Here is a 144179-nt window from a genome sequence, read left to right as displayed (position 1 = left end):
ATCACATGCCATTTGTCACTTCCACCACTGAAATCACTCCTAGGTACTCCAGCTAAATGCTTTGTCATTGATCTTGGTCCCAATGTTGATTTCTTCACAGGCCAACTGACTCAAATGTGTATATCGATAACTTGACCTCTGTAGGAAGCAATTTGGAAATTGCTTTTGAACTATTTTGTGATTAATGTTCTAAACTGCTTTCAATTAGCCTTCAGAAGTCCCCGGAGCTATTTATTACTTTGTGATGCTGCTTTTAAAATGATAAGTGGCCCTCTGTTAATTAAAGAGTCCCCGATGTGAAGTTGTTGTGGAATGTATTGGATTCTTTGGTATACTGGGCTACAATGGGATGGTTTCATGTGGTTCTATTTGCAGCAAAACACTCATTTATCTGAAGCGGCCAGAAAGCTTTGAATATTTGGGTTATGAAAAGCTTGGCTCACAGGAGATACATTTACAGAACCTCCGAGTGTCCCTATTTTCCAGGGACAGGCCCAGATTTACAGAAGATGTCCTGGTTTCTGATTTGATCCCCAAATATTCTGCTTTTCCTTAGGACATCCCTATTTTCATCAGAGAAATGTTGGAGGATATGGAGTTATGTGACCCCCCCCCCAAAAAAAACCCCAAGGCAATAAGTAACTACAGTGGTACCTCAGGTTACATACGCTGCAGGTTACATACGCTTCAGGTTACAGACTCCGCTTACCCAGAAATAGTGCTTCAGGTTAAGAACTTTGCTTTAGAACTTTGCTTCGGGATGAGAACAGAAATCAGGCTCCGGCGGCACGACAGCAGCAGGAGGCCCCATTAGCTAAAGTGGTGCTTCAGGTTAAGAACAGTTTCAGGTTAAGTACGGACCTCTGGAAAAAATTAAGTACTTAACCTGAGGTACCACTGTAGAAGACATCCGAAGGCAGCTCTGTATAGGGAAGTTTTTTTAAATATATACATATGTTTTTATATATGTTGGAAGCCACCCAGAGTGGCTGGGGCAACCCAGCCAAATGGACAGGGTATAAATAATAAAATAAAACAACCACAACAATAACAATAACTATAATTCAATAGGACGTCCCAATTTTCATTGGAGAAATGTTGGAGGGTATGCATTTGCATAATCTATGGCAACGTGGGAGAAACGTGCTAATACTAGATCTCAGAAAGTTCTGAAAACTGGGTCTTCTTGCACCTAAAGGGCTATCAATTATAAATGGATGTTTTGCTGGATAACTGCTATGCCCTTTGATTGAAAAAGTTGACCGGGATGAGGGAAATCATTTAGGCTAGAGACTGGAACCTCAAGACTGACGACTAAACATGGCCTACTAGACTCCTCTACCTGATTCTCAGGACTCTCCCCTGACTGATCCTGTTTCACTCTGAAAAATGCCATTGAATTCTAATAATGCCTCTTGCTTGTCTGAATGGAGAATATTGATAGGTTGAGGTGTGAGTTTGTGTGAAACTACCCTACTGTACAAAAGTGAAATTCACATTTCCTGCTCCTTCCACCATTGCCTCTGCTCATGCTCATTTTTGCTTGAGACACGTGGCATGTGGCAGGTTGCCCTGAGGGAGGGCAACCCTCAGATTCCCCATTCCTGATGTAGATTATTACTATCCAGATGACAGGAATTCTTTGATACTTTGTTAGGCCAATGTGCATAATAATGAATCAAAAGCAGTTATATTGGACCACGAGCAGCAGATAGAGCAATTGTGGTCCCCTCTGTTAAAAAATAAATAAATCACATGCTGAGCAACTAAGGCAACATACCCTCTTATGAGGATGCAAACAAAGTTATTTTGCACAAGATTCAGAGTATCATAGAACTGTAGAGTTGGAAGGGTCCCCAAGTCCAAGCATCCCGAAACTCGGCCCTCCAGATGTTTTGGGACTACAACTCCCATCATCCCTAGCTAACAGGACCAGTGGTCAGGGATGATGGGAATTGTAGTCCCAAAACCATTAGATCAAGTCCAACCCCCTACTATGCAGGAATCTTGCCCAACATGGGGCTTGAACCCACAACCCTGAGATTAAGAGTTTCAAGCTCTACTGACTGAGCTATCCCAGCTATCTAGTAAGAGCTTAGCATATCAGAACACATGGAAACCGAGGGCCCAATTCTATGATTTACAATATGTGGGCAGACTGTGCCAGTTTCAGATATTTGTAATTGCATAATCTGAACTTGATAGGGACGCGGGTGGCACTGTGGGTAAAACCTCAGCGCCTAGGACTTGCCGATCGCATGGTCGGCGGTTCGAATCCCCGCGGCGGGGTGAGCTCCTGTCGTTCAGTCCCAGCTCCTGCCCACCTAGCAGTTCAAAAGCACATCAAAGTGCAAGTAGATAAATAGGTACCGCTTTATAGCGGAAGGTAAACGGCGTTTCCGTGTGCTGCTCTGGTGCCAGTTCTCCGGAGCAGCCTCGTCACGCTGGCCACATGACCCGGAAGTGTTAAGTTGTGGGCGAACATAGCAGACGACACAGCGATTCTTCAAACAGCTCTTCTTTATTCAGATGTCAGAACAGAACTAAACTGAGGGGCTCAGTCAGCCTGCTTATATAGAGCTCCAGAACAATGTAACTGTTGCCATTTTCTAAAACTATCCAATCACTGAACGTCACTTTTCGATCCTTCATTTGCATAACTATCTACAGTATCCCCCTGCTGGCCCAGGGTGAGAACTTCAGTACATAACAGGAAGTGTCTGCGGACAGCGCTGGCTCCCGGCCTCTAGAGTGAGATGAGTGCACAACCCTAGAGTCTGTCAAGACTGGCCCGTACGGGCAGGGGTACCTTTACCTTTACCTTTAATCTGAACTTTATTCAAAGGCCAAGTGGAGACCGTCCAGATCAGTCACAATACAGTCAAATCACAGAAAAGAGTGCTTGGTATTTAAGCTTTCAAGAGTGCTTGGTATTTAAGCTTTCATAATAAGCTGCCTTCCCCTCCTCTCCCTCAGCGTTTTTCATGCTGAATACCAATCAAATATAAACATACTGCTGGCCGATTCAAAGAAGTCCAGGCTTTGTCACATTTCTCAGTGTTAATCATTGAAATCGATTGGCTATAATACACAGCACTGCGAACAAAGCTCTCGCTGCTATCATGGATGAATGGAGCTCCCATGAATACAAGGGGTGTTGTCCCATGTTCTTGCCATCAATGGGAGAAGCTGCTTTTCATCCACAGAAAGAGCTCATTAGATTGTAGTTCTGGTGCATTCCTATAATTATTTCAGCACAATTCTTTTACTGCGGAGATAATGAACAGTAAGGTTTTCAGCATGTCTTAATTTTATTATTCACACTAGGCTAAAAAGGGAGAGGGTTGCTTCTCCCCTAAGTATTTTTTTTATCCCTCTTTCAGCAGTCTTCCAGGAGGGAGCGAGAAATGTTTGTCCCTTACACAGGACCCCTCTTTCACAACTGGTGTCGGAGAAAGGAAACTGATTCTGGTGCGTCACGAAGTGCTATAGAAATGAAATTACAGTGCAGCGCTGCAGGTTAGGGAGCAGCTGTTGTGTCAGCAATGAAGATGCATTCTTTCTCTGTTCTCTACCAGCCGTTCGGAAGGAGAACAATCCGTCTATTTGCTTTCAGTTATGTAGCCAAACCTGATTGGATCACTGGCACAGGCGGAGGGGGCTGTGAGTGGGTGTTGGTGGGCAGGGGAGGGAAATGACACAAAGACTGGATCTACACTGACCTTTTTAACGTTATTAGAACAACATGGGATACATCATTCTAAAACGTCTCAGGGCACCCTGGTAAATTAAAAGTAAATTCAGACCTTGTTTTCACCGTAATAACACCATTTTCCTACTGCTGGTTCCTGGTTGCTCTGCAGCGCCCTCTCTTCAGTATGGTGGGATTTTATTTCATGAAGTTTAGTTTCAGATTTACAGGTATCTCTCTGTTTGCCTTCTAGAGAAATATAGGTGTCGTGATTTTAGACTGACTGTTATTATTTAATATGTTTAGGTTTTGCATTCCCTGCCTTTAGTCGGACATATTATTGAGTTTTTTTATTATTGTTTACTTGTCTCTGTGGTTCCATAATAATCTGAAAACTAATAAAAAGAAAAAGAGAAGAGAAGAGAAGCCTTCCAAGTCCCTCTCCTGTCTTTAAAAAATAAAAATAGGACTTAAGTTAAATAGGACTTAATAAAAATAGGACTTAAGTTGCAGTGCCATTAAGGTGATAGGCACAATGCTTTCTTCTGTTTTTATATACAGTGGTACCTTGGTTCTCAAACTTAATCGGTTCTGGAAGTCTGTTCCAAAACCAAAGCATTCCAAAACCAAGGCACACTTTCCTATAGAAAGTAATGCAAAACGGATTAATCCGTTCCAGACTTTTAAAAACAACCCCTAAAACAGCAATTTAACATGAATTTTACTATCTAACAAGACCGTTGATCCATAAAATGAAAGCAATAATCAATGTTCTATACTTTAAAATAAATGAGACAGTATTGTAGACGATAAAAATTAAAAATAATAATAATAATTCTTACCTGCACTGATTATAGTCATTGTTTGGATTATAGTCATTGCTTTTATCCATTTCTGCAGTCACACAATCAATCAATCATAAAATGAAAAACAAGCCACAGTCACAAAAATGAAAAAGCCACACAAACAAAAATGCAAAAAATAGCAAAAACAAAAGCACCAAACTGGGAAGGTTCTGGGAACTTTACCTTCCTCTCCCCACAAGGAAATAGTGTGGTAGGCTATATTCTGGTCCCCACTAAATTGCTGCCCCATGTGGTTGAGTTCCACATAGGTGATCCTATGCTTAGTGACTATCTCCCCCTTCAATGTAAATTTGTCTTTCCAACAAGAGTGCCAGAAAATTTAATCCACTCCCCCAGGTACTGCGTCCTCAGTACATAAGGATTTGGATTAACGCGCATATTCTATCGTCTTTCCAAACCTTGATGTATTCTGATCGTGTGATTCACTTGATCTCGGTAGGGAGTGGTGAACTTTCTCTAGTAGCTAGAGTCGCTTGGTTTGAGGAGCTTATGGACATCCTAATAAAGGTTTGATGATGATGATGATTATATTCATTGTTTGGATTATAGTCATTGCTTTTATCCATTTCCGCTGTCACACAATCAATCAATCATAAAATGAAAAGGAAGCCACAGTCACAAAAATGAAAAAGCTACACAAACAAAAACGCAAAAAATAGCAAAAACAAAAGCACCAAATATCACCTCAGAACACTGCAATCAGAAACGGAAGGCTTTAATTACAACGGGGGGACTTAAATTTGCCTCGCAAGTGGAAAACAGGATGAAAAAAGCCTTAATTATTATGCGGGGGACTCAAATAAGCTGCGCAACCGTGAAAACGGAAGCTCAGGAGCACATTCGGCTTCTGAGGCAAAGTTCAAAAACCGGAACACCTACTTCCGGGTTTGCAGAGTTCGGTTCCGAAAACCAAGATACCGCTGTATATAATTTTTGTTAAGTTTTTCTATTTTACATTTTAGAATATTCATTTAAACAACCTTAAAATATCAATGACTTCCTTTCTTCTCCTTCCATGCTTCATTTTACATATCATAAATCCCTGCATATTTTACATAAACTAAACCATTCAGCACTCCATATCCATCAAAACTTATTTACACTGTTGAATTTATCTTAATGCTGCCAACGTTTTCAAACGTACACGATTTTCACCCATATATTCAATAAACATTTTCCAATCTTCTTTAAACATATGTTCTTGTTCTCTTATTCTATATGTTAAGTCTGCAAACTGTGCATTTCCCATCAGCTTAAGTTGCCATTCTCCTTTAGTTGGGACCTCACTCATTTTCCATTTTGGGGCTAACAAAACATGGGCCGCAGTAGTGGCATACATCAATAATCTTTTTTGACACCTGGGAATTTCATTCTGAATGATCCCCAACAAAAAGGACTCTGGTTTTTGGGGGGAAAGTACTTTTAAACACTTTTTTCGATTCATTATAAATTATTTCCCAATACTCTTTTAACTTTTACAAGTCCACCACATATGATAGAACATACCCTCAGCCTCATTGCATCTCCAGGAATTATCTGATTTTTAGTCTTATACATTTTAGCAAATCTTGATGGATCTTCTGTGTTACCTATCACTCCACTCAAAACTAAAATGAACCCTCCATAATTTTGAGCTGACTGGGCTAATAAGAGTTGCCACCCACAACATCAGGAGCTCGCCAGGTTGGCAAAGGTTTTATTCCCTGTTTATTCCCTGTTTTATTCAAACATAGTGAAGTAGCAGTTCATTGTCCCCTTAAATACAGCTCAACCCTCAGACATGCTCTCTCCCCGTGCCTTCAGCCAGGAAAAACTCTGGGTAAAAACCTGTGTTAAGAGCCCTCTTCCAGGAAGCCACACATAACCTTGTAAAAGAAAAGAAAAGAAATCTATTAAGTCGTCAATACCGGCATGGATTCTGAATCCAATAAGCAAAGGTCAACAGAAAAGAGACCTCTCATCTATTACCATGCAAATGCCCTCGTATCTGTGCCAGCAGAGTGAGGGTAGACCACTAGGGCAATGTTTCAGTGACCGCTATTCTGCTGGGCAGGGAGGGACCTTATGAAGTGGCTGACAACTTTGTTTGGCTGAACGCAGCTGACACCCCTAGGATAATATTGCACAATTTATCTGGAAGGCGAGTGCATCAGCTGAGTGTGCAGTGCAAATTACGAGGTGTACAGGGGTGAAGTTTTCACATGCCAGAGCTGGATTTCACAATTAACAAGGCAACTCAAAGTGGATCAGGGGGAAAGGGGGAGAAGCGGTGAAATCTTTCACTTTGATAGGCAGGTCTAGGTTTAAATCACAGGGAGTGTCTTCTCCAGGATGCTCCAATCACAGTGATTTGGGGGAGGGGATGCTGAAGTAAATAATAAAGTTTTGTTTTTCATGGTCATTGTTCTCTTCCAACTACCTGGCTGGAAAAATTGAGAAGAATGGTGAACTGTTGGCTTCCTTCCCAATCTCTTTCTTAACAAACAATCAAAAATCAATTTGGTCGAATTGTTTTCATTCTCACCCCCCCCCCACACAGTTCACGTTGATTTTGTTTTAAGTTTTCAAACTTTCAGCTCAGAACACAAAAAAGGTATAACCATTTTACATTCCCTATAGGGAATAGAGGATGAGCAGAACTTCAGATTCAATAGATTTAATTTGGTTTTGTATAATGAGTCAGGAAGACGTAGAGTGGATCTGAAACAAATTAGGTTGCTTCCCAGCACTAGGGATAGTGGTACAAGCCAACTCTTGGGGTACAGCTCTAGTACCTGCTGTACTATTAGCAATCAGGAAGTTAGACAAAACAGGCAGATGAAAGCTGTGCAAAAGCTCCAGAGAACAATAAAGAAAAGGTGACTACATTTTCCTGCTGAGTTACTGGCTCCTGCACTGAGAAAGAGCAGAAATAAAAATTTGTACTGCAACTATATTGTGTCACCTAAAAGAGACAGAGACAGTAAAGGGGAAACAAAACAAAGATGAGATGTCATCTAAATCTAAAAACAAAACAAAAATGTGTGATTGACTTATTTGACAAGGAAACATGACAGGCATGGAACACACTAGCTAGGGAGGTGTACAGACTGTTGCTATGGATGTTTTTTAGAAAAATAAATAGACGAGTATCTGTCATGCATCATAGAGTTAGGGTCTCTTGCTATATGAAAACTGGTTTGCCAGCAGGACCTGCAAGAGACCTTCCAACTCTAAGATGATATGAAATATAATTCAACTGGCAACATGTGTCTTCACAAAAACAGAGGTTCATGGGATGATTTAGCTTAACTTAAAGGCAAGCTAACAAATCCATGATTCTAAAGGAAAATATTGGCAAGTGAATTCTGCTGCTAACTAGGGCTATGCAAAGTCTAGTCTGACCTGCAAAAATAGGAATTTTAACAGATGCAGCTTTTCTGAGTCCAACCGCAACCCGCCCCCAAAAAAGCATTTATTATATAAGAAGCTGGCCTGATGGAATTTCCTCTTCTGTATAATTGTTAAAGATTTAAGAGTCCAGTTATCTAGTGCATCAGTGCACCCTAGCCATATTTATCGTGAAACAATGGCAAGTACTACTTGCAAGCGAACACTGTAAATATTATGTTAGCACTTCCGTAAAATGCTAGGGCAGGTCTTAGATCCACTCGCTGTGTTATCTTCATAGTCTATCTGCTAAAGATACAAACTTGAGTTGTGGCAAACAGACTCAACACTTTTAAATAACGTGATAATTATTATCACCCTACAGAGTTGGTACTAGCTCAGAGGATGGGTGATTATTTTTTGCTAAGTGATCAGCTCTCATTGCAACCCCCTTCAAGGACAACAGTGAAGTGGAGATGACTCTCCCCACCTCCCTAACAATTTTCCAAATTAGGAAACTCAAATGGCTTACAGCTACAGCTGAATGAGACAATATTAAATGGATATCTCTTGCTCTATTTCTTCTGAATGAGTCACCTAAACTGTTAAAACAGCAGAGTGACATACACAAGTAAGAATGATTACTTCCTTGTCGGTGATAATTCAATTAAACAAAACAGATTAGTCACTTAAAAAGAATGCTGCTAGCATAGTGTACATTTAATTTTCTAAGTCAATTGTGATTCTAAGCGATGGGTGCCTTCCTTTTACTCCATCAACTTTAGTTAAAATTTACAACGGATACTAATGAATTTCCACATTATAAGCTACAGTAGAGATACACGTCCCAATTCAGCTTAACAAAACCTTAAAATAATTTTAACTTCTCTGATCTATCTGATCAGATGTTGAGGGGAAACTCCATGTTAAGTTGTGGGTGAACACATCAGACGACACAGCAATTCTTCAAACAGCTCTTGTTTATTCACAGGCCAGAACAGAACTGAACTGAAGGGTTCAGTCAGCCTTCTTATATAGAGCTGCAGTACAACGTAACTGTAACAATTTTCTAAAACTACCCAATCACTGAACATCACTTTCGATCCCTTATTTGCATAACTATCTACAGTATCCCCTGCTGGCCCAGGGTGAGAACTTCAGTACATAACACTCCAGTTGCCTCCAGGTATGCACGTTAAAGAAGGTGGTAGAATATCTGTTGAGAATATAATTTGGAAAGGAGAAAGGAGCATGAAAAGGGTTGTGAATGCAAACCCATTCCCGCTCTCCCTCCCTCCCTCCCTCCCTCCCTCCCTCTCCCTCTCTCTCTCTCTTTCACACACACACACACACACACACACACACACACACACACACACTTGCTCTCCCTGGAAACTGCTTTTCCTGTAGCAAAAGTTGCCATGAGGGTTTCTAGGCCAATGTTTTTATACGTAATATGTAGTTTGGGTGCAGTGAGAGCAGTTTGTCCTCAGAGAAGTACATATAATGATCTGATTTCTTTCCGCAGGGCCTGTAAGACAGAGTTGTTCCGCCTAGCCTTTGGCTTGGGGCCAATTTGATTCCATCCCTCTCTTTCTTTTTTCTTTTCCTTTCTCCTCCTGCGATGAGGCTACATTTTAATATATTAATGTTTCAGTATTTTAATGTTGTATTTTAATTTTTGTTTTTAAGTTGTAATCATTCAACTTGTTTTTATTGTTGCTTGTTAGCCGCCCTGAGCCCGGCCTTGGCTGGGAAGGGCAGGGTATAAATAAAAATTATTATTATTATTATTATTATTATTATTATTATTATTATTATTACCAGTGCTTTTTATCTTAAAAAATGTTTAGGGGTACTCTCATTTTCCTACTCATCTTGAAATACTGCCCCTCAATGAGGCCAAACTTAGATTCACAAAATGTTTAGGGGTATGCGTACCCTCGCGTCCCCCCAGAAAAAAAGCATTGCATATAACTAACCTCCTGGTGAAGAAAAATAAAAAAATTCCTTCCAGTAGCACCTTAAAGACCAACTAAGTTAGTTCTTGGTATGAGCTTTCGTGTGCATGCACACTTCTTCAGATACACTGAAACAGAAGTTGTCAGATCCTTCTATATAGTGAGAAGGTGGGGAGGGGTATTACTCAGAAGGGTGGTGGGAATGGGTGATTGGCAGATAGCTTCTGTTTCAGTGTATCTGAAGAAGTGTGCATGCACACGAAAGCTCATACCAAGAACTAACAGTTGGTCTTTAAGGTGCTACTGGAAGGAATTTTTTTATTTTGACTATGGCAGACCAACACGGCTACCTATCTGTAACTGGAACTCCTGGTGAAGAAGTGACAGTTCAGGTTTGCAGAAACCAGTCTGTCTCATTTGAGGCAACAAGTTGTTTGAGGATGCTACACACAAACACCACAGAGAGCTCTTCTCGCCTCCATTTTTGTGTGCCTTGAGGATAGTATGCAGTATGCTGACCTCACCCCAATATTTAATGGAGCAATAGTTTTTTATAGGCGTCTGGTTTCTAGAGGCCCCTCTTTGCACAGAATCCTCTTGGATTCCTGCCCTCTGCTTGCAAACTGCCACCCAGAGCTAAGAGGGATGATCAGCGCTTATTGTTATGTACTGAAGTTCTCACCCTGGGCCAGCAGGGGGATACTGTAGATAGTTTTCACTCAGGTCCACATATGCAAATAAGGGATCGAAAGTGATGTTGAGTGATTGGATAGTTACAGAAAGTTGTTACTGTTGCGTTCTAGTGGAGCTCTATATAAGCAGGCTGGCTGAACCCTTCAGTTCAGTTCTGTTCTGGCCTGTGAATAAACAGGAGCTGTTTGAAGAATCGCTGTGTCGTCTGATATGTTCACCCACAACTTAACACTTATTGGGTTAGTGCTGAAGCCTGCAAGCTTCTTCATGTAGAGCACTTTGTTCTTGCTCAAGGCTTCTTTGCCATCGCACTTCACATTCCAGGAACCAAATAAGAAATCCAGTGGCTGGCACACCACTTCAAACTGAGTGCTAATCCTCCACAGTTTAGAACAATCAGTGCAATGGTGTGGGATTTCGTATCCCTTTGGGGGGGGGGTAAATGCCAAAAACATTTCCAGATTTGAAACGCCTCAGAACAAATTCGGCCTCCCTCGTAATTGCATTCCATGTTAATACTGCGCCACGTGGGAATGGAGCACTTTGATCAAACAAAACAAATCTTGACTGGTGGCCAGAGTTTGGGTTTTTGGAAAATATTAACTGTTATCCTCAGAAGTACTTGCCTCTCTCTCTCATTCTGTGGGACTAGAGCTTCAAATCAAATTCCTCTCAGTTGAGTAAATTATTATGCTACTGGAATACAGGGCATGCTCATTTTTGCTTTAACAACAACAACCCCAAAACATTCACCCCAATTCTAAACTTATTTGAATAAAAGAAAAACTCATTGATTTTCATAGAATTTATTCCCAAGTAAATAGGTTTAGGATTATGGCCTCAGTGCAGCAGCAAGAATGCTTCTTGCCCCAAAATGGAAAGAAGCAGAAGTCCCAGCGAAGGAAGAATGGATACAAAAACTTATGGAATATGCAAACCGTAGCTCTGTGTGGAGAATAGGCAACCCTTTTTATTCAGCCTGCGTACAGATCCTCTGCCCACCCGTAGCAGTTAGCCCAAAACATCATGCATATTTTTAGAGGGACAACTTTAGCCCTGTGAAGTGTTCTTTGCTTTGCTTTTATTTTAGTAACTTGCATCTTCTTTTCTTCACAAAGCAGCAGAAGTAATAAAACAACAATGCCATAAAAGAACACATGCAACGGAAACACTCGGCATCTTTCTGGTGGGTGGCAAAAGGGCTAAAATATCAACATCTAAGACTACTAAGTCTGCAGTCCTTACCTGAGAAGAAGCCCCATTGAATTCAACAGGGCTTACTCCAGTGTAGACATGGTTAAGGTGGTGTTGTGATTAGGTACAAACCTTCTGGAACAGACGCCTGAATGAATAAAGGGTTAAGGCCTGGTGATCCTCTTTAGGGATACCCAACATGGGTGCTGTTATGTACTGAAGTTCTCACCCTGGGCCAGCAGGGGGATACTGTAGATAGTTATGCAAATAAGGGATCGAAAGTGACGTTCAGTGATTGGATAGTTTTAGAAAGTTGTTACAATTATGTGTACTGGAGCTCTATATAAGCAGGCTGACTGAACCCTTCAGTTCTGTTCTGCTCTGGCCTCTGAATAAACAAGAGCTTTTTGAAGAATCGCTGTGTCGTCCGATATGTTCACCCACAACTTAACACTCGCGATGAGGATGGGATTGATGGACATCAGAGCACAGCCAGATGCAGCCACCCTCTGAGCAGAGCTGAATCACTGAGCTGAATCACTGAGCAAAATCACTGAACGTCACTTTCGATCCCTTATTTGCATAACTATCTACAGTATCCCCCTGCTGGCCCAGGGTGAGAACTTCAGTACATAACAGGTGTCATTGTTAAAAACATTCTGCTCCTAGTGGCTGCCCACTGGGTCTCGTTCAGCAGTGATGCCTGCAGCATCTGGAGGTGAACAAAGAGAAGGTTATGCATCACTAACTGTGAAGTTGGTTAGCTTCTTACCCACCGATATCTCAAGCCGACTCCATGGTTGATGACACGAAACAGGTCGCCCAACATAGTTGGGGATTTATTCAAAGCTAGTTTTGGAGGAAGCCCCATGGAAAAGCTTGGTGCTGAGCCCAGGATACAGAGGTCTCCCTAACATAATTATAGACTGCAAGCAATCATGAACTATTAATTATCAAATTCTTTTTAAAGATCTGTGCCAATCTATGTTTCAGAAGTCTTGCATCTGGCTGATTTTTATCCAACTCTCCCACTTTTATCTGCCTGTGTGCACCTAGAATTAATTATAGCAACATTCAGCTAAACAAATGCCTGTGGCGATAATATTCATTTAATCGTTATCAATCTTAAGAGGTCTTTGTGACTGTGCCCAAATGCTTGAAGTTTTACCTCCAAACATCTATTTCAGCGTTTTATTTGGCTCATCCCATAGCCAATAAAAATTATTCATAAACTGGGGGTGGGGGAGATAAAGCTTTATCTTTCAAATCATGCCATCATCTATTCTGGGGGTTGTTAGCTTTCCATTCACCTCCTCTCAGGGGCATAATTTATGGGTTTGGATATCAGTAGACACATCTGATTGTGCTGGCAGGTAGCAAATAAACTGGCTTTTACTGCAAATTAAATAGTGTTAAAATAGCCCCACTCTTCAATCCATACTCTTATAAAGCAAGACTGCTGCCACATGAACCCATTAAATGCAGCTCTGTGTCTCTTCTCTTGCATGAATAGGTGAGTGGACTTGTGGGGAGAACATGTTGCTGAGCATCTACACTTGTAAACTTCACAGACATCTTTCTTCTCCAGTGACCCTCTTCTCATCTGAGATAAACGGAGCAGCACCAGAGACATAGATGGGACATGCTGTTTCTCTCTTCAGGGCAAAAGGCTTCAAGACAATATAATGTTATTGGTGTGTGTGGTGTCCTGGCTCCCGTAAATTCCTTGGTGCCAAATCCCCACCCCTTAATTCAGCAGTGTAAAAATGCAAGCTAACCCTGGTTTTTCCTTTCCAGAAGGGGAATCCTCTGGCAGATAAGCTATTAAGAAACCAAGACTGGATATCAGCAAAGCAGAGGCTGTGCCAGCCACAAATGGGGCATAGTTAGCAAAGACAATACCAGAGTCGGGAAGGAGATGTTTCAGAATTACCATGGGCCTGAAATAACCAAACAGGAAAAAGTGTCCCTTTTGCAAACTGGAGGGGCGGGGACAGAGCACAGGCCACACAGTCTGTTTTATGCTGCAGAGAAGGTCAGGCATGATGTTTGGGGTCTCTTGGAATCTGAGGCTGCAGCAATGGGATGAACAGGACCTTTTTGGGATGTGAATGCTATGAGCTCTCTCCACCTAGATGCAGCTTGGATACAGTATATGTGCAAATAAACCATCTAGCATAAAGACACCACAGACTCTGTTGTGCCTCATTTCCAAAGGAAGCATGGACCCTGGGTAAGCACCTGGAACCCGTGAAATCTCAAACTGCTGTAGAGATTGGGGTGGCATGCAACAATATACTGCTAACACCCAACCCTGGTTTATCCCAAGCAGTCAAGGTTCACCTGAGCCGAAAGGTATATCCCTTTTAATTTTATTGTCTGTATTTATGGACTGTTGCTATTTTAGTTTGTTGTGGTAGTTTGTGTGCTTAATTCTATTTTCTATTTTTATTGTACTTTTATTGTTTCTAATTACTTTGTTAGCTATTCAGAGAACAAAAATAAATGAAAACTGTATAAAACAATAGATAGATGATAGATAGATAGATAGATAGATAGATAGATAGATAGATAGATAGATGATAGATAGATAGATAGATGATAGATAGATGATAGATAGATGATAGATAGATAGATAGATAGATAGATAGATAGATAGATAGATGAATAGATAGATAGATAGATAGATAGATAGATAGATAGATAGATATAGATGATAGATATAGATAGATAGATAGATAGATAGATAGATGATAGATAGATAGATAGATAGATAGATAGATAGATAGATGATAGATAGATAATAGATAGATGATAGATAGATAGATAGATAGATGATAGATAGATAGATAGATAGATAGATAGATAGATAGATAGATGATAGATAGATAATAGCTAGCTAGCTAGCTAGCTAGCTAGATAGATAGATAGATAGATAGATAGATAGAGATAGATGATAGATAGATAGATAGATAGATAGATAGATGATAGATAGATAGATAGATAGATAGATAGATAGATAGATGATAGATAGATAGATAGATAGATAGATAGATGATAGAGATAGATAGATGATAGATTGATAGATGATAGATAGATAGATAGATAGATAGATAGATAGATAGATAGATAGAGATAGATAATAGGATAGGCCCTATCTGTCAAATTATGGACACAGTTCATACACTACCAGTTTATCAAATCCCTTCCATTGTAGGAGAAGATATGTTCTTTCCTTCCCTTCTCGCAGATATCCTGCCTATGAGGCCTTGGACACAGAGAATCAGTTTGTGATATTCTTCACCCTCTAAAAAAATATGGGAACTATTATGGTAACCAGTCCAACATGTGTACAGCCACATACCTGAAGCCATCTTGTCACACTTTATGGGAATTGCCTGGTTCAGGAGAAGGGATGCATCATCCCAGTAGTTTTATGAACAGGGCAGAGGACAGATTGGGAGCTATAATTACAAAGAACAGGGCTTAATTGTTATAGCAAAAGTCACTGCTGTTTTGCATTTCTCTTCTGCTTTTCTTCTCATTCCATTTCTTTGAATTTTTCAATCCACATGGTCTCCTATTACGACTAAATGCACTTTGCCCACAAGTTCTGCTGCTCAACATTGCCGCAGCTCCATCGAAACCTCGCTTTTATTTGAATGCCAGGTTGTTGGGGGGTTTTGTGGTCCCCACAGCTGAAAGGAAGGTGACTCAATAAAGAAGAGTTCTCACAGAGTTAATGGACCAAGTTGTGTTGATTTCAACGTGGCACACAAAGGGAGCTAATCACGATCAGCAGTAGTCCCGTCTCACTTCGGAGAAAGCCGCAGAGAGATTGCTTTGTATTATGATGTTCCTTTTCAGCAACGCTCTGAAGGGATGAATTACGTATCTGCGTAAAGAAGTGCTGTTCCACAGACAGCCATGGCTGCCATTGTGTTGTAATACAAACAAAAACCTTATAGCAGCCGAGAATTGGTGTCTCAGAGCTATTTTGGAAAACTAGAATGGTCCCCATTACAGGAGGGGGAAAAGCAAGGTCTACCGTTCAGGTCAAACCACAAACAATGTTGTTAGGTGGGAATACTTGTAACTGGGATCAGTGTAAGCTCTTTATAGACCAAAGGTGATGTTTCTTCCTTCCTTCCACTCCACTCAGTGAGACAGTGCTTGAATGGCTGAGTCACGAGTCTATTGACTTAGTATTGTCAGTTACAGCTTTGCCGAAGTCATCCAGGATCTATCTAGAAAAGCATTGTGCATATCGCACTAATGGAAACAGGCCAGGAATTGACATAGTCATGTGAATCAAAACAAGATGAAGATGAAAAAGATGAGAGGGCAGGAAGTCCGGTTTTTGTTTGAACCTAGCCAGCGGCTTCCCATGCTTCTGATTTCACTGAACCCAGAAACGTGTGAGGTGAAGGAACCACCTAAGAACACAAGACGAGCCTGCTGGGTCAGGCCAATGGCCCGTCTAGTCCAACATCCTCTTCTCACAGTGGCGGACCAGATGTCCACAGGCACCGGCTTCTACCCAACTTTGGGGGGACCCAGTGCGAGTGTGTGAGGTGACGTCATGCAGCCAGAGGAGGCCGTGAGGCCCATTGTGGCTGCGGGGAGGCCGGACGGGGCCTGCCGCGGCTATGAGTAGGCCCTGTGAGGCCTGCTGCAGGCAATAGACTATTGGGGGTGTCTCCCTTAGAGGGGATGAGACCCCTCTGTGTCCCCCCCAGATGCTATTCAGAGACATAATGCCTAGATTGGCAGATTTAGGTTATCCCTCAAGTCCCCTTCATGCGTTACTGGGGGCTCTGCAGGAAGGAAGGGAATTGGGTCCTAGCTCACCTCAAAATCACTTGTAAGGGTGGAATTCCACATACTAATCACAGAAGTCTGCAGAAGGGCATCTCTGTGTGAGCTGCTCCTCACCTTTAAATATTCCATGCAACTGGGATAATTTTGTTTTTTTTAATAAAATTTTTATTTGGTTTTCTGCTTTTATAAAGACAAAACATACACAAAGAAAAGACTTTTCTTTGCAACTGGGATAATTTTGGGGTACTGATTGCATGGAGCACTTGGGTCTGAGCAGCTATAGTCATCGACACTTAACATGTGGATGTTGAAGACCAGGACCAGCCCAGCATGGCAGATTGGGTGTGGGGCCAGGAATCAGGGCCCCACTTCCTTTTTTGGGAGATAGAGTCCCTTCATGTACCATAAGTAATGCATGCAGCAGGCTTCAGAGTGGTACAGATCAGCCATGTGGGTTCGCATTCATTTCACACAGTGCTTCAGCAGGAAAGCTTTCAAGTTTGATTGGACTCCATTATTAGGAGAAAAGAGCCATTCAAGTGGTTGCTGCTGCTTTTATTTATTAAATTTGTATACCACCCTATACCCGAAGCCACAGGGCGGTTCACAACATAAAAGCACAATATAAAAGCACAAAACACATAACAGAAATAAAAACAAAAACAGCCTCTCCCCAACACACTTTTTAAAAAAGCATCAGACGTTTGAGATTTCAGAGATTTCAGAAGCACAGATGATAGCATCACAGTATAAACTGTGTTTCATGGGACGCTGTACAGCAACCCCTCTGCCATCCAACATTTTTGCCAGATGTGAGATTTGTGGAAGTATTGTGCAAGTGCTAAGAGGAAGAAGTAGAAGGAGAAGGAGGAGTTTGGACTTGATATCCCACCTTTCACTCCCCTTAAGGAGTTTCAAAGTGGCTAACAATCTCCTTTCCCTTCCTGCCCCACAACAACACTCTGTGAGGTGAGTGGGGCTGAGAGACTTCAAAGAAGTGTGACTGGCCCAAGGTCACCCAGCAGCTGCATGTGGAGGAGCGGGGAAGTGAACCCAGTTCACCAGATTACAAGTCCACCAATCTTAACCACTACACCACGGTGGCTCCCTGTGGTTGGTTCTTATCGAGGAGACAGTGGCTCCATGCTGTTGATTTCAGTGAGTGAGCATAGGCTTGGCTCCATGTCCTTCAGATGAAATGGTTTTTTAGATTAAACTGACTGAGTTTTAGTACCGCAATGCAAAATCCCTTGCAAGGAAGCTTAAACTAAATGCTCAGAGTCATGACTCAGCAAGTGAACTGCTGGCAAATCAGCTTCCATTAATTTAATATCACTAATGGAAGATGGATGTCAAGTACCTAGTAAGATGAAGAAGGTGGTTCTTGCTGCTCGTTTTTCCAGCTAGGAACTGATAAAAAATTTCCAACCATTTTTAATTACTGTCCTCTGAGAGGGAATTTATAGTCTTGTTTCCTATTTAAATACCAGTAACTCTGCAAACATATCTAAATGAAATATTGAGCATTCTTTAACTATTATATCTGAATATATAGGGCCGGGTACAGTGCTGAACTTCTATAGCAGGTTACATACAGAATCTCCCTGAAAAAGAGATCAGTTCTCTAAGCTTTGGTTGCGGTGTCAATCTGTTGATGGATGGAAAGTGCCTGGATAGTTTCCTCCTACATTACTTCCTCATCAGGTGATTGGTGCTTTGACAGTCAACATTGCCAGCCACTTCTTCAATGGGTGTGCACAGCTCTGCTTAAGATAGAACAATTATTTGCACCATTTCCTAAGGCCAGGTGAAAGGGTTTCCCCCCACTTATATGTGCAGTGCAAGACCCAGTTCTCGAACCCATTTCCTATTGCCAGATAAGGGCAACCCCACAATTGGTTGTATCTAATGAAGTCAAAATGCTCACACAATGTGTGGTATACAGTGGTACCTCTGGTTACGTACTTAATTTGTTCCGGAGGTCCGTTGGTCCGTTCTTAACCTGAAACTGTTCTTAACCTGAAGCACCACTTTAGCTAATGGGGCCTCCTGCTGCTGCCACGCCGCTGGAGCACGATTTCTGTTCTCATCCTAAAGCAAAGTTCTTAACCTGAGGTACAATATCTGGATTAGCGGAGTCTGTAACCTGAAGCGTATGTAACCCGAGGTACCACTGTATAATGGTTAGAGTGTTAAAGTGAGAAGCTGGGAGACCAGGGTTCAAATCTCCGCACAGGCATGAAACTGACCTTGGGCCAGGCACAGTCTGTCAGCTTAACCCATCTTATGGAATTGTTGGGAGGATAAAATGAGGAGGAACCATGTACACTATCTTGAGTGCCTTGGAGGAAAAGTGGAATATAAATGTAATAAGAAAACTTCCCTTCCATGTCCCCACCCCCAAATCTGCTCTGGGACTTCCCTCAACCCTAACCCTCCATTCCATGAGCACAGTGACTTCATTGGCTACAACAAAGTGTTGGTGCTGACCTTTAAAGCCTTAAATGGCCTCGGCCCAGTATACCTGAAGGAGCGTCTCCACCCCCATCGTTCAGCCCGGACACTGAGGTCCAGCGCCAAGGGCCTTCTGGTGGTTCCCTCACTGCAAGAAGTGAGGTTACAGGGAACCAGGCAAAGGGCCTTCTTGGTAGTGGCACCCACCCTGTAGAATCAGATGTCAAGGAAATAAACAACTATCTGACTTTTAGAAGACATCTGAAGGCAGACCTGTTTAGGAAAGTTTTTAGTGTTTGATGTTTTATCGTGTTTTTAATATTCTGTTGTGAGCTGCCCAGAGTAATTGGGGAAATAATAATAATGGGCATTATTGTTATTATTATTACCCAATGTCAACCTTTGTGTCAATATTTTAGGAAAAAATCTAGTCAGGAGTTTTCAGCCACCTATGTGTCAATCCTCTCCTCTCTTTTTTTCTCATGGCCGTTTTTCCAGTAATCTCATTTCTACTTAGTGGTTTTAAAGTTGTGAATGTTTTAAAATATCAGCAGATATAGAGGATGCTGGACCCCTGTTCCATTGAGATACTTCAGTCCGACTCTTCGTGATAAGTATTTCAGCTTTGTGCCCTTTACATCTGAAGAAACTGAAATGAGCTGCATTCAGAAATTGTGGCAAGAAATTGTGGTTGTACTTCCACCTGTACTAAGAAAGGCACTGCTGAGACAGAAATAATGTTTTGTACATGGACTAAAGTGCCCCCTAGTGTTTCTTCTCTGAGTTCACTAGAGCTTTAGAAGAATAAAATTCCTCCTTAGACATTTTGTTTATGCTACCAGAGAAGTCAGTTACTTATCTCCTTGGCTTGGGGGTCACATGTCTCCATACCCTCCAATGCAAATAGGGCCGTCCTACCATACCCTCCAACATTTCTCCAATTGCAATAGGGAAGTCCTAAGGGGAAAGTGAGAGATTTTACTTTCTTGGGCTCCATGATCACTGCAGATGGTGACAGCAGCCGCGAAATTAAAAGACGTCTGCTTCTTGGGAGGAAAGCAATGATAAACCTAGACAGCATCTTAAAAAGCAGAGACATCACCTTGCCAACAAAGGTCCGTATAGTTAAAGCTATGGTTTTCCCAGTAGTGATGTATGGAAGTGAGAGCTGGACCATAAAGAAGGCTGATCGCCGAAGAATTGATGCTTTTGAATTATGGTGCTGGAGGACACTCTTGAGAGTCCCACGGACTGCAAGAATATCAAACCTATCCATTCTGAAGTAAATCAGCCCTGAGTGCTCATTGGAAGGACAGATCATGAAGCTGAGACTCTAATACTTTGGCCACCTCATGAGAAGAGAAGACTCCCTGGAAAAGACCCTGATGCTGGGAAAGATTGAGGGCACAAGGAGAAGGGGCGACAGAGGACAAGATGGTTGGACAGTGTTCTCAAAGCTACCAGCATGAGTTTGACCAAACTGCGGGAGGCAGTGGAAGACAGAAGTGCCTGGCGTGCTCTGGTCCATGGGGTCACGAAGAGTCGGACACGACTAAATGACTAAACAACAAGGGAAAAGTGGGACATTCGGGGATCAAACCAGAAACTGTGGTGGCTTCTGTAAATCCGGGACTGTCCCTGGAAAATAGGGACACTTGGGAGGGTCCGTGAAAACAGAGGATAGAAAAGTTCATGATATTGCCATATCCCAACCAAAGAAGAATGGCAACTTAAGTTGACAATATATGCACAACTTGCAGACTTAACATATCGAATAAGAGAACAGGAAGAACATATGTTTCAAGAAGATTGGAAAACGTTTATTGAATATATGGAAGATTGTATACAGCTGAAAACGCTGGCAGCATTAAGATAAATTCAACAGCATAGATAAGTTTTGATGGATGCAATAATGGAAAACTGATTGGTATAGTTTTTGTAAAATATGCAGGGATTTAAGATATGTAAAATGAACCATGGAAAGAGAAGAAGGGAAGTCACTGATATTTTAAGGATGTTAAATGAGTATTTGAAATTGTAAAACAGAAAATTTAATAAAAAAATTAAAAAAGAAAAGTTCCTGATATTTAAACTTTTTAACATAGGCACTAAAAGGTCTTGTAAGTGCATATAAAAAGGTAAAGTGCATTAAAAATCCACAGTTTAAGGAGACAGTGGTTGTTTTAAAATAAGTTCCATTTCCTGGTTCAGCATAAGATAACATGCCAATCAGGAATAACAATAATTATTTCTGTATTTAAGAAAAGCAAGTAGCCATTCAGTACATCGAGACTATTTTAAATACTGTGGCGCGAAATATTCAAGTCACATTCAGAAGCAACAGCAATAGCCAAAGAATAATAAACTAAACATAGGTGTTGCATTCATGCAGGAAAACAAGATCACAGAGGTTATCCCTCCAATTTTCCAATGTGTGTAACAATAGAGAAAGAGGCAGGTTCAAGAGAGCAACCTCATCAGATGCCAATGCATTTGAGATGAGAGAGATAATCCAGGTGGGGGCACAGAAAAGGCCTCGGGGTTTATAGCATGCAAAAAGCCCTATTACTCTTTCCACTTTCAGCGCGTTTAGATCCAAACATTGTATTACAGGGACATCGGGACAAATGAATCCTGCCAACCACATTTAGAACAACAACAACAAGTAAAAAAGTTGGCTTGACATCAGATGTGGGTCAAGAATTGGGTTTGCCCTGAGCAGGTTGGCTGTTTTGTTTGATAAGGTCACTTGATTTGATGCCCAACGATACAGGAATTTGTTGGCTGTTTGGTTGGTTTGACGTGTTTCCTATTTTCTCCCATAGTCTCATAGCTGTTTACAGCAGTTTTTCCCCCTAAATATTAATAGTCCTAGTTCTTTGGTCTTGCAATCTTAATGGCTGTGCCCTCCCTGCCCTGGATGTGGTAAGCCTGAAAATGATCTCTCTCTCTCTCTCTCTCTCTCTCTCTCTCTCTCTCTCTCTCTCTCTCACACACACACACACACACACACACACACACACACACTTAAAGAAAAACAAGACAAAATGGCTGCATGTTACACATTAAGCAGAGAGTGAAATTTGGTCCCAAGGCAATCGAATACTTTGGTGGATAAAAGCAACCAGATGAAATGAAAGAGCGAGGTTAGAAAAGCCACCAAATGGTTTGTTAAAGAGTTACAGCGGTACCTCTGGTTACGAACTTAATTCATTCTGGAGATCCGTTCTTAACCTGAAACCGTTCTTAACCTGAGGTACCACTTTAGCTAATGGGGCCTCCTGCTGCCACCACGCCGCCACCACGCGATTTGTGTTCTCATCCTGAGGTAAAGTTCTTAACCCGAGGCACTACTTCCAGGTTAGTGGAGTCAGTAACCCAAATTGTATGTAAGCCGAGGTGTTTGTAACCCGAGGTACCACTGTACTGCACAGTGGGACAGTGATGCTGTCTCTGGGCTGTCACAAAGAAAGCAGGTAGCTCTTCACCTGCTTGGGTCCCTGGAGAAGATGCTGCAGATTAGGATGGGGTGGGTGGGGAGCAGAGCTCAGTTTAACTGAAAGATCTCATTGGTTGGTATGATATGGGATTCAGAATGTGGTGGTTGTGCTGTCTTGTTGGCATCTGTCTATCTTGAGAGACAATGGAGACTTCTGGGGGTAAAGTCAAACTGCTGTGTTAGCAGCACTGAAGTGACCTCACCAGGGCACAAGCCTGGGCAGCGTGCATGGAGGTCCTGGGCTGGCAGACAACAAGACCCCTCTCTCAGCCTCGCTGATGTGGTCCAAAGGAAAGCAGAGCAATACATTTGGCACCAGCTTGGCTGCAGGAGTTGCTAGAAGGAGGTGTACAATACACCATCCAGTTGTCTTAGGGACTCCACTCAGGATTTGTGTAGGGTTTACTCCTTAGCCTTTTCTTCTCCCAAGGATATCCCACAAGGCAGTGAAGCTTTAGGATCAGAGTTTTCCTTCTCCTAGATGGGCTTGACAATCCCCATCTGCCCCTAGTGGTGGTTGTACTAGAGCAAGGATCAGTGTGACTCCTTCAGATGTTCATGAATTAGTTTCCATTATTACCAGCCACAGGCCAAGTTGGCTGGGGCTGATGGGCAGTGCAGTTCAACAACAACTGGAGGGTTGCCCCTGTACTAGAGGTTGTGTAGGCACTTTTTATACTACACACAAAGCCATTTACAGGGAAATAAACAAAACTTTTTTCAACCTGAACTCCAATGAAGAGAGACTATAAAGCTGCATAGTCCTATGCCCAGAGTTTCCTGGCTGTATGTCATGCATAGACATGTATTGTTGTTGTTTAGTCTTTTAGTCGTGTCCGACTCTTCGTGACTCCATGGACCAGAGCACGCCAGGCACTCCTGTCTTCTACTGCCTCCCGCAGTTTGGTCAGACTCATGTCTGTAGCTTCAAAGACACTATCCAACCATCTTGTCCTCTGTCGTCCCCTTCTCTTTCCCAACATCAGGGTCTTTTCCAGGGAGTCTTCTCTTCTCATGAGGTGGCCAAAGTATTGGATCTTCAGCTTCAGGATCTGTCCTTCCAGTGAGCACTCAGGGCTGATTTCCTTCAGAATGGATCGGTTTGTTCTTCTTGCAGTCCATGGGACTCTCAAGAGTCTCCTCCAGCACCATAATTCAAAAGCATCAATTCTTCGGCGATCAGCCTTCTTTATGGTCCAGCTCTCACTTCCATACATCACTACTGGGAAAACCATAGCTTTTACTATACGGACCTTTGTTGGCAAGGTGGTGTCTCTACTTTTTAAGATGCTGTCTAGGTTAGGATTGCATTATTCTTTTGATCAACTTTGCAAATGGGAACTTTCAATCTATCAAGTGTTCAGGGATTTTCACTCCTCTTCCCAGCTCCCTTATCTAGCATAAAACCATCAAGTCAAGTTTCCTTGGTCAACTTCTGAAAATTAACCATGAGTGAAATGCTATTACTACAAAGGCCTTTTTAAAAATAAAGTAAAATATGGGGAGACTTTGTTGTTTGTTGCTATAATTTCTCCACAGACTATTTAAAAACCTTAAAAGACACAATTTTTTTTGGCTGGCAACCTAACCCCAGTGGTTGCTTTAGAATTTGCCAGTTTTGTTTGTTTGTCAATCCCAAAGGATTGAGATATTCTTCTCTCTTCCACGCGGCAATAAATACCAAAAAGCAGCAACTCTGCTAGACAGAAGGAATGGCCGTGAATGAAAATCATTCTTCCTTACTTGCTGTATGGTCGATGGTCACCATCTACTGGCAAGACTGAAGAACAGCAAAGAAAAGCATCTCACAGTTGTTGAGCCAATATCACTGGGCAAGTTACATGGAGGATGTTTGAAGGTGAAGACAGAAGCTCTCCCCACAGTCGTTACTCACATGGAGGCACTCAGGCACAGGAGGAATGAGGATGCCCCACTGTCATGTGGCTGATTTAGCCCCAATATCCAGGCATTAAGCTCAGACACCTGAAGAGGAGCCCTTATGTGTGAGCAGCTGCTATAGAGCAGCAGAGCTATATAGGGAGGGGGGTGCTATTCATTTAAAGCACTATCATACCATTTTAATAGCCGTGGCATTCCCCCCCCCCTCCAAAGAATCCTGGAAACTGTGCTTCGTTAAGGATGCTTAGGGTCAACAGGAGAACCCTATTCCCCTTGCAGAGCTACAATTTCCAGAGTGCTTTGTGCTTTAACACTCCCAACAGGGAACTTTTGAGAATTGCAGTTTTGTGAGTGAAATAGGGATCACCTAACAATTCAGCACGCAGTTCCCAGGATTGACCCTTAAAGTAACATCACAGTGCTTTAAAAATATTGTGCAGATGTGCCTCAGTTTTAATCTCAGAAGAGATTAAAGAGTTTCCTTCTGAAACATCTTGCATGGGATGAGGGAGCCTTTAAGGTTCACAGCACACTCCGCAAACTTAAATCTGTCCTCTTCCTCCATGAATGCTTGCTATAAGCGCCCCTCCAGACTGGGATGGCTTTGTGGGTATATTATTTGGCATGCCATTGACGCAATAATAGTGCATTAGAGGTGGGTTAATACTGGACTATCCGCAGTTCATTCCGCTTTATCAGTTGTTCTGCGATGCTCTCCCAATGTTAAGATAACTTACACAACAGTTCAGTTCCAGAGGTCCATGTATATTCAGTAGAATCTTAGTTTTCGAGCATTCGGAAGTCAACCAATTCAGAACCCAAACGCCAAAACCCAGAAATGAATGCTTCCATTTTTGAACACGCCTCGGAAGCTGAACAGCTTCCAAGGCATGTTTCTCCATTTTCTCCATTGCAATTGCCGACTGAAACTGTGCCTCAGTTGTCGAATGTTTTTGAAGTCGAACGGTCTTCTGGAACGGATTATGTTTGACAACGGAGGTTCCACTGCACACACACAAAAAGTAAAGCCAGGAACACCTGGAACCAACCCCCCCTACCCCCCACAAGGTGGAGGTCTGCCTACCTGGCTTTCCCAGAGCCCTCCCACCACCTTCCTAAATCCCAGGAAGCATTTGCCCAGCTTTGGGAAAGAGGCAGGTTCCAGAACCCTGCCAGAGCCCTCAAGCATTATTCCCAATGTGCTGCCAGAGCTCTCATGCCTTCCCAAAGCCAAGTAAGGCCGCATCCGCAGCTTTGCACAGGTCGGGAAAATAGATAAATGGGAGAGTCTCTTTCTTCTGCTATAATAAATAAGAAATGTAGCTCTTCATCATATAAGAAGCCAATTGACTGGAGACAAACTCTGCATTGCCCAAATATGGAAAAGGAAAAACCCTTCAATTATAACAAGTTAGTTAAGAAAAAATATGGGGGAAAGCTTTAATGACAAAGCTAGCATATCTATGAAAAGCTTCAAGAAACAATCAGTTTGGATAATTTATTGAGAGATGGGCTTTCTTCATCGAATACTGTACTCAAATCACTTGACAGGAAAGCACTATTAGCGTTCCCCAACTCTGTATGTTCCCACTGTTAATTGTTCATCTTTGTGGAATTTTTATGTTGATCAATCAAATAAAGGGATTATATATCAGCTTCTCAAAATTTAGCCCTTTTAAAAACATTACCAGCCCCAATTCAGGACATCCATTGTCTTGAAAACCAACTCTTAATAGGACAAGGGGAAAGGTGTAATCATCCTTTGCAAATGATTTAAGATTGTGTCAGAACCAGGAGCAGCAAACAAAAGCTTTTATGCATTGAGAGCAAGGGAAAATAAAACTGCGTATTAGAATCTTTAAGACAAGCCAGGGGGGTTATCTGAGCAAATGGAGAAGGGAAGGGGTTGAGAGTTCTGGGACAGGGCATGTCTAACCAAACGGGCTAGCTAAACAAACAAATCCTTTCATAAATAGTTGGACTGGTTTGATGTACTGTTTGGAGTTGGCAGTGTGCACAGAGAAGGCCTTATTGCAGGGCCAAGGATCTAGAAATAGTCTCCAGCTCAAGTCAAGCCCAAACTTGTAAAGAACATCTCTTTTATGGGTCCAATCAGTAGCTTTGGGGCTGGCAGGCCAACAGTGAGGAAGGAATATGCTTTCCCCCTGCCCCACAAGACTGGTACGCTATGAATAGCTAATTCTCATGTCCAGGAATTGGAGTTCCTAATAATATTTTGGGGGAAGTTGCATTCCACCTGAATGAAAGGGGCGCAGTCTAGGAGTACCAGATTCCTACTGGCACTGAAATCTCAAGTGGCTAGGAGTACTTATGCCAAGCTTAGGCTGGTTTGTCAGCTACACCTGTGCAGTAGCCTGACCTTATTTGCCCATGCTCTCGGTACATCCCACCTGGACATCCCACCTGGACTACCGTAACAGATTCTGCATCAGACTGCCCTTGAAGATAATCTAGAGGCTGTAGCAAGTGCAGAATGCAACTGCTGGGTTGGTAAGTAGCAGGAAGCCTGTTGAGATCTTGCACCACTGACCCTGAAGGTGCTGCATTGGCTGCCAGTGAGCCCAGTTCAGAAGCCATAAAACCACTTAGGACCCAAGGATCCAAAAGAGCAGTTCCCAAAAAGTGAACTTGGGCCCTATAATCAGCAAGGGAGGTCGCCTTGGTGATGACACTACAGGCTGTTGCTCAGCTGGTACTGACTCGTTACAGGGACTTATCAGTGGTAGTTCCCCATTTGTGGAATGTCCTCATTGGCTGTATGCACCTCTCTCTCTTACTAATGTTCAGGAGGAACTTGCTAAATTGTCTTGTTTACTCAAGCATTTGAGAGCTACATTTGATACTGTCCCAGGTAATCCTGAAATTATGAGCTGTGAGAGTATGTGATTGTCCTTCATTGTTTTTTGTTGTTTTAAATATTTTACTTGTTTATTTCTACACGTTTAAAAAACAAGTATGAATCACAATTAATGCTGCACAATCAGTGCAAACTAATAAGCAAGTTTGGAATGTGTTTTGGAAATTTGTCTTGAGCTAATTATATCAGTTGCTTTACTTCGTTTTCATACCATTCACATTTTGAAATGCAGCCAGAAAGCAATACGTTATCAGCTTTCCCCACACCTAAAATCCAGTTGTCAACTGTTATTGGGGAGTTGCCATTATCTTAGTAATAACAAAGAGTGTTTAATAAGGGCATTTTTATTTGACATACTTTATTTTTAAAAAATCTTGAGAAAGTTACATTTCCACTTCACAATATTTTCAAACAAGGCCTTACGGTTTGCATTAAAGCTTCAAATATTATTATTTTCTGAAAATTGTCTACATGATGTACACTTGTATAGAGCTTTGCAGATCACACAGTAGTCCCTAACAGGTTTGTTAGTTATAGCAGCTATATGTGAATGATCCACACAAGGTTTCACTTAGTCTGAATGTAAAGTGCTCTTTCTTTTCAGTAGAAACTGGATGGGCTCCCCCCCCCCTTTTCTAAAAAAAGACCAAACGAAACCATGACACAACATTCCTGGGTGGTTTAAAACTTTTCAATTTTAGTTTAAAGCAAGAAGCTCTGCATAGACAGGTAAGTATCTTTGCCCCTGGTCCCTTCACCTGAAGTGTAAGCACCACATTTATATTGAATAGGTCCCAAACATTCCACTAATTCTCAGTACCGATTGAAACAGTATGGTGCATAAAAGTAGCAGAAATGTCCAAATCCACTTGTTGATTAAATTATGATGGGGGGGTGGTTCTTTTTAAAAAGCAGAATATCACTTCACTGTACAATAAATAAGTTATGGCTTAGTCAGCATCTCATAAATAAACACAAGCTAAAAGTAACGCTTTGGGCTACAGTTTTATGATCCCGAATGATCAGCAGCTGCCAAACCTTGGGGAACCTGTTGCAGTATTTTTAAACAGTACTTAGCAAAACATATTACACAAATTTAATTCCACCAAAAGAAAACAATGATCAGAAGTGCAGTGCTTCACCAACCTCTGCTTAAGAGCGACATTTGCCACAAGCTAAGCAGACTATATGGAGCTTCAGTCAGTTTTGTATGGATTGCTTTCTAGCTAACACATCTAATTGACAAGGGCACCCTAAGGCAAAAGTGTTCCAAACTTAATGGTCAGTACACTTTATTCTAAACACACTAAAAACCTTTTTTTAAAATGAAGTTACAGTATAAACTATGCAAACAAAAAATGTTCACTTTTTCTTTTTTTAAAAAAAATCTATAATATTACCATTTGGGCCTGCTTTTTAAATCTCTCTATGCAGTTTTCAACAGCAAGGTCTGATGTTTCAAGAGAAATTGCACTTATATTTAAATATACTGAAGTACAGTATGTAGGAAATAACCAACAACACTGAAAACACACATAAGAACCTTGCTATTGAACACTGATAGACAGACAGGTTTGTAAAAGTCAATTGCGTGAGTCACAATAAATCCATCTTGGATACAGTCATTGTGATTCACATCTATCTCCCAATTTCTATTGCAGTGTGGATTCACAATGTACTCTGCTCCCATGCAAATATAGTAACCAGGACACCTAACCACTCGCAATGTAGTGAAATAAACTCCTTTTCAAGAAAGGAGCATACATAATGCATAACCATAAGAAATGCACTGTTACATAGGGCCCATTTCCATTTTAAAATGGAATGTGAATGCCAGCAAGCATCAGTAAAAATTTAAAACCAGATAGCCACCAGACTTCCTGCTTATGAAAGGCAATGAGACTGCGAATCCATTTGATTTCTGAAGGCTCCAAAGGCATGCCAAAAGGCAGGTCAAGGGGTGACGCCCGAAAGCTCTTTCTGGACCAAAGAAATCTGGTAGAGATGGAAAAATTTCTGTGACACTGAAAAAACGAAACGAAAACAGAAAGACTCAAAAGCAGGGTTGCAGCAAAAGCACTTAGGAGATATGATGTAATTAAGACATAATGCTAAAGATGGATCCTTGGACATTACAAGTCTTCATCTTCGTATTTCAAATATTTTGCTGCAATCGTTTCTTCCAGATGAATTCCTGCACTCCCCATCAATGCAAAAGCTGGATACATTTTACCAGAGCAGTCTACCTGACGCTCATAAAGACATTTCATCCTGTCTGCGTCATAGAATCCAACTTTGCCTTTGTCGTAGTCAAGGCAGATTCCAATGCAGGATGGCATGGGAAGAATTCTGTTCATAGAATCTTTGGAAGCAGCTGGAGCAGGAGAAACCTTAGGAATAAAGAATTTCTTCATGCCTAAGGTTACCAGTGTGAAAGGCTGCAAGGACTCAACAAAGATGTCTTCACTCCCACTGTCATGACCACTGTCTTGTTCATATCTGGAAGAAGAACACAACATTGATTGGTGTATACTAGACATACTGGAATATCTCCTAAAATCTTCAAAGTTTTCTCACAGTCCAGCACAGTAAAGTTCACACAACACAGACCCTTAAAACATTGTGCATGAAGCCAGATCCTCTGCCATGCAGTCCCAAAGTATGCTAGAGGGCAGGGAGAAGGTGTGCCTAGAATCTACATAGCATCAACACTAGGAAGATTTGTGCAGATTTAAATGAGAACCGAGTGCATGATCATGTGAGTTAACCACATTTTTTCACAATGGAAAATTGGCCCTCTTCCATGATCCTGCCAATATGGCTTGCAACCACAGCAAAGTCATTGGAGCAGGATCCTGGCTTGTGTCCTTGGAGATACGTTACGTCCACCTCAAGTGATACCACATTATTAAATTGTACTGCCAAAGGCCAAGACTCAAGGCAAGCACCAATTACAATTCATATAGGGCATCCTGCCCCACCACTTCTTGTTTGACGTGCCTTCCACAGGATGGAAGAAGTCAAAATGTGTTTGAAGAATGAAAATCTAGGTAAGTCAACTGTGAAGCAAGCTCAGGAAATTTGGACAAGAATCACTTGTCTCTCAGCTTCAAAAGCTGTTATAAGACTAAAATGCTGCTTTGATTTCCTCTGAGGAAGGTACAAATGTAAACAGTTGAGAAAATAGTATACAAGGTCAGAGTTTGAGGCATTGCGTAAAGTAGAAACTTTGGTACTTCTGAGATCAAGAGGACTATGCTACTATGCTACAGGGTAACTTCTATCAGCAATGTTCAGCAAAAGAAACAAATCAAAGAGGATTCTAACTTTCTGAAACAGTAATTCCTCTTCTGAAAATAGTATTTCAGTGGCAGTGTTAACCAGCACAATTCTCATGTTTGAGGAAGTGAAGCCAAACAGGCTCTGGCAACGTGAATACATGGTACAGTTCATGACAACTACAAGTTGTTGTTTCTTTCTATTTTATAGAGAGCATGTACCTGGTCACCATCGTCCCCTGAACTATTTCCTCTGTGCAAAGAAACTTTCTTGGATTAAAATTTGCAGTGTCATTTACCATTTTGTTCTATGCCAAATGTTATAAATATTAAACACCTTTCCTTTGTAATTCTGCTGGACTTACCATATGCAGGCCTCCAGCGATACGTTCTCCTCTGCAAAAAATCACTATGAACTAGGTCGGCCCTAACATGGCTTCCAGATAATTGAGCACAAATGAGAGTAATTATCTGGATTCAAGAACCTTACAGCTAGAGGCTAGTGCTCTCCGTGAACTGAGGTGGAGCAAATAACAAAGGAATCCCCAGCAGGTAAAGCAGAATCCTATTCCTGGCAAGCAGGAAATCCTAATGCTAGAATCTATACTGTTAGAAGTGAGCCACTGGATATTGGCTACCAGAAAACATGTACTTTAACAGCCAAGAGCAGAAAGACCAGGTCTAAATTGGAAATTATAAGCATTTGTGTGTCGTAACTAAACTTCTTCACATCTTCTCTCTCAAAATTTTCACTGATCCTCCCCTATCCAATGACTCCCAAAAGCTTTCCCCAAGGGTTATGGGCAGTGCTTTTTTTCTTTTAAAAAAATGTTTAGGGGTACACTCATTTTCCTACCCATACTGAAACACTGCAGTCAATGAGGCCAAACTGAGATTCACAAAATGTTTAGGGGTATGCGTACCCCTGCGCCCCCCCATAAAAAAGCACTGGTTATGGGACACTCTAGAATGGTATGGACTAGAGCAGGCTTCCTCAAACTTGGCCCCCCAGATGTTTTGAGGCTACAATTCCCATCATGCCTGACCACTGGTCCTGCTAGCTAGGGATCATGGGAGTTGTAGGCCAAAAACATCTGGAGGGCTGAGTTTGAGGAAACCTGGACTAGAGGGCTGCAATTGGTAAGGGGGATTAGCACAAAGGAGTCCTGGTTGGCCCCAGCAGAAGCACATCTATGCCAAGTCACCATTGGATACAACTCTTTGCTTCTTAAGGCAGATGATGATGATGGTGATGGATTTATTCTGTGCAGGTTATTACCCACATACTGGTTACAGGGTTTCCATCTATATATCTATATCCCTGCGGAAAATTTTCCCAAGCTCACACTTGCTGATGTAACACCTCCCACACCCATGAAATCTCTTTGGCCTCCAGTTCTTCTCCCAAACAGGCTTCACTTTCCATTTTTAAGTGTGCAACAGGAGAAAACACTACAGTTGAGTGTAGCAGTAATGGTAGTAATTACTAGCAGCAGCATTTGAGAGCTAGGAAGTATTACTATTCCATTTCACCTTCCAATTCTCTCTTGCAAAATCCCATGCACCCATGTTCGCCTTACAAAATCATATATAGAGAGAGTTGGAACCTTCTTCTAACATACACCTCCACCCTCAGTTGAGTCAGGATTTTGGGGAGGAGATCATTTTGAGACTCTCAAAAAGAAGAAGAAAGCACTCTGCAAATAATAATAATTCCCTTTTTCAGGTTCAGGGCAGGAGGTTGAAGGAAAATGGTCTGAGGGATGGAAAGATGGCAGTATAATAGAGATCAGCAAACACTTCAAATTCCTGCTTTGGGTAGTTCATTGTAAGTTTGTGTTTACTGTGATGTGTTCTAGTGTATGATAAATAAAAATTGAAGAACCAAGGCTATGAAGGAAGATATTTAAAGTTAGCAAAAAATGCAGGTATACAGAGATTGCACCTAAGGCATGAATCAACCTTGGGAATCAAGCAACAGATGGGAAGCCAAAACAGCCCCCATCTACACATGCTGAAGAGACAAGTCTTTGAATCTGTGCTTTACATGGGATGTAAAGTAGCTGGGCAGATGTATATATCTACTAGCAACAATCTGGACTGTACTTCTGAGAAATGTGCAATTTCAAACTGTATTAATTTTTTAAAAAATTGTCCACCTTTTTTCCATTCTTCCCCCCTCCTCCTCTTTCTGGCCCTTTTCTTCATGTTGTAAGATTTTTCTCTCCCCGACAGTGTCACGCAACTGTAATCTTAAAAAAAAAATTAAAACGGCACTTGTCAGTACTAGTGAAGAGGGAAAACAAGGATTATGAACAAAGCAACTGATTCAGGACACATATGGGCAGCCAGCGTTAGCAAAATACCCATCACAGCAGCCGCATTGGAATCATCATCCAGTGAAGAAGAATTAGTTTCCCCAGATGCTGAACATGAAAAGAAGCTAATAGAAGTTGAAAAGGCAGCTTAGATCCTGTCCTCCTCATTTCCACCCCTCCTGCTAGAAGCAGGAGGTCAAAGGAGACTGACCTGAAGAGTCTGAGCTGAGTTAGAAGAGTAGCCGTGAATACATTGCTGTCTGCATGCATGCACATATTATTTCTGCTCAATTTAAGCAATGTATACAATACCGTAAAAAGGAGGCTTCTTGCCTGCTAGTGTGAGCTGCTGCAGTGCTGAGCAATGATCTGTAACAGTTTGCTTCTGAATCACACTCTGTCGCACTTCTGAGCTGAATGCTTTTTTACTGTTGCTGCTGCTGCACTGAGTAGAAATTTGGCTTGTACAAGCACGCAAGTCAAAACGAAATCAGCAATCTGTCCTTTTATGCCCATGTGCTTCTTGGAAATGCAGATATAGATATTTGATACACAAGTGCGAGCACCAACTCTGATACACAAGTACTAGCATCAAATCTGTGTTCCTCTTCCCTACACAAGTTGTAGGAAATGTACATTACAGTGACCAATATTCACAAGGGGGGAAAGGCAGGAACAAATGTCATGTTGACATGTGCATGAGTAAGCAATCGAGAGCATGTCGCTTTTTTAGAGACCCATTCCAATTGAAATCACTTGAAACAAAATCTCTAAAAAGAAACAATCACTCTCTAATAGTGAAATCTTGGAAATGGAACCAGAAAGAGGGCTGCCGAGAAGCAAGCGGGGTGTATCCACATGCTTGGGGGAATCCCAAGTTTTATTTAAAACTTGAGAATTTAAAACCAGGAGAAAGAGGCAGACCGCCTTCCCCATGTGAAGGCAGCTGAGGAAGCAATCCAGCTGTTACTTCAACCAATATGGCTTTTATCTTATATAACCTTTGCATTAGCCTTTACGAAAGACACGAAAAGTATTACTTGCCTTGGGCTTGTTAGATCACGAGAATTTTGGAACCATTCTTGGATCTTAGCATCAGATGCAACTCCTACTTTCACCAAATATGAATAGGGCTCCACGCGGAGAGCCCAGAAATGCTTCCCTTTCACAATACCGGTGTCTCCAACAACATAGTCTAATGTGGTGTAGCAACCAGCTTGGATACGTTCAGCTCCCAGAAGCAAAGGAAATCCAGCCCTGCTTTCCACAGCATTTCTCCTCGCATTCAGCATGAGGTGTTCGCTATTGTAGCCACACTTGTCGTCGAAAAGGAAACTAAAAACTGAAAAATATGCATCCTAGATCAGCATCTAATGATTGAGATATTCCTAGTGTTTTTTTAAAAAAATCACTTTTTTACTCTATCAGCAGACTGGACTAGGAATCTCAGACATAATTACTAGAACACATTAGTGGCACCATGACTCCTACTAAAGTGCAAGGAATTCACTTCACCTCCCAAGGTTTTGTTTAGTTTTAATAAGCATGATGCAAAGGATGCTCTTCTCTTTTAAGACACCATAATTATGCTCATTTTTTTTTGTGGGCCAAATGGCACTGGCTTCTCCATATTGTAATTTTGAAATTGCCAATAACTTGGGCACTACATTGGCCCTTCTTCCGTTAAATATCTGATATTTTAAGAAACTGTGATTGCCACAAAGTTCTAATAATTTAAATAGTTTTGCTTGCTATGGTTTACAATCTCCTCCTTGGTTCTTTAGCAAGAAGGGAAAGACAAGTATGAGCTCTCAGGTGCTGAAGACCATCAGCACTAACCTAATTATATATTCACAATTCATGTAGCCTTCTACTAATAAATAATCTCTGTTTACAATGCTCTTCCTCTCATTCAGAGAACCATTCCCTTGATTCCATAACCCAGTCCTCCCATTATGGATCAACTTTTGGCAGAGTGAACTTTTCAGTCATCTGTTTCTTCATCCTTTGTGCATTCTATGCTCTTTAAATATAATTAGTTTCGTTTCATTTCTCCCTAAAAAATTATTCGGCTGGCATCAAAGGATGTTTTCTTTCTTCCAGATTCAAATGATTCAATCTGATGGTCATATTTCTTTACACCTGGCACTACATATCTCCTTCCAGGAAGCACCTATAGAGGAGCATCTGTAGGCACCATTCAAATTCAAGTTTATGAAGACCAATTGAGACTAATTTTCAACACTCAAGGTTTAGATTTTGTTCTACTATATACAGTGAATGAATGCACAATTGGTACACACACTGACCAAATAGAATGTATTATTTTAGACATAAACACATTATCTGAATAGGTTTCCAATGTTTTCCATTGTGTAGTGACAGCTGCATTTGTTACTGGTTACTCCCAACCCAAAACTGAATCCAAACAAGATTGGCTAGCAGACCACAAGACTTATGTGGGATGGGTAACCAGCATGGTAAGGCGGTGCCGCGAAGCCACCCTCCCCACAGCAGTATTGCTGTCACTTACCTGAAGGGACAGTGGCCATGTCAGGGCACACTGGTGATAGTGCTGGAATGGTTCTGCCAGTGCCAACCTCACCACCCACCTGCCCCCAGCCCCTCACATCCAGAAGCCTTGAGTGCTTCAGGACTAGCTGTTGCACCTGGAAACTCAGATGTTACTAGCAGCCAAGGGCATCACTTCCACTGTAGCTACGCATGGTAGGAAAACTGCAGCCTATTCTTTCTGATGAGGCTCTGGTGTTCATCAGTCATTACCCTGAGACATGGTGACTGGGCTGACCTTGGAAACTATTCAGAAGTCTTGGTGCAGGGGAATGAAACTGTCCACCTTTTAACAAAGCTGAGTCATCAGGGGCACATTGTACTAATGCTTTTGTGATCAAAAGAGACCTCCCTTTTATTAATAGAGCTCTAAATGGCTACCGTAACTTCTCCTTTGTATTTCATTTGTTCCACTATGAATACTTGTCTTTTGGTCCTTCCTCTGTCTCCTTCAATAGCCATTGCACCTGGTCATATTTACGTAGCTTTATTAAACAATTAAGTATCTGCATTTGCTTGTTTTCATGTCCCTTTTCCCTCTGGTATTGTTTATCAGGTTGTATCTCTGCAAAGAGATACCGTATTTTTAGTGTTTGTAAATGTTAAAGTGGTTTATAAAACAGAAGCCAAGACTGCCTCCTCCTAAGATCAACCAAGTGTGTCATTCCAACAATACAAATCACTGCGTCAAGTTTAAATAGGATATGGAAACACTTCTTGTAGTTGCCCCCATTTATGGAGTTCACCTTAAAAGCTTGCCAAAGAGCAAACCTGTGCGCTTTTCAGAAATATTGCTAGAGCTACATGTTTGGGCTAAATATTGGGGCTCATGGTTAAAGCAGGCAGAGTGGGGAACTTAAAATATTAATTTAATGGAATTTTATTATAACTTGGTGATGGATATACTTCTGTGTGAGTGTTCATATATGTATGCACAGCAAGACCTCAACCTTCCACAGCCACCAGTTTGGGAGTTGCAAAAATACGTGAATTGTACCTGGAGCTGGAGGTGTGTGCAAGATAACTTCCCTGCTCCAAGGACTACAGATAGATCCTTTATATCCTCTGACTCTGAAGGCATAGCTGCTGTTAGTGTCAAGATCAGAGATGATCTCACTCTTGCCGAAGACTTCAGTCTCTTGCCAGGCTGGGTTAGCATCTTCTCTGTTCAGTTTACGGTATTCAAGGATGTAAGTATCAGCTGAACCTGCTTTCTGTGGATGATCCCAACAGATCAAAGCTTTGTTATACATTTTGCTTTGTTCCTCATTGATTTCTGGTATATCAACACCTGAATTAAACATACAAGAATATTTTTTTTAGATTTGCAAACAAGCTTTTAACTTCACTAAATTAAAACAAAGACTTCTCCAAGTTGATAGTTGTTGGGCTGGGAGGGAATTCTACAGAATTTGTGCTGGATCTTATTCATCCTTGGTTGTCACTCACTCAACAGCAGTGCTGCTCATGCCGTCTACCAATCCCCTGGTAACAATACATTAAACTCCAGGGAAATAATTGGCTGCTTCTGCTAACACCTTTCCTGGACTCATTCCCAATCTAAATATGCTCTGAGATCAACTAGGTCACAAGAAAAAGCAACTCCAGCATGTGCATGACAGCACACACAGCTGTGTCAAATGCTGACTTGACTTTGCCACACTATGATTACTTCTTCAATACAAAGGATCTATTCTGTCTCTCCCAAAATGCCCAATAGTAGCAGGGCCTATTAGGGTATTTTCTAGTACTAAGAAATTCCCATAGTTCTTACAGGTATACAACTGACTTTTCCAGAACTTTGAAAACTCAGCTGAGAGCAAATTGTGTTTGGAAAGACTATGTTGGTGGGGGGGGGGGGATTAAGCAGAGCTTCCTTTCCAACTTACCACTCGAAAGGAAAGACATGTCCCCAAGAGCCTCCTGTGGCTTAGCTATGTCAAGAACAAAATCTTCAAAAGAAGCTTGAGCTGCAGGTCTGAAGCTCTTCAAAGATTCAGTTGCTTTTTGAATTCTGTATGTGGAAAAGTTTTACTAGCTAGATATATACATATGCATTCTTTCTTAACAAGTTAGCCAGTGGTCCTCAAACTTTTCTCTCTGGGCCACACTTTCAGAATGAAAATTTGCTTGCGCCACACCAATTTTTTTACTGATAAGAAATGCATTGGAAAAGGAAAAGAAACAACTTCTAGCAGTGTCTGATTCGTAACATAGAATACAACTACTTTGTAATATGTGCTTGTAAGACATTCAGAAAGCATAAACAATGCAGCTACATAAGAACATGAATCATTCACAAAATATAATGTTGATTGTCCTTGAATCTGCCCAGCACACTTGCTATCTTCTACTGCCACATCAGTGTGGCTGGCGCACCACACTCTTTGAATACGACTGCTTTAGCCTCTTATAAGTGAGAGAAAGAAAAGATCTTGCAAATGAACAATACCTTCCAGAGACCCATACTAAAATATACAATCCTTTAGTTTTTGCTAATGTCTGAGAATGAATAAAACAAGTCACCTGCCAAAGTATACTTTTTCTTTGACTTTCCTATGTAACAGTGGAATTGAAATCCTCAACACAGTGGTACCTCAGGTTACATAGCTTCAGGTTACAGACTCTGCTAACCCAGAAATAGTACCTCGGGTTAAGAAATTTGCATCAGGATGAGAACAGAAATCGTGCTCCAGCGGCGCAGCAGCAGTGGGAGGCCCCATTAGCTAAAGTGGTGCTTCAGGTTAAGAACAGTTTCAGGTTAAGAACGGACCTCCGGAATGAATTAAGTACTTAACCCGAGGTACCACTGTAGTTTATTATATATTGATTATTCAATTAATCAGAAACTTTATGATGCATAGTTGACATAAGCTAGTTTGAAAGAAAGTAGGGACACGATCTACTAGGATGTTCTCCTCTGCAAAGAAATTATAAGTGTATTGGAGCTACTTGAGACCCATGATCTCAAAACATATCACTTAGATCCAAAATACAAAAAGTGGGCAGAAAATAATTTTACTTCCACATGAGGGAAGTTGCCCCACAAGCAGATCTCTATACAGTGGTACCCTGCAAGACGAATGCCTCGCAAGACGGAAAACCCGCAAGACGAAAGGGTTTTCTGTTTTGGAGGCGCTTCGCAGGACGAATTTCCCTATGGGCTTGCTTCGCAAGATGAAAGCCCATAGGGAAATCTCCGGGGACCTCTTTTAAATGCTGGTGGTGGGGAGCAAAGCCTTTCCCCCCCTCCGGCCTTCAGAAGAGGTCCAGGAAGGCCGGCGGGGGCCGAAAGGCTTTGCTCCCCACCGCCAGCATTTTAAAAGCAGTCCGGCATAGCAGGGAAGCGCTTCCCGCTATCGCGGACGGCTTTTGAAGGCAGGCGGGGGGGAGACTTTCGCCCCCCGCCGACCTTCAGAAGAGGTCCTGGACCTCTTCTGAAGGCCGGCGGGGGGCAAAAGTCTTTGCTCCCCCCTGCCTGCCTTCCCGGGAGAGCGGAGAAAGGCAGCGCCTTTCTCCGCTGTCCCCGACGGCTTTTGAAGGCAGGCGGGAGGGGGGGAAAGACTTTCGCCCCCCGCCCGCCTTCAGAAGAGGTCCAGGACCTCTTCTGAAGGCCGGCGGGGGCCGAAAGTCTTCCCCCCCCCGCCTGCCTTCCCGGGAGAGCGGAGAAAGGCAGCGCCTTTCTCCGCTGTCCCCGACGGCTTTTGAAGGCAGGCGGGGGGGGGGGAGACTTTCGCCCCCCGCCCGCCTTCAGAAGAGGTCCTGGACCTCTTCTGAAGGCTGGCGGGGGGCAAAAGTCTTTGTCCCCCCTGCCTGCCTTCCCAGGGGCTTTTAAATCGCCCCGGACAGCGGAGAAGTCCTCCGCTGTCCCGGGGCGATTTTAAAATGCCGCCCGCCAGCATTTTAAGATCGCCCCGGACAGCGGAGAAGTCCTCCGCTGTCCCGGGTTTTTTTAAACTGCTGGGGGTGGGAAGAAAAGCCCTTGTCCCCCCCCCCCAGCCTTCAGAAGAGGTCCGGGGACAGACTGTCCCCGGACCTGGTCTGAAGGCGGTTTCCCTAGGAACGCATTAATTGATTCTCAATGCATTCCTATGGGAAACCGTGCATCGCAAGACGAAAAACCCGCAAGACGAAGAGACTTGCGGAACGAATTAATTTCGTCTTGCGAGGCACCACTGTACTCAAATTGTGGTAAAGAACAAGGCATGTTTTGAAGTACAGTGGTACCTCGGGTTAAGTACTTAATTTGTTCTGGAGGTCCGTTCTTAACCTGAAACTGTTCTTAACCTGAAACACCCCTTTAGCTAATGGGGCCTCCCGCTGCCGCCGCAGCACAATTTCTGTTCTCATCCTGAAGCAAAGTTCTTAACCTGAAGCACTATTTCTGGGTTAGCGGAGTCTGTAACCTGAAGTGTATGTAACCTGAGGTACCACTGTACATCATCTAAACATTTTAGAATATAAATGGCATACCTTTCATGAAGTTGTTTCGCTGTTTGAACAAAACAAGACTGGTCTGTTTCTTTAAGGACTTCTTGGGCATACCCTACAAGGCCATTATTTTCTAGAAGTCCCTGATACTCTTCTATCTGAGAATGCAATTTCTCCAGTCTTAGGTTTTTGGAAGCTTCAATAGCCCTGAGTGCAGTTGCTCGCCTCTCTTCCAAAACATCAAACAACTTATCAAAGCTGTGAGATGCTTCTTCCTTAGCTCTTTCGCCATTATGCTGAAAAACAGGAACATACTTTTCAATAACTACCAGAACAATTTCCAAAGGTAGCTAGGTCAGTCTGTTGCAGCAAAAACAATAGGCCATACCTGCTAACATTTCAAGGATCTGAAGAGCAGTAATAAAATTTGTAGTCTGCCGGAAGACTCGTTCTTGCTTTTAGCAAAACAATGACATTGAAAATCTAAGCTTTTGGTGCAAATTGCACTTACATACTGTATTTTCAAAGTTACAAAGAACCACTTCCAAGCCAGGTTAATTAACACTTCACTAAACACACAGCTGTCCTGGCCTGAATATAAGAGCTGTTATTGACAAGTCAGATGTTGCAAAATGTGTGAAGAGCTGTTCTCATTTTCAGGTGACAGTGAGGCTCACCTGAAGTTAGTTGTGTGAAAATACATCTAATTATAAACTTCTAACAAAAACTAAAAGAAAACTCCTAAATTTACTATTTTGTTTTATCAAGAGATAGATGTGGGACTTTAAAAAATAGCAGTATTTATAATGCAAGACTTTAAAATCACTTTCATTGTCCCTTTGGTTACAATAAAGCTAAAATAATAACTCAGATACAGTGGTACCTTGGTTCACAAACCTAATCCGTTCCAGGAGTCCATTTGACTCCCCAAACCATTCAAAAGCCAAGGCGTGGCTTCCAATTGGCTGCAAGAGCTTCCTGCACTCAATCGGAAGTTGCGGAAGCCGCGTCGGACGTTTGGCTTCCAAAAAACATTCGCAAACTGGAACACTTACTTTCAGGTTTGCGGCGTTCAGGAGCCAATTTGTTCGGGAGCCAAGCCATTTTGAGAACCAAGTTACTGTACTGATTTCAAAACTATTTCAATAACAGTTGGTTTTTGGAGGGTTTTCAAATATGCAAGTATCTGACCTCATTGAAAATATTGGCTCCAACCTAAATGGAAAATTACATTATAATTAAAGGTAAAGGTAAAGGGAGCCCTGACCATTAGGTCCAGACTCTGGGGTTGTGGCGCTCATCTCACTTTACTGGCTGAGGGAGCCAGCTTACAGATTCCGGGTCATGTGGCCAGCATGACTAAGCCACTTCTGGCAAACCAGAGCAGTGCACGGAAACGCCGTTTACCTTCCCACCGGAGCGGTACCTATTTATCTATTTGCACTTTGACGTGCTTTCGAACTGCTAGGTTGGCAGAAGCAGGGACCGAGCAACAGGAGCTCACCCCGTTGCAGGGATTCAAACCACTGACCTTCTGATCTGCAAGCCCTAGGCTCTGTGGTTTAGACCACAGTGCCACCCGCCAAGCTAAACTTACGCTTTTTACCTAAGAGGGCAAATACCAGGTGGTAAGTAGTGGATTCACACTAGAAAAAATGCATGGAGGGATTGGTTAAGCACAGGGGTGGATAACCTTTTTGGGCAAGATGGTCACATTCACCCTTGGACAACCCTCTGGGGATCTCATGGCAACAGTGGAGGGTGGTCAAAAGTGGATGTGTGCTGCCCAGTCTTGCACTCTCACATTCATGCACAAAGGACACACAGGAAGATATACGCACAGAGCTCAATCCACCATCTTCAGCTTATCAATGCAGACTAACTGAGAAGAGGTTATTGTCCCCTCCTTGCTCATCAAATGCCTGATCTGGTGGTGACTATGAAGGATCTTCATCAGGTTCTGGGTTCTACCTACCCCCAACCACTGTGTCTACATTATTATAATCATTTTGTCACTGCCGCCAAAATTGGTGGTATCAGGGAGGGGGAGGGAATTTGCTTGCAAAGGTGCATCACGGTCCCAAACTGGGAACAACCTCTCTCTCACACACAAATCCGACATTGTCTCCAATATCTCATGTGAGCACACACACAGGTGAAATGATTTTCCTTGTGAGATTGCAACTTTTCCATCAGATACTCTTGTTTGCAACAACATCAATATCTGATGGAATCTGTACAAAGGCTCCATGGATAATGTTTCTACGTATTTTCTTGCCTTAAGATTTATTTAAAGTCATTGTTGCTCTTGGAACATTGTTCTCACATTACTCTTCAGACTTCTTTCTTTACGAAGCATCACTTTCTTAAACTTAGAAACTCAAAAATTCCAGTATTCCAAATGTTAAACTTGCCTTCAGCCAAAATGCTTGCAAAATGGCTACCATCACCAATATAAGCCTCTCCCCGCAGTCTCGTCTGCTTCAGGATGTAACTTACCGCTACTTGCTTTTAAGAAATGCATATTGGTTTCCTCTAACCCATGTTACGATTTTGTATTGCTTTCTGAACACTTTGCATGCAATACCACATTGTGGCATATCCTTCATCACAGTCAACCTTTTTTTAAAAAATCTGCATTATAAATGCCAGCCTACTGTGGTACATCTTTTCACCCCAATTCCTAGAATGAAGATAAATATTCTCTACCCACCTACTAACCAAATATGCCAGATTCTTATTCAGCTTACGTAATTTGTTTATTATGTTCTTTAGAAACACATTTATAGACAACTCTGCCAAATAACTGGATGAATAACTGGATCTCTGTGACAAAACAGAACTGGGAAAGGGAAGTAAGTTTTGAAACTACCAAGTAAAACCTGAGGAAGACGGAGGGAGAATGGCTGATTGATTCATATTAGGTGCATTTACACCCCACTTGTCTTCCAAGGAGTGCAGGGTAGTGTAAATACATTGTAGTGTAAACTTAAGTTAGGCTGAAAGATAGCGACTGAGTTGCAGGTAATCCAGTGAGCTTTGTGGCTGCGTAGAGATCTGAACCAGAGTGTCATCACTCCTAGCGCAACAGCTTAACAATTATACAGTCCCTATCTAGGAACCACTCCACTTTTAAAGAAATTTGTATGCAAGTATTTTAAATATAAATGCCTGATCTATGACTAATATACATGGGGTTTTTTTTAGGGAAAACTGATTTATTAAAAATCATTTATTTACTGCCTTGAACAAAACACAACACCTAGCCAACATGCATAAATTAACATTAAAATGAGCACTGTTAAAAATGAACACACATCACAAGAGAGTTTAACACATGCCAATAAATAATTCTTACCTCTGCCTCTTTCATTAAAAGACCAAGTTCTGTAATCTGGCTTTTCACCTGGCTCTCCTTACTAATGAGGTAGTTTATGTCTTTTGAAAGTTTCTCCTATTAAAAATAGCAGCAATTCTGGTTAGAAAAGAAGTAAAAACATTGCATAGGAATTCTAAGGCTAAATGTTCTGCTGCTTTTTGAAGCAGAATCTCTGAAGCAAACAGGGAATTTGGGGGCTCTTTTCAGAGGAATATCAGGATATTAAATAAATAAGTAAGCAAATCCCCTTCAACAAGCAACAGTGTCGTGCAAAATACCATCCCATCCAAGCTAGTGTTTAGGTGCTACTGCAGCTAATTGCCACTGTCTGTGAGATACAAACAATGTATAATTCAAGTAAGTACAGCTAAAGCATGATGGGAAAGGGTGTGTGGTAGAACTGGTCGTGATCCACATGTGCACCGCCCTGAAAGTCATTTCTGCAACTGCAGTACAGGTGAAGAAAACCAGCTTTCGTTCATGGAAACCAATGCCACTTCATTCTATCAGAACATCTGTAATCACCAAACTGCTTCAGTCTGAAACAAGAGTAACTGAGAGTCTGAATAAAGGAGTACCAATCCACTCCTGTCATCAGAACATTGCTTTATTCAAAGTATGGTTCATACATAAAAACTCCTCGTGACAAAAAGTCCCTACAGAATGAAGTGAATTCAATAATTAAAATGTCATTTGTTCCACAAACACAATCATAAAACATTTGTCTATTTGAACAGCTGGTATGAGCCATGCTAGGAATGGTCAACAGTGTTAATCCAATTTAAACTTCCATGCTTCAAGAACATTAAACATTTTATGAGCAATAACCACGACCTCTGTTTTATAGGTTAAGGCTGGCAACATCCAATTAAAAATGTCTGATTGTAAAAAAATATATTGTAATTTGGTTAGTTAAATAAAACCAAAATGATTTTACCTCTAAAGCTATCAAAACGGCATCGCCATGACTATTTCAAGAGCATGTGTTGGGCAGGCTGCAGCCAGGGCTGCTCCTAGGCCTTAAGGTTCCCCAGAGACCAGATCTGTTCTTCTGCAGCCCCATCTATCTATGCTATCACCCATTTCTATAAATCTCCCACAAGACACCAGGTGGCTAATGGCAGTGCTTCCTGCCATAGGAGGCAATGCCAGGTACTGGCTCTGGAAGGATATGCTATGCAAGCGGACTGTTCTTCAGAGCCACTGCCTAATACAAACACAACGTCTGCCCAGTGGATGCTCTGGCGCCCATTGCCACTGGAGCAATAATCTCAAGAATAGAATCAGATGTGGTTTTCAACACAGGCCCCTTCCTAGTGTCCCCCAGGCAAGGGAAGATGTGAGAAGAGGGTAACCTAATGAGAACAGGCCTTTTCAGTGGGGCTGTGAAAGGGCCTTCTCAGCGAGACTCACCTGGCCCCACCTTTGCCATGTTTCATGCACCAGGCTAAGACCTTTCTGTGTACCCAGGCCTTTAGATAATTAATGCTGCCTCCTATAGTGGTGCAAATATCTTAGTGGGGGGTGGGACTTGGCTCTTATTAACATGTTGTGGATCACAGAATCATAGAACTCTAGAGTTGGAAGGGATCCTAAGGGTCATCTCAAGCATCCATGACAGATGGCCACCCAACCTCTGCTTAAAAACATCTAAGGAAGGAGAGTTCGCCACCTCTCGTAAGAGACTGTTGCACTGTCAAACAGCTCTTACTGTCAGAAAGTTCTTTCTGGTGTTTAGCTGGAATCTCTTTTCTTGAAACCATGGGTTCGTGTCCTGCCTTCCAGAGCAGGAGAAAACAAACTTGCTCCATCTTCCATGTGAGAGCCCTTTAGATATCTGAAGATGGCTATAATATCTCCTCTCAAGTCTCCTCTTTTCCAGGCTAAATATACCCAACTCGCTCAACCATTTCTCATAAGGTTTGGTTTCCAGACCCTTGATCATCCTGATGAGCATTTTATGTACCGTGTATTATCAGTGTTTAAAAATATTTCAGGTTTCAAATTGTTTTTGTGTGTTACATTTTATTCTTGTCATGTCACGTTGAGACTTTTTGTTATAAAAAGCAAACTGATAAACAAAATAAACGAAAAGTGTGCCATTTCAACAGATGGCGCCTACATTTGCAAAAATAAGCCTGTATGCAAATAATCTCTGTGTGTGTGTGTCTGTGTTAAAATACACCAGGAAAAAAACTTCACGATGCTTTTGTTACCAAAGATGAAAAAATAAGAGCATTCCCCCTTACCTTGAGTGTTTTGTAGGCACTGCTCATTGTAGTCACTCTATGGTTTGCATGTGAGCCACCCAATTTGCAAAGATGACAAACAGGCCTTCTGCATATTTCACAATACATGTTTACTCTTTCCATTTCATGTTCCGGACACATCAAAATCTGACAAGAATAAAATAATTTAAAACGTCTTTCACGAACTGCTCAGCAACACAGGTTATTTATTATTCAGTATGTTATATATAATCTTCTGTGTATGAATATGCTCAGATTTTAGACTATGCACACAGAATCAGGGAAATTAACTTAAAAACAAGATTTTAAAATATATTTAGTTTTTGATAAAAACTAATTAAAAAGCACAAAGTCAGGAATTCATATAGCTATCATACCTCAGTTCATCCAACCAATTTCTTGCAAAAAGAACATTTCAGAAACATGATTTTAAAAGGCTAAGTCTAGTAGCCATCAAAAGTTGACAATATGGAGGGGAAGAGATACAAACATGTTTCAATCAAATTAAGCCAACCATGTGATAAATAACTGAATGTCATAATTTCTTCCTAGAGAATGACCCACTGTAACAAATAGGAATTTTGAAGGATAGCAGCAAATTTAATTTTATTGAAATTCAACTATTTACTAGTTGAGAAAAAATAATAGGGAAATAAAACATACTTCCACTACTGTGTGTTCTTAACAGCCACATAGGTTTGGATTCTTTTATTTGTTCCATTCAGAGAACATGGCTTTCCCACCTCATTTCTCCATCTGCAGCTCCCTGTGCCCACTGAAAATCCACTGGGCTTGGTTGTGAATAGGATGCTATGTGCAGGAAGAGGGACTGACAAAATAAGACCCCACAGATCCACACATAAACAGACTTTACTTACACTCAATGCAACAGAACTTTAGGATTAAAATCAATTTGCTGTTTCTACTTGTGGTTTTTCCTTACCAGGAGCCTCGGTGTTTCACAAAATGCATGAGAGAAATCTGGATAAGAGATGGGCTTTGTGTTTACAAAAATGGGGAATCAGCTGCTCTTATCCCAGGATCCTAGGTATACCTGATACCTGCAAGAAGCTAGCTGAGATCAATCCAGACTGCAATCTCCACCTCCTGATCGAGTTTAAATGCATACATCAAGGCTTCAACATCCAGCATAATTTCTTATCCCTGCTTTGAGTAACGTCTAGCTGAATGAAAAGTTCTGTAGAACTCAAAAAGCAACTTTTTGGCCAGCCTTAATTGCTCAACTAGATTTCCCTCTTGTGGACTCCAGAACTCTGTTTCAAAATCAGCTTAAGACGGTATGTGTCAACAAGGCATGTTAGATCTTTTCAGGAATAGGTGCAGATGACAAACTAGCCTAAACTGGACAAAAGGACCCCTAGCCACAGCTGCAATCTGGACATCCAAATAAAAGGCCAGGTCTGTTAAGCCCCTGCCCACTAGCTACAAACTGAAAACCCCCCTTTTTTCCCAAAGAAATTGTTGCATCTTTCAAGACAAACTGAATCCCTATTCCCTAATCAGTAGCACTTACATCCTTATCTGGATTAAGCCCCACTTTATTGGCCCTCAACTAGTAATGCCCCCAGGCATTGCTCTGAAGCATGAATAGTTGTATCCAATGGTGTTGCTCACTTGCCAGGCTTCTGTCAACAGAGCAGCAAAGAGAAGCAATCTTCAGAGATTTCCCCCCTGCTGTGGGAGATTCCCCAGCCCTTTGGAGCAGATTTGGGAGGTGGAGGGGCAAGAGAGAGGTGGAGATGCCAAAGGTTTCTCTGTTCTATTGACAGACGCCTTATCAGCTAACACTGTTGAATACAATCCAAATACCGTAGTTTTTCCAGAATCTGATGTCAAGGGAAACAGAACTGCATTTTAATGGCAATGCACTCAAAATTCCTGCCGAAGAATTTATGCTTTTGAATTATGGTGCTGGAGGAGACTCTTGAGAGTCCCATGGACTGCAAAAAGATCAAACCTCTCCATTCTTAAGGAAATCAGCCCTGAGTGCTCACTGGAAGGACAGATCCTGAAGCTGAGACTCCAATACTTTGGCCACCTCATGAGAAGAGAAGACTCCCTGGAAAAGACCCTGATGTTGGGAAAGATGGAGGGCACAAGGAGAAGGGGACGACAGAGGACGAGATGGTTGGACAGTTTTCTTGAAGCTACCAGCATGAGTTTGACCAAACTGTGGGAGGCAGTGGAAGACAGGAGTGCCTGGTGTGCTCTGGTCCATGGGGTCACGAAGAGTCAAACATGACTAAACAACTAAACAACAACAACTCAAAATTCCAGTTGTTCACCATATATGCTAAGCAGCGTGGGGAACAAAACCGACCCCTGTAAGATACCATATGGCAGGTTTCCTCAAACTCAGCCCTCCAGATGTTTGGCCTACAACTCCCATGATCCCTAGCTAGCAGGACCAGTGGTCAGGGATGATGGGAACTGTAGTCCCAAAACATCTGGAAGGCCGAGTTTGAGGAAGCCTGCCATATTGCCAACATTTTTCAAGCAGTGGGTTGGCCAACGAGTCTCAGTTCACTTTCAGGTGGGCCTCACTGCCACAGCCAACCAATGCCTCCTCACTTGTCTGCCTCGTCCCCTGGTCCTGTCACAGTCTTTTGGATGAAGCCATGCCAGTATTACAATTTCCAGCATGCTGAACAAATGTGGCAAAGGATCTGAAATTCAGAGTGAGGGAGGCAGGCATCCCCTGAGGGGAAAGGGTCAGAGGAAGAGTGGGTGGAAAACAGGCAAAAGAGAAATAAAAGAGTGTATTTTTAAATATAAGTATAATGGAATAATAATAAAATAAAACTGGGAATCAGGCAGTTTCCATGTTCTTAACATTTGCCACACCCTGCCGTAGGCCAATGGCCAAGAAGTCAAACAAGAGTCCTCACAGCACCACTTTCTGAAATCAAGCCTTCAGAAAGAACTAGAGTCACCATAAAAAGCCATCCAAAAGGATTTGATGGTCAACTCTGCCAAACAATTTAAAAGGATATCATTACTTGATGGCACTGGATGCTTATTAGTTAAAAGACTGTGAAGGAAAACTGGTGAACAAATGGAAGAATTAACTGCCAAAAAAAGTGTTTTAGAAGCAAGCCATCTGGCTGTGCAAAGGGATGGAAAATGTTGTTTCTTGCATTTGGTTTTCTTTAAAAAGTAAAGCAAAATTCAAGCTAGTTGTTTCACCTAATTACTTGTTTTGCATGTTACAAAGATTTGCTTTTTTCACCTTACTCAGTTACAGCGATTCATACGATTGTTTACAATTTTAAATAGCAGCTAATATAAGAGACGTTATAATTAGATTGGACTAAAAACCCACAGCAGCCTTGAATTTAACATTTTAAGGTTAATTCACTTTAACAAGATTACAAGCAATTACAGGATTCCATCTGCTTCTCTTTCTTCACAGAAGAAAGGACAAATAACCATTTAAAACAGTTCTCCTGCAGGTGCTATGGATGGGAACTAGCTCAACAATACTACTATCTTGCCTGAAATACTGTAGGTAGCTTTCTTTTAAAAATAGTTTTCCTATTAAAATTATAATTTTACAATGATGGGGCTGAATACAATGCTCTATTTGTGCAAATGAAAGGCGCTCTCACTCGCACAAATGTATGTACCAATTTACACACACACAAACACAAACTGTAACTCCTGCACTGCACCACATTCCATTCTGAAGAATTCCCCAACTCTCACAGAACTTTGCAGCTTTTCAGTGGATAGAAAAGCACTACTGCATTCACACCATGCCTTAAAATTGGGTTTTTTGGGACCCAAGCCTATATTTAGCCTAAAGAATATGTTTGGATTGGGAAAAGCAGAAAGCAAACACAAATAAATCAACTCTGAGTGATTTATAAGCTGGAAATTGAAAGGAAGTTGTTAACTATCCAGGGAATTAAAATCTGGAACACAGCCCCAATAAAGCTAAAAGCAAATAACCTCATTTGTTTTCCTAAGCTGAATAAGCTATATGTTTTGTACAGCCAATTTTAACCTCAGGCGTTAGGAGACAGCCTCTTAGGGCAAGAATGATTCTCATTCTCATTCACAAAGCCATTTCCGACATTAAATTAGGTCCCAAGTAAAGATATCCATATACTGTATGAAAGTAATACAGTGAAGGTGACAGGCAATGAAAACTCCAGAAATGAAATAAATGATTAAGATCCAGCTATGCCCATGGGGTATAGCAATTATAGTGGAGGCACCAAATAGGATTGTGAATTCTTTTTTTTCCCCTTGGCATTAAACACTGTCACATTTAGAAATGTGAAAATGGGCGGACCTGTGTCAAATTAGTTTTAAACACTGCACATACACAGAGCATTCTCAACCACAGTGCTGGAAAAAGAAGTCAGCCAACCCAAACGAATGCTGAGCAGCAACTTAGAGGTAGTTTTGCTTTCCCTGTCATGTACCACATAGCTTGATTACTTGAGCCTTGGAGCTAGTTACCAACTGACTTTGCAAATGAGGTGAAGTCAGACCATAAGCCAGATACTAAAAACACCATGCGACAGCAGCAAAGCCTGATAACCTTAAAGGTAAAGGGACCCCTGACCATTAGGGTCCAGTTGTGACCGACTCTGGGGTTGAGGCGCTCATCTCGCTTTATTGGCTGAGGGAGCCGACGTACAGCTTCTGGGTCATGTGGCCAGTATGACTAAGCCACTTCTGGCGAACCAGAGCAGCGCATGCAAACGCCGTATACCTTCCCGCCGGAGCGGTACCTATTTATCTACTTGCACTTTGACATGCTTTCAAACTGCTAGGTTGGCTGGAGCAGGGACTGAGCAACGGAAGCTCACCCCGTTGCAGGGATTCGAACGCCGACCTTTTGATCGGCAAGTCCTAGGCTCTGTGGTTTAACCCACAGTGCCACCCGCGTCCCGAGAAAGTAGAGAAACGCTTTTCTCCCTCTCTTATAATGCTAGAGCTTATGGATATCCAATGAAGATGAATGTTGAAAGACTCAGGACAGACAAAATAAAGCACTTCTTCACACAGTCCATAAACTATGGAATTGGCTCCTATAAGAAGTAGTGGTTGCCACCAACTTGGAAGACCTAAAGCAGAGGTGGGGAACATGTCGCTCTTCAAACTTCCATTCCCATCAGCCCCAATGAGCATGGTCAATGGTCAGAGATGATTACAGGAGTTGCAACCCAACAACATCTGGTTGTGCCATAGGTTTCCCAACCTGTCTTAAAGAGAGTCACATGGCTCTGGCCCACTTGATTACCTCGGAGGGAATATGGCTCTTAATACAGAAAAAATGTTTGCCCAATCCTCATATATAAGGTTTAAAAAACCTGTAAAATACTTAAAATTACAGAGTTACCATCACCACGCCAAAATATCCCACTCAGCATAAACTATATGCTATGCTAGATGTGTAATAATAATAATAATAATAATAATACTTGGAACTCATTCTACCAACATAAGTAATAACTACAACAAATTTAAACTTTTAGTAGATTCTTAAAAGTTTACAAAACTTGAAAATATCTGAAGACAGTTATCCAGAATAATTCAACAGTAACAATGGTGTACTATTTTCAAAATAAAACCTGTTTAGCACTATGCTCAACATCCAATTTCTGTTTGGAAATTACATTACACAGTTCTCTCTAAAATGCAGCTCATCAACAGTCATAGCAACAGAATCAGAAGACAAAATTTTGGAATTTATAATCAAGAATACTGAAGTAATTGTTATGCAGCAACAGCTAGCATACAAATTGTATGTGCACAAAGGCAAGCCAGTTCTATTACACATTAAACAAACTCACTTACTTTAGGCCTGAAGTTCGTAGTTGGTCCCACATATTCATGTTGCGCTTTTACAGTTCCCCAGGGATGATGTATTTTGAAGCATTCGTTGCAATAACTTGCACTACAATCCATGCAGCTCTTTGTGGATTCTTGCGGTGGAGGTTTACAGAGATCACACATAATGGCTGTAGCTGCCCTTGCTGCCTGCCTATATCGTTCTACAATAGTTTCCAAAGTGAAGTTGCGAAACAGGCCATTGATGCCACGCTCTCCCAGGTCTATGTCATGCCGGCATCCAGGACAAGGGAAGGTAGTTGCCTTAGGAGTCAAGGAATTGCGTTTCCAACCTGTGCAGATGGCAGGAGCTGATTTAGTTGCAATGTTGATAAGGAAAATGATTTGGCAGGTGAATAAACGATAATCTTTATTTATAAATTCCCTTTAATGCATATGCCATGTGGCTGGCATACTTAGTAAGGCTGTAAATAAATTGCACAACTTTGCAAAAGAAAGATAATATGGAAGCTAGAGCAAAATGTTTGATATTTCATCTTTTGACAATCCTCAGACCAACTTGAAAAATGCTGGAGTTGTTTTTTTGTTCAGTAAGAACCTTACTGGAAGAGACATTATAATTCAAGGGAGAGAGGTCTGGGAATGGCAAGTCTCTCTTCAATTTTTGCTCAGCCTGAATTCCACTTAACATCCTCTGTAACTCACTGTCTCCCACCATAATCCATTACTGTTTTGATGAGTTGATGAATATATTGCTATAGCACAAGCTGAGTGCAGGATGCAAATCTAAACAAAAAATAAACCCAACTGTAAGAATACCCTGAATAGCAAGATGAGGCTATCTCTTCCAGCATGCTCAGCAGGCTTACGTTTACATTCATTCCCAACTGCAAATCTTGGCTGAAGCATAATAAAAACAATTGCAGCTACGAAAGAGAAAAGGAACACCGGACACTTACCTTGAAGGTTCTTTCTAGTTATGTTGAACAGGCATCCAATATGCTGGCTGGGTTTAATTCCTCCTATCCTATTCTCCTATTCCTATCACCCTGGAAGGCAGGGAATACGTGACAAACATTTGGGCCAGCCATGTCACCCTAAGCTTCTCCACCAGTTCCATCTCATAGCAAAGTTTGAGACAGAAGTGCCGAGAAGAGTCCAGAACAGAAAAGAAACAAAACCACAATGTGAACCTAGAAAAAAACAGGTGGTGCAGAATCCTCGTTCACAGGAGAATACCCAATACAAGCTGGAGATTGAGGGACAATGACCACCAAGATATGTACTGTTTAGTAAAGGGAGTAGGGACTTCCATGGGGCTGTCCAGCAGATTTCTAGGTAGGGATCATTAGTGTAAAATGTCGCCAAAGAGTATGCTGTCCTGCTGGAGGGGACCGTGATATGTTGAGGTTTTGGGAGGTGCTGTGAACTGTAAGGCAAAAAGATGCATGCTTTGCACCATCTGGTCAACCGCAGTACTAGATTTTTTTTTTCCAATGACCTTTAGTGGAAAGAGACAAAGAGCAGGTTTGATTGGCTGTTTTTGTTCAATAGAAGTTTGTAGGCCCCTCCTAATGCCTAGCTAGTGCCAGATTCTCTCCCTTAGGTGAGAGGGTTGCAGGCAAGTTCAGCTCTTGTTCCCTAAGGAAGGCAGAGTTAACCATCAGTGGATCCATTTGAAAGATCTGAAAAATGTGCTTAATGTTCTTTGATCAAAAGAACTTCCAGATCTAAGAACTTGCAAGTGGTGGTAACTGCCATTAGAAAAGGAGACCTTTGGGGACAGCAGTCTTAATGGATCATCCTTCAGTGTTGCAAAGGGAGGTGCTGTGAGAGCCCTGACAATCACATGCAGGTAGAAGTTGGAAATCTGTGCACAACCAGAGGGCAGGGGAGAGATGCCTCCTTCATGAAGCGTCATAGGTGTGGATGGGATCCTAAAGCTTTGGAACCGCTGGTATCTACTGGGGGGGGAGGAAGGTTTAGAACCAACAGGACAGTTTCTTCACCTCTAATGACATCCCACTTCCTTCGCTTGTCTGACAAACTAATACGCAAGGTCATCAATCGCTGCCTATTTCATGCACTGAACAAAACATTTATCCATAAGGAAGACGAAGAAGGCTAAAGCCTGTAGTCCATAAATGGCCCTCAGAAGTTTTTTTGGCCCACTGAGGATCTGCTGGGAAAAGGCACGTTTGATACCTACTGTATCTATGCAAGAAAATCTCAGCTGGTGGCTCCACCGTTGCTGAAGTAGGCATCTTTTATCTTTCCTCCATCACTACTCTTAATTTACTTAATATATTCTTTGTAGCCCACGTTCATTGCTTGGCTGAGGGAGCTGTGGAAGAGGAAGGAAAGAGGAGGAGGAGGAACAGAGCAAAAAGGAAAAAAACTATTCCTTTTGAAGAGAAGAACATGGAAGTAGGCTAGGAAAATGAGCAAGCCATGAGACGGTAACCAGAAAAGAGTAAAGATGATAGTTAAGTGCCGAGAGAGAAAGGAGCAGCAAGGAAAATCGGTCCTGGGTCAAGGCAGGGAACCAACTGAGGGATGAGCTTAGGGTTACATGGCTGGCCCAAATGCTTGTCATGTGTTCCCTGCCTTCCTAGAATTAATCCAGATTATTGGATGTCTCAGTCACCTCAACTGAGAATAGACTTTTATACATGAGTGAGAAATATTCATATGTCGCTTTCATGACTACGTTCTGGCTGGGCAGTAATAATAGTGACTTGGAACAAACTGCAACAGAGCCCTCTTCAGTATTAAGCTCTGGGTACATGTTTTCTATGCAAAGAAAAAGCCCTGACTTTTTACAACACACATTACAAACATCTAAATTCTATAAGCAGATTTATATAAGTGTCACCAACTTTCACACATTTCAAACAATTTGTTTCCAAGATCAAGGCTTTCAAAGAATTTGGATTTGGGGGAGGGGGGCTAGGAGAATAGAAAAATATAAATTAATATTAAAATGAATGATGTATACTATGAAAATAAATCAGGAAGTTGTCGGACACCAAAAGCCCTGTGGATTCCTATTTTTCATTCTCTATGCTTTTCCCATAGCACTTAAGTTCTATTTTTCTTTTTCCAAACATTTATAAAAATCTCAAGATATAAAAATAATAATAACACTATTTCACATTAAAAATAAATACCAACTCAGCATATATATAAATCCACAATCATAGTCAATAATCAATACAATTTTGACAATGTATTCTTACCATATAGAGATGCTATTATATTTTTCAATATCCATATTATATCTATTTTTCATATATTCAATCAACAGGATCCATTCATTTTTAAAATAATTCCTCTTTTGTCTTCCATCACGCAGTCGAACCAACTCTGAGTTTATACTTTTCTACCAGTTTCCAAAAATTAACTAGCCATTCTTTAATCGTAAGGGCTCTATTTTCTTAAACCATGAAATTTGAGTTCCGGGATGTCAAAACTTGGCAGGAAATATTTCTCAGATATAGAGCATTTCTGCATAAGAATCTTTCTCCATAGCAAGCTGAGGTACAGAGAAGAGTGCAGATGCTTTGCAATTCTGCTTCTTCTGCATAGGAGCCATCTCTCAAAAACGAGGAGCCATTTCTCAAAAACAAGATACAACTTTATACAAAAATCATGTGATTCAGCCAACTGAAAATGAAGGTGATACTACATTGGGTTCAGGAGACACATCGTTGTCATCATAGGGCTAAAAGTTGACTGCTGTTACCGCTTCTGGGATGCAAGAGTGAATTATGGTAGTGATTGTGGTGTGCAGTGCAGACTGAGGATGTGCTAGAATTGTGAATTCGAGTGTTTATGTGTTTGATGCAAGTGCATTGATCCTGCAAGGAAGCTGGACAAAACTGCATTTAGATTCCATGGGGCTGGGAATTTGATGGGATTGGTTTGTTTAATCGTTTAACTGATTTGGCGTATGGTGGTTGGGAAGTATGAGTTGATTTTTCTTTTGCCTAAATATCATTATTGGACATTATATTTATTTTCAGATGCAATCTATCTGCTGATGTTTAGAAAATACTTTATTTAGCATTTACTATGTTTTACAATATGCACTTTTCTTTGTATTTTGCGGCTGAGTTCTATGCTAAAGAAGACACTCTGTTCAGTTAATTGTGTCTTCTATTATGTGTAAATTCTCTGGTATTTTTTGAGTTAGTTTTTTATTTAAAATGTCTTACATCTAGGTTGCAAACTGCTTAGACATTACTTTAAATAAAAGTGGTATATAAATTGTAAAAAAAATAAATAGTAAAAGTAAATAAAATTCAGGATTGGCTTCTGTGACTCTGCAGCAACCCTATATACAGGAAACATACTGTCACCCCTATGCATAGTAGTATCACAGCCACAAAGTGGCTACCTCCAAATTAGTTGGTTAAAGTATGCAGAGTATAAGCCAATATAATTGTTTCCTAGTTCTAAAGCTATATTTTAAGAACATTAGGCTTTATCTTGAGGACTCCTTCGTCCCTGACACAAAAAGAGAAATCTGGATCCAACCCTATAACAGACAATTGGCCATATGAAATATTTTTTAGTAGAAAGTTACTCCTCAAAACAATATTTTCTATTAGCTGTAGGCACACTTCAGAACTCAAAACCCCCTTTATGTGAATTATTGATGGTAAAGAAGTGAAAGCAGCTCATCCAAGACCGCACTCCAGGGAAAGATGTCTACCCTTAGATTCACAGAAAAATATGCAGTTATAGTGATGAGTGCATTATAATTTGATCACGGAACCCTAAAGCATGCCCGTACACTAAACAAGTTTAATCTCAAAAGCCACATGCCCTACAAAAAAGGCATACATGCAGTATATTAATTGCAGACACTGAATAACTCAAGACCTTTAAAGTAAAAAAAGAATGTAACATGCAACATGCAATTAAAAGCAGCAGTCATATGTTGGCTAGTACGGCAGGCAACTAATATCACTTATATTCAAACTATTGACTATTTAAAATGGCAATTAAGCAGGCAAATGTAAAAAACAGAATCCAATTTTAAAAAATAAATAACTGAGATGCAGTGGTCAAGTTTAAACAAGGTAATCTGAAATGCTTAGCCACTAGCATGCTTCTGAAGTGCTGGCAGGTGTGAACCCTATAGTTTCAGGCTAAAATATAGAGTTAGATAACACAGTTATGTGGTCTTTATATCAATTAATTAAAAAAAAGGAGAAGCATGATAATGAAGGCATGCTTTTACATACATACTGGTGACACCATGCTGATGATTCGTAAATATAAAAGATCTAAGATGTTCCATCCCTTTTCATGTAGTCTATTTATCTTTGCTTAGACAAAACTTTTACATAGCATTTTACTCTGGTTCACACAGCTGCAAAAGAGCCCATTTTAAAAAACTGGGGGAAAGCACCAGAATTGGCAATCCTCCACTTTTAGTAGTGAAGCCACTGGCTACTTCCTCTGCTTCGTTATTTGCTTTTGAGAACATGATATGATTAAGGTGGTAAAATTTAGTATTAATATGCACTGCTCATGTTATATTTGCTTTATTTGCCTTCAATCATATTTCATATCCAAAAACAGAAGCGTCTGTGACACCTTAATGGCAAAGTGGGCTTTTATCCTCAAATCCTTATGCCATAACAAACGGGTACATTTTTCTTTAAGTATCACATGACTTTTGTTGCAGACCAGGACTAGCCAATGTCATGCCCTCCAGGTGCTTTGGACTACAACTCCCATCAGCCCCTGGCAGCATGGCCAATTAAACCACAGAGCCTAGGACTTGCCGATCAAAAGGTCAGCGATTCGAATCCCCGGGACGGGGTGAGCTCCCTTTGCTCGGTCCCTGCTCCTGCCAACCTAGCAGTTCGAAAGCACATCAAAGTGCAAGTAGATAAACAGGTACCGCTCCGGCAGGAAGGTAAACGGCGTTTCCGTGCGCTGCTCTGGTTCGCCAGAAGCGGCTTAGTCATGCTGGCCACGTTTCCCTGTTTAGGGAAGCTTTTAATGTTTGATGTATTACAGTATTTTAATATTTTTTTGGAAGCCGCCCAGAGTAGCTGGGGAAGCCCAGCCAGATGGGCAGGGTATAAATAATAAATTATGATGATGATGATGATCCAGAAGCTGTACGCCGGCTCCTTTGGCCAATAAAGTGAGATGAGCGCCGCAACCCCAGAGTCGGTCACGACTGGACCTAATGGTCAGGGGTCCCTTTACCTTTATGCAAGTTGTAGTCCAAAACAAGGCTAAACTTTTTTCATATCTGGTTGATGAGAGTTCAGAAACTTCAACTGGTTCAGAACACAGCAGCCCTATTTTTAACTTAGGCATTCCATGTCATTTTGGGATCTTGATAGAGTACTTGAAAGACTGTTTTCATCCGTATGTACCTGTCTAAAATTTATGAGTACTGCTACTGTGTTAGATATCCTCAGGTGCACCAACCTTCAAGGGGTTAAGTAAGTAGCAACCAGGGAGGAAGTTTTCAAACGCCATCCCTTCTTGCAGGCAGATTTGGCTGGCAACAAATATTTTATCATTAGGCAACAAGCTAAGACCTTTTTATTTTCCAAAGTTTGAGTGACTACTACTTTAATTGCCTTGCTCTGCTTTATATGATTTTAAATCACTTTTTACAGGGTTTTGTTTCACCAATTTTGTTATTGTTTTATAATTAATTTTGCTGTAAATTGCTTTGGAAATTTGATTAGAAAAGTACTATGTACATATTTTAAACACAGGGGGAACATATTGCAATAACTGTACTCTGCCCACTTTTCCCCCCATGCAAATATAAATGCAGAATTTGACCCAAAAAAAATTTTTTTTGCTGCAAATAGGTCCTTACTACCACCTACTTTAATCTTCTTCCCACATGCATGGCAAGGGTAGTATTAATAGCTGCAATTCATGCTCTTTTACACATATGCAATGAGTTTCACGTGAGTAACAGAGCCTTCCTGTTCCCACAATAGGTTTGTGTGTGGGTGTGTTTTTTTCTTAAGAAAAAACATTATCACTGTTTAAAAGTATGATTTCCTACAGCAAAAGCCAGAAGAACTAGAAAAGGGATAACACATCTTTTAATTCAACCTACATTTTTTAATAAGCAATATCACCAGCATAATGAAGAATAAAAAGTAAATTTCCAGGGTGTATTTTGAAACAAAGCTATGTTTTAAGGTCAGCTGGATTCAAGTTCAAAAATGAATGCTTGCTCTCCTCAGATAAAATATTTCCCTTAAGGATACGCGGGCATTCAGTGACAGTTTAGGAATCAAACTTTGAGAAACCTTTATTTACATTATGGCAATGTCATTTTCCTTGAAGGTTAATAAATTTTACTAATCGATTTAGCATTGGAACCCTTTTTCAGTTCCATTCATGTCACTCTGGAATGCATTCATCCTCACAAGATGCACTTTAAAAGAAGAATATATATGTACCAGTAAGTCAAATATTTTGTAATCTGTATTTTCAAGCACAACATGGGATATCAGTGAAGTAGAAAGTACCGTATTTTTCTGTGTATAAGATGCCCCCATGTATAAGACAACCCCTGGTTTTTTCAACCCAAAATTAAGTTGTTTAGCTGGGGGGGGGACCAATCGCTTGCCTGCCTGCCCGCCACTGCCAATCGCTTGCCGCAGCCACCAACTGTCTGCCCGCTTGCCGCCACCAACAGCGCACCCGCCCACTGGCCATAGCCAATCGCCTGCCTGCCTCGCCACAGCCCCCAATCGCCACATCCAATCACCAGCAGGCCTTGCCGCAGCCACCAATCACCCACCCAATCACCGCTGCCAATCTCCTGCTTGCTGCTGCCATTAATCGCATGTCCCCCCTCTGCATTCACTATCCGTGTATAAGACAACACCCAATTTTTGCCTAATTTTTTTTTAGCAAAAAGCATCGGGTGGAGCTGTGGGAAAACCTCGGTGCCTAGGACTTGCCGATCGTATGGTCGGCGGTTCGAATCCCCGCGGCGGGGTGAGCTCCTGTCGTTCGGTCCCAGCTCCTGCCCACCTAGCAGTTCGAAAGCACCCCTAAGTGCAAGTAGATAAATAGGTACTGCTTTCTAGCAGGAAGGTAACGGTGTTTCCGTGCGCTGCGCTGGTGCTGGCTCGCCAGAGCAGCTTCGTCACGCTGGCCACGTGACCCAGAAGTGTCTTCGGACAGCGCTGGCTCCCGGCCTCTTAAGCGAGATGAGCACGCAACCCCGGAGTCGGTCACGACTGGCCCGTACGGGCAGGGGTACCTTTACCTTTTATCATCTTATACACGGAAAAATACGGTACTTCTGACAGTCTTTAATGGGAAGGGGAGACTGAAGAACAAGCAGTTCTCGTTTGGAGAAAAATTGTTAGCCTACAGATATGTAACAAAGGTGTCAGGCGAGCCTCCCTGGGGGGAGAATTCCACAAACAAAAGAGCCACAGCAGAAAATGCCTGTTCTCCTGTTGCCACCCTCCAAACCTCTTGTGGGGAAGGTGAAGTTAGTGCAACAAACTCCCCCTGCACCCTCCCCAAATCTGCTCGGGGGGGTCGGGAGAAGCCCCAGTATAGCATGCTGTCGGAGGACACTGCTTCCATTGCAGAAATGCTTCCATTCTGATGGAATGATTTTCTTAGTGCTATGCTGAATTCCACCCTTTAAGTTGGCTTGTGTACACTAAAAATAGTTAAGATTAAGCAGTGTTTGTCCAACAAACAATAATACTATTTCCAGTTTAGCCAGCAATCTAAATGTGACCTTGCCAATGGGGCTGCAATACTATACCATTTATCCAGCAGTAAACTCCATTAAATTCAATGGGACTTACTCCTCAGTAGAAACACAGAGAATTGCATTGTGGTTATACTTATTCCTAAAGGATATTCTTTTATTTGTATTGATTCTTTTAGATCATGCAATAAGAGCTACCAAGTTGCACTCTTGAATCCAGTTGACCTTCATATCTGTTCCACAAAGATGAGGGTAACAGTTCCTAAACAATATTACCTTTATCCACCCACTAAGCTTGGACTTGACCACTGATGTCTAAGAGAAGTATAGGCAAACATATTTATTACAAGAGCCAAATACTAACTACTGCCATACAAAAGTGAAGCATTTCTACCTCTGCACCCAAGAGACCTCCTCTGTGAGGCTGTAAACAATGAACAGAAAATTGTTTTTAGAGGCTGGTTTACTATGGTATACTTAAAATAATGGGTCAGGTGCCCTTCTTCCCACTGCAGAACAGAAAAATGGATTAGGTTGTAACTGCATGCACACTTACTTGCGTGTAAGTTCCACTGTGTTTGAGGGGACTTACTTCTGAGTAAACAAGGACCAGATCAGGCTGCACAATTGTTATGAGGCATTGGGGGGAAGAGAGCTTGATTTCATCTTATCATGACTACTAATATCAAGTTGTCAATATCTCTAATTAAAAGGTGAGGGTTTATTTTAATACAGTTCTTGTTTCTTTTAAATTACAGAAGATAACTGTTACATTTTGAAGCATTTATTATTGGTTAATTATAATTGTCTTAGACAATTAATGTAACCTCAAACTTACTTACCATAAGGAGATTATTCATAACTCTATATCCAAACACAAACCCAGAACCAGTTAATTAGCCAATAGTTCATAGCCCTACTTAGGCATTTTATAACAGCAGCAGCACATATAGATTTATTAAGTAAAAGTTTAACATATGCAAACAGTCATATAAGCCCTTTTGAAAACACAAGGTATTCCAGTTATGGCTTCTACCCCAGTAACAATACTAGTAAAATTTAGTTTCCGGTGTGTCAGGACTGCAACTACCAAAGGTACAAGGAAGAACGTAAGATCCCTGGGAAATCTCGTTAAAAGGATCAGATAGCAGGTGATGGGAAAGACCTCTCCCTCAGATCCTGAAGAACTGTTGCAAATCAAAGTAGGCAATACTGTTGTCTACATAAATGGCAGGTGGACAAATTGTCTTACCCAGTACAGTACATGTCTAAAATGTATCTGGCAATTTTAGTTGGCTTTGTGAACAATTCCAGCATCACACAGCAAACCAGATATAGCGGAGCGTAGAAATGAGTGGGGGAATAAAGCCATGATCCTAAACCCTCCTTTTTCGAATAACTGATGAGCAGGGCTTATTTCCAGTAAGATGGATTTAGGGGTGCTCTAAAAGGTCTAGAAATTAAATCAACACAAACACAAAATGTATGCTTAGCAAAGTCAATTACAGGGAATGTAAACCCAATTGTGATACTACTAGAAATATACAATGGGCTCTGGTTTATTAGGGCAAATGGGGAACTGTCCCCAGTCAGTCTCTACCTGCCTGTCTTCTTACCTACAACCAGTCCTCCTCCTTAGTTGCAGCAATGTTCTTGTAAATTTCAGCAGGGAGGAGGATGGGGACAAAATTTGAAATAGTTGGCTCTGCCTGTCATTGGCCTTGGCTTCATTACTTTTGGTCTCCCTGCCTTCTGTTCCTTTGGGAACCAGCCACCACTACATGTGTGATCCAGCCCACTTCACTGCAAATCTAATAATAATATTAATACATCTTGACAATAATAAGAACTACCTATAGAACACTAAGGAATGTTACAATTAAAACAAAAAAGATTTGGCTTGTTCCAAATAAATTTTGCAATCCACTAATCACAGCGTTACCTTTACATACCTGATCTATTAACCCTGTCAATTCTATCCAAGCTAGGGGAATGCATTCGGTTGCGAGGGCTACTTTGATTGGAGGTCTCTGAGGCAGCATCATTGAACGAATCTTCAAGCGTAAAGTAGAGGATTTCTTTTACGCATTTGTGGCAGATACTATGTTGACAAGGGAGTATAAGTGGATGGGTAAATAACTCCTTGCATGCTGGGCAGATGAGCTCTCGTTCAATATTCTTAATGGTAACCTGGAAGCAAACAACAAGGAATGAAAAAAATTATAAGCAGCAGTGAGGCAACTACATAAACAAACAAAATACATATACCCATTTCATTTGCTATTTCAACCACAGAGCTTTTTAAAAAAAATATGGAAGAGCAAATATATTAAACTATATTTATTTGAGATTCGGTGTTCAGAAAGACCACACAGGGTCCTATTGAACTTATGGATAAAAGGTAAAGGTAAGGTAAAGGTACCCCTGACCATTAGGTCCAGTCCTGGCCAACTCTGGGGTTGCGACGCTCAATCTCGCTTTATTGGCCGAGGGAGCCGGCGTACAGCTTCTGGGTCATGTGGCCAGCATGACTAAGCTGCTTCTGGCGAACCAGAGCAGCGCACGGAAACACCGTTTACCTTCCCTATTTATCTACTTGCACTTTGATGTGCTTTCGAACTGCTAGGTTGGCAGGAGCAGAGACCGAGCAACGGGAGTTCACCACGTCATGGGGATTCGAAAAGCCGACCTTCTGATCGGCAAGTCCTAGGCTCTGTGGTTTAACCCACAGTGCCACCCGCGTCCCTTGAACTTATGGATATGAGTGCACTAAAATAAATCTTAATGCCACAGACAGGACAAATATCCAAAGGAAAATCTCAGCAATTCCTATGTATTCTGAGGGTTGCACTTTCAGTGATGCCATGGTATGGCAGTAAATATCATAAGAAGTTACTACCAAAATGTTTTTACATATAGGAACAACTTTATATATTAAAGCAGTTGTATAATCAATTACTCTTCAAATATTCCATTTATGCGATTATAGTAAATTATCTCATTAAATTTTATTTCCTTGCAAGGCAAGTTGTATTTGGTAACCAAAGCACTTGAAATAAAACTGCCCCTTAAATAGACACTGCTGTGCATGTTGCAGTTTGCTTTGCCTCTCTTCCAAAAGGACTCTGAAGAACAAAAAAGCACATTGTTAGGTAAGAGAGAAGAGATGTTTGTCCCAGTTACAGCTCAGTCAGAATAAGTTATAGCCTGGTTGAATAAATTAGGAGACAGACTCCGCAATGCCCGGCTCTTCGCCTTTGGGGAATAGGGCTTTGCGAACTGGGCCGCCAAAGCACAGTGAGTGATGATCAACCCTCCATTCATTCTCCAGAAACAAAAGCTGCACCTTCCTCTCATCCAAAGAAGAGGGAGAAGAGAGATGGCGCTGAACATTAGTCGTAACACATTGACTGGAGAGAGAGTAGTTTTTAAGCCAGCTGAAAGTGGTCTGATTGAAGTAGCATCGCTTATGCTGCACAGACTCAAATTTCTTTTGTGCTACTATTGTTCTAGCTAAAAAGATTTTTGAAGCATTCCAGAGTCATAGTTCAACACTGATCATTCCAGATCCAACTGCAAGTGGCTACTGAGCTACCATCCATCTATCAAGGTATATAAGATAATTTAATATGGATTCATTAGCCAAAATACTTTCCCGCTCTTTGAAGTGTTCTCCCCCCTGCATGCAGCCCGTACAGGACATTCCAAATTAACGTGGATGACAGACATCAGCGCATGGATACCAAATCAGGCTGCATCATCACTGCTATGTTTTCCCCATGCCTGCCACTCACTCTCATGCGGCTGGCCCCAATTATAAAGCTTCCACAGGCGACCCTAACACAAATGCGTCTACTTTATTCCGCACACAGAGAAAAGCAGGGATTGTTCACAGCTTCTTAGCATGTGCAGCAAGCACCTTTGGCACACCCCTCATCCTCTCCAATGCGCACCATTGTCTGATCCCACCCACGCCCAGAAATCCCTTAAGAGATCTGAAGAGACCCCTGGTTTGCCTGCAGCAGCTGACAGCTCCTCCTTGGGGCAGAGTCCACCCAGCGGTCAACTGCAGCAAGCATGAGTTTGCACAACGCTCTGGGCGCACGGTACATATAGCGAGAGGTTACACACCCAAGTCCTGCTTACTGTACGTGTCAAAACGAAGAAGAGATGGAGGGGGAGAAGTCACGTCCCACATAGGAGAGAATGAATATATATATATATATATATATATGGCAAAACCAGCAGCTGTAAAGCAAATGCTGAAAGAGGGCAGAGGAGGAGGCTGGGATATCTTTTTGCAGGCAGACCAGGAAGGCTAAGCACTAAAAGGAGAGACAAGGAAGAGATTCGATTGGCAAAATATGACCTGAGGAGTGGGCTTCTCCCTGTGCATCAAAAGCAGAGAAGCCAGCTCAACTCCGAGGGGCCTAGGTCCCTCCAGCCCCACCCCAAATAAAATATTTGATGGGAGCACCTCCCCTCCCCACACCAGGTTGATGGTCATTATTCCCTTTTAAATAGTATGCGCTGTGTCTTGTGATGGATTATGCAGGTCATGTTTTATTCAAGTTGGCACCCCTGAACAAGAAGCTAGGCACATGGGTGTAGCTGGGGTTTATGTTGTGGGGTGGGGTGGGCAGGATTCATATTAGATCCTAAGTATTTTTTATTTATTCACTTGATTTGGGGGGGAGAAGGGCAGCTGTCCCTTTGGGGGGGGGGCCTTGCCCATGGCTTTGAGGGAGGCACCTAGGCAGGTAGATCAACTACTCTAAAACTGGAGAAGAGCATTTCCTCCTCAGTCCCTGTAAATCTCCCTCACACACGCGCGCACACATACATACGTGCCCCCCACCCCGCCCACTCGTCTCCCTCCAAGAACTCCCGCCAGCCTTCCCCCCCCCCGTCCCTCCCTCTCTCTCAGGGCTACTCACGGCGGGTTCCAGCCGGTCCCCTTCCATCCTGGACACGCCACCGCCCCCCGCCGCCTCCGCTGCTCCCGAAGGGTGCCCGGCGCGCGCGTGTGCTCGCTTCTCTCTCTGCTCGCTTCGCTGCCTCTCTCGGGACCGGCGAGGTCCGCCCTCCCCGCTTTGGGGAGCGCGCGGGAGGAAGACAGAGGAGGAGAGAGGGGCGCGCGCGCGCGAAGCGGCTACGAGGCGCCCAGCAGCTGCCACCCGACTGCTGCCTACCCCCCTGAGGAAACTCCGGCGCTGGCCTGGAGGGTGGGGCGCGAGGGGAGGGGGAGGGGCCTGGCGCGGGAGGGGGCGGGGGGAGCAGGGCGGCGGCGGCGGCAGCCTGGCAACCACGCCCACGACACAATGTGGGAGGGGCGGCACCTGGCACCTTTGTTGGCCACCTCAGCCGGGAGGCGGGTTGCCGGCGGGACTTTACTCCTCGAGAGGGGAAATGAGGCGGGCTGGGCGGGGGCGACACGTGTACACGCGTACACACGCCAGGAGCCAAATGTGTGGCGGAAAGGGGAAGCGAGCTGCGCCCCGCCCCGCCTGTCCCCTTTCGCAAAAAAAAGTGCCAGAATCACGTTCACTCCGGAGAAAAGTTGCTTGTTCGCTCTTTCTTGCTCTCAAATCACCAAACGCACGTGCACACGCGACTCGCAGCCAAAGCAAGATGCCGGCCAGTCTTGCTTCTCCCTGGCCTTGAGTTGCAACAGGGAGGGCTGCTTCTTCACCTGTTGAGTTGACGCCACGTGCCGCTGGGGTGACTGCAGGGGAGCTGAGCTGGGACACAGAGGGGGCTGGAGCTTTTCAAGCCACATAAACTGCTTTCAGGTTGCTTTGCGATATATAAACGTGATATACATATAAAAGCGATATATAAACGTGAACTGAGCTGCAACCGTTACTACTACAGTAAAGGGAAGCCCGGAATGGTATAGGGGCCCAGGAGAGTCCAGCCTCTAGGCTTGGAACTTGCAAGGGGGAGGGTGTTGTAGTGTTGGGGCTTTGGGGAAATCGGCGCAGCCCTGAAAGCCCCATGCAAAATGGGTGCTTCTGGGTATGGTGAGCTATCGACTTTGCTTGGCTGGAAAGCACCACAAGGGCTCGGTTGTCTTAGGGGCAATGGGGATTGTTCCCCTTCATTCAAGACAATACGTCCCAGGTGGCGGGTTATCTTTGATGTAGTTCCTCTGCAAATGAAGTCAAATTATTTTGGCAAGCCCGTTTTCCAGGCACAAAAGAATGATCATGGAACCATGGAGGCAAAGGTGAAGCTTTTTAAATAACAGTTTGTGCTGTGCCTGCACAAGAGTAATGAGTCGGCTCAAGTGAGTCACACAAACTTAAGATTGATAAGACTGTATTTTCAACAATGCTTCCCGGAGAATGATCCCTACTGTATCTAGTGACCAGCCTCTAAGTAAACATACATAGTTTTTCAGGGCTACCAACATAAGAGAGCCCAAAAAGAGGAGGATGAGGAGCAAATGGGCTGTACTTGTCTGTTTCTATCACTGTCAGTTCAATTAGATTAATTCTTAAGCTATCATTAACCATTCAGAACAGAGGGAAACAAATTCAGGGAACTCTATCTGAAACTAGGCGGCAGACCTCTCCTTTATCTACATCCAGCAAACTGAATCTCTCCATCAGGAGGAGGAGGAGGAAATACCATCTGTGCTTCCATAGGGTTCAGCTTCTAAAATCACATTGGATAGATTTTTAATTTTTTTTAGACTGAGAACCATTGTATTTGGCTCACATTTTTGGGAAAGGCTTAATTAAAGCATGTTGAATTAGAGTCTTAACACAAAGCGGACTTGACTACTCATCTTGACTAAGATATTTCTTTATGGAATTCATTGTTTTGATAGCGTTGCATTTTCCTTTGCCAGTTTTCTCTTTTCCTTCAACAACTATTCAGATTGTTCACGCTCCTTGGCAGCGCTGGATCTACAAATTTTGCCTTAAGGAGCAAAGCTCTGCATAGCTGCCCTTCACCGTCTGCCCCTGAAAGAAGCATAGAAGAAGAAGAAGAAGAAGAAGAAGAAGAAGAAGAAGAAGAAGAAGAAGAAGAAGAAAAGAGTTTGGATTTGATATCCCGCCTTTCACTCCCCTTCAGGAGTCTCAAAGCGGCTAACAATCTCCTTTCCCTTCCTCCCCCACAACAAACACTCTGTGAGGTGAGTGGGGCTGAGAGACTTCAGAGAAGTGTGACTGGCCCAAGGTCACCCAGCAGCTGCATGTGGAGGAGCGGAGACGCGAACCCGGTCCCCCAGATTACGTGACTACAGCTCTTAACCACTACACCACACTGGCTGGAGATGCAGGCTTTCATAAAAGAGGAAGACAAGCTGCTGCAGCAGCAATGACCAGGGCTGCCAGCACCAGCAGCAAAGTGGGGTGGACAAAGGCAGAAACTCTTTCTTGCCTTCATTGTTTTCACAGATCAGAACAGGGCAAGACAGTGGGAATCCTGGCAGGACAGATGCTGGGAGGGACAGGTGTCAGGTTGTGGGACACTTTTCTGACCCAGGTGGTAGAAGGGGCAGCTACCTCGTGCATGGCAGACATTAAAAGCTGCATGCCTGGCATCCTCAGCATGGCAGGGGGCAGCCCACCGCTTTTAAGCACCAGCCACCCTCTCACTTCCCCTTTACGTTCCTGCTGCTTCAGCAAGAAAGTGAAGGAGGACTACAGCGTGTGAGAGTGGCACTCCATTGGCCTGCAATACATGCTCAACGACATTCCAGCTGGGTTCTGCCTATTAGAACAGGATGCTGTTTTTGCTGCCGCCCCCAACCTGCCGCCTGAGGCAAATGCCCCCCCCCTGCCCCATTCAATCAGGGCCTGCTCCGTGAATTATTTAAGTTTGTAGGGGCACCTGATTCCACCATTGCTTTGCAATTCCCACCCAGACCACAGGACAATGATTTTTAAAAATACATTGTTTAGGGTCACAAGAGATAGCGTATTTTTTTTATATTTTCCACACTGCAAGAAAGCACTTCAACTTTCTTATTAACATTTTGTCTGTTTGGCAAACCTCCCTGTCCAGCACTGTGTTTGTTTTTGAAAGTTTACATACATATAAAGAGATGAACTAAAAATATTACTGGCTCCAGAGACATGTTCAGTCTCAGAAGAATGAAATTAGTCACCACTGCTTCTAAAAAATGGGGGAGGGGGCTGAAGAGGCTGGGGGGGGAGACTTTCCACATTAAGCCTCAAAGTTTTAATCTTTCATATGCAAAAATGAATTAGTTCATGGCTAATTTCAAGAAAAACAATCAGCCCATTCCCCAAAAATCTGGTGCATATATAGTCTTACTTGTGAACTTGCACGAAGTTTGAGAATGCTAGAGTATTCCAATAGCCAAAGTATTCCAGTGGGATTATTTCATAGTACAGAGGTACCTCAGGTTACATATGCTTCAGGTTGCATACGCTTCAGGTTACAGACTCCGCTAACCCAGAAATATTACCTCAGGTTAAGAACTTTACTTCAGGATGAGAACAGAAATCGTGCAGCAGCGGCACAGCGGCAGCAGGAGGCCCCATTAGCTAAAGTGGTAATTCAGGTTAAGAACAGTTTCAGGTTAAGAACGGACCTCCGGAACAAGTTAAGTACTTAACCCGAGGTACCACTGTACATAAGTAGTACCCACAGATACCATACGCCGCCTGTTAGTTTTTGCTGAGCTACCAATAATATTCAAGGTTAACAGCAACAATCAATTGATATAGAATCATTGCTCAGTTGTTAGGGACCATTAAAAACAAGTCTTTCTTAGACTGCAGGGTGGGTGGGTGCACAAAGGCTGCTTGAGACTTAGCACAACCAGTATCTATCTATTCACTGACCACAAGGCAACAATAGCTGCTTTTGCACGGACACAGGGACAAAGTAGATTCATTATAAAACTGGCAGATTTCTTGGCAGTCCCTCCCAACTTTTGTTATTGTCATGACTCCTTTGTGAAAAACTGCTTGCTCAGTCCTGTCACTAACAGATCAAAGGGATTAACCTGTTGATATGTTTGTTTGTTTGTTTGGGATTTAAGGAGCTCAATTATCTTGCTCTACTACTCCGATTAAAACTGCAATGAATTAAAGGTCATTTTACTTTCATAGGTAACAGAAGCATATTTTAAACTGGGCCATTGTGTAAGTATCTGCTCTTCTTAACTGTTTCAGCAGTAATATAATTTAAATTTCAAAGCTACTTGTAATATAATACCTTGAAAAGTTTGGCAATCCATTATTATCTCAGCAGAAAGACTAAGCACAAACCAAGTAGTTACAAATTCTTTTCTTGTTCTCAGATGCGCCAGATAGTCAATTATCCTGTTTTGCTCCAGGAGAACAAAGCATCTACAAAACTTCCCTAAGAAGAACAAAGGCACCATCCTTGGGTTGCATTTTGATGGAATATTTCTATTGTCTATTTTTTAGTGTTATATTTGAAACCAATTCAGGGTTTTAATCAGCAGGTTGATCTTCCAGTCCACGCCAGGAGACTTCTGACTGTTATGTAGGGATAAATAACACCACCTTTCAGCACAAGACTCCCAGGAAGATGTATACAGTAATTTAAAATAGCAGAACAACTACAGTAGTACCTTGGTACTCAAACAGCTTGGCTCCTGAACAAATCAGCTCCCGAACGCAGCAAACCTGGAAGTGAGTGTTCGAGTTTGTGAACGTCTTTCGGAAGCCAAACGTACAGTGCAGCTTTCCATGGCTTCCAATTGAGTGCAAGAAGCTCCTGCAGCCAATCGGAAGCTGCGCCTTGGCTTTCGACCGTTTTGTGAATCGAACGGTCTCCCGGAACGGATTAAGTTTGAGAACCAAGGTACCACTGTACAATAACCCCTCCCCCCAAAATAATACAGCATATCACAGCAGCAGCTGTAAAACCAGTGAGATCAGTACAATCTGGCAAAAGCTTTAAGAATACAATGAATAGTGCAATCCTACAAATAGAAGCAAGCCCCTCCGAGGTCGATGGGGCTTACTCAGAGGTAAGAATAGATATACAGAATTGCAGGCTAAAGTTCAGCTCCCACCCCCACCCTGGACACACACATCTAATTTCCATTGGGATTGGACAAAGCAATTCGACAAAGCAGAGACATACACTGATTGTTCTGTTGTAATGATTACATTAAGAGCAGCTTTTATAGCTCTTGGGGGAAGGGAAGGCTGGCGTAAGAAGACACAGGAAACCACAGAATACACACTCCATCCAGGGCAGAAGATGCACAGACAGCACAATCTGCCCATCTTTACTCAAAAGTCTCAGGGCACTAGCCATTTGAGGGGAAAAGGGATTCTTGTGAAGTTCTTGAAGAGAGCTGTATCTGTAACTTAATTATTTACAGGAACAATAAGCAAAGGTAGCTGTGTTGGTTCATGAGGAAAAAAATCCAAGATCTACTGTCAGGCAATATATTTATTTGGATATATTATTTTATTTTATTTTATTTTATTTTTGGATATATTATATTGTCACAAAGAGTAAGCAAGAAATTATTTAAAATGCCTTTGATAAATAAACTTTCCATTTTGACATAAGTCTGAAGGGGGGAAATCTCTATCTCGCGTCTCTGACTTTCACTCAGGAAGAGATTCTGCATTCATATATTCAGCTGGATTTTGAAATATTAATCCAAATGTCATCAGAGAATTGGGAGTAAACATCATTTCTATTTGCAGCCAGTTTACTATGCTCTTTTGTTTATTACCCTTGTTTGTTCAAGAACCTCACAAATTAAGTACACAAGTATTTTAGAATACATCCTTATTTCTCTAATATGAAGTTGCTAAAATAATTTCGAATCAACATTTCACAATACGTCCGCTAAAAATATTTAAATTGATTGCATAATACCGGGGAAGCTGTTATAGCCCAGAAGCCTTAACCAAGCTTCCTGTATTTAAAACAACTTTTTTTCAGCTCCTCTGCTACTGTTGTTTCTGGTTCCTACTGGATAGAGTTAGGCTTGTGCTTAACACATGCCCTAAATAAAATATTTTGTCAAGAGCTTTACTTCCGGAATCATAACCCCATAAGCCCATGCCCGATCTTGATATGGAAAACTTGGAAGCAGCTTCTCTCTCCTGCAGAAGTGGACAGAATTTTCTTGTGGGTGTAAAATCTTAGTTACCTAATAATAATAATAATAATAATAATAATAATAATAATAAATGAAATATGCTGCATTTTTGCTGGTAACATTATGCAAAACTTTTCTTTTGCTCTCTATGCTGCAAAGTTAAGCACTCTATCCTGAAGTGCACTGGAATATGAGCTGTCATTCCACAAGACAGTGCATATCATATGGTGTGCATTTTAAACTCCTGCTGCAACACAAAGAACAGCGTTCATTTTAAACAACATTCCAGACAAGCAAACTTTTTTTTCCTGCAAGTATACTTTATGAATAAGCTGAGGAAGTGGTTTCTCCCTTAGCCCTCTTAGCCACAATTCACACTGAAGACTAACATCAAAAAACTAAGGCTTCAAAGCAGCTGCCGATCAGAGACATGTTCTCTCCAACATGAAGCAAGACCTTGCTTGTCTTTTATTTTGGGTCTTAGTTTCTCTAAAGCAGGGTTCCCCAAACTTGGGTATCCAGCTGTTTTTGGACTCCAACTCCCATCATCCCTAGCTAGCAGGACCAGTGGTCAGGGACAATGGGCTTGCAGTCCAGAAACAGCTGAAGACCCAAGTTTGGGGACCCCTGCTCTACAGAGTACCACCATCTACTACAATCCCTTGATCCGGAAGCCTAGACTTTTAGACAATGGACAGACAACTCAGAGCGGGACACAGAGTCGACAAGATATATAGAGCCAGATTGTAACAGCGCACACAAATATCAAAGAAATTAACGTCAGCAATATCATTATGCTACCTTGAAATGAAATCACTTTGGTTATTTTAGCTGAGAGCTTCGTTCCCATTTAGCTACAGTCTCTCCTGCTGCCTTGCTGCCTCTTTTACATGAATTTGTGCAGTCTCTCCTGTTTAAGAGGATGTTCAAAGGGCTCCCCCCACAACAAACTTCATTTTTAAAAATGTAATTACTAAAGGAGCAATTACCAAACAATTACCAATGGACTTTGTTCATTAAACTGGGCAGGGGGAAGTGCTTCAACCGCTTTTCAGACTGGGATGCAGTGCTGCCATTTTTCACATTCTCACCAGCAATGGCGTGGGGGGCAGTTAGGGCCAGAGGAACCAGCTTATGGGGGCAATGGGGGGGGGAACCTGACCTCACGATGTCCTTATTCTATGTGCATAAGCATCGCGCCCCCCTCCCTAAGCTGGGCACAAGTTTCCCAGACTTTGGGAAGGAGGCACCAAGCTTTAATACTTTAATTTACCAGGAACATTTAGAGGACTAGCCTAGTCCCCTTAGTCTACTGACCACACACCACTGCACCAAGGCGAGTCCATTCGCTAGGACACCTACGCTTCACTAGAGTCAGCAGAACTAGTGTAGAAGAGGGCACAGAATGCCCTCAAAGGACAAACACACCCTCTGGGAATGATGGAGAGCCCCAATGGAGGTGGTTGAGCCTCAATAAGAAATGTTTGGTTCAGGGGTGGGCCCTGGAGATGTTGCCGGACTCTCAGGTTCCATCAGCCCCACCAGTATAGCCAATGGTCAGGGTTAAAAGGAGTTAATAGGGCCACAGGTTGAGCCCCTTCGCTGGCCAAGCAATAGGAGCAAGAACAGATTCAGGGGCTTTGATGCGGCAGCAAAGTATTGAAAGCAACTTCAATTCCCCCAGGTTTTATAGGCTGCTGGTTGCACACTTTGTGAAGCAGCGAAGAGAGAAAACCCAAGTTACTATAACAGGTGATATCACACTAGGAGGAGTTTGGTTTTCAGAGTGTGAAGAAGATGCAAACACCCTCAGTTTCCCCCCTGGAGCTCCATTTACAAATCATTTCCTGAAAGATGACAACTTTTCCCTAGCATATTCCCTATCAGTTGCCACAGAATGAGAAATTATTTTTAGGAGTGTCACTTAGCAACATGGGACTATTGCTTATGCATACACTAATCCTCGTGATAGCCATAATTAACTTCCATTGGGAGTGGTAAGCGCTAACAAAACTTATACACAACTCCTCCGCAGGCTAAGACGAATTTGTAGGCATGAAAATAGCAGGAAATTTAGCCAGCCAGAAAAGTTTTAAATCAACAGCGTTTCTGCTGTGTCCAACACACCCTTTTTACCTCATATTCTGTGGAAATCAAGCTGTGTTCAGGGAAGCGTTAGGTTTTTGAGCAGAGTCATCTTTATCAACAGAAACTTTGTAAACGTAATCTTGCTCAATAAATGGTATTGTCTCAAGGGCGCTTCACAAATTGTGCTATGGGTCATCAACATGCTGCTTGTGAGCATGTATGTGTCCCTTCCAAGCACCCAGAGGGTCACATCCTGCCCTCCTGCTGAAATTACACTTGAAAGAAGCCTTCCGTAGCATACAGAAGACTTTTCTTCAAGCCTCATTGCAGCACAGAAGGTAATCTGGGGTGGGTGGGTGTTACAGTGGGGATGCGAAAGAGCTGTATCATGCTTGTTGTGCCCATGACAACCGCTCTGGTTTACAAATGTCGGAGCAACTGAGAAATTTCTGAAACAACAATGGGATTATTAGCTCTGCCCAAGGCATGATGGAGAACAGCAACAACCAGGAAAAGATAGACATAACATTTTACAAGGACAGGAAGAAATATCACGGACAGAATAACTGCCACACACAGGAAGAACAATGATATCGTTTGAGTTCCTCACTAGTAAAGGTAAAGGGACCCCTGACTGTTAGGTCTAGTTTTGGCGGACTCTGGGGTTGCGGCGCTCATCTCGCTTTATTGGCCGAGGGAACCGGCGTACAGCTTCCGGGTCATGTGGCCAGCATGACTAAGCCGCTTCTGGCGAACCAGAGCAGCGCATGGAAACGCCGTTTACCTTCCTGCCGGAGTGGTACCTATTTATCTACTTGCACTTTGACGTGCTTTCAAACTGCTAGGTTGGCAGGAGCAGGGACCGAGCAATGGGAGCTCACCCCGTCACGGGGATTCGAACCGGCAACCTTCTGATCGGCAAGTCCTAGGCTCTGTGGTTTAACCCACAGCGCCACCCGCATAGCTTTATACAAATGTGCCCTAAAAGGGTGGCAACCCCTGTGTTATGCAATACAGTGGTACCTTGATTTACAACCATAATCCGTTCCGGAGGTCCGTTTGTAAACCAAAACAGGTTGTAACCCAAGGTACGCTTTCGCCAATGGGGCCTCAAAAAAAACAAAGGGTTGTAATCAAAAAAAAGGTTGCAAACCGGGACACGCACTTCCAGGTTTGATGTGTTTGTAATCCAAAACATATGCAAACCAAGACGTATGCAAATCAAGGTGGCACTGTACTTTGACTTGTTTTTTGTTTTTGGCTTGCCTTTGGCTGGACTTAACCATCCAGGGGTCCTTTACCTTTACCTTTTACCTTACCTGCAATACAAAATACACATTTGCCACTGCATGCACCTGCAACAAGGAGCCATGGCTAATCCCACCCCGCTGGTGCCTATACCTGCAAGATATACTTGGTTGGAAGGATGCATTTGTCAGGTGCCTATATCCGTGGTTTGTAAGGAACATGGAAATTATTGAGAGGGAGCATTTCCAAGCCCTGCAATCTGTGCTGTCTTAAGAGTGTCTTGAAGTAAACACAGCCAGTCATATTCGAAAGGGGGCACACACAGAACAGCTGGATAGCTCAATTGGTTAGCATAGTGCTGATAATGCCAAGGTTGCAGGTTCGATCCCCGTGAGGAACAGTGGCATATTCCTGCATTGCAGGGGGCTGGACTAGATGACCCTCAGAGTTCCTTCCAACTCTGATTATGTGATCAAATATAGACTCCTCCTTGCTTAGAAGCTTTGCCCCTTTGCCAAAAGCTCTTAGCTAGCGTGGGTCTTGAGTTTGCAGTAATCAAATTACTGAGCAGAAGGGTTCCAATTTCTCTTCCTAACCTAATCAGACAGAATTCAGCCAGCTAAGATTTATTTAAATAATGTTTGCTTCGGGCTAAGGAATATTCTCTGTCAACCTCCACCCCAGACATGTTCAAATCAACTTACTCTCAACATAAACTACATCTATTCCTGCTTAATTCTAATTTAATCCAGCAGTCACAGTCAACACTTTAGAACAGAGGAATTACGGTAAGTATGGGTCCAGGAGAAAGCAGCTACAGTGGTACCTCAGGTTAAGAACTTAATTCGTTCTAGAGGTCCGTTCTTAACCTGAAACTGTTCTTAACCTGAGGTACCACTTTAGCTAATGGGGCCTCTTGCTGCCACCGCGCCGCCACCGTGCAATTTCTGTTCTCATCCTGAAGCAAAGTTCTTAACCCAAGGTACTATTTCTGAGTTAGCAGAGTCTGTAACCTGAAGCATATGTAACCCGAGGTACCACTGCAATGGGATCTTCCTTTGCCTAGTAGCGCAAGTCTGCCTCACGCTGATTTGTCACTTTTAACAGTCCAGTCCCTCCAAACAGAGAAGTTCCCCTTGAATGCATGAAAAGCACAGAACAGGCTCTGACTAGCAGGGAAGGTGAAGAAACCGCACAGTAGCTAACACCCCAATAGCCCCAGTAATGGAAGCGAGAGGCTAGGAGAAGCTGTTTGCAACATCCCTCACACAACAACCATATTGAAAGGTAGGCCAGTCTCACCCCAAAACTATCCAGTAATCGCTGCTGTTTCCTCCACCACCTACAGCAAATTGTCTTGGGCTGGCTCTGGATATAACAGAGAGTTTGGTACACTTTAAAGCAGACTTCCTCACTTTGATGTGCTTTTAAACTGCTAGATTGGCAGGAGCAGGGACCGAGCCGTTTACCTTCCCGCTGGAGTGGTACCTATTTATCTACTTGCACTTTGACGTGCTTTCGAACTGCTAGGTTGGCAGGAGCAGGGACCGAGCAATGGGAGCTCACCCCGTCACGGGGATTCGAACCGCCAACCTTCTGATCAGCAAGTCCTAGGCTCAGTGGTTTAACCCACAGCGCCACCCCAAGGTCCGTTCTTAACAGGTACCACTTTAGCTAATGGGGCCTTCTGCTGTGGCCACATGATTTCTGTTCACATCCTGAAGCAAAGTTCTTAAACCGAGGTACTATTTCTGGGTTAGCAGAGTCTGTAACCTGAAGCGTATGTAACCCGAGGTACCACTGTACTCTAATATGATGAACTCGAGAGCAGGATTTGAACTATAAGCACCAGATGGGATTCGAGATTATAGTATTGTTATGGTATAAGAGATAGAAGAAAGGGTGCAGAAAAGGGGGGGAAATATTAAAAAAAACATTGGAAAACGGGGTGGTAAGTCGACAAATATGTAAATGCCTCTAGAGGGCGCCACGTCGGGGAAGGCTGCCTTAAAGACAGAACACCTTTTCTTATGGAATAAACTCCGTGAGCGAAAAGGCTTCAGCAAGTGCCACAAGACCTCCGCTCCAACAGATTAGCAAAGCTCCACACACACACACATTGGAAGTTGCTCCTGGTGCATATATCCGCCAGGTTATTTCATGCAAATATATCCATATCTATAAAGGAACTCGACTGGCCGGATCCTTTCCCTTGGCTTTCAAGGCGCCACCGCGCGTCTAGTCCCCGGCTGGGCCGAGCGGGGCGCAGCAAGGAGACCAGCCGGGGCTTGGCTGCAGTCTGGCGGCTTATCGATTCCTTGGCAGCGCCCAACCTGTTGCCCCAGGGAGCAGCGCGGCCTCGCTTGATCCCCTCGCTTTGCACGGGACCGGCGCTCCCGTTTCGCCTGCCACGCCCGCCCGGTTCCGCCGCCCACTGCCAGCCCCCTTGCAAATGCAAATCGCCCGCTTGCAGCCCGGCAAAAAAGAAGAAGACAAAAGTGACAAGGAGGAAAAAAGTCGTTCTTTTGCACCCAGACAGACCGCCCGCCCTCCTCTCGGGTTGTATTCCCAGCCTCGAGGGGGAAAATGACAGAGGGAACAACTCGGCAAGTCCTGCCGCTCTCGCCGCACATTGCAAACTGGAAGAAAATAGACAATTGCGCCGGATCCCGGCCGGAGCAACAAGAAAGGCGCGCGCCCAGTCCCGCCTTTGCAAGGGGGAGTGACTGCAAGGTTCCCGACTCGGAAAGAAGAGGAATCGGGGTTCCTGGTTTCGTCGCCTTACCTTGCCTTTTTCTAGCAGATCCACTATGTAGCCAAACTCACTCCCTTCCTCTGGCTCGGACATCGTCAGCGAAAGAAACGAGGAGGCGGCTAGGAAACAACCCCGACGTCCTTCCCCAACACAAAAATAAATATATTGTACTCAGGCTCCTTCGTCCCTTTCACTTGGCGGGGCTCTCTTTCTTTCTTCTTTTCTTTTTCTCTCTCTTTTTCTTTTCTCTCCTTCCCACCCACCCCGCCGTCGGAAGAGAGCGCGCGCGCGCCCTGGGCGCTCGGAGGGAAACCAGACGCCGTTGCCTTAATTGATTCTATTTGCGAGCCGGTCAAGGCTGAGCTAACGGAAAGAAGGAACACACGAGAGGCTGGAGGGATGTGAAATTTTCATAAGCTGAACTCCCATCTCGGGATATTTAAGCTCCGCCTCGAGGCGACCAGATGATGGATCCTCTTCGCTGCCCCGCCAGCCTGGCAGGGGGCTCGCCAAGCGGGGATCAAGCGGAGGGGGGCGGCGAGGCATCCCATCTATAGGCGTCTATTTATATAGAACCCCAATAGGCCCGATCCGATTCATGTTTACTCCTAAGCAACTTTCACTCTTAAGTCTGGGGGTGTCCTTTCTTCCAGGCAGGGTGGCCCAGGGGCGGAAGAGGCGCCTTAAGAAAGCGGGGAATTTCGGCAGGTGAGGCTTCTATGACTCAGCTGTTAAAGGTGCAGAAGCCCCATTGGATCTGACCACTCTCCTCCCAGGTAAGGGATGTGCATAGGTCTACAGCCCCATACCTTCCAACATTTCCCCGATGAAAATAGGGATGTCCTATTGCATTATTGTTTATTGAATTTATATACCGCCCTATTCCCCAGGGGTCTCAGGGCAGTTCACAGAATAAAATCAAGATATTAAAGCACAAAATACATAATAAAAATAAAAACAACAACCCAATAGCCCCCCCCAAAAAAACGCATTTAAAAAGGGCATATTATTATTATTATTATTATTATTATTAATCCTCCCTCCCGATCTGGGCAGCTTCCAACATATATATAAAAAAATTAAAACATTTATTTATTTTTTTAAAAAAACTTCCGTATACAGGGCTACCTTCAGATGTCTTATTGGTTACTTATAACCTTGGCTGGGGGGTGGGTGCATTTTGCATAACTCCATACACTCCAATGAAAATAGGGACCTCTTAAGGAAAAGTGGGACATTTCAGGATCAAAACAGGAACCAGGGTTTGGTGGCTTCCATGACTCAGCTGTTAAAGATGCAGAAGCCCCTTTGTGTGTGGTCACCCTAGGTAAAAGGTAAAGGGACCCCTGACCATTAGGTCCAGTCACGGACGACTCTGGGGTTGCGTGGTCATCTCGCTCTATAGGCCAAGGGAGCCGGCATTTGTCCACAGACAGCTTCTGGGTCATGTGGCCAGCATGACTAAGCCGCTTCTGGCAAACTAGAGCAGTGCACGGAAACGTCGTTTACCTTCCTGCCAGAGCGGTACCTATTTATCTACTTGCACTTTGACATGCTTTCGAACTGCTAGGTTGGCAGGAGCAGAGACCGAGCAACGGGAGCTCACCCCGTCGCGGCGATTAGAACTGCCGACCTTCTGATGGGCAAGTCCTAGGCTCTGTGCCACCCTACAGCGCCACCCTACTCCCTGCCACAGCGCCACCCTACTCCCAGGTTATTATTATTGTTATTATTATTAATTTGTATCCCAGCCGAGGCCAGGTTCAGAGCAGCTAACATCATAAGGTAAGGGATGCGCATAGGATTCCAGCCTTGGACATGGACAAGGCCTTCCCCTGCCCCTCTGGATTAGTTCAGAATTTGTAGATTACCTCAGGAGTCCTAGTTTAAGGATGACAAGCAGGGCAGTTGCCAGGGCCCACCGCTAATGTCTGTCCTGCGCCCCACCCCTCTTACTGGCGGCCTAGTGATCTGAGCAGCACCAGACTGCTGAACCTAGCGGGTATTTTAATTCCCCACTGTTCAGTTTCCCTGGTGTAGCATCAGCCTGGGACACTGTAGGAAATGAAAATGCAGCCCTCAGCCACGCGGTGTGTGTGTGTGTGTGTGTGTGTGTGTGTGTGATGGTGCTGCTGCCCACCACAGACACAGAAGCGGGGGTACCATGCCACAAGTTGTCCAACCACCCCCCAAAAGCTGGCTCTGTGACAAGATTCAGTAAATAACAACAAGGTCACAATGAATGACGAGGCACTTAACCGCAGTCAAACTAGCATTGTATTGATTGAATAGATCTTTTAATGGTTGGGAGCTGAAAGTGGTTTGTCCTTTTTTTTTTTTAAAGGCACACATACTGTAGCAAATGGCTTTTATAGAATTATCTGCTGCTGGGTGTAATGATTTTGTCTCTGCGCTACATCAAAATGGAGACAGCGCTCAAAAATAGTGTTGCAGCCCAACCCTACCCATGTTTACTCAGAGGCAAATCCCACTGATAGGACCTGTTCCCAGGTAAATTTGCAGCCTCAGATATGCAACATTGCTGGAATTACCCAGATAATAGAATAACTGTAACTCAATGCCATAAAGCAGGTTGAGGAACCCACGACCTTCCAGATGTTGCTCCTAGGAACAGGATTATAGTGGACGAGGAGGACATCCTTAGTTTTCAATGCACATAACGGGTGTGTGAGGATTGATTCCCATAATAACCAGTAAGGCTCATGGTGGATGCTTGAAACGGATGCATAGGTTACCTCCCTGCCTGCAACCTGCAGGTTGCACACAGATGTTGCCACATGCAGAACTGGTTTTGTTGCTTGTATACGACTGTTAACATTCTAGAATGCAGGTTTGCAGAAGTATGCAAATAGCATGCAAATGGCATCAGTTGTACATGACCCACAGGAAAAGTAGCCAGTGTACCGAGCAATATCAAGCAGATGGTTATATGAACCGTGCATTCCAATAAATGAGTGTTTTGATCCTCCCAAAATACATGCAACTTATAAGCAACTGCAAGGTTGTTGGTATTTTGGATTAAAGCCCCAGAGTGGGTAGTTCACTTTTAAAAATGAACTCCCTAGATATCAACACTGTGACTACAAAATGCCCACGTTCAGCCTTTAGTGACCCTCATAGAGAAGAAAGCATGGAGCTGTGGAGCAGTTGCTGAAAATGTTCTTCTTTGTGCACTTGCCATTCAGTTATCATGGATGGCTAGCATTGATTCAGTGGGCATTCCTTACTAACAAGGAGGAATCTGTAGAACTAAGCCAAGGCCATCTCAAAGAGGCTGGTCACTTACCTTATGAGAAGGCCCCATTGTATACAATGGTGCTTACTTCCAGATACACATGTTTGAACTGCACAGTAAGGGTGACTCCTCATAATATTATCCTTTAAGCACACAAATCCATTGTGTTGTGGGGTTACATCAATACTTCAGCTGTATTTGAATGTTATGTTGAAAGGTGCCCTGTCCCTGAGGTAATTTCCTCTTCTCTTTTTCAGATTTGCTAATCAAACTCTATTTGTTTTATTTGAAAGATATTTGCATCCAAAGGAGTACCATGCAAATTTGCAGAACTAGAATTCAGAGGTGTTTGTGTAAATAATAAGGCCCTAAACGTCCCCAGCCCAATATACCTGAAGGAGCGTCTCCACCCCCATCGTTCAGCCCAGACACTGGGGACCAGCGCTGAGGGCCTTGTGGCGGTTCCCTCACTGCCAGAAGCGAGGTTACAGGGAACCAGGCAGAGGGCCTTCTCAGTAGTGGCGCCCGCCCTGTGGAATGCCCTCCCATCAGAAGTCAAGGAAATAAACAACTATCTGACCTTTAGAAGACATCTGAGGGCAGCCCTGTTTAGGGAAGTTTTTAATGTTTGATGTTTTATTGTGTTTTTAATATTCTGTTGGGAGCCGCCCAGAGTGGCTGGGGAGGCGTGGCCAGATGGGCGGGGTATAAGTATTACATTATTATTATTATTATTATTAGTAGTAGTAGTAGTAGTACTTTAGCAACACTCAGAAGTTTCCAGACGTCAAGAGCAAAGCTGAATCAAATACACATCATGTAAGCAAAATATAACTAGGTTGGTAAAAGACACTGGTATTGATAATAAGAGTCCCACAGCACCTTCAAGACAAACACATTTATTGTGGCCTAAGCTTTTGTTGTCTTAAGCCCACCTCTTCAGAGGTAGCACCTGAAAATGTATTGGGACATATGTAAGCTTTCATGGACTCAGGCCTACCTGATCACATGCATCTGACAAAGTGAGTAAGACTCCATAAAAGCTTATCCTATAATACAGTTACTTGTCATCATTGGTTTTGCTGCAAGTAATCTGCTTTTTTAAAAAAGCCTTGGAGATAGGAACCATCACCAAGGCTGAGCTTGGAGGTGATGGACTCATAGAACAAACGAAGGGATGTACCATGTCAGACTGCAGGTGAGATATACAATTTTTATGTTGTCTCCCAAATGTTCTGCAGACAACAAACAAAATCCCCTACAAACGCACTTCTGTTCTTAACAAACAGCTGGGAAGGCTCATATAAAATAAATAAATCCTTCAAGTAACCCATCTTGTCTGAATTAAGCTTTAATTTGTCCTCATCTAGTCTGTTACTGTTCACTGAAGTTGATTCAGAACATTGACAGTTTCCTTGATTGTGATGGAAAGGAGCGACAGGAAGTTAGTAAGTCTTGAAGGAGATAGAGTATAAACTCTGTGGGAGACCACAGGTCTATAGCCAAGGTGTTAACCAGAAGCTCCCTAGCACAACCATCTGAAACCAACCCTCCAGAAAGGCCTGAAACCATCAGAAAACAGTGCCACCTGGTTTCCATCCCAGCTATGCAGTCCAGAAGGATACCATGGTTAATGGTATCAAAAGCCACCAAGAGGTCCAAGAAAACCCAACAAGGATGCACTCCCCATATCTAGTTCCTGGTGCAGTGCCCATCACTGTGGAAAGAGCTGTCTCTGTCCCATAACTGGACCTGAAACTGGATTGAAAGCAAGGAATCTAGATAATTTGTGTCATCCGGGGAAGTAGGAAATAAGAGTTGGGATGCCACCAAACCACTGAGCACCTTGCCCAAGAATGGAGCACTGGAGAAATTGCCTGATACAAAGGAGTTCAAAAAGGACCTTGTTAACTCAGTCTTTACCTGGACCAGCTCTTTAAGGCTGAATGGAACAGTTCCCTCTCAAAGGAACATTGACCCTTACCACCTTGGCGAGTCTCCCTTTGGCAGTACCACGGTACCTTGGTTTTAGAACAGCTTAGTTTATGAACAACTTGGAAATAGAACGCTGCAAACCCAGAAGTGTTTTACCGGTAGTTTGTGAACTTTGCCTTGGAAGTGGAACATCAGGCTTTCTGTTGACTGTTGAGTCCCGAGCACCCACAACACAGAAGTGATATTTTGAGCTTCTTTTTTGTTTTTGTTTTTGTTTTTTGCATTTTTGTGTGGCTTTTCATTTTTTGACTGTGACTTGTTCTTCGTTTTATGGGACTGACATGTGAGTGTCGCTTGTGACTTCGTTTTGTGACTGTGGCTTGTGGCTTCGTTTTTGTGACTGTGTGGAACCCAGTTCAGCTACAGATTGACTGCAGAAATAGATAAAAGCCCCCCATCCAAACAAGGACTATCATCAGTGCACGTAAGGAATTTTTTTAAAAAAAATTTTGTCATCTACAATACTGTCTTATTTATTTTATAGTACAGTACGTTGATTATTGCTTTCATTTTATGGATCAATGGTCTCCTTAGATAGTAAAATTCATGTTAAATTGCTGTTTTAGGAGTTGTTTTTAAAAGTCTGGAACGGATTAATCCATTTTGCATTACTTTCTGTGGGAAAGCATGCCTTGGTTTTAGAATGGACTTCCGGAACGGATTAAGTTTGGGAACCAAGGTACCACTGTATCTATAAGCCAGGAAGGACAAACTTAATGTATTCATTAATGGTGTGTATTTTATGCATTTTAGACACACAGAATTGTAGAGCTGGAAGGGACCCCATGGGTCATCTAGTCCAACCCCCTGCAATGAAAAAGGAAATGGAAGACTCCCATGCTTTGGCTCTCAGCCTCCTGAATCTGGTGTTAGAGGGGATATTTCTTCGTTGTTCACAGGGAGAAAAGATAGAAGAAATTTACAAGGAACAGTAAGCCACTGTTCATTCCTCACCTACCTCATTCCAATTATGTTGTTTCTTTTAAAAAGTAGATTTCTAAAGAACAATAACAGCTCTGATTCTTCCATGCTCAGAATCTAGGTGTCTTCTGCCTTCTGAAGTGCCATTATTCTGTCCTTTCTGAATCTGAACATGCAGTACCATAACTTTCCCAACAGGTTTGAATGCCTGCATAGCCTCAGATTTTCTGTAGAAAAATAGCTTATTCAGAGACTGGGAGCTGAAAACCTGACCCAAACATATTATGTAACCTCTCTAAATCTATCCACGGAGTGTGTCCACAGGTTACTTTAGAATGGCAGAATGGCCCTTTTCAGAGGCTCTCGTGGTTAAGGTTACTGTAGTAACATTACTCCAGATCTTTTCTACAGGTTATCCCTGACACAATATACCCTTTATTTCTCTGGAAACTGAGTGCATGAATAGCTATCAAGCTCATTTGTTACGAGATACTGTGCGCTTCCATTAGATAATTCATTAGCTAAATAGCTTGCTGTTTGAATCTCTCGGCATATCTCCAGTACTTTTTTTCAACACTGTCTTCTGTGTTTTCTTTTTGTGACAAAGGATCCAGATTAACAACATGAGCACAGAGAGAAAGAAGAACTGTCCTCAACCAACACAGAGGAAAAGATGTTCATAAAGGCGGTAACTTTATACTGCTCGTTGTGTTTGGGCCTAGACGGCAAAGCAGATCGATGCCGCTCTCTCTGGCAAGGTAGGTGGGGGCCTTTCCTCTAAAGTCCTGTCACCTCATTCTAAACAATGACAGTGGTCAGAGCGGCTGGACCTGTAACAAATTGCTTTCTTCTGCTTACAACAGTTCCTGCTGGGCCAGAGGCAAAGTTAGCGCAAAAGGAATATTGGGCAACTGCATTTTGTTTGGTTGTTAAATTTCTAGCCCACTCCCTCGTTGATTAACAACCCCAGCATAAAAAGATGCCATCACAGTCAAACAGCCAACAAAAGTAAACAGAAGATTCAAGATTAAAATAATCATATTCTAGGCTGCATCAACAGAAGTACAGTGGTACCTCTAGTTGCGAACGGGATCCATTCCAGAGGCCTGTTTGCAACATGAAAAGAGCACAACCTGAAGCGCCGTATCTGCGCAGGGGCACGGCACGATTTGGCGCTTGTGCACATGCGCGAAGCGCGATTTAGCGCTTCTGTGCATGTGCGAGTGGCGAAACCCGGAAGTAACCCTTTCCGGTACTTCCGGGTTGCCACAGGACGTAACCTGAAGGAACGTAACATGAAGCAAACTTAGCATGAGGTATGACTGTATAGTGTCCAAACAAGGGAAGTAATAAGGTAAAGGGACCCCTATTAGGTCCAGTCGTGGCCGACTCTGGGGTTGCGGCGCTCATCTCACTTTATTGGCCGAGGGAGCCGGCATACAGCTTCCGGGTCATGTGGCCAGCATGACTAAACCGCTTCTGGCGAACCAGAGCAGCGCACGGAAACGCCGTTTACCTTCCTGCCAGAGCAGTACCTATTTATCTACTTGCACTTTGAGGTGCTTTCGAACTGCTAGGTTGGCAGGAGCAGGGACCGAGCAACGGGAGCTCACCCCGTCGCGGGGATTCAAACCGCTGGCCTTCTGATCAGCAAGTCCTAGGCTCTGTGGTTTAACCCACAGCACCTCGGTGGGACCACACCGGGAATACTCTGTCCAGTTCTGGGCACCACAGGTTAGGAAGGTGGTTGACAAGCTGGAACGTGTGCAGAGTATGGCAGCCAAGATGATCAAGGGTCTAGAAGCCTAGCCTTATGAGGAATGGTTGAAGGAGCTGGGTATGTTTAGCCTGGAAAAGAGGAGACTGAGAGGAGATACGCTAGCCATCTTCAAATATCTCTTATGCTCAACTGCATTAGAATGGATGCAGCAGCTGCAGGTGGTGCAAGCCTTGGCCCCAAGGAAAAGATCTTCAGGGCAGTTTGCCCATCCTGGTTGTACCTCCTCTCCAATTGCCCTCTTTAGGCACTCCTGGCGCTGCCTCTTCTTTGCTTTTGTTTCCTCTCCTGCCCAAACATCCTTTGCCAACAGCCCAATCAGGATGTGAGGCCCTGCCCAATTCGCGCCTTTATTCAGGATACACTCAAAGACAATTCAGCCCTCTAAAATTTACCAGTCAATTATGGGCCTAGTATGAAATCTGAGCTGAATGAATGCATGTCTAATAAGAGGGGATATTCCTGCAGCTAAGGAGCCCTTTTACGTTGTTTTAATTTCAAATATACCAAACCGAGGACTTGGAATCCTTCATATTGTTGCACGCCACCCCAATCTCCGAGTGGTGTGAGATCCCAGGAGTCCCAGGCGCTTAGTTCGTGTTTCTTCAGAATGAGGCACAGTGGAATCTCTGGTGTCCTTATGATATATGGTTTATTTGCACATATATACAACTGAATGGAAGTGAGAGCTGGACCATCAAGAAGGCTGATCGCCGAAGAATTGATGCTTTTGAATTATGGTGCTGGAGGAGGCTCTTGAGAGTCCCATGGACTGCAAGAAGATCAAACCTATCCATTCTGAAGGAAATCAGCCCTGAGTGCTCACTGGAAGGACAGATCCTGAAGCTGAGGCTCCAATAGTTTGGCCACCTCATGAGAAGAGAAGACACCCTGGAAAAGAGCCTGATGTTGGGAAAGATTGAGGGCACAAGGAGAAGGGGACGACAGAGGATGAGGTGGTTGGACAGTGTTGTTGAAGCTACCAGCATGAGTTTGACCAAACTGCGGGAGGCAGTGGAAGACAGGAGTGCCTGGTGTGCTCTGGTCCATGGGGTCACAAAGAGTCGGACACGACTAAACAACAACAACAAAATATACAACTGAGTCTACATTGGAGGGGCTCACAGCATCAAAACCCCAAGTGGGTCATTCTTCTCCCATAGCCAGCACCTTGGAGTCAAAAAGAAAGCAGGCATGGCTTTTTCTCCCAGCTGCCCAGCCTGCAGTCTTCCAGCTTCTAGCTCACATCACTCAAAACTCCCAACTGTAGCCTTTGTCTTTCTAACTTTGTCCTCTGGCACAGAGGCACTTCCTTTGTTACCTTAATGGCCCATGCTTAGAGGGCCATTACCTCACCAGGAAGCTAGCCTGGCTGTTCCAGGAACTGAATTCGTGCTGGATCTAGGAATAAGAAGTGGGCTCAAAACATGCAGTCTACCCCCACCAACTCATAGCAATATATTCATAGCTCATTTGGGCATCTTCGGAAAAACAGTGAACAAAAAACATACCGGATCTTTGGCCAGAAATATCCTGAGATGACACAGGGGAAAGTTAAGGACTGTACGTCAAACGGCAGTATCGGTCAGTGTTCTGGAGGAAAGCCTCATGAATAGTCCAGATCCTTGGAGGAAGGGTGGGATACAAAATATGGCAAACACTATGAGCAAGAGCAGAAGATTTATCATGGTGTAGCAAATGTTTTTATTGTCCTCTTATGTGTAGGATTAGGTTATTGCCAGGCAACAGAAGGATCCCATAGCGGATCAAAGAAAGCAGTAAAGTATCTCAGTGCAACCAGCCTTCTTGCACTTAGGAATTTTCTTCTGTTAAAACAACAAACGATGTGAAGCATTTTAAAGCTGAATCTAATCACAGCTACATTACACTCTCAAGTGCAGAAATGGGTTTGCTTTTTATTCTGCCAGCTGCATTAAGAGAAACGTTCTGTGCTGCTGCGCCCAAGCCATTCGGAGCATAAGAGCATTCGCATTAGTAGCTTATCAATTTTGCATAAACTATTGTGGCTTTGTAGAGAGTGCCTTTGATGGAGACTGGCAGCAGCCACAAGAAAACAAGACTCTTCCTTCCCAGTGTGCTCAGGAAAACAGGAATAAAGACAGCAATGCAGATTCCTCTGGTTGGTAGGGCTAAATCTATCCTTGTGGCCTTCCTCATTGGCCACTACATCCTTCAATGTTCCCACTGTTAGATTGGGTATTTCAGCCTTTGGTAGGAGATGGAGGTATATTGGTTAGTGTGCTGTTATAGGAACAGTTGCATCTGAAGCCATATTGCAATGATCACATAGGCTATATTCAGACAGCACTTTATTCAAATTTCCTGATGTTTCCTTACCTGACAATTCCCACTTCTGAAAATCTAGGGGAAATTTAACGCTCATTTCTGTGTTGTTTCCAGAAATAAATCTGTTTCCAAACCTGTTAACTCCGAAAATGACAGGAGTATTGCATTGTAATTTCATGTGGCAAAATTTGGGGTGGTATCCCACTATTTAAAATTCCCACTATTTAAAATTTAAAATTTAGCGTGACATGGTGGTATAGCAATCAAAAAGCCATAGTTCCATAATGCAGCACATACTGCAGTGTAAAAGGAGCATTTGAAATTGGGAGAGAAACGCTAGCATTATAACCAGCCGAACTAACACAATAAACCCCACATCTGAATGCAGCCGTAGTTGTTTGGCGCTTTTGCCCATGTGTTTGGGATCTTCCCACAGTATCTCAACCAGATGCCATACAGTTCAAGGCATTGGTGCAATTACTTAAACCATACAGTATATAACCCATCTAGGAGGAGGAAAACTCTGATCCTAAATCTTTGCTGTCTTGTGGGTTATCTTCAGGAGGCTAAGGATTAAACCCCACACAAATCCAGAGTGGAGTCCCTAAGATGGTTTGGTTCAACTTTACCCAGAGAGGTGCAACTTCATTGTCTCTTGAGACAGATGGATGCGAACAATAACCACCCACTAAAATTAATCAGAACTGTAAGGGGTGTTTCAGTTTGTTGGTGTTGTTGATAATAAATAAATCACTCACCCTTCAACAGTCACCACAGGTTGGGATACAACAGTTTTAAACGTCAGTATTAAAAACAGTTTAAAGAAAATACAATCAAAGGAACAAGAGGACACCTGAAAACACTTATCTCAAATGTCAAAGACCAGGATAAAGAGGTGCAGCTTCAAACATACAATGTCAAAACTACATAATGAAGGTGCCAGACACACCTCTGTGGGAAGGGAATTCCCAGAAAGGAAATGTGTAGAGAAGTAATTACTGAGAATTACCTTAGACATGCTTGGAGTTTGAAAAGTGTTTTGTTTGTCATTCACCACAATGTTTGCAGTGGAAGAACTAAATATGCATGGCCAGAATGTTGGGAAATGCTTAGTGACATAGTCACTTAGCTGTGCATCAAAGGTTATTTTTAAGGCACATTTTATGGTTATTCTGGCATTTTTATGGAAACTGAGATACCAATGGGGAAAAAAGCACATTGACGTCCTAGTGATTTCTAATGCAGCTCCTGTAACTATGTGTATATGATGTGGCACCAAAATACTAACTATTTGTGCATCTCTATATACAATAATGCAAGTTCTATATACAGTAATGAAAAAGCCGTCAAGCCTCTGGCATTTAAAACCTATTTCTCACATGGCTAACCTTCTCAGCACGTTGGCATTCATCCATGGAAAAACCCTTTCCCCCATTATCACGTGCCCATGCGAGAAGAGTTCATGTCAGAAATGTGGGTTAAATATGTAGACCAATATGAATATTTCATGCATAATTTCCAGTGTGCTGTTACATATTTATAAGCAGCAACCCCCATCTCTATAGCTAGGCATACCATACATACACAGCAGCATTTTTTAAAAAAGGGGGGGACCATTTCTTGGCAGATGAAGTTAACTGAAGCTGCAACCCTATGCATGCTTATTCAGTTTTTAATGTTTTGTTGGGCGCCACCCAGAGTGGCTGGGGCAACCCAGTCAGATGGGCATGATATAAATAATAGTAATAAATAATAATAATAGTAATAAGTGGGAGTTTCTCTTGAGTACATATGCATAGGATCAGGCTGCTGTCAGAAAAATGCAGGTGCACTGAGGGTTAAAAACAGGAGTTGGCTTTAGCTGTGTGTTGGCTGAGTATATTAATTGTGCAAAAGAAAGCAGACATGGTATCAAAGATTTATGGAAATAAGAAGGGAAAGTGGCCTGCTGGGCAATTAGCTGTGCCCCAGGGCCAAGGAAGGGTCTCTCGGCTGCTTTTCTAAGATAATCAGTTTCCCTTTGAAATGCATCAAACCCTGGGACTTCTCCCCTGAAACACAATTCCAGTGAGCAAAGAGTTATGTTATTGGGCCTTCTTTGATTTACACCCCCACCCCAATGCTTTTATTCACCCCTTCTCCATTTTTATGACCCACTCTTTATATTTCCGTGCATGAAGCAACACAGGTTATTTACTTCGTTTTGGAGAGGAACTCGACAGCTACATAATCTCCTGCTTCTCAAAGGACACCATGCCATTATTCAAGACGCAGAAAAGGATGAGAAGAATTATTCAGGAAACTGAATACCTTCTATAAATAGAAAAGGCCAGCGATCATTGACTCTTCAGGCGAAACGAAACAGCAAGGACACTTTTATCAAGGAAAAATGCTTGACAAGAGAGGCCAGCAGGTATGCCCCCGCTCTACCTACCATAAATATCTCCTCTCCTACTTCTTGGGGCAGCACAGTGTCTACATGGCCCTGGGAACAAAGGGCATCTTGAGCAAATGTTTCTGAGCACAGCCAGCACCGAAATTCCCCTACAGCTATAGCTTTGATGTCTTTCGCAAGCAATTTAAGACATTTGCATATTGGTAGGTGCTTGAAGGCTAATAACCACACAGGATTATTTTATTTAATGAATGTGGGTTGCACTGTGAGCTGGGCAAATGGGGTAATCACAGTTCTCTCAACCACATACTTAATCCAGTATCAATGGGTGCACCAAACACCCACACCCACAACATGCAGATGGGTTAGGTGAAGTAGCCAAGTCTGTTAAAAAATAGTGCAATTTCTTGGTTGCGAAACACGGATCAGAGTCAAGCGCACCTGGATTACAGCAGTGGTTCCCACACCTTTATCCAGACTTTCAAATTCCTCCCTGTTTTATCCAGAAGATGATGACCATCACATGGAATATGGGACAAGCTTGTTTTCTGCTGCTGTGCAAGTTGGGACATGAGCCAATGGATTCAATTTAGAAGATTCCAATTAAACATAAGGAATAACTTTTTGACAGTAAGAGCTGTCAGGCAGTGGAATGGGCTCCCCTGGAAGGTGGTGGTGGACTCCCCCTTCATTGGAAGTTTTTAAGAAGAGGTCGGATAGCCATCTGTTAGGGATGCCCGATTTCTGCCTGGCAGGGGATTGGACTAGACCAATGTTTGAGTCTCCAGCTGTTTTCGGACTACAACTCCCATCATCCCTAGCTAGCTAGCAAGACAAGTGGTCACGGGTGATGGGAATTGTAGTCCAAAAACAGCTGGAGACCCAAGGTTGGGAAACACTGGACTAGATGGCCCTCAGGGTCCCTTCCAATTCTACAATTCTGATTCGAAATGTGAAGAGCCTCATTTTCAGAAGACACTTTTGAGAGAGAATTCAATGCACAGGACTTCTTCCAGCAGCTACATTCGGCATCTGAAGGAACTTCTTAACTTACATTATTTGCAGCTTACTTTTCCTCCCAGCGGGACGCGAGTGGCGCTGTGGGTTAAACCACAGAGCCTAGGACTTGCCAATAAGAAGGTCAGTGGTTCAAATTCCCACGATGGGGTGAGCTCCCGTTGCTCGGTCCCTGCTCCTGCCAACCTAGCAGTTCAAAAGCACGTCAAAGTGCAAGTAGATAAATAGGTGCCGCTCCGGCGGGAAGGTAAACGGTGTTTCCGTGCGCTGCTCTGGTTCGCCAGAAGCAGCTTAGTCATGCTGGCCACATGACCCGGAAGCTGTACACCGGCTCCCTCGGCCAGTAAAGTGAGACGAGCGCCGCAACCCCAGTCAGTCACAACTGGACCTAATGGTTAGAGGTCCCTTTACCCAATTCAATAGTAAGGTAATCAAAGCAGTGCCTTGCAGCCTGTTACTTAGCGAGTTTCACAGCTGCACAGACATTTGAACCCAGGTTGTTTTTAACCCAAATCAAACGCTGGGCACTGCACTGGCTCTTCTGTTGAGAAATGGTGGCAATGTTTGCACATGCGGACAAAACTACTTACAAGGCACACCACCGTTAAAACACTTTTAAAAATTAACTATGCTACACACTTTTAAATGTTTTAGATGTGCTGGTATTTAAAAGCAAACAAGCAATGAAGAGGTTGGCGGTTTACGCATGTTGGTAAAGCATTCATAGCCCCTCTGAAGCTGTTCACTCATCATGCCACACAGTCCCTCATTCCTCTGCTGTTTGTGAGCAAGAGAGAGAGAATTAATATGGGGGGTGGGGAGCTTCTCCACTGCCTGTTTGCTTCAGAAACCGTTGCAGCTGCTGAGAGGGCAAGGAGGAAAGAAAGGGGGAAGCAAATAAAAAGAACCCAATGCAGACTTGGTATCAGATCAACAGCTGCAGCAGAACTCGGTTGCCTTTTTTAGAAGGAAAACTGTGGGAACTCTTGATCTCCCAACGGCATTCCAGCGTCTGCATGTGCTGTTTTGAGATCAACATGCAAGGGGCCCCACATTTCATGTACCAAGATTCCAAAGCGCCACCAAATGTCAGAGGCGACACAGCAAAAGTGAAGTTTATGTGCAATTGTAAAACCTACTATTTTTAGACTGCAGAAATATGACCATTGAAAACGAAATTGCTGGTACGTGGAGGAGGGGCATGCAATATACACACGCAAGAGCTGTGGAGGAATAGGCAATGGGACGTCCTAATCCCAGGCACTTATATTTAGCCAGACTAGAGTTCCACCCATCTTGTACAAACAGCTCCAAGACTACTTGAAACATCTGAATCCAGAGTGTAGCTCAAAAGCCTGGGCATACCACCATGGATTAATGTTATTTCACAAAAGATTTTTGGAGATTATGTTTAGAGTCTAAGGATAGGAGGCACACTTGGCAGTGTAATCCTAACCATGTCTACTCAACTTAATTCAATGGGGCTTACTCCCAGGTAAGTGGGGTTAGGATCACAGCCTAAAAGTTGGTTATACCGTATTTTTCGCTCTGTAAGACGCAACTTTCCCCTCCTAAAAAGTAAGGGGAAATGTGTGTGCTTCTTATGGAGCGAATGCAGGCGGGAGGCTCTGCTCAGCGCTCCCTTTAAAGAATGCGTGGTCACTGACGGGCTGCCCTTCTCCCTCCTCGGGGAAAAGCCCCCAAGAGGCTTTTCACATGCTCCATGCAGCTTGTGAAAGGGAGCGCTGAGCAAAGCCTGGGATGCATACAGGCTCTGCTCAGCGCTCCCTTTAAAGAATATTTTTTTCTTTGCATTCCCCCTCTAAAGATTAGGTGCGTCTTATGGTCAGGTGCGTCTTATGGAGCGAAAAATACGGTACAGTGTTACCTCGGGTTAAGTACTTAATTCGTTCCGGAGGTCTGTTCTTGACCTGAAACTGTTCTTAACCTGAAGCACCACTTTAGCTAATGGAGCCTCCTGCTGCTGCCGCGCCGCCAAAGCACGATTTCTGTTCTCATCCTGAAGCAAAGTTCTTAACCTGAAGCACTATTTCTGGGTTAGTGGAGTCTGTAACCTGAAGCATATGTAACCCAAGGTACCACTGTACTTGGATCCCACTGAGATCAATTTGAAACGTTAGTCAAGTCCCTTTCCTTTTGATGGGAAGCTGTAACTTAGACTGGATCCAATTCCAAAGCTTTGCAAGAGCTTTGCAAGCCCAACCTGGTACTCTCTTGATGTTTTGAACTACAGCTCCCATCAGCCCTAGCTAACATGGCCAATGGTCAGGGATTAGACTTGTAGACTACAACATAGGGCACCATGTTCTATTTTACAGCACATCTGAATTTGGTCCGAACTGCTGGTGTAATTCTTGCTTGCTTTGCAATGCTAAAAAAGAGGAAATCCCCAGAGCCCTGAGAGAAAAATAGAAAGACCAAGCTACATTTTAGTTTCATGTTACATACACAGTGCTATTTTTCTGGAAAAAGAGGTGCCGGAACTCACCATGAATGCCTCCCTTGTTCTCTTAGAATGGCAATGGTGCCCCCCTGAGAGGTGCTGGAACTGGGTTCCGGTGAGACATCAAGAATCACAAAACAGAGAAACCAGTAGGAGAACACTTCAATCTCCCAGGACATTCTATACAAGATCTCAAAGTAGCTGTTTTACTACAAAGGAATTTCAGAAATAGACTGGAAAGAGAAGCTGCTGAATTGCAACTCATTACCAAACTTAAAACCATGGAGAGACCTGGTCTGAACAGAGACATTGGATTCTTATCTCATTATACATGACTAAGCCATTTTTCACCTTCTCACCCCTTGCCTTTTCCTGTAAGACCTATTGCAGTCATTAAGAGTCGTCAACAGGCTCATCTCAGCTATCTGCCAATCACCCATTCCCACCACCCTTCTGAGTAATACCCCTCCCCACCTTCTCACTATATAGAAGGATCTGGCAACTTCTGTTTCAGTGTATCTGAAGAAGTGTGCATGCACACGAAAGCTCATACCAAGAACTAACTTAGTTGGTCTTTAAGGTGCTACTGGAAGGAATTTTTTTATTTTGAATAATTAACTGGTAACTGGGGTGGAACGGAAGTTCCAATTTTATTAAGCTGCTCATGTATTTAAAATTAGAAAGAATCCCTGTGTTGTATTTTAGGGTACTGTGAGCCACACAGCGATACTAATCTCACAGATACAACAACAAATACTCCAGGCCATATCTAAAATCTGTCTCCTACTAAATCCTTTCTTCTTAGTAGCTGTGTTTATTTTAGGGCCTATTAAGATGGGCTGCACCAAAGGCAATATACTTTGGATGTTTGTAGCTAAACTGCAGGAGGATCACATAGAGATCAGGAATCAAGTTAACATTCATTAAACTTTCAGTGCTTAGCTGCATTTTGCTAAATTTAATAATTGCATCCCCACCTTTCAAGTCTGAACAGCAGAAGTAGTGCTAACAGAGCCTTACAAATTATTAGTTGTCTCAAATGAGCTCTGAAACTTGAGAGGAATATATATTTAGAACAGCAATAGTTTTTTAAAAGTACGATCTCAAATTTGATTTTTTTAATAAAAAGAAAAATGTTGACGTTAGGTAAAGAGGAATTCAATTTTACTGAAAAGTACCACTGCATTATTTCTTATTTAAATGTGCTTGTTTAGTTAAGGGTTGTCAGGGAACTGACATCAGAGCATAGTGGATAGGCGAGGCTCCCAGATTCTGCAGGAGAGGGGACTAGTAAGGGAAGAGAGAGAACGTCATCTGGGGAAGGAAGTCCAGGTGACACCAGGAAGAAGGGAGAGGCAGAGAGCAGTTCGGAGGGGAGGCTCCGAGACTCTTCCAGTGAAGTCAGTGGGGAGGGTGGAGGACCACCACTCGGCACGCCCACTCTGCGCAGAAGGCTTCCGCGCAGAGAGGCGAGGCGAAGGTTGTCCGTTAAGGAATTCTTATGCTGGAGGAAATTTAGGAGACGCCCACTCACGGATTCTGCTAGCGACTGAGCAGCAGCGCTAAGGGCTGCTCAGTCAGGGAAAGACACAACCACCCCTAAGCAGTTTGGAACAGCTGGAGGTTTACACACAAGCAACCCCAATTCCCGTGACAAGGGTCATCTGTTAGAATCATAAAATTGTACAGTAGGGACCCCAAGGGTGTTGTAAACAAAATCTGCCCTTATTCCCTTATGGGGTACTCAAGAGCCCTTATAGAGTCCTTTGTAGGTTCTCCATCGGTAAGAGAAAATAACAGAGGCCAACCAGAGAATATTGAGAAGCAAAGCAGCTAGTAAGCCTGATCTTTATTAAAGCTGTTAGCAACAGGGTGCTCCCCTCACATGCAAGAGAGAGGAGGACCACCCAGAACAAAGGTGTGTCTGCTATTATATAGACATTTTAAATTGCCCACCCTGGAGTCTAAGACCACCCCCAAAAACATCATACCTACATCACAGAAAAGGCGGTCTACAACAGAAATCTGAGTGCATTGTTTATCTCCTGTGTGGCAAGTTACCTGATTGACTTTTCTGGTAGTCTGGCCATTCCTTTGAGATGGTAATCACTTAATTCCTGAGACAATGGGAAGGTTCCCTCACCCCCCTCCCTCCTTGCAGAGAAACATTTGGTCAGTTTGGGGGTCAAAATGGTTTCAGGACTGTCTTCCTGTGCTGCTTCAGACATGTGGTTTATATATTTATGTACGTGTTTGCTTGGTACATTTATGAACATTTATTATATATATGAAACCTTAAAATTTTTATTACAAGGGTCATTTAAAAATAAGGGATTTAAAATAAAATTACCTTATTGGTTTAATGTTTCTGATTTCCATGTTTCAAACTTCAAATGGTCTTTTCAAAGATACCTAAGAAATAACAAATCCCAGAATCTGCATTTTGCAGATTCATCAGCTTGAGAATATAATGAACTGGGTGCAAAAAGAGACACAAACAAATAAAAGATTAAGTATATCTCTGGTGCCCCTTTGGAAGGCTTAAGGTAGGTTTGTTGTCTAAATTGCAGTTTTCAGAACTCAGACTTGCATAGTATTATATTAACAGAATCTGAACCACCTTTGTACCTAACAATTGTACTTCTTCTACTGAAGACACTTTCAAAAAAGCACTTGAGTTTTAGTTTAGAATGGGCATACCAAGCCTTTTTGCTTGTCTGCTTTTTTAAAAGCCCTTCTGAACATCACAACAGCATGCTTCACCCATTCCTGTTCCACAATGGCTTGAGCACAAAGATCCAAGCTTGTATTAAGCCACAGTTCCCAGTTAGTTCAAATCAGGGAATGCTGGCTTAATGCAGCTAAAATAAAAATAACGGAGAAATGGAAGGGGTGGGAAAAGTGCGCTTGGTATTCCATGGTTTATGAAGGCAGGAATTAGCTCCAAGAAGGCTTAGAGAACTCCAAATAAATGTGATGCAATTTGCAAAACGAGGAAATGAAATATGGCTCCTTTGCTTAGAAAAGGGGGCAAATAAAATAAGGTTATTGAATGCGCACACAGAAACAGTGGGACAACTCCCCTAATAATACAGGAAGCAGCAGAAAAAAGCCCCAAAATGAAAGTGACAGAAACAAAGGGCAGTTAAGACTGTTGTCTACACTCATTTCAGTTAAGTATTTGATTGTGTGGGATAAATAAGATCACAGAATGCAGGAAAGACTGGACTACTTTTGTCCATTTTTTTGTAGCAAATCACATCAACTGCAATACTTTTTTCTTTTAGTTATTTCTTTTCAGTTAGAATGATACATCTTAAAATAGCATTAACGTTCAGTTAAAACTGTGGTACTCCAAGTGTTATCTCAAAATATTCCAACTTGCAGCAGCCAAGGTGTCTAAAAAATAATGCAAACATATCGGGTCCATTATAATGAATAAAATAATTTTTATTTTTTTATTTTTTATTTTTTTTACAAAGGTTATAGAATTGCCATCTACCTTAAAAGGACACCTTTTTTTAGTAATCAACACTTAATTTATTTTATATGAAGAATGTATCAAATAAATTTCAGTAAATTCAAGGGATTAAGTATGAAAATACTTAAATACATTTTAATATCCTTTTTATTATCATTACATTTTGCCATTGCACTGTTTAAAGTAATATAATAGAACAACATTGCTTTGAAGGGATTCATTAAAACCAAGACAACATCTGTAGGGGCAAGCAATTTTTTAAAATTCCAATCCAGAATAACTGGCTGAAGGCCATTTGCTGTCTGAATGATGCCAGTGACATGAACTTGATTGTATGATTCCAGCACTTAAAAAGAGCACATTGGTTATACATGGCTTTTCACCTTGGGCTACAATTATGCTACCAAGCTCAACTGGAGTCTGAAATCAGTCATGTGGCATTGTGCACAGTATCTGAACACTGTTTAGAGTCCTTGGTTGCCCAAATCTGATGAAGGTGCAGAAGGCGCTCCGAGGTTCGTGTGCTTACATTCAGGGCGGGGTGAACCTTGCGAATGCCCGACTCCTCCATTAGCGACAGGCCACAGATCCCAAAGTAGGCATGCAGAGCATCTGGGAGGAGACATCAGAGGATGTGCATTATTCTGCAGTAGACAATTGCCATTTTCTCAAGAAAAAAGTATCTCACTGCATGCCAGTAGTAAACATAGCATCAACACACATTATTCCTTCTTGCTGTCTGAAAACTGTCTGTAGTAACTAAAGCTTATGGGAGACAGCAAATTGGGGTGGAGGGGGAGAGAAAGGGACCACGTATGCCAAGCATAGGAGCCAACTCAGCCAAGGTCCCTTTGCATGCCCCCCAATAGAATATTTGAGGGGGCCAGGCCCCCCTAAAGTTGATGGGTATTGCCATTCAAATGGTGTGTGTGCGCTACGTCATGTGACTGATTATGTGGGGCAGGGCTTACCTCCCCACCCCAATATTTTATGCAAGTTGGTACCCCTGATGCCAAGGACCAAGGAATTCCAAGCTACACAAGCGCATGTGATTCCACTAAAGTAGCACTGATCCACCCCCTGGAAGCAGTACATACTTGTCATTATTAAAAGTTTGCATTACTTAACAGAAATATTCAGCAGCACTGGTTCCCAATTAGCGAAGTACTGTTGGCCCCCTGTTTTTCAAAAGCCAACCCATGGACCCCCTACTTTTGAAAAAATGTTCTCTCTATGGTATTTTTTGTTATGTGAATGGTGCCATGAACCCCCTGGGTGAGATAAGTGGACACCCCTGGGGTCCACGGCCCACCAGTTGGGAACCACTGTTCTACAGGGATGCCACTGAAGGTCGTGACCTTACTCTGCCTCCTGGGACAAAATACAGTCATGTAGTCATGCACATCACATTACACCTGCTTTTATATTAATCTTTGTCAGAATCCACACAATATTCCAGAAATGAGAAAAAGCCTGGTGAAGAGTTCAATCTCGCTCAACAATTTTGGGGTCTTCCTTAAAAAAGCTCAACTACTTTTGGGGTATTCTGGCTTTTACTTTTGAAAATATGACAACCCTACATATCGTCCAAAACCAATTTGAAGTCCATATCGTGATATCAGATTCATTATTTTTGACCTGGCACTATACTGCTAATTATGATGTGTGCATCCTGAAAAAATCACAATGTAGAAAAAACCGTGAAGCCAGCCAATGCCTCTACATAGCTCCATCCTTATTCCAGACGTTGTAATGCATCAGTTTATCACAATGTTTAGCTGGTGATATATTGTGATGTTGAAAACGGGGTGTATCTCAGCCCTATAGAACAGCTAGCGGGTCCCAAACTAAAGGACAGGTGCCTAATAATTTGCTTTAAAGTTCCCAACAACATCCCACATACCAGGTCATACAGTCAAAAGACTAAAGTCATCACATGTCTTCAAAGAGATACATGGCAATTCCAAAAGGCACATAAGGGGTGTGCAGCCGCTCAGTCTGTTTTGGAGCCGCTGTGTTGTTCCAGTTCTATTCATTATTACAGCCTAAACTTGATCTGTTAAATCTGAATCTCTACACACATACCCTGACTATACTGCAGAACCTTAAAAAATAAAAAGTGGTCCACAGCACGTCTATAAAAATTCAACCCAAAACCTAGCACAGTGCATGTCAGTTGCTACAACAGGTGGAAAAACAAGTGATTTGCCAAGACCCTGAGCAATTTCAAGCATGAGGAGAAAGGTTTGGGAACCACTGTCCTACGGTATTGTACCTTGCTTAAGCCACCCAGAAAAGTCTGCATTTTCTCACCATCTGCCTTCATTCCTGGAAGTACCAAAGAGAGGGAGATTGCACTATGTTGTTTGATTCTTTATTAGGAAAAAATCAGAAAAGAAGGAAGCCACTCAAATAGTCTAACTTGATCATTAACACCCTGACCTGAGAGCCAAAATTCAGAGAACGACCACCCGTGTGAAGAAACCTCTCTTCCAAATCATTGTGAACTGAAGGTCCTAGGAAATAATTCACTGTGATTAACAACTAGATCTGTCCTTCAAAGTGAAAATCCCAACCCCCACTCCTTCCACAACACATGTAACAAAGGTGGTTGCTGCTTTTTTAATTGTTGCATATTTGGTGAATGGAAAGGATCATTTAAATGGTGGTATCCAATGCACTCATTCCATCAGCACATGAATTTATGCTTGCCCCACCGCACACCCTCCCCCCAAAGGACTGAGGGAACCTACAAAACAGAATTAGGGAGTACACAGTGGTGGGAGAAACAAGTTGCAAATGTAAAGACTTCCTTAGCGTTACACAGCATTCCACCCAAAACTTTACGAAATTGAATTTGTATGCGTGCTCAGAACCATACCTGAAGAGCTGATGCCAACAACCAAATAATACTAAAAATATGCAGCTGGTCAACCAAGTGAGACAGTGTGTTGGATCTGGAGACACAAAATCTACCCCTGCAACTGGGCATTCCTGGTTCCTCCACTACACTGTAGCCCCCGCAGTATGATGAGGCATGGGAGGATGGCTTCCAAAAGCAGAAGTTCCTTCGTGCTCATGAAAGACCACCTTTGAATCTGGATAACTTCTAGATGTCAGACATTTTCCTAAGGATGATGGGTCATATGCCATGTCTGGAAACACTTCCAGAGAAGTATTAATAAGACAGAAAAAGCTATCTTGGTTTTTTTCTTTTCTAAAAGTGCTCAAGCATTTTGTTTATATCAAGGCTGTGTGTGTGTGTGTGTGTGTGTGTGTGTGTGTGAAATTTTCAGCCCAAAGGCCACATCCCATCATGAACAACCTCACAAGGACCACAAGGGCAAAAGCTGGTTGGGGCAACAGATTTTTTACTCTTTGATAGTAAAGTACATTCCAGCCGCATGAAAATCAAATGTTTCTACCTGTATCTCTCTCCATTCAGGTAAGCAAGAGACATCATCACAATTCAAGGAAACATTCCAGCCGGTCAAAAACACTTGAGGACCTGGGACAGCGAAGGGTGTGGCTTAGGAAGCGTCAGAGCCTGGGAAGAGTCCCAAGGACAGAGAGGCCTGGAAGGCTGAACTTGTTCTCAAGGCCTGAGGTTCCCTACCCTACCTTACAGAAAGGAACAAGGGTGTCAACCTAGAGGCAAGAGAACAGAAATGGAAGCAGGAGAATTTGTGCTTTGATCTGTATCTTTCTAGACCAAAACGCTCATTTTTTTTTACTGCTTATGCTGTTTAGACCTTAAGACTTACAAAGTTTCAATACCTGGTTAGTCCTTAGTCGTGGTGGTTCCTTCCTTCTCTCCCACAAGTCTCAAGCTGTTAAATGATGATGCTTAGTTAAACCAGCATTCTGAGCACAATTTCCAACTACTTCTATGGATAAAAGCAGTTTTAATGCCCCTCATTCCACGCAGCAAGACAATTTTAGAAGCTATCAGAACCTTCAGCTGTTTAAGGAATGGCAGAGGCTTGAAACTGCTGAAAATTAGGCCCTCTGATCCAGAAGCCCAACCTTGTCAGCCATTCTCTGTAAGTGCATGGCACATAGTACAGAAGACTCTGGTTCAAATCATGACAGCAGGAAGCCCTAGCTCAAACAGAGAACTTCAGCAAGCTATTCCATTGCTCTAGGTCTAAAAACGAACTAGTTAAATCAGCTTATTGCTAACTACAAGTGATAGATTCTATCCTACCTTCCTGTAGAATAGCAGACGTCTGGAAAAGATGCTAGCTGGGACTGTCAGAATGTCCTTCTAAAGCAGGAGATACCAACACACAGGCATTAATACCACACTTCACAGGTTCCACGGCTGAGTTCCAGCATTTGAAAATAGATTCCAGAGCTAAGCCCCAGCTCAAAATCAGCCCTAAAAGAAGTTTTCTTGCAAGGTTGCCAAAGCTCTGGGCAGGCTATCATGAACTGCCTACAGGTGCATGTGGAAGCAAGGGCATAAGCTACTGGCCCCACCCCCATACCAAACAGCACATGCTACAAGTTCCAACTATATAGGGCCCTCCATTTGTAGTCTAGCACACAAAAGCTTCAATTGGTGATGTGCACCCTCCATATTTCAACGGCACACGGAAGATGGGTTGAGAGTGGAGTTCCAAAGTGCTGCTCTACATGCTACACATGAATGCCTGCCTGTCAATTCTATCTCTCTCTCTCCAACGGTAGGAAGGTCTAGAGGACTTTGGGGGATGCAGCCCATGGCTTGCCCAGATCTGGTGTAAATGAAGAACTCACAGACAGGAAAGCTGTCATCCCAGGAGAATGGCCTCTAGCAAGTTGCAGTGTCTTCTGGCCCCTGGCAATATTTTTAAATTTACAACCGTACACATCATTCCAAATTCCGCCATACTGTAAAAGCCATGTTGTGGTCACAGTTCTAAGAACACTGAGAATGATTTAATTTTTTTCTCTGCTGCCACCAGTTTGACATTTCAGTGACCCCAAGGTTTTTCCTCATTAGCCACAGCAGTTCAGACCCCCATGCATATCGGATTAGGATTTTTTGCCGCAATTTGCATCATTTTACATTTTCTGCAACTGAACCTCGCTTGCTATTTTACTGGCTTTTCACGCAGTTTGGAAACACCTTATAGGGCTCTTCAGTATCAGCTTAGATTTTTATCATCCTGAATAATGTGAAGCCATCTGCAAATTTGGACATTCAGAAGTAAGTTGTACAGCTCCATTCTCCATACAGAAGAGCCTTGCGTGGCTGCACGACTTACATCCCTTTATTGTAACAAATGTCCATTTACCTCTACCTTGTTCCTGTTTTACAACCCATTACCAACCTGTAACAGGAAGAGTATTATCTTATGTATTTATATACAATACTTACATGCCACCCAACAACACAACTTCTCTGGTTAGTTCCTATGACTGGTAAGTTTACTTAGGAGACTTTGGCAAGGTATTTTCTCAAAGGTTTTTGGGAGTTGCAGGTATACAATATATAGTGGATCAAATTTTGGTACACATTTGTTAACACTTTCTACACTTGATCTTAGCCAAAAGGCCGAGAAGCGGTAACATTTGTTAACACTTTCAAAGGCGAGATAAGTAGTACATATTCCCTCTGTGCAAAGTGATCTCCCCTTGTCAATATCTATCTTCAATAATGGTTCCAAAACAGATGTTATGCTAATGGGTTGTGTAACTAAACAGGAACATTGTCACAACAACAAAAATGGATAGGAAAGAGATTCATTCCTTAGGACAATTACGCAAATGCGGACACCATACTCCTTTTCTTAATGTGCTACTTCAGTGCCACTATACAAACACTAATATCTACTTCCAATTTCCTTCACCTTTTGTTCTCATCTACTTTTTCGCTATGGATGTAGCGCACAATATTGTTTTCAACCAATCTACTGCTGGTTATGTAACCAAAACACCAGCTAACACAATCTGTAAAGCCAAAACCATGGCTTAAGAAGTTCTTATAAATGATTTGCGTTAGTAAGAGCCTGTTAGTGTTCAATGTCACTACTCTCTTATACCACACCAAAAGTATTAATGTTTCATTTTCATGTTATAAGTATTTGGCTATGGTTTCTCTTCCCACCCCCTCTCCTTCCCCCTTGCCCTCTCATGTAGGTGGGCAAAAAAAGTTCATTTACCTGGATGACTATCTGGCCATTTAGCAAATCCACCAACAAGGCGATCTTGGGTTGATAAAATGTAATTCCTGTTCTTTTCATAGTTTGTATACTGAAATATTTTCAGAAGCTGAAAGAAAGGTTTGTCGTGTTAACACACATTATCAGTTTTAACATGCACCTGAAGTACAAATAGAGAATTGTAAAGTTTGTATACTTTTTTTAAGAAGAAAAATGAATTTCTAGAATTAACTATAGGACATAAAATAGCACCTTTGATAGTAAAGGTCAACCTAAATTAACTTATTAATGCAGAAGTTAAACAGTCAGAAAGCAGATTATGAATGACAGTGTCTTGCTTCAACTTTCAAGTTACCTTAAGAGTTGCTCCAACCCAAAATGAGTAGCAGGTATCCACAGGCTTGTTGGGTCGGCCATGATAACCATTCTGTTGCCGCATAATGCACCATCTCCTTATCCTGTCCAGCTGTTTCTCAGAGAATACCTCTTCAAGTTTACCCATTAGGCACAGGGATGCAATACCACAAAAAGTAGAGCCACCTGAAAAACCAGACAAGATTTCCCCAAACATAGTTTTCAGTCTTTCATGGAGCTACTGAGGAAGCCCAGTTTACATAAACTACTGTTATCTAAAAGACAATTTTAAGTGATACACTGTCATTCACCCTAGCAGAGAGAGGAGGCACTGAGTTTAAGCACATGTAGAGCTGGACAAACAATTTTCAAACAAAACGACTGGTAAGCCACTCAACCATGTTACTGTTTTGTTAACCAATTGTCATCCCACTTATACCACCGTATGCATGTTTGTTACTTTGCCTGTAGTTTTAGGCCAGGCGCAGATGTAACACAAGAATTAAGGGATTAGACTATGCTATCATAGGCTCCCACATACGCACATTTCCCCCCAAGTCTGGTCTCACTTAAAAACTTCTGCAAAGAGAAATGCACGTGCCGAGAAGCTTCCTTTTTGCGCTTGGTTTCATTGAGAGATACTGACAAAAATTGGGTATTGTGAATCTTGTATTGAGTCCTCCTTGTTGAAGTAATGACCTTATTGCTTATTTATCACTTTCACAAGGAGGAGTCTCAGCACAAGATTCATGATATCCAAATTTTGTCAATAACCTGCAATGAAGCCAAGCTCAAAAATAAAGTTTCTCAGTGCGTGCAGTTTTTCCTTGCAGAAGTGTTCTATCTCATTACCACTGTATTAAAGTGATCCTTAAGAAAACAAATACTCTTACCATGAGATTCAAGTCCGGCTCCTTGGGCAAGCCCATTGTCATAAGACTGAAAAGGCAAAAGGCAGGCAAATGTAAGCATTCATGCAAACCTTTGAATGTACACTTCATTTTAGTAAAACTACATGGCCTTGGCCAAAAGTTGTTTCTAGTCTCCAACAGCCTAGGAGATGACTTTTCAAAGACACTGGACTAACTTCAAAGTTATAACCAAATGTATACAGCTAGACAGTGCTCAAATTCATTAATAATAATAATAATAATAATAATAATAATAATAATAATAATAATAATAGGTGTGGTGGTGTTCTTCCACTCTATACAGGAGCCCAGATAATGCCATTATGAAAAGACAATACATTCATTGACAAGCAGTTGTGACTGCTGTGGGTCACGGTTGGGGGAAGAATGCAGGCAGCAAACAATGTCCACCCTTCCCTAAAAACTAATCAGCTGACTCAAAATAATCTGCTACTTGTAGACACCGGATGTCCAGCTAATCAGGTGTGTCATAAACAATGAGAATGAAACATCACACCAAGTATAAAATAATTAGCTTGAAGGTAGGTAGAGGACCTAGTTTACTCCAGCACCAAACTCGTGATACTTAAAAAAAACACAGAACACTGACCTAAGGTTTATCTGGATGCTGAGACTGACTGTTGTCATCTTGCTTGTAAGATAACTGGGAACTTTGCCCTTTTAAAGGAGGAACTGCAATCCTCCGCCCTTCCAATAATTATTGCACTCATATGTTTGACTGACACAAGACAGGAAATGTGAAAAGCCAAACAAACAGCAGCCTTTGCTGTTTGCACAGAATATATATTTTTAGCCTAATTACAGATTCCTAATTTTATTACTGAATGTGTAGAGAAGTTTACTCTATGCTCAAACTATAGCTATGCAAAACTAAAGCACAGCCCTTTAGGACGCTGGGCAATTCTAGAGCAGACTAGAAAGTTGTTTTCAAAACAGTTCCTGGTCATTGGATTTTTCTGTAATATTTCTTGCTGCACATTACCTTTGGTACCGAAGTATTCACTAAGCCAACTTTGACAGTGCTAAAGCTTGTGTATCGCAATACTAAACAAACCAGTAAACCCAAGGAAAAAAACAGAATACATGAGGGTCAAGGGGCCCTTAGAATGGCATGGGCTGTGGTACATAAATACAAAAAGAATCTAAGTCTATGAAAATACTGACTTGAAATAATATTTGACTTGCCAAAGGTGTTGCTACCTAACCAAATTATATTCAGCAGCATTCAAATTTGCACTGCAATGATAAAAACATATAAGCTTGAACGAGCCTTATTTTCTTGCAAACGACAACATAGGAGATGTTGAAACAAAAACTACATCTTTGAATAATAGCACCCTTCTAACAATGGCATCTGTTTTGCCTGTGATAAAGGGGACATTATCAGTACAAGCCAGAACTGTACATAAACCAACAGTTCACTACAATGAAATACATGGGCACCTCAGAAACGTAGATACGGTGTTGAAAAGAAATACAGGTGAAACCCGGAAAATTAGAATATCATGGAAAAGTTCATTTATTTCAGTAATTCAACTTAAAAGGTGAAACTAATATATGAGATAGACTCATGACATGCAAAGCAAGATATGTCAAGCTTTTATTTGTTATAACTGTGATGATCATGGCGTACAGCTGATGAAAACCCCAAATTAACAATCTCAGAAAATTAGAATATTAAATGAAATCAGCAAAACAAGGACTGCAAATAGAGCAATATTGGACCTCTGAGAAGTAGAAGCATGCATATGTACTCAGTACTTGGTTTGGGCCCCTTTTGCAGCAATTACTGCCTCAGTGCGGTGTGGCATGGATGCTATCAGCCTGTGGCACTGCTGAGGTGTTATGGAAGACCAGGATGCTTCAATAGCAGCCTTTAGCTCTTCTGCATTGCTCGGTTTCATGTCTCTCATCTGTCTCTTGGCAATGCCCCATAGATTCTCTATGGGGTTCAGGTCAGGCGAGTTTGCTGGCCAATCAAGCACAGTAATCCCATGGGCACTGAACTAGGTTTTGGTACTTTTGGCAGTGTGGCAGGTGCCAAAGTCCTGCTGGAAAATGAAGTCAGCATCCCCATAAAGCTCGTCTGCAGAAGGAAGCATGAAGTGCTCCAGAATCTCCTGGTAGATGGCTGTGTTGACCCTGGACTTAATGAAGCACAGTGGACCAACACCAGCTGATGATATGGCTCCCCAAATCTCTTTTCTGATGAGAGCAGTTTTTGCATCTTATTTGGAAACCAAGGACCCAGAGTCTGGAGGAAGAATGGGGAGGCACACAATGCCAGATGCTTGAAGTCCAGTGTGAAGTTTCCACAGTCTGTGTTGATTTGGGGAGCCTATCTCATATATTCACCTTTTGTATATGAGTTTCACCTTTTAAGCTCAATTACTGAAATAAATGAACTTTTCCACGATACTCTAATTTTCCGAGTTTCACCTGTATTTCCATTTTCCATTCTCCATATTACCCTTTCTGAGAAAAATTCAGGTTGCAAGGTAAGTTGCTATTTTGAATATTAGTGCTGCAAAAATATTCTAGACCAGTTGGGTACTCAAAAGTACGCAGTACCAGCAACTCTTTTGTTGTTGTGAAAAAATGCAACACACATACTGTTACAACTTCATGGTGAGTACCAGCACCTATTTTTCTAGAAGATGAAAAAGCACTGTTCTAGATTAATCTAGCTTAAGAATAATTGTGTTTGTTAATTCCTAAATATAATACTTTTGCTTCTAGGAGACTCATGTCTGCTATGAAGAAACTCCACTAATGTATTCTGGTGCTGGGAATTTTGAGAGATCTCAAGCACAAAGATAACAAATACCATATTTTTCTATGTATATGACACCTATTTTTTTAAACGCAAACTTAAGAAATCAATATTTTAAATTAGGGTTGCCAAAACCACGAATGACACTGTAACTTACAAGCAGATGGAAAGGTAAAGGACCCCTGGACGGTTAAGTCCAGTCAAAGGTGACTATGGGGTTGCGGCGCTCATCTTGCTTTCAGGCTGTGAGAGCTGGCGTTTCTCCACAGACAGATTTCTGTGTCATGTAGCCAGCATGACTAAACTGCTACTGGCGCAACAGAACACCGTGACAGAAACCAGAGCGCATGGAAACACCATTTATCTTCCCACCACAGCAGTACCTACTTATCTACTTGCACTGGTGTGCTTTCAAACTGCTAGGTTGAACGGAGCTGGGACAGAGCTGGGACAGGAGTGTGGGACACCCTGTCGTGGGAATCCGAACTGCCGATATTCCGATTGGCAAGCCCAAGATGCCCAGTGGTTTAGACTACCATCCATGTATAAGACAGCCCCCAATTTTTTACTAAAAAATAATAATAGCAAAAAACATTGTCTTATACACGGGAAAATGTGGTATATTCACACTGCTCTTAACTGACCACAAAGCAAAAGTCATCACTGTCTTCAGAGAATGCTAGTATAACAGAAATCTAAAAAGGGGCAGACTTTGATAATCAGAGCATTCACCTCTATCCTCCAACCTATTAAGCTGGAAAAGAAATGGAACACTACAGGGTAGGACAAAGTGTTTGCATGCAAAGTAGGGATGAGGCATTTTCTGGAGTGCTTAACCTTGCTTAATTACTTTTATAAAACTCTCCAAATGACCCCCCCCATTTCCTAGGAACTACATGTGGGAGCCCCATGCCCTTTTCTTGGTGGTGAACAGAAGGAGTGAATTTTTGTCCCAGGTGAGAAATAGGGATGGAGTAAGTCTGATATTGCTGTGCAGTAAATGTCTCCCAGTTTGATGTTTCTTGGCATCGACTGGTAGAATACAGCAGCAGCAGCAGCAGCAGCAGCAGCAGCAGCAGCAGCAACAACAACAACAACAACAGGGGACTGCAGAGAGCAGGTTGCAGAGGAAAAGCAGCAGGCTCTCTGCAAAAGCCTCACTGCCTTTGCTTTATATGTCACAAGCAAAGGTAGGGCCCCAAATTCCTACGTTTGCTGCCAAATGCCTAGTTCTGCTTGTACACCAAAAAATTCTGCTACAGTCTATGAAAAGATTCACATAGCCACTGGCGGAGGAACAGGGGGAGGGGGGAGCGCACTGGCCCCGGGAAGGGGGGTACCATCGCGGCCACCCCCCAGACACGCGCCGCACACACCCCACCACGCTGGGCGGCGTGCCACGCCCCTGAGACACATGCCACGCCCACGCCTGCTCTCCGTCCCCGGTGCTGGAGCATGCAGCTTGCCACTGCACATAGCACATTTGTAATCACCCTCCCCTTTATATGTCTCTCTCAGAAATACAGCATTCACTGTTTTCCTTATTCTATCAATAGTATTTTTGACCTTTCAAGCAGCTCAGGACGCATTCTTCAAGTTTCAGCTTTTAAAAGTCAACTTTACCACAATCGCCTCCCAGGACACAGCTTACCTAATGGCAATCTACACATTCATTCCCGTACAGCAGTTGAGAGCTGACTGCTTACGGCTTCGGCAGAATTTGAACTAAAGAGGGAAAACATAGAAGGACTATCTGTTTGACGTGCTTTTCAAGAGCAGTATTCTGGAGCACACTTGAGCATTCAAGTGTATAATCAAGTGTACTTGAAGTCTAGTGTCTCACTACAAGTGTTAACTATGCAAGAGCTACTGGCTTTCTGCACATCAGATCAAGACTAAAAATACAGCATGCCAGATTCTTGGCATTGTGCAGGGATTCTCTTTTTATGAAATAACTGGTGGCAAAACTGCAGCCTACTGGTTACTGTGCATCTCTAGAAGAAGCCCATAGAGACAGTGCCTAGGAAGTGGCAGTCTGGCATGCGAATGATAGTCTGCTGGTGTAGATTCCAAACTTGTAGTGCAAGTTTAACTCATTTATAGTATCAGCTAAAAGAGAACAGGAAACTCAGGGCCTGGGTTGTTAATCTGTAACCCATGTACTCTGACAGATAATAGGCAATAGCCCATGCTGTTCACAACACAATCCTGTATTTCTATACTTACAAAAGGCAACATTTAAATTATTTGAACTTAAACTAGATTTATACCTTAAGTAAAGCTGTGCCCAACTAGCCACAGCAATTATATTTTCACCATGCTACAGGGCAGGATTCCAGCGTTGCAATCACACTAGTATGGAAAACGTTAACGTAAAATATGAACTGGTAGCTTTTCAGTTTTTGAAAGGTCTATATGCCAATAACATCATAAAGGTAAAGGGTAAAGAGACCCCTGACCATTAGGTCCAGTCGTGGCCGACTCTGGGGTTGCGGCGCTCATCTCGCTTTATTGGCCGAGGGAGCCGTTGTACAGCTTCCGGGTCATGTGGCCAGCATGACTAAGCCGCTTCTGGCGAACCAGAGCAGCGCACGGAAACGGCGTTTACCTTCCCGCCGGAGCGGTACCTATTTATCTACTTGCACTTTGACGTGCTTTCGAACTGCTAGGTTGGCAGGAGCAGGGACTGAACAACGGGAGCTCACCCTGTCGCGGAGATTCGAACCGCCGACCTTCCAATCGGCAAGTCCTAGGCTCTGTGGTTTAACCCACAGCAGCACCCATGTCCCAATAACATCATAAAAAGCAGCAATATAAGAATTTTGAATGTTGAAATCCTATGGCTATGTACCATATTTCTAAGTAAACATACACAAGATTGTAATGTTGGAGCCTTACAGTGCATCCGTATGCAAGCATATTTAGGAATAAGTCCCACTAAGTTCAGACTTACTCACAGCTAAGTTCACAAAGGATTGCAGTCTGAATTGCCCAGAACGGCTAATACTATCCATGAATGAATGCACAGAATACTTAATATTTCTTGTACACACTAAGAATAGGCAACAATTTATATCAAAGTGGAGGCTTTTTAGCAGTCATGAAATCCATCATTATTTCTAGTAAGAAGAAAAACTAAGTAGCGTATATCACTGTAGCATCATAAAAATTCATGTTTTAGAAGTCCTCTGTGTCCTAAATCATTAAGCATATCCTAATGTTGTCTCTCTCACGCTGCTCATTACAAAGGCAAATCTATGCATTAATGCTATAATATTCTGCATTAAATATGTTTGGATGCAGGAAAACTGGCAAAGAAGCTGCTTTGTTGCTTTAGTTCCTCAATCAACACAGGAATACAAAATGTATGCATATGAAATGTTAAGAAAAGATTCTCTGAATAGAGGAAGTTGAAAAAATTTGATTTGCAAAACTCACCATGCTCCTCCTGATATAGTCAATGGCTTTCTTCGTATCCATCCCTGACCAGTTGTTAAGCATGTAGCATATACAAGCAGCACAGTACACAAATCTCATGTCATTTTCACTTCCTTCCAGGACTGCACAAAAACTAAAACATATAGAAGTTATGCAACAGTTACTGCTCTGTTCAACTGAATCTCAATCTGGGTTTGTTTGGGGGGGGGGGGTTAGAACAAAACATAATTTACTTCAAACTGTCAGTTTCTATGGGGAAATGATCTAATTACCTGCTGAAAGCAGAACCCTGTCAGGTGATTACAAGACCTCTTTCAGTCATTTACTACAAAGCCAGCATACACACACTAGCTAGTGAAAGTACCATTTTGACCAGCCAGCATACCCACCACTCACCTGAGTAGCAGGGACTAAACTGAATTATTCTGTGCCATGTCCCATTAGCAAGGTCTTCTGCTTCCTAGAGCAAGGGTTATAAAATTCCCCCCCCCCCAAGGTTGTTGAAAATTATGGAGGTCCGCCAGTCACAAAATGGTGGCAGAAAGAGGCAGGGTTTGGCATAATCAGCAGGAATTCTGCATTTGTAATTCCAGCTTTTCATGAAAGCTCATGATTTCTACACCCCCTCCCCACAAATATTAAGACAACCAGGTGGCGTCTGCTTTCTAGAACGTATGGAAACTAGCATATTGCTGAGCTACTAAATGGAGAAGAATTAAAACAAGCAAGATCAAATTATGGTTGTTGCTGCTTTGGTTGCAGCCATACCCAAGATTCAGGAGTCACTTTTTCCATCTATATAAAGTCTGCAGTCTATGAAAGGAGCCAGTCTCAGCAATGGAGGGAGGAATGCTCAGTTTGAAAGGCAAGCCAAAGAGATCAAAGTCATGTCTGTGGGTACACTGGAACAAGGAAAAGGGCTCTAGACCAGACTGGAACAGCAGTAAAAGCATTTGAGCATCCATGAGGGTCTATTAAGAGGTTCTGGAGATCAGCAGGAATTACAGTATATACTTGAGTATAAGCCGACTTTTTCAGCACATTTTTTATGCTGAAAAAGCCCCCGCCCCCGGCTTATACTCAAGTGAGGGTCCTTTCAGGCTGCTCCTTCCTCCTCCGCCGCCTTTGCCGCTGTGTGGTAAAATTAGGTGCCTCGGCTTATATTCGGGTCGGCTTATACTCGAGTATATACAGTACGCCTTTAATGAGTTGCTGTGATAGGAGAACCGAGGACATTCAGCAAACTATATAGCATAGTACTCTTCCCTACCTAAATCTGCAAAAGTCTCCTGACTTCCTGACTTCTTTAAATACTGTTTTTGGTAGCCTAGAGCCCTTTGACCAGTTGCCGGCAATATAGGGAACAGACAACAAGTTACTGGCGTTTAAAGACTAGGCTCTGAAACCCCCAGTGAAGGACACAATTAAATGCAAAAATGCAGGCTTCCTATCTGTGCTATGTGAAATGAAGAAGGGGACATCTCTGCTTGCTAGAATACCCTAGTCTCCATTTGCTTTCCCTGGCAAGAAGAGACCTCAAAGTATGTAAGCTTCCTCTTGCTTACTGTGCTCAAGTCCTCTCTTTCCTCACGCTGGATTCAGTCTCGCCAGTTCCTCCTTTACAGTACTGTGCATTATGTATTTGGATCCAGTTTTCCCTTTCTAAAAATATTTAACACCTGGCAACACAGAATTCACTGTACCTCCCGTCATCCAGCTGGAGAGCTCTTAGTCCTGCCAAGCAAGCTTCTTTATTTACTCGGCTCAAGTCATCGCCAAGAATAACTAAGCAGGAAAGGCCAGTGTAAGTCATTGCTATGTGCCCGCTATCATAGGGATGAGCAATACCGGGACCCTGAAACACAAGAAAATGCAATTATAATTATTATTAGAGTTTATAGTTCTCAACGGATAACAAAATAAGCATTTGTTTTAGCAGAAAACAGAGCTTGTTTTCCTGAAGTGTCTTTGGGCAGGAGCATTGGTCTAGGCACATTTTGCAACAGGGAACTTCATTAGCACAAACAGTTTCTGAGCTCTGGGCGCAGTACTGAGCCTAAAATTTCAGATTTAAACTGCAGAGTGGAAGGAAAGGAGGACCTTTTTCTGCCTCACCACTTCCAGCTACTCTCTGAAGACTGGAGGAGAGACCCTCTTAAGAATATTAGAGGGGAGGGCAGGGGAAGGACTAGACCATGTGAAAAATCATTTTCAGCTTTGTATTCCTGTTATTAAAAAAAAGCGCTCCTGGACATTCTGTTGTTGCACCCACAACCTAGGTTTAAGGTGCCATTTAACTCCTCGTTTTCATATCTCAGTTTCTAACACTGGGCAGGAGAAACATGCAGGAGAATTGCCTGAATGGCTATATATAAATGCCCACCTCTGCATGACCCACACATAGCAGCAGCTATGCAAATAGCAGGAAGTGTGACAGTTATTTTAAGACCAGGGTACATTTCCAGCACCAGAAGAATTTTGCACAGATTTCTATGAACTGATGGCGGCTTCCAGTGTGCCAGTTTAGTCTTGTATTACAGATCTCAACTACTGTACTAGGATAGATGACCAAACTAGACTTTCCTTTGCAAATATTCATGAAATGTTCAGTCTAGAAAGACAAACAGCTTGAGAGATAAATAAAATATTTTAACAAGCTGGTCCTGCAGAAAGGCAGCACTTCACAATACCTTTCAGTATTTTCTGGGATTTACATTAGTGATCCCAGGTTACAAAATTCTGGCACCATGTAAAAGGATACAATGCGTTATCACCACACATCTAATATCACTTTCAATAAATTTAGAAATATGATCACACCATATAAATAGTGACAACCTAAAAAATAATCACACTCTGTTTATGGGAATTTCAGGGTTGCCATGTGTCCTCTTTTTCCAGGACATGTCCTCTTTTTCAGGCGGTAACTTTTGAGACAAATTGCATTTATTTGCTTTGAATGGCCATCATAGTATCTTCTTTTTTGCCCTTCAAAATATGGCAACCCTATTTTAAAAAGAGGCCACTCAAGCCCAGGCGACTTACATTCTGGTGATGTGCATTCTCTCTCACTTCCACGAGTTGATAATGGGTTCTATCCAACTAAGCCATACTAAGAGTAGATTTTCATTTATTTCAGTGAGTCTACGGAGTATCTTTAGGCTGGATACAAACTTATGGAAATATGGATATGATGTAAGTCTGATGTGTTATGAAGCATTTAGAAAGTCTTGTCATTTTTAAAGAAGGACTTCACACCTCTCACAACTGTAAAGAAAAGCCCACACGTGTTGGTTTGCCTGCCCATCATGCTAGTCTATCTTAAGGGCATCTATTTTTGTGGCTTCCTCACAAGAACCACACTGATGCTGTCCTGATAACAGCAAGACAGAAATGTTAGGAATGGAATTTCTGTCCATGCAGCCAGCCTGCTAGCACACTGACACTGCAGACTTATTTGACTCCTCTGAACTTGCATTCCGTGTATTTGATTTGTGTTCCCTTTCTAACCCACTTTCAATCCTCAGGCTGTTCATACTTCAAGGACCCCACTTCTCGTGCCTGCCACAAACTACATGAGATAACCACGTTATAAAGGTGAAGGTTTCCTATGAAGAATATCCTCATTTAGAATACAACATTCAAATGTGTGTTCAGGCAATGCTGCAGTAATCTGAGTGAGGATTTGCTGCATTTTCCAGTGTATAACACCCCCCCATGTATAAGTCCTCTTTTTGGGGACTCAAAATTGAGAAAACCTACTTTCTATTCTTATTGGTTTTAAAAGCATAAAGCACATTAAAAAGCTGTGCATCCATTTCTAGCTTTCCTTAAAATATGGCTTCGATAATAAGACCACTGTTCTGCCTCACAGAAATGTTTTCAATTTACGAGTAGAATTTACAAAAATAGAGTGCTATTTTTACTTTTAAAAATGCTCACCTCAGAGCCTTATTTCATGATCATGTAAATATTTGTTAAAAGGCTGCAAAGGAAAGCATTGTATTTTTTTTCATGTAGCATTCACTAACCTTGGACGGATTGAATGGCATTCCCAGATACGAAGAACCACGGAATCCACAGCGATGCATGTTTGACCCTTTGTAGGAAACAAAACAACCCTAGTTTAACTTTGTGCATTCATTTTCAAATTACTAGCTATTTGTTTTAAACAATTCTACTGAAATTTAAAGTCTTTCTCTGGCTCATGATTAATGCCAAATCATATTCCCTAGCTCAGACTGCTATCCTGCAAACTTAACTTGGAGTAACTCCTATTGAACTCTGTGAACCCAGTTACTTTTGAGTAAAGGCGCTGGCAATGCAGCTCTGCATTTACAACCATTTTTCACAGAAGGCCAATGGGAGTGGTTAGTTTTTCCACCCTACTACATACTCATCATTTTCTGTGTTCTACATACACTCCATCCTACGTAGTTGATGTAGAAATGGTCAGCCAGCCATTTTCAGTCTATCCCCTCATCAGACTGACCTTCCAGGAAAATATAGCTCCTGTTCTGGGATCTAGCCTAACACGATGCCTTATGAGGAACGGCTAAGGGAGCTGGGCATGTTTAGCCTGGAGAAGAGGAGGTTAAGGGGTGATATGATAGCCATGTTCAAATATATAAAAGGATGTCACATAGAGGAGGGAGAAAGGTTGTTTTCTGCTGCTCCAGAGAAGCGGACACGGAGCAATGGATCCAAACTACAAGAAAGTAGATTCCACCTAAACATTAGGAAGAACTTCCTGACAGTAAGAGCTGTTCGACAGTGGAATTTGCTGCCAAGGAGTGTGGTGGAGTCTCCTACTTTGGAGGTCTTTAAGCAGAGGCTTGACAACCATATGTCAGGAGTGCTCTGATGGTGTTTCCTGCTTGACAGGGGGTTGGACTCGATGGCCCTTGTGGTCTCTTCCAACTCTATGATTCTATGATTCTACGTTTGCAGAGATAAGAGCTGTAATAAGCAGCAGCTAAATAAAAACAAACTGTGTTTTACAAATTGTTAGGAGTCATTCTGCAAAGAAACAGAAAAGATGATTGTAACTTTAAGAGCTGTTTCTGTGAGTTCTGGGTGTGAGTTCTGGGCTGATTAGATACAACTAGTGATGAGTACAAAAGGAGGATAAGTTGCAGTTTGAATTTGTCTGCAAAAGAGAACACCCACATGCTTTGTGTTTGTAAGTTTGTAAATAAAACTCTTGCTTGAGGGTTTTACACCTGTCTCATGGTTCTGTCCTCTGCTGCCAGGAAGATACAGCTCCAACACAAATGTCATGCAACTATATAAACTTTGAGCCAAAGTAAGGCATATAGAACCATACAAAAACAAATTTATCACAGCAATTATATTAAAGAGTTCATGTACCAATTGGTTGTCTTTTATGTATATTCTCTGTCTAAAAACTGAAAGAAAAAATCTATTATTCATGCAACAGTACCAAGAGGGGTCTCCAAGGATGACAAGCATACAAAGCATTCATCCTGCACAAAGAAGTCGTTTAAAGAGATATACTAAATAATGAAGGTCCTCCTACATATTATTAATTTTTAATGTCACTCCAGTATTTATGGTGGGTTGTATCCAATGCATCCTTCCATTCACGGAAGACTCTTTGATTTAGTGGAGGCTAACAAAAGTGGGAAGGAGACAAAGCAGTGATTGCAGTGCCTGTAGACAGACAGTCATGTTGTGTATCCATAGCAGTGACCAGAGGAGGAATGAGCTCTGGGAGGAGCACAGAGAGAAGAAAACACCATGGTGCATCTGCAGCTGGCACAACTGGATGCCTTCATCTGCCCCAACTGCAACAAAACATCTCTCTCCCATACTGGCCCCAAAGCCACAGTAAATGTATAATGACATAAGTTAAAGTCATGAAATGTCCTCCACAAAGGCAAATATTTATAGAGAATTTAGAGATGATTTTTCTCTTCTTTTTAACCTGGCATACCAAAATGCCATGAAATACAGTGGGCTATGACATTTCCCAGCAAAGCTAAACCTATATGTGAAAAGAATGCAGCTGTGAATTGATAACCTGGGACTGTAAGTGACTCAATTTTATTTTGAGTACACCTACTGAAATTAATGGGACCAACTTAGTCATTACAGTGGATCTCCTCTGAGTAAAACTTGGTCGATTGCCACCCTTGGTTTTGCTCTTGTATTCAAAAAATACACTAAATTAGCGTACAGAAGAAGCTTCAGAACATGGTTCTAGCTATTAACTGGCAGGTTTTCATTTCAGTGCCTGTCTTCATTGTGTTTTGCAGAAAGCTGCTGTGAAAGAAGAGCCAAATCTATTTTCAGCTCAAAGAGCTTTTCTTGAATCTTTCACTAACATCTCATTACCCATCCCAAGAGAATACTGATCACAGTCAAGAGTTTGTTTTGGTTTTTTTAAATACCTTCATTAGCTTTGTTACTTTTAAGTTTCCTTTTACAAGATGACCTTAAAGGTCCCATAAGCCTTCAATTCTTAAGTCAAGCACTCCAGAAATTAACAACCATGGAGAACGCCACACAGAATCGGAGATTAACAGACAAACCATGATCACTATTCATTGAGTAGGAGTTAATCCAACAGTTTCAAAACAAGAGCAGCTGTTCTGAATCAATTATTATAGATGAGGTCTTATGGTAATTAGTCAAGAAGACTGTCTAAGGCTAACATTGAAGCTCCAAAATTTAAAAACAGGTTTTGGGAGATTTTAAGAAAATAAGAAGTATTTTAGCTTCAGTGGGGATGTTTCATGTGAGTGCATATCAATTAATATGTCAATACTATTGATATGTGCCACATAAAACTACATCTTCGAAAACCATGTTACTGAATTTTTAAGTATGGGAGGAGGACAGTTTCATAATCATTTAATATTTTTAATCAGCTACAGTTAAAGATTAAATGTTAAGAGAAGTCAGAGGCATCACAACTGGCTGTATCCTTTACTTACTATGGCAAAATATCAACAAGCTGTTGTCAGCAAGTAAGAGTCTCTTGCAGCATCTTAAAGTCTAGGAAACCTATTAAAGTATAAACTTCTGCTGTAATAAATTTGATAGTCTTAAAGGTGTCACAAAAGTTTAACTGTAGCTTGCCCCTTGTTTTTACTGCAACAGACTAGCACAGCTTCTCCTCTGGAAGCTGTCACAGGAAGGATTTAGTACTTCAATTGTGGAATGGCACCATCTAGTGGTTGTTCTGCATATAAATGGTACTACTACTGAAAACAATTGAAGCTTTAACAACAACAACAAAAAAAGATGTAACACACTCCAATGAGTTATACTAATCATTACTCTAAGGAAACAAAACCGGAGCCTTGTGGCATCTTAAAGAGAAAAAATATGTTTGTTAAGCTGTTGCAAGCCTCATTTTTGTGCGTGCTATTAACAGACTCACAATCCCTCTGGAATTATTCTAAAGACAGCTGAAATCAGAGGTAATGGGAGGAAGTCTTTTTTTGTAGAGAATATATCCCCACCACCACACAACTAACAAACATGTATGCAGTAAGTTCAAAAACAAAACAAGATTATCATGGACCTCATAACTCTTAAGCTTTTGTAGTATAATACTGCTCCATTTGCAACACGTGTCAATATTGATCCCATTTGATCCCTAAATCTGATTGGTGAAACTGCCAATAATCTGAAGAGAGTCTTTTTAGCCTTCTGCTTTTTTCAGTATTGGCTCATAAAAAGTACAAAGAAGTCAGACCAATATCAAAACTAATTTGAAACACTTGTGGAACAGTCTTCTCCCGCCATACTCTCCAAAACCCAAGTCACAGCATCAAATGAAAGCAGTACAAGACTTTTAAATATTTCACTTGACTTAAGAACGTTAAGAGCAGCATTCCTGGATCAGACCAAAGATCCATTCAGTCCAACATTCTGTTCCCACAGTGGCCAAACAGATGCCTAAGAGAAACCTGCAAGCAGGACAAGAGCACAATAGCCTCCCTCAACTCGTGATCCCCAGAAACCTGCATTCAGAGATATGCTGAAAACAGTAAACTGCCATCATGATTAGTAACTAGATTGCCTTATCTTGCATGTGTTGGCTTTTGGTGATCAGAGATAGAGTGGCACGAGGATCCTGATTTTATATGTGTATTTCTTTTTCAAATGTTTCTAATATCTTACCACACACCAGCAGCCTTAGTGATTTCAAGATGTGGAACTAAGGAGGAAGGAGTATATACTACCAGTACTGCTCTCTTTTTCTGAAAGCCTGCCTCCTAGATGGAGCAGAGAGCACAAGACCACTGACTTCCAACAAGTAGGACAACAGTGCATTGCTGTATTGACATCTGACTCAGTTCTATCAATTAGCTTGAGTTTCCCTGTTATTCTTCCATTGTTCTCCTATAGTAGTGGTGGGTTTGGCTTAACATTCATTAATGTAATAATAGTTCTGGCAAGTTATGGTAGTTGCATAGTTCTTGTACAGCTAAGCTAATAAGTCTTACAAGGAAATTCAGTACAATTAAGAAGGAACAAAGCCATTGACCCATCTAAGCACATTTAAGCAGCTTTATAAAAAACTACCATGAACATGTTTTGTCATGATTAGACAAAATACCTTCTGAATGTTTCTAATTTAACAATATATTAAGAATTTCAACATATCCTTCTAGAACCCATCAAAGCAACATTATTTTTTTAAAAAGCAGAGGGCCCCCTACTTGAAAGTTTAACCTACTTTGCTTAATACAACTGCATCTATAACTCACTATAGCTCTTTGACAGGCTTCACTGCACAGTTCTGTGACCTGGCTAAGAGCATCTACATTTTAGTACTGCTAAGCACTTTCAATTGTTACAAGTAAGATGGTCACTGCTCAGCATCTCTTTGAAGAAGGGTTTGCTCTCTATTATCAAAAGCTAAAAGCAGCACAAATGAGTGTAATGAAATGTCAGTAAGAGAAAAGCTAAAAACTCACTCACTGTCTTCTGTGGGAAGGACCTGCAGGGAATAAATCCATTCTATTATATCTTCTTTGTTCACCACATCTAAGGAATCCAACATATCCAGACCGGAGAGTGCAAAAAAAGCAATTGTCAACCTGCGAGGGAAGAAAAGCAGGATATTACTACCCGCCATCGATATAAAATGGTTTGTAAGCATGAGAAGTCGTACTTCTAAGCCACAAAGAAGTACCTGTGTTATGTGTCAGCTCCAGCATGAACTGAAAACAGACATGAGTGCTGCAACCTGACAATATGCTGCAGGGAGCTGGCTTACATGTAACTCTGCAGGCAGAAAGCCACGCTGCTGTCAAGCTTCACTAACCAACTCCACCTGGAGTGAAGGAGTGAAAAACCGATACCAACAAGTCTCTCCGATTGATGAAGCAGACCACACATAAACGTAGAATAACAACATGTTCAAGAAGCTGTAAAATGACTGGCTCATTAGCATCAAAATCAGGAAAGAAAAATGTCTTCAGCATCAAGAGCCATGGAAGAAAAATGCAACCTGACAGGTAACAAACACAAATCAGACACATTTTGGTGCTAGAAATTACGCAGATAAAAAGGTGGTGCAGGTGTCCCTACAATGTGGCTCCATACAGTTGCGTGTGAACAATGCAAACCGTAGACCATCTTAACTGTGAGCCCTGCAAGACCTGCCTTGAGGGCCTATTCCCACCTGGCCTGGGACAGTAATGCAATGACTGATTCCAGCTACAAAAACTGTTACTATTGAAAGCGATGCAAACCATCTTGTTTTGAGTCCAGAAAAACATGATGATCATGATGCCTAAAACTATCAGGATGCAGTGCTGTTTAAGGACTTGGGTTGGGATGAAGATTTAATTTTGGAGCCCTCTTATTATTGTTGTTACTAGGATAATATTTTTGCATTTTATTGTTAGACCTTATTCTGAATCGTAAGGAGACTGATTTTGTTGCATACAATCAACTTGCAACTGGAATGATCACAGCTTTATGTTTGGCTGGTCAACTGCAATTGCACAAATTAAACACACACAAGGTGGAGAGGTTAAATGCAGAAAGAGCTATTAAGCTCTCATACTTGGTTACCAGGTTCTGGGAAGCTCCAGGAGGGAGCCTGGTAAGCAAGGAGGAGAGCTTAAAAGCGATTTCCGCAGCAAGAAAACTTGGCACGGAAAGAGCTTTAAAGCTTGCTGAAAGCACCTCCAGAGCCTTTGGAAAGGTCGAGGTGGACACAGGGACAGTTCTGGGGTTGTTCTTACTATATGTGAATTTGGCTTTACACACAATCCCTAAAACCACAGCACAAGTTGCGAGTCAACTGTATTTCTTAATGAGTTGTAAATTCAACATTTAGACCACTTAGAACAAGGGTGGGAACCTTTTGAACCCAAGGGCCACTATCCAGGGGACACATAAAAGTGACAGGCAGGTCCAGAGGCAAAAGTGGACAAAGAAAGGATGTAGCTTATGTTTGTACAGTAGGTTACATTCCAGCACACACTCATGAAACATTGGTGGGTAGGAGTATGGCATAGAGTGTGCCAAGAGCCAGCCAAAGAGGCCTGAATGGCTGCATTGGAACCTAGGTCTCAGGTTCTTGACATGACATAGAATTTTTTTTATTGTTTTAAAAAAAAACATTGATTTTTATCCAACCTGAGATAAAACAATAAATAGTAATCTTAAAGCACAGAGCTGCTCACTACTGGTACAATAAAAAAATCACAAATGCCTGAGAAAACAACTAGGTTTCATCCTTGCAATAGAACAAAGGGAAAGTTGGTGCTTGGTGCGCCTCCAAAAGGAGGACATTCCATAATTGACTTTATCTTTAATTCTCAAGCGTCTTTTGTTTTAATAGTATACCTATCTGACACAGTTCCACACAAACTACTTTCAAAATTGCTGCCCAGAACATATTCTGTCAGATTTTTGCCAAGTAAGTCAAAATTAAATCTAATAAAACACCCAGGAAGTTCACCTAGTAATTTCTTAGTACAATGAGTAGTGGACAGTGTGGATGGGGCTGTATTCCCAATCTGTCTTCCCAACACTGTGCATAGCAGTGAATGGGAAGGTAGGGAAGGGAAGGGATGGGAAGGGGAAGGGGAAAGGCAGTGGGAGTTTGGCACATGTGCAGCAGCTGAGCCAATGTGATGCTCCTACTACTGCACACCATGCTGTGTCCAATGTGTGGTGTTGGAAAAGCAATGCAACTTCACCCGCACCACCTGCTACTGAGTTTGACAATACCCCTACAGAGACGTTGCAGTACATCAGAGCTTTCCAAAATGTGTGTTGCAACACACTAGTGCGTCAGCTGCAGTGTGTAGGTGTGTCGCACAAATGCTCCCCATGCTCCTCCCAGGGCTGAAAAGGGGATAGTTCAACCAAACAAAGGTTTGCTAGTAAAACTGAATTACTGTGTCGCAAAATGATGCACGTCTAAAAAGTGTCACCAACTTGAAAAGTTTGGAAAGCTCTGCAGCACACTCTTGGATTCACGTGACATCAGTTTTCTCTACAAACAGAGATGTCATCTAATTACATTTTGGTGGCACATAATAGTTACCAGACACAGACCAGTAGCAATTCAAGTTATTAATGATTAGGTCAGGCAAGAGTCCTTATAATTAAGCATAATGTACACTTTGCTTTGCAGTCTTGGTTACAATGCTTTTATTCACCTCTATCTGGGTTCTGCAACAACCTCCAGGTCTGCTACACCCATTGTTACTTGTAACCTGTTTTGCTTTTCACAGATCACAGACTACTAACTAATCACACTGCTTGCAGAATTATTGAGAGCCATGGTATAATTAAGTGCACAGATTACCTGCATTGCTATTAGAACAGGTTCTTTAATAGGTGGTTCCATATACTGGAGAACATATTCAAGGAAAAAATGCTGCTGCCCTGAGGAGGATTCTCCTAAATCTAATATTCAGTGGGTCAGCATTCCCCAGTCATTGGTAGAAAAGCTGCAACATAGAAAGTAAACATTTTTTCTCCTTGCTCTTTCATAGTACAGTCAAACCTCGGAAGTCGAACAGAATCCGTTCCGAAAGTCCATTCGACTTCAAAACGTTCAGGAGCCAAGGTGTGGTTTCCGATTGGCTGCAGGAAGCTCCTGCAGCCAATCGGAAGCCACGACGGACATTCAGGTTCCAAAGAACATTCGCAAACCGGAATAACAACTTCCGGGTTTGCAACATTCAGGAGACAAAACATTTGTCTCGCAAGGAGTTTGACTTCTGAGGTACCACTATACTGTTTACAAAAATATTAAGTGAGGGGTCTCATTCCCATTAGCTAACTAAACAAATTCCTCCTGTTAGAAAATAATTTCTACTTAAGTAATTGATTTCTTTTAAATTGACCAGTAGGGGGAAAATGAACTATTTCCTAAATGGTGATTTCATTCCTAAAGAGAAATCAGGTTTCAAACTGAATTTGCTTCTTGCTGACCAAATTCAACATCCTCTTTTTTTCTAAGGGGTTTTATTTCTCCTCCAACTCTTTGAGCTTTTTCATACATCATAAAGATGACTTTAATATTCAAGTTCTAAACTCTTAGCAGCTCTCTACAATGTTTGCATCGCTCTCCAGCAAACTACCCAACTGGGGATTTCTACAGATTGCAGACCAGAATGAGAACCACTCATAAAGGATTCTTCTAAATAAATTTTAAAATATATTTCTCACCACAGCTCTTGTCACTTCTAGAAATTTTTCTAGCAAATTGTTTCCCCTCCTTCCAAATTTCCAGACCTTCATGTTCCAAGAGCAATTCTGAAGCTGTTTCCAATCCTATGGATGTTTACTCAAAAGCAAATATCACTGCTTTTAATAGGGCTTGATCCCAAGTGTGCATAAGACTACACTTATATAAGTTCAACAGTCTTACAAGTAGGATAATAGTCCTTCTATTTAAATAGGGTTGAGGGGTTTTTTGTTTCTAACACTTCAAAAAAAAACATGTCCCAGTTTGACTGAGTTTCTTAGACATAAACATGATGTTAAATATGTTCGGCATATAATCTAAGTCACATTCTGAGGGTACAAGGAGTGGGACTGTGGCGTGCAGCATCTGTAGGCCCTGTTGGAATTTATAGGCCTGCCTACCTGATTGCTTTACCAAAGCAACACTCAAGGTAGGGCATAAAGTAAAAATCTGGTTGGTCATCGTTGCCGTTAGAAAATGAGTTGAGTTCAAGAGAATAACTGAAGAAAAGAACCATTGCTCATATTTAAAAGCAAGGAAAGTAGCTAAAGTGTTCTTTTTACTTCCCGTAACCTTATTGGTGAATAGATTCTTGCAGATAGCCAAGTTGGTCTGATGCAGTCAAAATAATAATAATAAAAATGTCCAGTGGCACCTTAGAGACCAACTAAGTTTGTTCTGGGTATAAGCTTATACCCAGAACAAACTTAGTTGGTCTCTAAGGTGCTATTGGACAATTTTTTTTACTTATTGGTTAAGCAGGAGTAGTTGTAGCTGCCAGCATCTCCTCCAGCACCAACTAGACCACTGGTTCCCAAAGCGGATGGTACCACCCCCTGAGCGGGGAACAGGAGACTATCAGACTTTTAAAAGCTTTGATGAACTGGATCAAGTTCATCAGTTTTGTTCAGTTAAAACTATTTAGCTTAATTTGATTTTGAATACTGTAATTGAATTTTGAATTTTACTGTGTTATTACTTTCCTTAGTAGGTTGTGCAAACCACTATTCTGAATAATGCTTTTTATAGAGTAGGGGGCACTGGGGAACCAAGTTTATGGAACCAAGAAAGCAATGGCCCAAAAAAGTTTGGAAACAACTGAACTAAACTGAAAGTTGGGTCAGGAAGCTGTAACAGAGAAGATAGAAGAGGAAGAAACTGAAAAGATCCTGGTCAAGCCAATAAAGTAAAATATTTCCATTTGTGCTGTACTAAAATTATTTCTCTTTGCCTAAAGGAGGTGTTGCTCCCAAATGAGACCAAGGCTCTGAAAGAACGCTCAACTTGTATTCCAAAACAAGTTGTATTGTATGAAGGAGCGCTCCACTTGTATTCCAAAACAAGCTCAACTTGTAATCCAAAACAAGTTGAGCTGCGATAATCATCTTAGCTGGCACATCGGGGAACAAGTTTCTCCTTTTCACATTCTTTCTGTGCCTCCTTCCTGTTTTTGTTCATCTTACAAGAAAGCAGAACAGAAACAGACCTCACCATGTCATGTTTAGCCAAGGCTTAGCGCTTGTTAAGACTCAGCACCAAAGACGGGTGTTCAGCCACTAGGTTTAAGCACATGAATTTTGTGGACTTTAAAGAGAAAGCGTTCCTCACCTCTTCACCAGTGCTCTGATCTGAAAAGCTAGGGTAGAGTCAGTTTATATTTTTATGCTGTGAACCACCCTGAGGTCTTTGGATGAAGGGCGGTATCGAAAATGAATGAATGAATACATACATACATACATAACAAACTCTACCTTTTACCAATTGGGTTGAAGCTTAACATGAGCAAGAGTACCCAAAGAGCATACACAGAGTTCCCCTCAGTTCTGAGCTATACCACAACCAACATGGATTTGAGGGTGGGGAGTCGAGAGTTGGACGGGGTTAGGAAAGCAGAAAATCAGATTTAGAAATTAAACCTTGGGCAAGTCCAGAGGTCCGGGGGCTGCCGGAACCGTTGCGCTCCCTGACACTGTGGGGGAAACCTCCGAGGGCTATTCTACGCGAGAATGAACGTGAGGAAGAGACCCGCCACGGGATGCCCAGCCGCCTTAGGCAGGCGCTTGTCCTTCTCCCACCCCCGCGAGGGCTACCTGCTGGTCTCCAGGGACGAATAGCGCTCGGGCAGGATCTGCAGGCAGCGCTGGAAGAAGCGCACGTGCCGCTCCTTCAGGAAATCCAGCCGCTCTCCGTCCCCGAAGCCCCCGTCCTCCTCCGACGCCGCCATGTTGGCCAACCGCTCCCTAACCCCGCGCGCGCGCAGCGTCCGTCACCGCCGGCAGCGCACGCGGGTCACGTGGGGGGGCGGAGGCGCGGCGCTAATTGGGGGCGGTGGAAGCAGATCCGGAGGGAGGAGGGAGCGCGGCTAAAGGGGCGGGGCCAGCCGGCATGGGCGCCAATCAGAGGCGAGCTCAGAAAACTTGCCGTCGTTTAAATAGGAAGCGCGTCGATGGGTTGGGGAGCATTGACGTGAGCATTCCACGTTTTCTTGTATAGGCGCTTGAGAGTTACTAGTCTTCCAAAATCAACGCCTTTTAAAAAGAAGAAAATGTTCGTGCTGGAGTGGTAAAAAACAAACAAACAAAAACCTCTTACCTGCATACAGAGCTGCTCCACACAATGGCAACAGCCATAGCTGTCAACTTACAGATTTGAAAATAAGGGACCAGCAGCCTCGAAAATAAGGGATCAGCAGCCCAAATAAGGGATTTTGGCTTAGCTTATACAGAAATCCGCCACTCATGGAGCCATGCTGCTTTGGCTGCCACTGACTGTGTTTTGCAGGGGGTTGGACTAGATGACCCTAAGGGTCTACAACTCCCACCAAAGAAGAGTGACAGACAAAACTGATGAACGACGTCGAGATGGCAAAGCTTACAGGCAGAATTAGAAACCAGGAAGAGGACCACTTTAATAAAGAATGGGGAAAGTTTATAATTTATTTGAAAAGCTATTGTAAAGAGTTACATGTTGTTGTTGTTTAGACGTTTAGTCATGTCCGATTCTTCGTGACCCCATGGACCAGAGCACGCCAGGCACTTCTGTCTTCCACTGCCTCCTGCAGTTTGGTCAGACTCATGCTGGTAGCTTCGAGAACACTATCCAACCATTTCATCCTCTGTCGTCCCCTTCTCCTTGGGCCCTCAATCTTTCCTAACATCAGGGTCTTTTCCAGGGTGTCTTCTCTTCTCATGAGGTGGCCAAAGTGCTGGAGCCTCAGCTTCACGATCTGTCCTTCCAGCAAGCACTCAGGGCTGATTTCCCAACCGTCTCATTCCAGGTCAGTCCATGCTGGTTCAGACCGCATGAGTGTATATGTGAATGTAATTATTATTCTTTGCTCCAATGTGCATCAATTTATACTTACTTCCAATGAACTGCATTTGCAATTTTACAGCCCATTCACTCAATTTGGAGATATCCTTTTAGAGTTGCCCTCTTTTAATTTCCTTGAACAATCTGATTATTAGCAGCAAACCTGGATAGGTGTTTGCCTGACAATCATGTACAACATCTGGGGTTCCATGTTGACAGGAAGTCAATACATAAATGTAAGATAATAAGTAAAATAGTATGGGACAAATTTGACTTATCAACTCAATAACCCAGCAAAAAAGAATTTATAATGTAATTAAATTTATTACAAAACAATGCATTCATTTATAGTCACATGCCTAGAACTAAATTGCTAAATACAGATTCAAGAGGGAAAATAAGAAAATTAAAATAAAGTAAGAAACAGTGCATTTTTACAGATTTTACTAGTAATTTTTGGTGTAATCTACATAAGGATGTTAAATAAAAGATAAAATATATATGACATTGAACGCAAATTTACATAAATTCATACCCTATATAAAACATACATCATTTATTACATAATAAAGTCTTACAAAAACAATAACAGGAATAGTAAAACAATTATTCAGGAAATTTATACATGCTTTGCTTATCTTCTAATAAAACTGTGCAGCCAACCAACTATTGTCCTTGTCGCCAGCTTGGGACAGCCCTGTAAAAATAAAGAGGGGTAAACATTCTGGGATGAATTACATTAAAACATACAAATAGCTTTTGTTTCCTTACCTGTGTGGAATATGCAGAAGTGGCCCGGAACCTTCTGGTCCAATCTCTTTTGTTCGTTCTTCCCAAACTTTTGTAGGCTTCAACAGCCTATGTGGGTCTCGAGGAACATTCATTCCAACCTGTTGACAGTGAAAACTTAAAAAATCATCCTAAAAGGCAACTGCAAACAGTAGCTATTATGTAGAAGCCAAAATGCAGCCATCCGTTGTTGTTGTTTTACCTTGGACTCACTTTGTGATTAAAACAAATATTTAATGTGAGTTCTAACAAAAATGGAACTGAAGAAGAATCAGCATTTTCAAGGGGGAATCCCTAAGGTTTTCAGTTAAAAAAAAATTCTAAGGGGAGAATCCTCCCTGAGTCAGATCAGGGCCATCAAGGTAGGCAAAGCCTTGAAGTTCTCCACTCTCTACAGCAGATCAGACCACCAATGCCTCCTGATTAGACTACCAAAAATGATCCATTCATTCCTTTTTCAGCAATGCAAACTACAGGTATGAAGGGTTTAATATGGTTTAGGATCATTGCTGGAAGAGGCGTGTCAAGGTCCCCAATACCTCGTCCTGATCCAAGTTCAGCTCTCAGCTGCTGCAATTTGCATGCGGTGCTGGTATGGATGGGAAATTTCGATAGGGGGCAATGGGAGGAGGGAATGGGTGGTGTGTGAAATGGGGTGTTAGTGTGAACAAATGGATTATGATGGAGCTGCATGACAAATTCATGTATTACCTTCTCTCTCAACTTTTCTCTCAATCTTCTTTCTTTTTCTATTTTTTCGTCTTCCTTTGCCTGTTTTTCTTGAATCTTAAACACAACTTTAGAAAAATCCTAAATAAAATACAGCGAAATAATAAAATACAGTGGGGAAAAAATCTCTTTAGAATTAATAGTACTAATTTTCAAGCAAAACAAAGCATCTTCTTCTGTAACAGTGTTTAAATAACCAAGATCAACCAACTCTTTGAGAGTAACGTTCAGTGAAAGTTAGTACACAAAGCCCTCTGATAAGTTAACCTTACAAATAATCAGGGTGGGAGTTCAACCCCCCCCCCCCATCCTGCATACCCTTGCCTGACCTTTCCCACTTTTTCACTATTTATTCTCCAGAGGACACAGGGAGGGAGTTATTTTCATTTATACAAACTTCCCTCCCCAAGTCCTAGAAGATCATGAATAGCAAGCTGCCATGAAGCACTGTGCTTTCTCCACGACCTCAATGGGTCACTGTTTCCTTCCAGGCTTGGCTCTACGTGCTGGTGCACATCTTTTGGGATCTGCATGGCTGTATCTGCTCAATCAATTTCTCTTCATCACTCTGCCTACATTATATCTACTCTAGAGACTCTTTTCCAGACGTCACAGGCTTTGCAAGTAAGGCAGGCAGAGACAGGGGATCCTTTTGGGGGGTGGAATCTGAGCTGCAGAATGTTTTCCCCACAGGAAGGCTTGCCTGGCACCCACTTGGTCCTCATTTTAGCACTAGTCAAACAAGCTTTTCTTTTTCCACTCTTTTAAACATACCCAACTTTTAGAGGTTTTAGTTATTTTATGCAGTGACCTTTATCTTAAAATATCTGGGTTTTTGTAATGTTTATTTTCTTAAAACTATTTCTATTCCCTCTTCAACCAACAAGGCTCCTGGGGCGGCTTACATTAATTAGATCAGTAAGAACAAGAACATACTATTAAGAGAGTAAAACATGCTATTAGAAGAGGTGGCTGTTATGACAGCTCACCATTTTTTCCTCCCCGGCTGCAGGGCAGTTGGTTCTTGTGCAAATACCAACTGACGTCAGGCAGGCATCTTCACTGACTCTTTTTAGCAGCCGCTTAAACCATTTTTGTTTCAGTGAGCCTATCCAGACATGTCGAAGTTACATGTGTTTTATTTCTTTTAGGTACTGTTGATTTTAATAATCTTTTAAGTATTTTAAACAACTGTTTTTAATGATAATTTTATTTATTTTATACTTCTGTAAACCACTTAGAGGCATACTTACAAGCAAATGGGATGTAAACTTTCTGACACAAACCAACCAACCAACCAGCAGTCTCTTTGAGGGGTGAAGGGGCAAGACTCCGCCAGTGAAACAACAGCAGGAGTAGGATACATATTTGCCTTGCCTGAATCCAATTCTTAGCTTCCCCAAGAAAAATACTCACTTTTCTTTTACTGTTTTGTAACTGCCCAATAAGTGTCAATTATCTGATGGGTGGCGAATACATTTCAGAGATAAAATACAGAAATACTCTTTCTCCAACCCACATCAAGGGGATAGGAAACTATCAGCCAGCACTATCAGCCAGATGGGCGGGGTATAAATAATATCTATCTATATCTATCTATCTATCGATCGATCGATCTATCTATCTATCTATTTCTACTACTACGACTACCACCTCTCTAACAGAGAAAGTACAGATAACAAACTGGCCACAGTATACTTGCATTTCTTTCTCTCCATTTCCCACTCCTGCAGAGAGAGAGGGCCAACTGGGGCACATATTTCCAATGCAAAGCTTTGGAATTATTTGTCTCACCCATTGCTTTTCTCTCTGCCCACTTGAAGAATGTTGCCCGGGGAGGAGGAAGGAGCCCAGCATGCAGCCTGGAAGGTGGAGGGTGCATGCTTTGGAAACCGCACATGTAGCTAGTCCTTCTCCCTTTTCCGGGAGGAGGAGACATGCAGCTCCAAGTATTGGTTCCAGTGTTATATAGCAATTGAACACTCACAAGTTTGTCTCAATTCTTACTCACCCTGGGCAAAGAGATCAACCTGTAATAGTAAGCAATGGGACTTGTTGCTGCACCACAGACAGCACCAATCAAATGCAGGTATAAAGATCAACATGTATTGCTAAGAAACTTGTCGTGCATTTGGATACCATGTATTTTGGTATCTTTGTTCTGTTTTGCTACACAAGGAGGAATGTGAAGTAAATATGCAGGAGATCAATACTCACTCGCTCTTGGAACTTAAGAATTTCTTCTGCAGCAATTCTTCTCTTCTCTTCCCTTTCAGCTTCCTCTCTCTTTTTCTTCTCAAATCTCAAAAGCTCTTCCTCCTCCTTTTTCTGCCTACTATAGTCTTCCAAGAGCAACTTGATATGACATTGCCGCTGCCGTTCCTTCTGCTTTTTCTTCTCCTTCTCTTCCTCTTCTTGTAGCTGAGCAGCCTGTTTCGTTGAATATTCTATTGCTTTTTGCCTTTTCCACAATTCAAGTTCTTTCAGTCGTTTTTTCCTTTCCTCATCAACTTTTTGCTTCTGGGCTGCTGCATGCTGTAGTATAGCTGTAGTGAGCCCTTCCTCTGGCTTCTTCTTCTTCTGGGCTAAGATTTCCTCTCTCTCTTGTAGCTTTTTTCTCTTCCATTCTTGAATGGACTAGAACAGACCAATTAAAGCAGATTATATTGTCACATTAGTTCCAGTTTTCTGAGGGCTATCAAAAATGAACAATATATTTCAAAATCCTTACTCACTATTAGAAACTCATGTCAACTAGGAACTTGGCTATTTTTCATGTAGAGTGAAAAAGTAGGTGTGGTTTCTTAACAGAATCTTATGAGATTTTCCTCAACAAACCACTTAACAATGCTTTGAACTCTCCGCATCAAATGCCAATATAGGAAGTTTGCAACTTATGCGCATTTAACCTGTGCATATTCAGCTTTATGTGGCAAATATTTTTGAAAAAAAATTAAAGGGGTGAAAAGGAGGCGGGGTTCCAATAAAACGACTTCGGCAATCCCACCTGCCACTGAACTCAATGGGTTCTGACTATATGTAACTTTGGCTTTAGATGCAATCCCCAGAACATAACTCCTGAGTAAGTGGTATAAAGTCTGTATAAAGCCTTGCCATATAAGAGGCAGTTCTGTAACCCACTTCACTGTTCTTGTCTTCTTGATTTAAACAGGGCTGCAATAATGTAGCTGGCACTGACTCATTCATGCCTTTGGCATTTAACTTAAGGCAAATTGCAGGTTTTGCCCCAACTTCTTTAATGCCTAGTCCAGAGGTTTTCAACCTTTTTGAGTCCACAGCTCCCTTAACCGACTACATTATTTCTGCAGCGGAGCTCCTGTGGGGCTCAGGAGCCCTGTGATGTTACCCCTTGCCTGCAGAGCTGGCAGCCTCTCATCCTCCCTTGTGAAGGGCTCCCTCAGCCTCCTCTCCTCTCCCTTCTCCTTGTGAGTCCTCCGGGCAGTTGCAGCTGCCACCCCGGTCTCTGAGCTGCTCCTCCTGCCCCAAAGAGAGGTGCCTCCTCACACTGCCCAACCAGGACCTGGGACTTGTCTGTCTATTCCCAACAGCAAGGGCTGGCTGTCTGGCTGGGCTCCCTTACCTGTTTGCTTCCTTGCTTACTCCGAGGCCACCTCAACTCCTGGCAACCAGCACCCCCTGGCCAGCCCCAGAGGCACCATTTGCCTGTGGAGCACATTGTGGCCTTGGCTGCTGCAACAAACAGCTGTGCAAGCCTTTGGGAGGCAGAGACAGTAAGGGACAGAGGCCAGTGTTGCCTGTGGCACCCCTGATCATCATTCAAGGCACCCCTGGGTGCCACGGTGCACTGGTTGAAAACCACTGGCCTAGTCATTGATTCTCCTATGGAAATCTGGGCCAAGCAGGGACAATTTGCAGGGGAGAACTTTGGGTGGGAGGAGGCATTTAATCCTTTTAGTTGCCAGTTATCAAATCAATATCACAATTCCACACACACAAAACCCAACTATTTTTTGCCAGCTATGGGGAAGCCCCATATTGTGTGAAAAATAAGTTTCCTCTATTTGCCTAATGCTTCTCTATGGCAAACTACTCCCTTCTCATTCAAATCTGCAAAGAAGCAGCAACAGTTGGGCTTTAACACAAGGTTCAGGCAGAATGAGTAACTCCATACTGTGACGTTAACATAAATCAGAAAGTGCTGGAGGGGAAATAGTTAAATAGGTTGCACAGACAGGAGGGGGGGGGAGTCAGTGGCTCTATAAAACTAGTTCTGGGAGGAGTTCTGGGGGAGTTTGTTGGGAGTTGTTGGTGGGCAGTTGGTTGGTTTTAGTGGGTTGGCTGGTTGGGAAAGGCAGTTGGAAACGGCAGTTGGGAATAGAGAGACAGTTAGGGCAGTGGGTTCTTGAGCGTGGGGAGGTAAAAGAGATAGAGAGAGAAAAATGTTTGGAATGCTGTAAAAGTTTTGTTTGTGTCTAAAATAAAATACACTCTTCTTTATTAATTGAAAAGCTGACTGAGACTGAAGTGATTTTACCAGGGAGGACCTGGTTGGTGGCAGCAGATTAGTGGTGTACGGGTCAATAGTCCGTGAGACAACCGGGGGCTCCATACAAACGCCACACATACTTATTCCCAAGTTACCTGCTTAGACTTATTGCCTAAATTCCACTTCGATTTAAGAGATTTCAGATTATGTTTGCCAGCACAAAATTCCAGAAAGAAAAGGTATGTGCTAATATGGCAAAAATTGCCACACCGCTACCCTAAGCTGTTCCCCACAAATTAAAAACTACCATGTAATGAAGCCTCTATGCAGTGAAAGTAATGTACAGAATGACCCTTACTCTGTAAACTGTTCAGGAAATGATCAGGATTACAATTTTGTTACCAAAAACCTGGGCATGTAATCCTTGGACGAAACAATATTTTTAGCAATCTTTAATTTTTTTAATTGACAGAGTAGCTGGATTCTTTAAAAAAATAAATCTGTTTTTATAAATAATTAAGACTAGGGTCAGTGGCCACTAGGATGAAGTGGCACATCCCTGATTGGACTGGCTCGGACAGATGTTGGGGATATGTTCATGGAGGGCAATAGCAACTTTCATATTTCACTCAATTTCTAGAGAAGGGGCTGAGGACAAGGGGTGCTAAGGAGAGAACAGAAAAATAGAGTGGTGGTAGCTATGGAGTGGGCACCCACAACGAGAAGGTGGGGTAAGTCAAAAGAAGCTAGGAAGTGGCTTAGTGATGGCCACAGTGACTCCAAGTCAATACCAATACAGCTGGTGATTAGAGAAACAACTAAGTGTGTGTCTAAGGCTGCAAAGTTATGCCCTCTGATAGTACAAAGCCGAGGCATTGAACAATAAAGTTTGCAAGGTGGGAGGAGTGGCCCTGTACAAAACCCTATGAAGGACATGTTTTTCTCTCAAAAGCACAATACTGTTTTCTCCTGGATAAAATGACAGAATACTACCACCTACTGAATATTTAAAAAGTAGCATGTCAACCACAGAGCCTAGGACTTGCCGATCAGAAGGTTGGCGGTTCGAATCCCCGCGACAGGGTGAGCTCCTGTTGCTCGGTCCCTGCTCCTGCCAACCTAGCAGTTCGAAAGCACGTCAAAGTGCAAGTAGATAAATAGGTACCGCTCTGGCGGGAAGGTAAACGGCATTTCCGTGCACTGCTCTGGTTCGCCAGAAGCAGCTTAGTCACGCTGGCCACATGACCCAGAAGCTGTACGCCAGCTCCCTCGGCCAATAAAGCGAGATGAGCACCGCAACCCCAGAGTCGGCCACGACTGGACCTAATGGTCAGGGGTCCCTTTACCTTTAGCATGTCCTGTTTACCAGCAAAGGAAAAGAAAGCCTTGGCAGCAGAGCTAGAGATGAAGAAAAGAGGGTGAACTGTCTCATCGCTTTTGACACAAAGTTGTTTAAATGGTAAATGCTAATTAGCAACATCATCTCACCTCCTTTTTTTGTGCTTCTAAAATCAGAAATTCTTGATACCATTTCTCATGCTGCAGAATATCTTCCCTTGTTCTGTCAGGAAGATGATCAAGGACTTCATCAATGTACGATGGTTTTCCTTTATGCTTTGTCCACAGTTTCAAAAATTCTTGGTGATCATATACATCCCAACCTCCTTGCTTGCCCCCTGTCTGTTGAAGGAATTTATCAAGCTCAACTACTCCAGGAGGCAGGTGATTTTGTGTCTTTTTATCCACTACAAGCATGCCTTGTTTAAGCATATTTCCTGTTGCTGAAGTACCTAATGCCCAGAGCTCAATTTTTTTCTCCAATGCATTAATCTCATTAGTAGCTGTCTTCTCCTCTCTCAGAAGCTCCTCATATCTTAAATAAAAGCATAATTAACAAACCATTAACAATTAGCAAAATAACTATCCAACAATCCTAAAGACAGTAAGATCTGGATAACTATGTGACTAGTACCAACCATGCTTGCCTGGAAAAATATGTTTGAAACTGAGTAGATTTGTAAAAGTAGTTTTGGAAGGCAAGCTGATCAAAGTCAAAAATCCCACTGAGGATGCCTACATTATTGGATGTGTTCAACAATTGGAGCCTGACAGTGGCAGCAAAACGTTGGAATAGTAAGTTTTCAGACAGTATTTATGCCAAAAGGTCATATAAACACCCTCTTGTCTATGTAGATGTAGGGCGGCATGCATTCCTGAAAACTGGGAAATACCGTCATGCCTGACCACTGATCCTGTTAGCTAGGGATGATGGGAATTGTAGTCCCAAACATCTGGAGGGCTGGAGTTTGCCTATGCCTCTTCTTGAGTAAAGTTCTCATAATACTTCATCATTGGCCATGCTGGCTGAGGCTGATGAGAAATGTAGTCAAAAACATCTAAAGGGCACCAGGTTGGGAAAGGCTCTTCTAGTATAACAACTATCAGATTTAAAACCAGAGCATATGATGTACAAGATAAGAGGGCTTTCATGGTAGCTGTGCCCAGACTCTGGAACTCTCTCCAAAAGGACTTACACAATGCCCCCTTTTAAGTGGCTTGCTAAAACCATTTAAAAAAGGCTTAAATTGCTAAAACCTTCCTTTTAAGGAATGGATTTCAACCCATAAATGTTAAACTGAACAACTTTTAACTGCTAGAAACTTAGTAGTTACTTTTTATTCTCTGTTCTGCTTCTAGCGTTGTTATGTTGATTTAACTTTGCTATTAACCACCTTAGCTCTAACAAAAACAGTCAGGATATTAATGCTTTAAATAAAAATAAAATACTTTTGTCGCTGTTCTTCTTTAAAAGCATTTATTGACATTTCAGCGTCTTCCATCATTTCTCTGAGTCTGTCAACAACTACAAAATAGAGAGAAAGTTATGTTTATATAATTAAGATAGAGAGGTTTGCTCACAGCAGATGCTTTAAAAATACTAACACATTGTAAAATAACCAAATATAAAGAAAAGGGAAATGAGATAAAACCAGGACATTTCTGCTAATGCAACCATCGTCTACAGTTCCAAATATCCTTCAACAGCTACCTAGTGAATTTATGTCGGGAATAGATCTATAATAATCCAGTTCTAGTAAAATGGGTGGGGTACAATATATTATTACCGCACAAACAAGTGAGCTTGATCACATAACGAAATGACACTTCCACCTATCACAGCTAAAGCAGAATTAACGTTCATTGAATAACAGCAGTTTGGCAGATCCCTACTCTTATACATTGCAGGCCAACACAGAAGAGACCTTCAGCATGATGTAATGAAGGTTTCCTCAGAAATAAGTCTCACTGACTTCCATTAGATTAAGTCTCTAGTATGTGAGCAGAGGACTGCAGACTTTGTAAACTGGGCTGCAACTGTGTTCAGTTTAATCCAATATCAGCCAAATGCACAATGAAAACCCTTTCATAGCTAAAACACAGGGAAAGTGTCAATCTGCAACACAATTATTCAGGCAAATTATAAGGATTTTCTTTTTCCTACCAAAAACATTAGTTGTAAGACTTACATTCTGGGGTTGGCTTCACATGTTTTAATTGTCGCTGGAGTCCTTTAACATTATTATAAATTCTGCCCAGTTTTTGTTGGATATTAGCTTCTGTGAAAGTAAGCAAAAAAATAAATAAATCACCTTACACCTTCATTTTAAAACATCTTCAGTCCATTCTATGGAAATTCTACAGAAATCAGTATAATGTTTGCTGCCCCAATTCAACAATTCCTTAAGGGCGCAGGTATTCCAGTTCACAAATAAGAAGGACATGCTGGCAAATGGAAGTGAAAATAGAAAACCCTTTATCCAGGAACAATATGAGCACATCTGAAAGCTGAAGGAGATCTGGATAATGAACAGTGTATTTAGGATCTGGGTGTTAATGATAGCTTCATATAACCAAAATACACAGAGAATGGAACATCTCTTGCAGAATGTTGTTATGTTATCTGTCATAGAGGCTATCCTATGCGTATTTACTCAAATGTGCCTCCATGTTCAACAGGATTACTTTCAAGAAAGTATGCAGGCATCTGTTAGCATGCATCTTTATACATACACTTATTAGTAAATTCTCAATTTGTAGCAACAACTTTTACACAACCAGAGCGTTAAATTATAAGTGAGATCCAACCAGCACCTCCTCTGCAAGTGTGTGAGCAGAAAATATTTCTTCTAACTCACTGGTCTTTTATTAGTAGGGCAGGACCCACTACTGGGTTGTAGACTCATCTATGATGGGTGACAACAGACGCACTACACCACACTAATATATGGCAATAATAAATAGCTTGCAAAATGCATGTTTGGGTTAAAGGCAGGGTGGAGAAAAATCAATGATTTTTTTTTAAAAAATCAGATTTTTGAAATTTAAATTGGATTTTTTAAAAAAATTAAATTGGATTTTTAAAATAAAATGCTTTTGGAGGAAAAATCTTTCTAAAGATGGTTTTCTATCTAAGTTATGTTATAGTCCAAAGGCTATTCATCAGGAAATAAGGATTTGTTTTAAGTTTTTCATGTGTGCTAAAACTCAACCTAAGTTTTTTTTAAAAAACAACATTTAACCACATCAGTTAACAAACATGGATACAGATGCTGTAATGTTATTGTTTTAGTTACATAAATTGTTTAAATTGTTATTAAGGAAATTATTACTTTCTCCTTCCAATAAAGTACAGAAGAAAAGTTGTCCAAATATAAACAGTTAACTTATTAAACCTCACAATAATTTCATAATTATCTATGTATTTCTAATAGTATAACCAAATCAGTAATTTTTGATAGAAGTGTAAAAACTACTCTGAAATTTATTATTCCAAAAATGAAACCTTCATCTGGTTGTAAATATTAAGATTATACCAGCAAGAATGAGTCTTTCTGTAAAAAAAATATGATTTAAATCAAGTCTTACTGACTAGTGATTTAAATCAAATCCACCCTGGTTAAAGGTGGGTTCTAGGTCTGAAAATGTTGAAGACTACTGCTCTAACTCATGGCAGAGAGGATTAAAAAACTCATTCTGATGGTAGTTCTCATGCCTTTTAAGATGCCACTTGGGAGGCCTCCCAGTCTTGGCAGGCAACTTTTCAGGGGGATGACATTTGAAGGAGGGGCTTAAGAGCCCAAACTGTGAGTGGAGCAACTGCTGATTCTAGTCTCCCCTGGCACCTAATAGGAAGTACGGTACTTCCAAAAAAGATCTTAAGAAGGTGTTGCATTTGGGAATTTTGATGCTGTAACATGTGCACATACCTTTTTTTTAAAGCGGCGGGGGGGGGGGGGATATTTTATTCTTTAAAGAAAAAGTTGGGCAAAAATATTTTATACACACTGTGAAAATGCAAATTTAAAAAATCATTTTCATTTTTGTTCATTGTAACTGACATAATAATTTAAATAAAATGAGCAGCCACAATACTACAGAGCCTTATTCGCACACGTGCTACCCTCTCCCAAGTTTCATCTTAAGGTTCTAACAAGATTCAAACTCGTGACTTTACCACCCAGCATTTTCCTCTCTCCGCTCATTGTTTTGCTTACCATTCTGGAGAAATGAAAGCTTGCACACTATTTTGTGAGACTTTAGTCTAATAAAGGTATTGCCCTAATATAGATTTTAGAAATGGGCCAACCCAGCTACCTTTACCTTATGTGGTGTTTGTGGGACATAAAATGTAGCAGGAAATGCTTTCAGCTATTATCAAACTGGTAATTGAATAAATATATATAAAGAAAACAATATTTTACTTTCAGCTTTCCGGTTCTTAGTCAGTTGATGTTCCAGTTCTTCCAATATGTTATATTCCCTCCTGAAATCACTCTTCTTGTTGAAGAGAAGCATATTTTTATCCCTTTCAATGCTCAGAAGTCTAGGGACAAAGTTTGGTTTAAAATGCATATTTGACAAATAACAGAATATACATTGGTACCATTTAAATCAAAAATAAAAAGTTTTGACCAGTTAGGTCTCCATGCAATACAAAAAAATACACTACTCATATTTTTCAGTTAAAATGCATTCACCCAAGCAAAGCAAATACAATAAATAATTTTAATTAGTCTATAGTTTGAACCTGTAAATTATTCTAGTAATAAGTAAAAAATGAATCAATAAATAGTCTTAAACCAATCACTTTCAGAAAAATATAAAATTATAATTTCCATAAAAACACACCTCATTTAAGGGCAAACTAGGCATGACCAGGAGATCTGCATTGTATACACATATCCTGCCACTTTTTCCTGATTAAAATGCCACTCAAGCCAAATGCCCTGCTGCATAAAACATGTAAGTACCACAAAGGCAATACTCTCCAATGTAGTCCTCATATGTCTTTAGGAATGCTAATTAATAATAAATTGGATGTTGATCAAAGCCTTACTACAAATCAAATTTCATTATGGTTATCTTAGAGACAAGTCTATTGTAACATAAAATTCAGCAGTCACATAATAAAGGAGAAATTTTGCTCCTTTTAAACTAATCATACTGAGTGGAAATGTTATGATTTAAGAATTTTTTCTTATTTGATTGGGCTTTGCTAATAGCTACAATCCTATGCACATTTACTAGTGTGTTATACAGTAGGGCTTATTTCTGGGTAAACATGCTTAGGATTGGGCTGCACATGTTTGTACCATATGAACTCTATGGGTGGGGTCATCAAAATGATCCAAAAGTCTCCTTTTTAAAGCTGAACAAAGATTATACTTCCTTTAAAGGTTATTATAACCATCTGTATTAAACAAGAATATTGAACTATATGAGTTCCAAGTCACTATCCTGTTATAATTTCTGACAAAAAGAACTGTTTCTTTGTAATTTTAAACTATGTTTCCTACAACAATAGAAGATATACACTTACTCTTTATTTAGTTTGTCCCCTTCTCTTATAAATTCAGCTTTCTTAGGATGATCAGCTTTCATCTTGCAGTTCTGAAATTTTGTTGAAAAGCAGTTGAATTACTGAAAGAACCGTGATTCTACCCAAAACATGAGAAGAAATGCATTAATCAGAAAAACTGGGGGGGGGTATTTAAAGGGTGCTTAAAAAGTAAAAGATGAATGCCTGATTCAGTCATCTTTCACCTGAATCTTAAGGTAAAGGTAAAGGGACCCCTGACCATTAGGTCCAGTTGTGACCGACTCTGGGGTTGCGGTGCTCATCTCACTTTATTGGCCGAGGGAGCTGGCGTACAGCTTACATGTGGCCAGCGTGATTAAGCCGCTTCTGGCGAACCAGAGCAGTGCACGGAAACGCTGTTTACCTTTCCCACCGGAGTGGTACTTATTTATCTACTTGCACTTTGACATGCTTTCAAACTGCTAGGTTGGCAGGAGCAGGGACCGAGCAACGGGAGCTCACCCCGTCGTGGGGATTCGAACCACCGACCTTCTGATCGGCAAGTCCTAGGCTTTGTTGTTTAACCCACAGCGCCACTGAGTATGAGGCCCCAAATCTACTCTCTGCTTCCTTTGCAGTGATGTGACAATTTTGCTTTATTCAGAGGGGAAATCTAAGCCTGATCTCTATGTAGCAGACATTGAGTCTGACAGTTAAGTTTTTCGCGGGGATTCGAACTGCCGACCTTCTGATCGGCAAGTCCTAGGCTCTGAGAGCCAGTGTGGTGTAGTGGTTAAGAGCGATAGACTCGTAATCTGGGGAACCGGGTTCGTGTCTCCGCTCCTCCACATGCAGCAGCTGGGTGACCTTGTACTAGTCACACTTCTGTGAAGTCTCTCAGCCCCACTCACCTCACAGAGTGTTTGTTGTGGGGGAGGAAGGGAAAGGAGAATGTTAGCCGCTTTGAGACTCCTTCGGGTAGTGATAAAGCGGGATATCAAATCCAAACTCTTCTGTGGTTTATCCCACAGTGCCAAGGGTGCTTAAAAAATAAAAGATGAATGCCTGATTCAGTCATCTTTCACCTGAATCTTAAGTCGGTTGAATTACACCACTAATGGCGAATCAAATAAAGGAATTTAAATTTCACATTAAAACATTCTAACGCAATATCTCATCGCAATATGTATCTCCAAGATCCCTACAGAGCAAGATTCATTCCTTTACTGTGGCATTTGGGGGCAAACTCGGAGCACACCTGAACCTTCACGCACATAATAGTTCCTGCGCACAAGGCCCATAAGCTGGGCGGTTGCGGGTCCGTAGCCTTCCCAGGGTCCCGATTCCCCCTGCGCCATGGCGGAGCCGGTCCTGGCGGTACCGGATCCCTGTATTTGCGGGAATAATAGACGCGTTAATGGAGGCTCTGACGGCATAGGGAGCAACGGTGGTAGTTTTCAGACACGTGTATGAAACCAGCGAAGTCCTGTGTAACCCTCGGTCTCCGCCTTTCCTCCCTCGGCCACAAGCAGAACCTCACTCAGAAGCCCACAGAGACGAAGCTCGATACAGTTTGAGGGTGATGGGGAGTATTTACCTGGTTGCTCCTGGTTACCGTCGCTAGCGCTGCCGTTGCTAGGGCGGCCATTGTTACAAGCCCTCAAACAGCGCGCGGCTGCATTGGCGACGTATCGCCGTTGCCTATGTAAGACGTGAGGCCCGTGACTCGACGACGTCACAATGGGGCGGGGCTAAGCAGCGCTCTTCCCGCATAGAAGCAGCTAGAGCGCCAGTTTTCCCCTCAGTGGCAGCTTCCTTTCGTTGCTGCCGCCGTGCTTGCCTCCGCATAGGAATCGATAGAGAAAACCCCGCATTTCATTTATTCCCTTCTTACGTTTCTGTCCCGCCCTCAAAGAAGCCCAAGGGGGCAAACAGCCAAACAAAGCAGTTTAAAAAACATATTTAACAACATTAGGAACATCTAAAAACCATTTTGAAAATCAGGAACGTGCTCTCATGGGTGGTAATTTTTTCAAGGTTGCCAGGATTTTGACACATCGGACAACAGCGTTTCATGGCACTGTGAGGGCCACAGCAGCGCACAGTACAAAATCAAAATCGCACAGCTGAAAGGGTCATCTATCCCAAAGCAGACTTCAGAGTAGACATATTTAGGATTGCACTTATTATTTAAGGCAATTCTAGGCACGGGTCCAAGCAGTTTCCTTCCTGCTTCGCACCATTCCTGGGAAAAACCCTCTATTTAGTGCTAAATTGGAGCAAATGTCAATCTGGAGAAAATCTGAATTGCCATTTGCTCCAATTAAGCACTAAGGAGCGGGTTTTTTGGGGGGGGCGGACAGTGGGAAGAGAGAAAGTGTGGGTCAGTCCTATGCAGAATATGCATTGAGCACCCATGTGGTAAAGACATCCCTCCCACCCCCAACACCCCAGCATACCATGCAACATTTTCAGGCCCAATACTGGGATGCGCTCCCTGGTGAGTCGCATGATCCGCACCTCACTCTCGCTCCAAATAAAGCACTTTTTTCGAGCCGAGAGTGCAGCACCCAAAATGACCATCACAATCTCACACGGGGGGGGGGGGGGACTGGATGTCCTGTTTTTTTCTGGGGAACCTGGCAGGTATGCCCTGCCGTGAACACAAACAGAAATGAATCTGGCACTAATGAAGCCACAATGATGCGAAGAGCTGGGAGGAAAGCACTGTGGAATTCACAGATTAAACAACTTCACTGATCTCTAAGCTGGTACTGTAATGTGAACATTCCCTGAGAAGCAAAGTCATAAATGCAGGCATTACCCCTAAAGGAGTGGATGTGACACATACTTCTTCTGGCTACTCAGTACTTTTTCAAAGCTGCGTCCCTTGACCTGGAAATTCTACTGCTAAAACTCAGACTGGCTGTCATTGCTTGGCTGCATTAATTTTTCCTTCCCCCTTTGCTGCGTTTGTATGTTTGTCTTGAGACAGCAGGTGGCTGCAGATGAATTTATGGTACAGAACTGGGGATTCTGCATCAAGCTTCTTAAATCTTTTTCAAGAACCATGAACCATAACAGAAATAATTTACAGTCAAACTCTGTAAACAGATAGATCAGTGACTGAACCTGCACCTCTCAATTACCTTCACTCTTAAATGTCAAAAGACTTTTATTTATTTTATAAAATTTATACACCACTTGGTTGTAAAAAAAAAGGACCTCAAAGCGGTTTACAAAAAGATAAATCAATAATACTGAGAAAAATTCACAGCTCTACTTTAAACATTAACATTTACCTCTACTTTCTAAGCATCCAGCTTGTCTAAACAAGAATGTTTTTTGTAGACACCAAAAAGATTACAGTGAAGGTGTCTGTGCAACTTTTTCTGAATGCTGTATGGAAAAGGGCATGAATCTGACCTTGGAGAGTTTGTAAGTAAACTCTGTCTACAGTAAGGGAAGCGGAAATTTTGGAATTTACAAGGGTATATTTTAAATGTCTCACAGCCTATGTTTCCATGTTTACTTTGTTGCATATTACGTAATTTTGAATCTCTGCTTCTGTTCTCTCACCTTCTCTCACCAAAGAGTACTTGCTCCCACCCCAAACCTGGATCTCGGCATCTAGGGAATTCACCTTTATACCAATATTTTTCCCCTGCCACCAACACTTTCTGCATTCACTTGTTCATGAGTTATTTCATGTTCACATTAAATCAGCTACAATGATTCAAAGAGAAGAGAGTGAGAAGAGGAAGAAAACAAACTTTTACTTCCTCCCTCATAGGACTCTACCAATTACAGTACTTTTCCATGGTCTGTCAGCCTTTTAGCAAATACAGCTCCATGGACCCCTTTCATACAGTACATTAACTAATGCTGGGCTTGCTAGTTATGTTTTGGCTGCAAAATCTTCCACACTAACATGGGCCTGAACACAAACAAACTCCAGATTCTCTGCACTTCTTTGTATTATTGGAATCTGTGGCTGATACTCAACTATTTGAAAAGGAAAGTGAGTGGAAATGTCTTTGCACATCAACTGGCTACATCTTGGTCACACAATGTTGTCAGAAGGTCAATGGAATGACTAGCCAAATGCACTTTTGTTTATGAAAAAGAACAGCCTGTAATTAACGTGTTGTGTTTCACCTAATTTGCTGTACTGAGTCACCAGCATCATTAATATGAAGGTGCACAGGGCACAGAGGCCAGAGAACAATGATAAAAGAGGAGGAGCAGGAGGGAACAAATCTTCCTGCTGTGTTTTGTTCATATACATGGATTAAAATCAAACTTGAAGAGCATCATCAACCAAACTTTCTGCAGCAGATATCAAAGAGAGACACTACATGATGAAAATCACTTTACAGACTGGTGTTTTTTCCAGCTGCAGGACACAAAAAATATTAATAGGTGCAAAACAAAATGGTCTATTCTGATGAGATTTAATTGTCTAATAAAGTGTTTTCAGAACGCCTTCCTGCTGTATTTTTCCTTTTTTGTTTGTGTGGCTGCAATTATGTTGGATTCTTTTGTGCTGATGGGTTTTTTAAAATGTATTTTACTTTGAATAGGGATTAGCAAGTAGTGGGAAGAATTCTAAAGCCTGAAAATTGTCATCAAAGCACATTAAAGAGAATTGTTCTTATTGATTACTTCATGGAGTAGATTGAAAATATTGCTTTGTTCTGCCACTGCAGGGTTGTTTAATTCTTTGTCTCAAGTTGCAATGCTGTAATGCCAGGGGAACATGTTGTGCCCTCTGATGC

The 144179-nt window shown here is 42.2% G+C and overlaps 3 protein-coding genes and 3 long non-coding RNA genes across 16 annotated transcripts; 1 reads left to right on the top strand and 5 right to left on the bottom strand.

Annotated features, from left to right (window-relative positions):
- Positions 1-27653: 27653 nt before the first annotated feature.
- On the bottom strand, positions 27654-77983 carry TRIM36 (tripartite motif containing 36). 8 transcript variants are annotated; one of them, XM_083464485.1, is made up of 11 exons: positions 77319-77499; positions 62070-62307; positions 51384-51709; positions 45552-45698; positions 43282-43377; positions 39966-40219; positions 37382-37506; positions 36490-36783; positions 33966-34263; positions 32763-32855; positions 27654-29824 (listed from the first exon to the last, which is right to left on the bottom strand). In XM_083464485.1, the coding sequence occupies exons 1-11, from the start codon at positions 77379-77381 to the stop codon at positions 29458-29460; spliced, it is 2301 nt and encodes a 766-aa protein (XP_083320611.1). In that variant the 5' UTR covers positions 77382-77499; the 3' UTR covers positions 27654-29457. The 8 variants fall into 8 exon arrangements, with proteins under 8 accessions (XP_083320611.1, XP_083320610.1, XP_083320613.1 ...); XM_083464484.1 differs by having other exon boundaries at positions 51384-51727; positions 77319-77458; XM_083464487.1 differs by lacking the exon at positions 77319-77499 and adding an exon at positions 65055-65346.
- LOC310688343 lies at positions 53643-62059 on the bottom strand. The gene is made up of 3 exons (XR_014516876.1): positions 59673-62059; positions 57609-59313; positions 53643-57164 (listed from the first exon to the last, which is right to left on the bottom strand). It is a non-coding gene; the product is annotated as an uncharacterized lncRNA (long non-coding RNA).
- Positions 77984-82759: 4776 nt separating the features above from the next.
- On the top strand, positions 82760-102893 carry LOC310688333. The gene is made up of 5 exons (XR_014516857.1): positions 82760-82963; positions 83293-83470; positions 84068-84218; positions 89725-89957; positions 100347-102893. It is a non-coding gene; the product is annotated as an uncharacterized lncRNA (long non-coding RNA).
- PGGT1B (protein geranylgeranyltransferase type I subunit beta) lies at positions 96846-125519 on the bottom strand. Of its 2 annotated transcripts, XM_083464616.1 has the most exons (10): positions 125335-125497; positions 119506-119624; positions 114579-114646; positions 112251-112402; positions 110548-110680; positions 104298-104343; positions 103406-103590; positions 103051-103159; positions 101109-101168; positions 97434-97513 (listed from the first exon to the last, which is right to left on the bottom strand). In XM_083464616.1, exons 1-9 carry the CDS (start codon positions 125466-125468, stop codon positions 101143-101145), a joined length of 972 nt encoding a protein of 323 aa, XP_083320742.1. In that variant the 5' UTR covers positions 125469-125497; the 3' UTR covers positions 97434-97513; positions 101109-101142. The 2 variants fall into 2 exon arrangements, with proteins under 2 accessions (XP_083320741.1, XP_083320742.1); XM_083464615.1 differs by lacking the exon at positions 101109-101168 and having other exon boundaries at positions 96846-97513; positions 125335-125519.
- On the bottom strand, positions 110752-112243 carry LOC310688359. The gene is made up of 2 exons (XR_014516891.1): positions 111927-112243; positions 110752-111661 (listed from the first exon to the last, which is right to left on the bottom strand). It is a non-coding gene; the product is annotated as an uncharacterized lncRNA (long non-coding RNA).
- A 1341-nt stretch (positions 125520-126860) lies between the features above and the next one.
- Positions 126861-141646, bottom strand: CCDC112 (coiled-coil domain containing 112). Of its 3 annotated transcripts, XM_083464564.1 has the most exons (11): positions 140999-141646; positions 140676-140789; positions 139423-139493; positions 138305-138426; positions 136070-136159; positions 135330-135405; positions 134031-134415; positions 130292-130711; positions 128057-128155; positions 127328-127446; positions 126861-127253 (listed from the first exon to the last, which is right to left on the bottom strand). In XM_083464564.1, the coding sequence occupies exons 1-11, from the start codon at positions 141047-141049 to the stop codon at positions 127223-127225; spliced, it is 1578 nt and encodes a 525-aa protein (XP_083320690.1). In that variant the 5' UTR covers positions 141050-141646; the 3' UTR covers positions 126861-127222. The 3 variants fall into 3 exon arrangements, with proteins under 3 accessions (XP_083320690.1, XP_083320692.1, XP_083320691.1); XM_083464566.1 differs by having other exon boundaries at positions 140660-141644; XM_083464565.1 differs by lacking the exon at positions 140676-140789 and having other exon boundaries at positions 140999-141644.
- Between the last annotated feature and the right edge of the window lie 2533 nt (positions 141647-144179).

Source organism: Podarcis liolepis (genome assembly GCF_965112155.1).
Source record: "Podarcis liolepis genome assembly, chromosome: 11".
In the NCBI taxonomy this organism is placed as follows: domain Eukaryota; kingdom Metazoa; phylum Chordata; class Lepidosauria; order Squamata; family Lacertidae; genus Podarcis; species Podarcis liolepis.
The sequence above is the reverse complement of the archived record's forward strand: the minus strand, read 5'-3'. Positions and strand labels throughout refer to the sequence as shown.

What these genes read in the sequence shown, in the direction of transcription:
- TRIM36 (XM_083464484.1), bottom strand. Translation starts at nt 77,381, where the DNA reads ATGTCCGAGCCAGAGGAAGGGAGTGAGTTTGGCTACATAGTGGATCTG. An exon ending in GTGCCTACAAAACACTCAAG is followed by an intron (nt 43,378 to 45,551) that starts GTAAGGGGGAAT and finishes TATTTTTAATAG; the next exon opens with GAGAAACTTTCAAAAGACAT. An exon ending in GGGGGAAGAATGGAAAAAAG is followed by an intron (nt 29,825 to 32,762) that starts GTGGACAATTTT and finishes TTCTTCTTCCAG; the next exon opens with ATATGAACAAGACAGTGGTC.
- PGGT1B (XM_083464615.1), bottom strand. Translation starts at nt 125,468, where the DNA reads ATGGCGGCGTCGGAGGAGGACGGGGGCTTCGGGGACGGAGAGCGGCTG. An exon ending in CTCCAGCTGGATGACGGGAG is followed by an intron (nt 110,681 to 112,250) that starts GTACAGTGAATT and finishes TATATGTTTTAG; the next exon opens with TTTTTGTGCAGTCCTGGAAG. An exon ending in AGCCGGACTTGAATCTCATG is followed by an intron (nt 103,591 to 104,297) that starts GTAAGAGTATTT and finishes CTGGTTTTTCAG; the next exon opens with GTGGCTCTACTTTTTGTGGT.
- CCDC112 (XM_083464564.1), bottom strand. Translation starts at nt 141,049, where the DNA reads ATGGCCGCCCTAGCAACGGCAGCGCTAGCGACGGTAACCAGGAGCAAC. An exon ending in AAAGAAGAACAGCGACAAAA is followed by an intron (nt 134,416 to 135,329) that starts GTATTTTATTTT and finishes CTTTTATTTAAG; the next exon opens with ATATGAGGAGCTTCTGAGAG. An exon ending in CTTCTGCATATTCCACACAG is followed by an intron (nt 127,254 to 127,327) that starts GTAAGGAAACAA and finishes TTATTTTTACAG; the next exon opens with GGCTGTCCCAAGCTGGCGAC.